General features: G+C 39.5%; 4 protein-coding genes across 4 annotated transcripts; 1 reads left to right on the top strand and 3 right to left on the bottom strand.

Annotated features, from left to right (window-relative positions):
• Positions 1 to 4894: 4894 nt before the first annotated feature.
• Positions 4895 to 30475, bottom strand: LOC148880954 (uncharacterized). The gene is made up of 18 exons (XM_088963089.1): positions 30392 to 30475; positions 29338 to 29407; positions 29059 to 29232; positions 28864 to 28969; positions 28709 to 28791; positions 26025 to 26088; positions 25801 to 25915; positions 22671 to 22825; positions 22438 to 22471; positions 16896 to 16899; positions 11419 to 11436; positions 10080 to 10141; positions 9695 to 9832; positions 7992 to 8029; positions 7830 to 7880; positions 6452 to 6619; positions 6246 to 6358; positions 4895 to 5329 (listed from the first exon to the last, which is right to left on the bottom strand). Exons 3-18 carry the CDS (start codon positions 29181 to 29183, stop codon positions 5206 to 5208), a joined length of 1398 nt encoding a protein of 465 aa, XP_088819215.1. The 5' UTR covers positions 29184 to 29232; positions 29338 to 29407; positions 30392 to 30475; the 3' UTR covers positions 4895 to 5205.
• Positions 30476 to 50568: 20093 nt separating this feature from the next.
• LOC148880953 (histone-lysine N-methyltransferase ATX4-like) lies at positions 50569 to 73874 on the top strand. Its single transcript, XM_088963088.1, has 23 exons — positions 50569 to 52381; positions 52539 to 52594; positions 52677 to 52890; positions 55234 to 55362; positions 55485 to 55553; positions 55644 to 55712; positions 56030 to 56121; positions 56265 to 56357; positions 59641 to 59776; positions 60028 to 60130; positions 60877 to 60976; positions 61073 to 61197; positions 61541 to 61686; positions 66731 to 66835; positions 70015 to 70079; positions 70465 to 70672; positions 71065 to 71151; positions 71248 to 71304; positions 71403 to 71492; positions 71577 to 71663; positions 72792 to 72866; positions 73208 to 73308; positions 73487 to 73874. The coding sequence occupies exons 1-23, from the start codon at positions 51347 to 51349 to the stop codon at positions 73566 to 73568; spliced, it is 3324 nt and encodes a 1107-aa protein (XP_088819214.1). The 5' UTR covers positions 50569 to 51346; the 3' UTR covers positions 73569 to 73874.
• A 7802-nt stretch (positions 73875 to 81676) lies between these two features.
• LOC148880952 (uncharacterized) lies at positions 81677 to 82525 on the bottom strand. The gene has a single exon (XM_088977714.1). The coding sequence runs from the start codon at positions 82523 to 82525 to the stop codon at positions 81677 to 81679; it is 849 nt and encodes a 282-aa protein (XP_088833840.1).
• Positions 82526 to 88710: 6185 nt separating this feature from the next.
• LOC148880951 (cellulose synthase-like protein D3) lies at positions 88711 to 95092 on the bottom strand. The gene is made up of 4 exons (XM_088963087.1): positions 94597 to 95092; positions 93189 to 94109; positions 91075 to 91882; positions 88711 to 90871 (listed from the first exon to the last, which is right to left on the bottom strand). Exons 2-4 carry the CDS (start codon positions 94073 to 94075, stop codon positions 89123 to 89125), a joined length of 3444 nt encoding a protein of 1147 aa, XP_088819213.1. The 5' UTR covers positions 94076 to 94109; positions 94597 to 95092; the 3' UTR covers positions 88711 to 89122.
• Positions 95093 to 111089: the final 15997 nt, after the last annotated feature.

The raw sequence follows: 111089 nt of genomic DNA, 5'->3' as shown, positions 1-111089 counted from the left end.
ACAGCGCTTGGTCCCGAGTCCCGAGTCCGACCACCCAATTTGCATTATGTTTTTAGCTTAAAAAAAGAAAATATATCAAATCATTTCATCTCATCCCAGCCGTCCAATTAATAAATGAAATTTGGCACAACAAATCTTTTTTTTATATAGGTTTTCTGTTTTCATTCCAACAAAATGGGTAGTGTTTTGATTGGTAATATGTACAGAAGAAATTTCCGTCTCATGAGGATTAACTGACGGGAATTGAGAAGCTCAAATTCAACAAAAAATGTTCATGGTTTAATTAATTAATTAAAATTATTCAGAAGTAGTCACTGAAATCTTGAGCAATGCTTATCTACATACATTTTGAAATTTCTTGGAAAAAATATATTTTCTTTTACACGTATTGCCAAAATGTGGAATGTTGCGTCCAAGCATGAAGCAAACGCAACACGTAGTTTTCCACCATGAGAACGATTAGAACGACAAGACATTTTAGGGTTTGTTTGGTTTAGAGTTAGAATTGGAATTAAAATCTTCAAAATTCGAAATTGAAATGACTCATTTTTATGGCTTACTTGGTTCAGGAATGAGAGTGGAAATTAGAATCAGTAGGAGTGGGATTTAATTCTCAAATGGTTATTTCCTTAAATGGGGGGATTTCAATTCCAAGAAAAAGATAAAGAATTGCCATTCCCTCAAATAGGGGATTACCATCCAGCAAGTGAAGTCTCAATTCCATTCGGATTCCAAACTCCTATTCGCGTGAACCAAAAGAAGTCTCAATTTTCATATTAATTGCTAAGGTTTTGTTTGGTTGCAACATGAATTTCATTTGTGCCTAAATGTATGAACGCGTGACAGCATGAAACAAGCGAATATTAGGCTAATCTTGGCTTTGGTTGTGAGGAATACAATTTAGTTTTATGTGAAAGAGAATGGAGAGAATGGGAAGGTCGAATGTTTGGGAAAGGTGAGGCATGAATTACATTGGCGTGATACACACTTTATAGAGATCGTTCAAATTCTACATCCAATTTCCGGGTTGCAAAATTTGCACTCCCAATGAATAAAAATTTGGTAAACTTGTATAGTTTGCTCCTCCATATTCAGTCCCCAGTGCCTCTTAGAATCTAGAATCATTGGCCAGAGAGAGATTCCTAGCTAAGAGTAATAACCTTCAATTTTCAGGCTGTGTTTGGAAATTGATTTTAAATTTTAATTAATTGCTATATTATAAGTGGTCTACTTGTTGAGTCATCACCCATTTGGGGATGCCAAAACAGTTTCCACCTGTCAAAAGTAATAGAATTTAAACCAAATTTCATCTCATTAAAATAATTAAAGACTGGCATCAACATAGGGTTAATACACAAATATATTTTAATTTATATACATATAGGTTGATATAGCATGGATTGATGCCACAATAACTTGCCTTGTGTATCAATATATACACAGTCTAGCTTATTCCTTCAAAAAAAATGAAAGTATAGAACTAAACCCAAGATTTTAGGCTATTTCATAAGAACTAAAGCCAAGATTTTTCACCATTATTAGCAAATTTTAACTCTATATATAATCAAAAAAATCTGTTTAAAACATGAAACATATAGGATACAGCAAATGATACACATAGGCATACATGTATAACTTGGTAAAATAAAAATGTTAAAATTAAAAAAATAATAATAATAATCATGTTTAAGTTGAAATTATACATTTGCAAATAGATAACTTTACTGAAAATAATTAGAACTTATTGTAATCGACTAATTAATCTTATTGAACATAGACCAAAACTTTGGTCCTTGTGCTCAGTTTGGGAAGAGTACAAATACAATTCTCAGAATCTCACCAAAATGGCTAATTATAAAATAAAATAACTCATAAGAAAATAGGCTTAATACAATTGAAAGCCAACATGCATTCGCATGCATGCAACTAAGATCACCACACATGCATGCATGCACCACCCAACACAATATAATAGATCATAGATGCATTGTATTGCGCTCCTTGCGTTAAACATGTGATTTATGCAAACAATGTAGGAGTACAAATACAAATATGTAGGGTGCAAAACTATGTATTTTTACTGTGTATATCTGTATTTGCACTCCTTCCAAACTGAGGCTAAGGCTGTGTTTGGTTGCAGTGTGGATTTATTTGCACTAGTATAAATGTATGGGAGTGCAAAAGAATAAAATGCAAATTCCCGTTTAATTCTGTTTCGGATTTTACTTTAATCTATTTCATGCCTTAATTTACTTAATTTTTACTGCAATCAAACAAAATAAACAAAAATTCTAAACAAAAATAGATCAGAATTTACAAATCAAACCATTTGCACTGTCATAGTTTTGCATCAGTGCAAATTTATTTACATTGCAACCAAACATAGCAAAATGCTCAATTTGGAAGGAGTATAAATACAAATATGTCGAGTGCAAAACCTTGTATTTTATATTATTTTGTATGTATTTGTACTGTACATGTACTTGTATTTGTACTCCTTTCAAACCGAGCCTATGGCTTGCAATGAAAACAATAAAAAGATAATTGTAGGGTCATTTGACTCATTTACTTTCTATGTCTTCTATTACATAAAAGAGAAGTATGAAAAACCAGCTTTCTACTTCGATTCATGGGTGACTACGTGAACATTTCCTTCAAGCTCTGTTTGTTTGCATGTGCAAATAATTGAGTAGGAAATTTTGGTTTACCCTTGGTTCAGGTCTGACTTTGTTTTGTATGCTTGTGAATTGTGAATGGTAAATTGGGAAATGATGTGAGTCTCACTTCATATGAAGTAGAAACAAAGGAAGGAGAACAATTGATTTTATTGTTTAATTTAGTTAACCTATTGCAAGTTGAAAAGGCTAGAAGATCTAAGAACCGACCGAAAAGGACTTGAATGGAAGCAATAAAAATTTATATATTAAAAACACCTATAATTTAACGAAAACACAATTCATGTAGCCGACCTCGTACTTGAGACAAAGCTTAGATGATGATGAAAGACTCAGAGGTTTCATTTTCTTTAATGAGGGAGATTTTTGTGTAGGTATACATCCCCTATGAAAACTCAGAGGTTTCTTTAAAAAGGAATAGCTCGATGTCATCGCCTACATCATCGAATCAAGAGGGTAAATTAAGAGGTAAATCCGTAAATATCATCTTAATTAAATTTTTTTGTCTAATACATTTCACACCGTGGGAGGCCCCTTGTATCGAGCTACCGTTGCCTGAACAAATAATGTTTACAAATACTTGGCTGTTAAAATTCCTTGAGTTTAACAGGTGGGAGCGTTCCCACCCAAACATGCCTCATCTGTAATGATGAGAATATGGTTTAAGCCTGTTATTGGTCATATTAATATATACTGGCGTTAAGTGGAAACAATAATGTGCATAAATAAACACCTCATATTGATAATATGGGATTCCCGTACTGATTAAAAAGCTTAATAACTCTGATAAATAACCAAATCATGAAACGTATAAGGGCTCTTCGTGTGGTGGCCACTAACGAATTTCATGGAGGACCATATCTTAACCACTGAACTTAATGAGTGGGGCGGTATGTTCTGCAAAAAAGTCATAAAGCGACCTTTTTTTAGATTTAATCTTAACCTCACTTTAAGTAGTTCGGTTTTTTAATTAATTCTTTCTAATTCCACGTGCCCATTACTTATTGTTGCAGTTACTGTTCATGGGAATTTGTCAAAACTAGCAAAGCTTTTTCCTTTCCTTTTATTGACGTTGCAAAGAATATTTTGTTCTTCTGTTTTGCTTTTTTTTTTTACTTTTTCCTTTTTCCTACCTCCCGTAAGGCAGCAACTTGGACCGGGCTAGGCTAGTTCAAACCCAAAACAATTCCAGTGTAACGTCAATAAAAGGAAAAGAGCTTATTTGCTAAGAAATTTTATTGAACCAGCCTAGGCCCAGCAAGAATCCCATAAAACACTGTTTCGGTTGGGCCCAGCATGAACAACTCATTCCGGGCCAAGACCAGCTCGAAGCCAAAATGCTATCCTACTTATAAAGAGTGTTGGTAGAACATGAATGATAAATCTGATAGTCCAATTGTTTAGAGAAGATATCTGTGAAACAGGAACCTTCCACGTGGCTTGAATCCCCTACCTAAAAGGCCGACTTCTCTTCATCCACTTCAATTCAATGCATCCAATTCCACTCTAAAACGTCATAGCAACGTGTCAAAACTAGCTACCATTTTTTAGAATTATTTAATTATTTTGTTGCCATTTATTGAAAAGGATATTGTATTCCATAAAAAACTGAAATCCAATTTAAAACTTAAACAATGAAAAATCCTATCGCTTAACTGTTTAAGATTGAGTTGTTCGATGGAACCGAGAGCATATCCCCTTCGTGCCCGCGTTTCATTGGAGCTCAAAAGGGAGCACCGCGTGCTACGATTAGTGGAACTCAATTCGGCATTAGGACGACTGAAAATCATCCGAGAAAGCTATGTGCCTAGTACAAGGAGTAATAATAAGTTGAGAACTGCATCGCACCAGTAGCTTGCACAATTATTTGCGTCATGAAAGGAGCACTGCATCGCAACTTTAACCACGATGCAACTGGAGTGTTCATTTCCAAATTATGAGCACTAGTCGATAAGTCTCTGTCAACTCCTAGGTCTTTTATTTGACGTTAATTACAAAGCAGAACACAACTAAGAACCAATCCAAATCCAAATCCTTGAATATTTCATTGTCTGAATGTTTGATCTCGATTTGAAGTTGCAATTAACGAGGATTTGCAAAACAAAACAGGGGGGCAAAGGAGAACTTACAGCTCGAGATTTTGCCCAAATTTTCTTTTACAAAAGGCGCTGAAAATGCAACTTTGCACTAATCAGACACTCCCACAAAGAATTCATAAATGGCATGAGAATCGAAAATTGATTAAGTTAATATTATTTCACAAAATTCTGTTTTTTCCATTGTTGGCAGTGAGTGAATGAGGAGCCAATCCCCTCGGCGAAATCTGCCTTATTCTTACTTTCTAACGACTATGCCCAGCTGAGGTTAAGCTTATTCTACCCTACTACCTCTCTCGTACCTGAGACTGATAGGCGAAGAAGGAAGCAATTCCAGCTTCCACTAATCAATGAATTCTAAAAAGGGGGGAAAGCAACTTCCACCAACAGAAGATGTAAAGGGAAAGGAAAGGAAAGAGAGGGAAAATTAACGATTAGTTGACACCATAAACCCACTTCTCTGCATTGCTTGTGTAGCTGACCAACTCCTCCGGCCTGAACCAGAGATTGATTTCATCTTTCGCAGTTTCAGGTCCATCACTTCCGTGGATGATGTTTCTGCATAGAAAAACCACAATCAGATTATGTGGATTAAACGTAAAACAGATTAAAAAATTACTAGAAACTTAAAATACTAGTTTTGATAATTATTTATTTATTTTCCTTTTATTTTTAAAATCTCATTGATATTTTAAAAATTACTGATATCAATTATTTTCTTTCTTTTTCAGTTCTTAGTTCATTTACTACCAGTAAGAGAAGTTCATAAAAGGTATTTAAGAAGATACTTACAAGGTAAAAGCAATGTAATTTTAGGATTTTTTATGCATAGTAGTGAAGACTCTTACCCATCACCAGACCCATGTTCGAGTCCATAGTCTATACAACTTTATGTAATTTTTATTCACAAAATGTTTGAGAAATTTAGAGGAAGCTAAGAGTTTATATAGGGCTTTAAATAAAGGATTAAACATAACAGCTGAATTTAAAATTTTAAATAATAGTTAATTGGAATATTATTACTTTTAATAGGAGGTCTAAAATCTAAATAGGAATTAACATTGGGCAGGAAATTTAAAGTTTGAGTTCATTGGATACAGCAACCATGTATTGACTGATCATAGGCCATACAAACGATACAAATGGTCATGGTAGGAATGGCACTACAACCAGGCCACTCCACTGATAATGTGTTCATCAGTTAACAAACCAACATGATGTTTCCTGTATTGCATATACCATATCAACATTTAAAACCTTGTATTACCAACTCCATCATGATGATGATATGGAAGAGGGTAAAAACATCTTAAACCACATAAAGCATTGCCATAATTTGATTATACACATGTTTTGTTTTGCAAATATTCATATATTCGAGCGAGGTATCATGGTCATTTCCAGTTAGAAATCTCTAATATATGAACATCGGATGAACAGGAAATACACAATGCCGGTTCAGAAATCAGAATACCTTCCCACAACAACAGCAAGGTCACCTCTGATAGTTCCTAGCTCAGATTTTTGTGGATCTGTTGCTCCAATGAGTTTCCGACCATATTTTATAACACCTTCACCTTCCCAAACCTAATAAGAATTTAGTCAACTAGAGTTTAGTACTTTAGCCCTATTCAGAAATTGCTTAGCCAAAGAGAGAAGAGTGTCATTTTTTTATCTGACCATGGCAAGGACAGGACCCGAACTGAGGAAATCGCAAAGGCCATTAAAGAAAGGCCGGTCCTTGAGATCATGATAATGCTTCTGGGAAAATTCCTTGGAAGGGGCAATCAACTTTATAGCAACAAGTTTAAAGCCCTTACGCTCAAAGCGTGAAATAATTTCTGCAATCTGAAATAGATAAGAAAATGAAAACTGATCTCAGGCTGGATTCATATGCCTGTCCCATCGCAAAGACAAGCATCCTACAAAAATCTACATGTTGCTACATGGAAGAAAAAACCATCCTTAAAAGCCCACATGTTGATATTTGGAAAAAGCAGAACTTGTGAGTTTCTGACATTTAGCTAACCAACAGAAGCTAGGCAAATATTAAATGCTGGAGAAAAATTCAAGCAGTGTACCCCAAATCCAATTAATTAAACATACTATAAATTGATAAAACATAAAGAGTAAGCAAAATATGTCTGCAAATATATCCTGTACCAACCAACATCAAAAACAAGTTGCCAGTTATATTGCCATTATTAATATATTATAGCAAATAGTTGAGAAATGCATAATCATGTCCAGTAAATTTACCATAACTCTAGCAAGTAAATCAAATACAGATGATGCAAAATCAATGCAAATATCACAACAAGTGAACAATGCATGGTGTATGACTTAGTTCAAATATGAATGATACATCAATCAACAAAGGCTACCTTATTTTTCATCAGTAAACTGTCAATTTGTCAAAATGGAAATGAGCAAATAAAATAAGTGGAATGCTAATGCAGGCCACATAGACTAACCCGTGATCAGTTCAAGTAGCCAATGACATGTAGGGGTGCTCATGGTTCGGTTAGTGGACCTTTTTTGTAACCGAACTGGTACTACCAGTTTTTGCAAAACCAGTAACCGAAACCTAACCGGTCAACCGGTTCGGTTAACCATCAGTTTTTCGGTTTTTTAATTTTTACAATATATATTATAAAAATATATATAATTATAAATATATATAATACTATTTTTAAATAATAAATAATATATCATATATTATAAATATATATATTTATATATGTAATGCATATTTATTAATTTATTATATATAAAAAATATATAAAATATATAAAAAATATATAAAATATATAAAAATATATGTATACCAGTCAGTTTGGTTAACCACCGGTTTGCTATATTGGTTAACTGAAACCAAACCGGTACCTTCAGTTTTTTAAAAACACCGAACCGACCGGTTCAGTTAACCAATTTTTCGGTTTGGATTCAATCGGTTTTTTCGGTCAGTTCGGTTTTTCGGCTTTTTTTTTCTCACCCCTAATGAAATGGTCTACAATTTGGCACAAAGGGGAAGAAACACAAGTGAAGATTATCTTACCAGCCCTCTCTGCACTCCATCAGGCTTAATAGCAATGAAAGTACGTTCCATCTGGATTTAGGAAAAAAAGGTAAGATAACAAACATAAATGATGAAAAAGAAATAACAGAAGAGACATGTAATCAGCGAAGGAAAGGAAGCAAGTAAACACTATTGGAGTACCTCTGCAGCATGTGCCTCCTGCTCCTGGAGCATGTAAACTATGAGGAAAAGGAAAGGCAATAAAATTAGCATCGGAATTTGAAGAACAAAAATAATCTTAATCATAATTCTGTACAAGTAAAAAATCCCAGAGAGACTCGCTAAAAAACTATTCCTTGACACTAATTTTTTTCACTTTGAGAACAACACAAAAACGGATGATTTAATCATCATATTAATAGAATTTTGTATCAGAAACACACCAAAAATTTGTTGTAAAACTGCATACTAGATGTAATGAGAAGTAGCTATTAGATAAGACACCGTAAGAATAGATGGGATAGCAGTGCATGCGGCAACAAACGAAATGGATGGGGTTTGGGTACCATAATTTTTGTTTAATAGATTTGAACTTAGCAATCTCCTATGCTTAATATCAACCTTATCAGATGATCTTTTAGATCAAAAATGGACCACCCACCAGAGCATTTGTGAACATTTCAGTGCCATTACTCAATATTGGTCCCAGCCTTCCAAGGTCTGGGGAGGGGTACGGTGGGTACAGAACTAACCTTTAGCAATTTCTTGCACAAAGGGGTCGAACAACTCAAAGCTACAATCCCACACTTGTTGGCCCAAGATTTTACCATTGCAGCAAGCAATGACCCCTTTCTACACACTCCAATGAATGCAATAAAATTAGATGATTCAATCAAGTAATTCTTTGGCAAAGAATAACCTCCAGCAAGAGACTTTCTCAACAGATATTAGTTCCCAGCCCCCTGCATTTATTTTACTTGCACATTATGCTTTCATTTTACACCTTTCCATCATAGGCATTTACTTATAAGACCTTCCCTATGGTATTTAAGATGCCTGTTGCTCCATATTTCAGAAAAATACATCATAAATAATATCTGCAGATGCTCAAAAATCAAAATAGACTGGTTTTTTATCACACAATTTGACTACTTTAGCATTTTTAAATTTGGAGATCATAGCGTATTTAAGATGGAAATTGTATGCACAATTTTTTAATAACCATAACTGTACAAAGTTAAAACTTTGATAAAAAAATGTTTCTGGAAAATAACAAGAGTAGATTTATGTATATGATAGACAGTGAGATAACCAATGCAGCCGGAGAAAGGATCAGTAAGGAGGTTTGATCAATGCAGCAAGTATGACGGCAGTTGATAGATGTAGGGGACCAAGATATGATGTTGGGAGAAGTCTAGGTCGACATTCAAACCTAGAATGCGACCCACGCCTTTTTTCAACCCGCCACCATGCCTAAGCTGGTAGAATTTGTTGTAGAAGAGGTTGCGAGAACCACAAAGTTATAACTTCAACAAGGGCAAGGGCCCTCTTCTTCTTTTCCCCAAGATGATCTGATCATCGCCATCAATACTATCCTACTCAGACCTTTTACTTTTGATCCATCATATCCTTTCTTTCCGGAAAGGGGTTTATAAAGCACAGACATTGAGATAAAGGGAGAAAAAAACACACAACTTTACATTCATCTTCCAGAAATGCGAAAAAACAACACGGTTTCACTTGAAACCAGATCTAAAAGGTGTATGTATAATAACAAACAAAATGACATTGCAACTTCCAAAACATTTCTTAATTGTTTAGTTGCATGCACATGGATGGAAACCAAAATAATGTAAAGAAAAAAAAAAAGAGAATAAAATAAAGGAGAAATAAAATGCACAAACCTGCAGCTGGAAGTGCAAGTGCTCCTGAAATCCATCCTCCAGAAGAACTCCTAGAACCAGCCCTTCCATAAAATGAAGCCGAAGAAGGCACCTTTCCCCTGAATGAGGTTGCGGTTGCTGCTGCGACAGCTCGCCCTTCTGCGCATGAGAAGAACACGTGAGGTTAAAAATACATATATTAACAATTAACTATGGCAGAATAATCGAGAGAGGCTTAAAACCAGATACGAGGGCGAAATTTTTTCATTCAAGCAATTCACGACCTATACTTTCAACCACGGAAAATAAATCAGAAAAGAACATCTACGAAACATATGCACATTTCTCAGGTTGACGTAAATCACTAGGAGGAAAAGTAGGGGAAGAAAAGAAGATGACGCCTCACCAGCCAAAAGAGGGGAGCTCTTGGAAGCAGAAATTATGGCCCTAACAGTCCTAGAAGCAGATCTGAAGATATGAGAGTTCATCTTCGACTGCCGTAGCAGAGATTAACCGGTAAATCCACTCGAAATGAGAAGAGAAGATGTAGCTTCCTCCCTCTCTGTGGTTGCAATTGAAGCAGATGGTTTCCTCACTCTTCAGGGTTATGTTAGGGTTTCGATGGACCAGCCAAATTATATTGAACTTGCTATTTATTGAATATTTTTTACTATTTATATTTCCCGCAGTTCTCGTTTCCGTTTCATCGCCACACCAGAGTCAGAGTGACAGAGTCGTAGACGGACTCTGCAACTCGTTCGGATTTCGTTAATGTACCCTTTTTTATTCTTTAATCCCGACTATGTCCAAGTGATGATCTCACTCAGAGTTTCTCACCCACTTTTCAGCTTTCGACGACGAAGCAAGATAAGGGAAGTAATCGCAGTAGAATGCCACCAGACATAGACGGAATTAATAGAAAAGCTATAGAATTTTTTCGTCATAATGGGCTTTCTGTGTAACGGCATCGTCAACGAATGAGCTAATTTGGTTTGTTTGACAAAAGGGCCCAGGCCCACCCATCGCCACTTTCGTCGGTGCAGCTTGCGCGTGTTCAGTTTTAGATAGATTGCTTTTGTTTCCCGCCCAAGGTGGGGTTACGTTTTTAGCCACACATGAAACCTGTGAGAAACCTGTGAGATAAACCTCTCGTGTTTTTTGCAATGGTGCCATTATTTTACTTTTAAGGGCACGAGCTAAATTGCCAATTGGAGTTGAGCCATTGGGGACATGCGGGCCGTGTCTGGGACTAGGAGTGCTTTTTTTACGCTCATAAATGGGCTTATGAAAGAATCTACTTTTTGAAATGAGTTTTTTTGTTTTTTTGAAGGAAAGGAAGGGAAATTTTGGAATTTCAAAAGATTCCAAATATTTCCTTGTTTGTTTTGATCATAAATGAAGGAAGGAAAATGGGAGGATTTAAAATCATGAAAATGAGGAAGCGGGATCCTTCCATTTCGGTCGGAAACCACTTCCCTCGAAAATGAAAGTAAATGTGAGGAAAAAAATCAAGAGCCTCTCCTTCCATTGAGATTTTCATGTTCTGAAGAAACAACAGTATAGTAAATCAATTTACCGAATTCCAGCAACTAGAAGTGAAAAGTAGAGATAAATTCGAAACTGAAACTTGCGGTTTCATCTTGTTCGAATAGTAAATCAATTTATCAAATTCCAGCAACTGGAAGTGAAAAGCAGAGATAAATTCGAATCTGAAACTTGCGGTTTCATCTAGTTCAAATCTGAACCTCTCTTCTTCTTCTTCTCTAATGCGTATAGAGAGTTTTGCATATGTTTATCTGGAAGTTCGCATCTGCTTGGTTGTTGATGATGCGCATTTTGGTAGCTCCCAACTGGCTAGTGACTCAGATGCTTGGTTGAATAATCCCTACCTGGAAGGTGGCTTGGACACCTAGCTGAATGGTCCCTAACTGCAAGGTGGCTTGGACGCCTAACTGAATGGTGACGAGCTGGAGAGGTGGCTCTGATGCCAAGCTAAATGGTGACGAGCTGGAAATGTGGCTTTGATGCCTAACTGAGTGGCAACGAGATGGAGAGGTGGCTTTGATGCCCAATTGAGTGGTAACGAGCTGTAAAGGTGGTTTGATGCCTAGCTAAATGGTGACAAACTGGAGAGGTGTCTCTGATGCCTAGCTGAATGGTGACGAGCTGGAGAGGTGGCTCTAATGCCTAACTGAACGGTGACAAGCTGGAGAGGTGGCTCTGATGCCTAGCTGAATGGTGACGAGTTGGAGAGGTGGCTCTGATGCGACCTACAAGGAAACATTGTCAAAGTGCTCGGGTTGCTTTACCCGGGGTGGGCACTCCAATGCTTAAGTTAGCGAATCAGAGATTTTAAGATTGCAAAATGTGAGAGAGCTGGAGAGCTGGGAGAACTAAAAATTGTGCATCTACCTAGGTCTCAGGGGCTGATGCCCTTATATAGTTGGGTTGTCGTGGGTCTCGCAAAACGCTCCCAGAATCCTTGGCCCACGACGTAGAGGTCCATTCCGCTTTGGAAAGATGATAGCATGCCAATTAATAAGGCTTACCATTTCCCTCCGATTCGGGCGGGATGAGGATAAGGCCTACGGTTACACGACGTGATCCTGAAAGGTTCAGAGACAACTGGCAAGCTTCTAGAAAGGTAGGTCACCAGGTTGGTGACAGAAGCAGATTGCCAGGCCACCAGGTTGGCGACAAAAGCAGATTGCTAAGTCACCAGGTCAGCGACAAAGGCAAGTCGCTAGGTCGGTGAAGAGGTAGGTTGCTAGGTCGGCGATAGAAGTAGATCGCCAGGTCAACGATAGAGGCAGGTCTCTAGGTCGGCAGCAGAAGTAGGTCGCCAGGTCGACAATAGAGGCAGGTCACCATGTTGGCAGTAGAAGTAGGTCACCAGGTCGGTGGCAGAGGCAGGTCGCAAGCTAGGACCCCATTTTGACTAAGGCAAGTTGTCACTTAGGTGATGTTGGGATGTACTCCAGTTGTTCTGATATGCCATGCGTCATGATGTCAGTGGAGGGCCAAATCTACCCTCATCAATTGTAATTATAATTAACAATTCCTTCAATTGTGTTATGTTGCTGACATGCTTTTGAGAGTTCATGGGGATATCTAGTTGTTAGCTTGGTGTTTGGTTCCACTGGATCATTTGTGCAAATGACAGCTCAATGTACAGATCTTGTTTATGGTTGCTACCTGTAACTATAAGAATTCTAGGGAATTTAATCCTTTGTTTTATGGCATACAATGACTGAGTCCATGGATGCCCGTTTCTGGTGTCTAGGCCTCCCAGATAATATTTGCAGATGCTGACTCATCACGAACATCATTTATTGTGGTTGATATATGGTATTATTGAGAAGTGAACTTTAGAGAGTTGATAGGATAACAACATTTTATAGGGGAAATCCACATGGATGAATGAACTCCTTAGACTGAGATGCTAAGATGCCAAATACAAACAAAGATGTAGTAAGTTGGGCAAATGATATAGCTTCCTCTTAAATCTCACGTCGTCTTTTTGCCAAGGATATCTCCATTAAAATGTTGATGCCTTGTCCTGTAATTTTGATCTCATTATGTTGTTCTCATTTGATTTGTTAGTATCTTGTTTTAACTTAGCCAATTATTTTTTTCTGTGGCCCACTGGTTACCAAATTGTATTGACCACAAAACCAAGAGAGTAGTTGTTTGGCCACCGTAGATTTCTTATGACCAACTCCATAGGGTTTATTGAATGACCATATATAATTGTACTCCATAGGGTTTATTAAATAATGACCTTATATGATTGTACTTTCTAAATTCCAAATTGTATAAAAATCTATTGAGTTCACAAAATAATAATATGTAGAAGGATACGGTTAATCAATATCCAACAATCGTCTTTTTGTGCACATTTTATCACTAGCATCTTTCATAGTGAATGTTTTGCACTTGATTCTAGTGATATGGCACAAAATGCAGAAGCTTATTTATGTTGAAAGGGTTGTTTCCTCCATATTAAGGTTTGGGATTTTAATTGATTTTGAACACTGGGACAAAATCAGCATTTGTGTATTTTGATTATGATTTTAATCTAAGCATTTGAGATTCTTCTTAGGAATGAACAATAACTTGGTGCTTCAAACTTTGAGAGGAATAAGCAATAGCTTGGTTTTCCAGACCTTTGAACCTTTTAAAGGGATAGGTCAAACCAAGTGTTTTGTCTCCTTGCATTTTCATGTCGATTGTGACTTGGTGTAGAATACCTGGTCTAATTGGTTGATGCATGGTCTGCACATTTTATTATGAGAAAGTTGACTTGCTTATTGTTTTTAGTCCTAGTGCTAGTTTTTGGTTCATTCATTTGTCATATGATTGATGGTTTGCTTTACTTGAGATATCCAGTGTTCAAGGGGCATATGGTGTGACTAGGTTGACAATAAATGTATCTTACAAACTGATAAAAAGCAATGCATGTGTCCTTAATTTGTTGCTAAATTCATCTTCATCTGTAGGAAATCATGCTTTGTAAATATCTATTGTATTTGTGTTGTGTAATATGGAGTGATGCTTGTCTTTCTACCTCTTCTGTCGATGTTATGCCTGAAAGTTGGTAGTTAAGATTTAGTTCCTCAATGTTGTCATGGTATGTGAAAGTGTTCTTATGTTTGGGTTTCTTCTAAGTTGTTCTACAAGGTTATCAGTTTACTGGTTTTGAGGCTTCAGGCCTTTGGTTGTGATGTGAATACTACTTTTTTACCACTTTCACATTATGTCAGTGGTGGCTATAATCCTAGTCTTTTGTGATTTGTGAGATGTCCATTTGTTAACATTGTTACCACTATCTGTTTGTTGTGTTTTTAACCCGTCCTCTATGACGTTTAGGAGGATTTGCTATTTTATCTTTATCTCAACATTAAAAGTAGGGTGGGACTTCTCTCTGAGCAGTTGGCGGATGAGGTGACCCTGTCCATATGGTATGATGGGAAAATATTTGAGCATTAACAGAGGCTACTCTACCAAAAAATTTATTTAATGGTATTGTTTGATACTCATGCAACCATATCATTTATAGGGTTGCCAATGGATTTGGGCAGACCCAAGACCCAACTGGACTGGCCTAAGACCTCATTAAACTCGAGTATGACGATCATCCAACTCCAGATTATAAGGAGTTTTTTGTTTCATCAGTATATCATTGAACTGGGACTCAGTGCTTAATCAAAACCAAACAAGGATTTAACAACCACATCATTGTACTCATGTAGCTATATTATTTACTTCCCACCTTAGATATGGCAAGGACTTTAATAGGTCTTTGCTCAAAGATAGAAGATGGCCTAGCAAGAAGGCGCCATGTTTTCAGTCTAACTTCCAACCTTGAAGTACCTTTATAGTTGTGGTCTTGTGGATACCAAAAGTTTTAGATAAGACATGCATGAAGGTGCCCTATGTTCAGTCCAACTTTCTCTATCTTATTATTGTCCATGGTCAGTATGGCAATCACCTATGAGCCTGAAAAATCAATAAAATAAAAAATAAAATAAAATAAATAAATCATCACTTTTAAGATTTACTATAACATACACCTTGGCCTTCTTTACTACTTGGCAAGCTTTGAATATGCATGCCTCAGACCTTTGGTAGAAGAAATATGTGGGCCTATGTGGTCCATCTATTGAAGCAAATTCTTATAAACCTCTGTTTCATCTTGTAGGAGAACACCGACAGAAGTATCATAAATATTTTGCTATTTTAATCATTATGATGTCCATAATTTCAGGAAAAAAAAAAGAAATATTCTAGACATACACATGCAGAAAAGTTAAATTTTATTATAAGATCCATATTATTAGGTAGATTAATAATGGTGATTAAAAAGAAAAAGATAAAAGCAGTTACTAGATACAAAGAAATGTAATGTAATGCTTTTCTAATTTTTTCTTTTCATGAATTTCTGGTTTAAGTTAAATAACCTATAAAATTCCATTTGCACATTTTCACATTATATTCTTGAACTATGTTAGTCATGGTTCACTTTTCATATTATTGATTTAAGTAGGAAGAGTCTTAACTGTACTTGGAGAGCCAATGTCTCCAGTTTTCGTATGTGTGTATTGACAACAGTGAGTTTCATCTTAAGTGATAGATAATTAGTAGTTTCAATGGAGGCACATGATACAAATCCAATAAGCTAGACAACATACACACACACAAAAAAAAAAAAAACCCCTGATTAGAACTAAGCTCAAGCCACCATTAAGTAGTCTGATGAATGTTGCATGAAATTAATCATCCCTTAATGTTGTTCAGAATCAAGCCACCATTAATGGCATCAAATGTCAACAGAATGGGTTCAACACCTGAACTTTTCCTGAATTACCAATATACCATATATTGGAGTTCAGTTTAATGACATTAAGGGGAAGGAACCAACCAGTTGAGGACAGGTATCTTTCTAGAAGATGATTCCCCCATAAACTACAATTTCTTGAAGATACCATTTACAAATATGAGTGAAAACATGTTTGGTGACTTTATCTAATGGACTTATCTTACCGAAATATTATCACTAATAGCCTCTCATGACTGTCTTTACCACCACCCATTTACACCTCCAATGAATTTTTTTCCTCGCTTATTTGGTAGAGAGAGAGAGGGCCTCCTCTAGACCTTTACAAGAGTTATTTTAGACTGATATACAGGAGTTATTTTGTCTTCTTAAAAGAAAAGATGAAAGGAGGTGACTTCTTTTATTTTTAAATAAAATGAGTGATAGTAACGTAAACACTATTATGGGAAAAAATTTGTCAATCGTGGAAGTGTGACATATCAACATTTCTTAAGGAAACTAATACCCTTGCCAGAGTTTCCCCATTTCAAAAAGAGCAATAGGAGAAGCATTTAGAAACCACATTGGTGACATATAGATGGTATATTCAGGTCCTATTGGGGAGTGATTCTATCAGAACAAAGCTTTGATCTCTTGAAGGCCTCTATTTCTGCTTCCCCTTGAGCAATGACAATGTGGAAGTGGAGGATTCAGAGAACAATGGCAATTTTGATATACTTCTATATAAATAGTGATATGCATTTTCTTGTCATTTTGGAATTGATATTAGTTGAAGAAATGGCTAAGTATGAGCATATCTTTCATGTATAATAGTTGTGGGACCCATGATTATTAATTTTTCATATGTTTTCCTTGCCTCACCAAACAAGGGAAAATTAATTTTACTTACCTTTTCCATTGGTTAACCAAACAATGGATAGGGAATTTTTTTTCTTCCCTTCCCTTCCTTTCCTTCAAACCAAACACAACCTTAGTGTTTGATACTTTTTTGATTGATCACAAACTTTCTTTTTCAAAAACATGAAAGGGTAAGGGGCGCTTGCAAGTGATTCTCTAATAGGCTTGTTGTGTTTCAAAGCTAGAAGCCAATCGAAAAATCGTTTGGCAAAAAAGCTCAAAATTGGGTTTTTTTTCATAAAAAAACATTTGAAAAAGCAAGAAACAAACAATACTCCATTTAGCTTTTTATGTTTACAAAAGAGTGAAAAATTATGTTGAACAAAAAAAAGTTGGTAAGCAACAAAAAACTAAAAAATATGTTTTTTGTTAGAAGAAAAGTGGCTTCTTTTAGAAACCCATTTTGGCAAAAAAAAAAAACATTGGAACTTTTTCATCAAACAATGTTTTGACTGTTTTGGATGAGGTGGGGTTTCTTGAAAAGCAAAAATACAAGAGATTCCTTTATGTGCAGTTGGATGCCATGCCCTTAGGGTGTTTGCACAATTTTTTGCTTTCAGGAGGTCCAAACTTGCTTTTGGCTTCTTCAACATGAAAAAAGCCAGTTAGATAAGCATTTCCAATAACAAGTCTAAGATTTAAGATGGATTCCATTATCATTAATCAAATTACATTTTCTTGCAAATGATAGAATAAAAAGTGAATTTGTTTTTTCATGTATTTGCATCCAAGACGGAAGTGCATTTTTGCACTCAAAGATTATCAATGTAAAAAAAATGTATATTATAGTCTCGAAATTCATATTTGTACCAATTACAACTAAATACAATATAAAAATGATCAATGCAAAACCAAACCAAGTTTACATCTTCATGAATCAAACATATTAGCATTTACACTTTTACCAAATGCAGTCAAGTTATAGGACATTGATAACCCAATAGTTGTGATGGTCACTTTGCACCTTCTTCAATTCCTCCAATTAGGAGGTGCAAGATCAAACCCACAAAGCCACAGCCTGATCCTAATGGGCCTCATGGGCACCTTGGTCTTCCCCACATTTGAATCTGTTTACCACAACACATTGCTGGCCATATTGACCTAGATGCAAATTGTGAACACCTCACCATTCACCAATATTCCCAATATATGGTTGGGTGAACGTGACTAGCAATGTATTGTAGTCAGCAGATCCAAACTATCTAATTCAATAGAGGATCAAGACCTACCATTTATTGGGTCCATATGAAATAGATTATCTAAGTAAAAAATCATTGTTTTAAAAAATGACCTGGAAACGGAACCGTTCTGGCAACCAACTTTTGGGTCGATGGTCCGACCATCCAGTTCGAACGGATGGCCCGTTCTGACAAATAAATTAAAAAATAAAAAAAATGGTTTGATCGACTGGGTCAACAAATTGTTAACTTTTTCAACGGTTTTTACCAAAACTAGGTTTGAAGGAAAACGGAACTGATTGCTTGGACAATTCCCGAGTCGAACGGTCCAACCATTCGGGTCAACGACGGTTAGAAAACCTTGTGAAAATTTCTTAGATCAAAAAATTCCTGTGTCAAAAATAAAAGCCCAGATCTACTACTTGCGCGACTATGTATCACTTGCTACGTAGCCAATCAAAAGTGAACGCACTAATATTGACATGTTCATTGAGGATTATATACATTGCAAGTGATGGTGCCAGGCTGCTAGCAGTAGATCCTAAGTGAGACTTGAAAAATTCATCCAAATGAGAGAGAAGGATTCTTCTATAACACTAAAACTTACCAAAACGACATGTGCTTTAAATTTTAACCCTTTAAGCCATTTTATCAATTTTTTTTCTTACCAGTGGAATGGCCTGTGCGATGCATGGGGTATTTGATATTGATGGTGATGTTTGGCTATGCTTTTACATCTAGAGCATAGATGAAAGTTCACATACTGTTCAAATTCTAAGACAACTATATAATATATAAAAAAAGACTATCATCATAAAATGCCAAGATCTGAATTTTATAATTTATAAAAGGTTGATTGCAAATACATCAAATTGAAACATGAATTTTTAATTTTTATTCTAAATATCAGGGTGAATTTATAGAATAATTGATTGACATATGATTTCAGCAAAAGCATAAATAATGATAACTCCAATCACCATTTAGCAGTCCCTATGTGTCATGTGTTTAATTGATGAAAATTTTTGAACAGTTGCAATGAGTTAAATGAAAATAGTAGGTAGAAACAAAGTCACCACCGGAGAGCGTATGTGGTCATTTATGATAAGACAAAATACTTGAGATCAAAAAAAAAAAAAAGGGAAACAAAAATTGTTAAGGGTAAAGATGTAAAGTAAAATCAAGATACAACCATGTTAACAGTTTGCATTCTCATTTTTTATCGTTGAAAAAAGTTCGATGGACAATGTGTGGCCTCATGAATCATGATAGTTAAATAAATTGTTGAAAAAAGAAAAATCATATTGAGTAAAAAGGGAAAGTAAAATCAGTTTTTTTTACTAAAAATTGTTAACAAAAATCATGAATCATGATAGTTAAATAAACTATTGGAAAAACAAAAATCATAAAGGGTAAAAAGGAAAAGTAAAATCAGGTTTTTTGACTAAAAATTGTTAACATCCTCATTTTTATAAATGGTACAGATTACTATACCAACGAGAAAAAAGAATGAAAAGAAATAAAATAATTAAGTGATTATTTAGAATAAGTAACCTTTATTGATTTCAATCGTCTTTTACTATTCTTTCAATGTTTTTTATAAACATGCCCTAATAATCCACACTTCACAATTTCACATAATCTACTAAAACATTTTTTAGATGTTATACTATGCATGTATATGGGATTTAATTTCATTTATGCATGTATCTTAATTTTCCAGTTTCCACCAATACATGTAGGCCTGATTGGTTAATTCAGTACTTGAACTTTTAAAATGTGATAATTCAATACCTGGAATTTCAAAATGTGACAATCCAATACCTGCCATTAACCAATCCGTTAATCAACCGTTAAGCGACATTTAAAAAGTAAAAAAAACCCTTAGAATGCCATCTAATTCTCTTTATCAACCATCCAAACATTGACAATAAAATGAACAATTCCAAATTCTAGACTCTTCTAAACAGTCACCAATGTTTTTGAATAGAAGAGGATAGGATTTGGGACTGTTCAGTTTTTTGTCAACATTTGTATGGTTGATAAAGAAAATTAGATGGCATTCGAAGGACATTTTTTACTTTTCAAATGTCACTTAACACCTGATTAATGGACTAGTTAACAACAAGTACTGGATTGTCACATTTTAAAAGTCCGGGTATTAAATTGTTACATTTTGAAAGTTCGGATTTTGGATTATCACATTTTAAAGTTCAGGGACCAAATTATCACTTGAGCCAAAGTACATGGTACTGATCAGGAATTTTCCCTTTAAATTAATCAAATTCAAATTCAGAAGGGACTTAACCCAATTTTGGTCAAGGTGGACCGGATACCTCTTTTTTTTACTTCACAAAGTGGCTATTTTGGGAACACACGTGTCAAAATGACCAACCATTCATATTTTTTGCACTCGTCCATTCAAAAGCTAAAATGTGCTCAGAGCACAGTCCAGATCAGATAGGCACAAATGGTAAGCACATTACATGAGTACTTAAAAATTCTTTGACACTTATTTCTTAAGAAAAATTACAGCCTATTAGCCCTACCCTTAAAAAAGATTAAAAACAATATAGTTGTCAGAACTCAGAATATAGTGTTCATTGAACGTGCTCATAATGTTGGGCCTGATCCTTAGAGCAGCTAGCAGCATTCCTCAATATCGAAGATGTTCCCAATGTGCGGATGATATGTGAGTAGGGTTCTTGAGTAGGTACCTAAGTACCAACTTGCCACTTAATAACATGCCTACTTCAATTAAATGTAGCTAAGTTAGTCTCGAGATGGATTTAAATTAGGGAGAATGACGGTTCAGCCCAGGGTCAGAATTTGTAGGCCCAAAGTATTGTTGGGGTAGGTGCCAACTTGGAATTGATGCCAATTCACAGGTTGACGTTGGTGCATAGAGTGTGGGTTGTTGACATTTTAAATCTTTATAGCTCTACAATGGAAATCAGAAATCTGCATTGAGCCTGTCCATACTTTTCCGTTTAAATTATGGAAACCATGGCAATGTTGATGGTCACGTGTGCATGTGCATTGAAGACTTGTGATGGTGGTGAGACCATGTTAAGCACCAGGGAACAACTCAACTTAAGCAAGTAACTGCCCTATATGCCATCCGGAGGTTCACCTAACATCTCGGCCCCGTTTTCTTTTCGGTAAGTTACTTACCCTGGTAAATGCACCTAGGCAAGTTTCTTGGAAATGCTTACCCAGGTAAGTGCATTTACCCATGTTCTTTTATTTCTCATGTAAATAAAGCAATGACCATTTTAACCATAAAAATCCATTATTAAAAAGGGCATTTTTGTCCCATTCAAGTGTTGGCAACTTTCCTCCTAGGTGGGAAAGTTATCTACCCAAGTGATACCCGAGACCGGATCTACTCCTCACCAAGGGCGCCTCACACCAACCTCACATGCACATCCTACCATGCATCGGAAACATCTCTTGTACTTATAAGCTATTATTCACGGGAGATGTTCCCAATACACGGTGGATGTGTCTGTGAGGCGCCCATGTGTCAGGAGCATATCCCATTCCAGTGATACCCAGGGAAATAGAGTTCAGATCTGCGTCCTACATGGAGGCACCCCACAACATCCCACAACACATCCCCACCATATATTGGGAACATCTCCCGATGATGACATCATCGGTTGTGGTACTATCATTGGGAGATGTTCCCAATACACGGCGGGGATGTGCTGTAAGACGTTGTGGGACACAGATGTGAACTTGTGAAATAAACTTTCCCTGGTCCTCGCATAAGTCTGAAAAAAGAACATGGGATTCTTGGTCAATGGGAACCAAAATCCCATTGACCAACTTTCTCCCCCTCTCAAAATCCGAAAAAATAACGCCCCTCTCAATGTACCCAAACCCCCAACTCTATCCCATCTTGAACATAGTAGCCAAACCAAGCATAGATTCCTCATAGGAAATTAGGAATTGTTCTTTCCATACTCTACAAGGTCACTCTAAGTAGAACTGGTTCCAATTTGCAAGTGAAATGTTAAATCCAGGGTTGCAGCATTATATTTGATGATGAACACCTTAACTTCTAAATGATAATCTTCTAAGAATCACAAAGAATATGCTGCCGAGAAATGTACAGGAGCATAAAGAATGACTTGTTTAATCATATTTGAACTCCATGATACAGAACCAAAATAAATAAATAAATAAAAGAAGAAATGAAAGGGCCGGAAGAAATCACATTTTAACTCCATTATTGTAATGACACAAATTCCACTAACAGTCTAATCTATTTACAGCTTAGGAGAATGTCCATACATGCTACAATTAGCTTAAGTCTTTGAGAGCAGTTGTATTAGATTCCAATTTACAGTCAGTTCGCAAAGCTGCCAACCAAGAACCCACCTGAAAAAATAAGCAAAGATGTCAAACATACTTTTTACTTTCCATGCATGTCCGCGAGGGAGAAGATGAAGTTTTAGAACCCAAGCAAGATTAAGCACATTTATCTTATTAATTTAAATTACAGAACTATATCTATCCATCTATCTACTCCACCACCCACTGATAATATTAATCCAAGTTACAGGAGAACTAGATGCACCTGTATTTCAGAAATACTTGAGCACTCATACCGCAGTCCATGACGAGTTAAGATATAAAATGAATATCGTGTATGTTCATCTTCTCGTATAAAGCTTGGAAGTGGACCAACTTCAACAACATCTGATAATAGAGTCGAGTCTTGGGGACTCAGATCTGCATCACACCAAGAAGAGAATCTAATGTACCATCAGATCAACATTCTATAAGATGGATACTAAACTAGAGCATAATTCATATGCTTTTAGCACAAGATGTCATAATTAGGCTGCATTTAAACATTTCTTGCTAGCAAATGCTGATTTCACTGAAGACGACTAAGTAATGGATTCAGGTATATGGAAAATAAATCTTTAGAACGCAAAGTTGAATTTGTGGAAAGCAATGGTAGCAAGAAAATCAACTAGTAATTGAAGTGTGTCAGTGAGAAACTTTCTGTAAGAATTCTAGCAGCCATCAAGATATGACCACAGAATAGGGCTGTTCATTGGGCTGTGGTTTGTGACATTTTCAGAGGTATCTCCCTAAATTATCTGCTAAGGGGGGTGACAGGTTGTTGCTGACTTTCAAACAATAAGACAACAAAGAATAGTTGAGTGCTCCTCTCCTATAAAAGGGATGGTCAAACTAAACTTTGACAGATGATGTCTTGGAAACCTAGGGGTTTTTGGGGTGGATGGAATTGTTAAGGATCATGATGGTAACATAATTCTAAGCTATTCAGGTTCGGATGGTTATGGTAACTCCCTGAGGGCTGAACTTTTGGCCTTGATTCAATATCTGAAATTATTGGTGACACAGGAACGGAGGAATGTGCAAGTCAAAGGTGATTGTCAAATAGTTATAAGCTAGATGAGAACAGACGTTCAGATTCCATGGGAAGTTAGGACATTGGTGAGACAGTTTCACTTGCTAGGTGCCTCCTTGAGTGCCTCGTTCAATTGGGTTCCTAGAAGCTCTATGTTGCTGGCTGACTCTTGGGCAAAAGCAGGGGTTGGGGTTAGTAGGGATTGCCTAGAAGGGGGATGCCCAGGGTCAGGTGGTAATTTGTAAGTTGTAAGTTGTAAAAGGTGGTCTCTCTTTTTCATTTTATGTTTTGGGTGACACCTTGCATGGTGATCTGATTTTGTATTCTGTACATTGTACTAGTTTGGCCTACTGCCTGTTTCCTGAGAAGCATAGTGTTCTTTACTGAAATATTTTTCTGTTATACTTGCAAAAAAAGGCCATAGAATAGAGCTGCATGGACCATTTGACAAATCGTTTTTCCTCTCTCCTTGAAAAGGATGAGATCAATCCTTTCTCCCATGCTCCTGATATGACAAAGATTTACATTTTCAATATTCCCCAATTCCAACTGAAATAAGAAGAAAGCTAGTACCGAACGCCAACAGCATGAAACGATGAACTAGGCCATCCCCATTTGGCTACTAAAAACACCGACCACCTCTTTTTAACAAGAAACTACCACAGTGATTTTAAAACCCTTATTCTCCTAGAACTAAAATCCCCTTCCAATAAAGACAAAATAACTCCCAAATCTCTTAGGCTGCATTTGGAAACGATGAAAATAAGTGTGAATGCAAATATGTAGAGTGTAAAACGGTTCATATAAATTGCAAAATTGGGTTAGTTTTGCACTGACAAATTTACCTTCTTACCAAACAGATTTTTAGCTGTAATGGATGCAAACATGAATTTAAATAAAGCATATGCTTTTTTCTTATCAAAAGTCCACTTGAATGCAAATTTACTTCTTTTTATTGATGTATTTTTACATATTATTATCAATGTAAATATGCATTGGTCTGTCATTTGTCAATGCATAAATGTAATGTTGTCAAACACAAGCAAAAGTGAACTAAAGTGCAAATTTACCCTGAACCGGGATTTACACTTCATTTGCATCATTTCCAAACATGGCCTTAAGGTAGACCCAAAAATACCAGTCCCCTAGTCCTCTAAAAAGCCTCATCAAATTGCAAGCAAGTCTCTTTGATCATGCTACACAATACTAATCATGTCATATTGACTTTTCATCTATATCAATGAACAAACCACTTTAGTGCAGTAACATACCATTCTTCAATCATGACATGAAAAGTGCTACCTATTAAGAACAATTTTTTTATCAGCTATCAAGAACTACATTTCTCTGGGCATTAAACATGGATATATTTGTAGAGTTGAATGAGGGTGGATCATCACATTCATATTTAAGAGCATAACTAACAATCCTAAAGGGCACACAAACCACTGAGAAATATGGGTACAGAAACCTACATTACAGAAGTTTTAAAACAATAATTACAAAATATGTCAAGCTGTTGGTCGCTTTTCTTGCAAAGGCAGCAGTGGCTTCTTCTTTGAGTCAAGTGATATTGGGTAGCATAATAAAAGTCATGGAACTATGATAAATAGAAATAATTTGTCATTACAGAAATGATTTAAGGACTACACAGATGATGATATGATATCTTGAGGGGATAGCAATGTGTGGCTACATCCTCTTCCTCTCACAGCCCCCCTAGTACACTGGTCTCCACCACCAAAAGGCTTTATCAAGCTGAATTTTGTTGGGTGCAGTCTAGGCAACCCAGGCATTTCAGGCATTGGAGAAATATTCAGAAATCATTAAGGTGAGTTGATTGCCTCTATTTTCTGGTCTAATTGGCATCAGGAACACAGATGCTGAATTAATGGCAGTACTTCAGGGGTTGAAACTGTGCCAAAACATTAGGATACAGGAATCTCATTGTTGAAGGTGACTCAAAAAACAGTCATAAATTGGCTGAGGAAAATCTATCAAGCGCCTTGGAAATTGAGACAGTCAAGGAAGCAAGAAACATTGCTATAGAATTAAATACTAGGGTTACATAGATAAGGAGGTCTGCAAATGTAATGGCCGATACCTTATCCAGACATGGAACCATCAGGAATCAATTATCGTGGGGGACTACAGGATATGGATGAGAGGAAATAACAAAGTTCAAAATAGAGGGAGGAAATAGTGTTGGGCTAAATTGTACAGAGTTTTAAGCACGACTTTAAATTACATTGTACATGATTCTGTTCATAATTAATAAAAAGTTAACCAACCAATAAAAAATATCTAATCAATCATAATTTACCTGTTGACATTAAATAGAAGAAGATACATGAACCATGGAGAACAACAAAGCGTGGAAGCCAATCATCAACATCAGCGTCATCTATAGGAGGTTCCCCCGGTAATGCTGTCCATCTCTAATCAACAAAAATATTAAACCAATAAGGAAGTTTGGATTGTTTACAAAATGGTGCCATGTGAAACAAGCTATAAAGTGAATTCCAGAAAATAGTAGGTGGTCATTACTGTTCTAATAAACAAATAGCCAGCCAAGCGAGCAGACCTCAGAAGTTCATCAAGATGCTCCAACCTGAATTGATGGAAGAAATTCAACTGTCACAATTAAGCATACAATATGTAACGATAAATAAATTAACAAACATTGATGCAAATATTTTTTTTTCAGACAAGGAATTCTTTCTCATAAGTCATAACCCCTCGTTTCCTTGTAACTGGTCTCTTGTGCATAGACATACATGTATACATACATATGCACATATCAAGACACACAGACAGATGGACAGACAGAGACCAAGTTAGATGTTCATGTAGACAGAAACATTGATATACTGATATGCATACATAATGAAAATCATTACAAAAGATATGAAACAATTAATTTATATGCTGGTATGACTATATTATGTTACCACACCCATATCATATAAATCAAAATGTTATATATGATCAAGCAGTGTTTTCTGATAAGCTCAACCCTCAACTGTAGCAGAACCACTTTCATAGAACAATTTAGTGCCCATTTGAGAGGGCTTTGCCACACATAAATCCCTCAAGCCATGTTTGGTGAAAAGCCTGGAAAGCCAAAATTACACATTCATGATCCAAGAAATCGATTTTCCAGTGAAGCTATTTCCAGTAGCTTCTCCAAAGCAGCACAGTCAACGCAGCTCCTGAAGCCCTCCCAAATGGGATATTAGTAACACTAGAACAAAGGTCTCTTCTTGTTAATATGACTCAAATATTGCACCAGGGGGGGGGGTCTTTTAGAAGACCTCAAACACCTCTCCAGAAACTTAATGACCAATAAAGTACACATGTTGACCAGAGATCAAGTACCATACACAGTTTTAACAGCTATACTGCAAAAAACCAACTAGGGGTTTTGAGAGAACATTTGTACTGGGCTACCTTGTAATATCTTATCTCTAGTGCTCTATGGTTTTTTACACTTTCAAGGGAGGTCGCACCTCGTGCCTCTGCTTGTAACAGTTCTCTTCTTTTGATAATAAAATTCCTCTTCAATTAAACAACAACAACAACAACAACTAGGCTGCATGGGTTATTCTAGAAGACAAAATATTTATCAAGTTCATACCGGTAATTGCCTGGTGCAATGGTAAAAACTCAGGCTGACAAACATGAGAACACAGGTTCAAGTCTGAGAGCAGCCACTTTGTGAAGAATAAGGAAAAAACAAAGGTTGGGTCTGATCCAACATGACCAACCTTATTTTGCAACATGGAGGATGCATATACTGATTCAAGCCATCCATTAAATAGGGAAGCCTCTAGACCAACCATATGTTCAATACCTATGATCACATCATCATTGTGCCACACATTGTATTCATATTTTACCAGGGACCTAAACTGCCCAAAGTTTTACTTTGGAAACTGCTAAGAAAATGAGCCTGTTTTGAACATTTGGTGAGTGTAAGGCTAGAATTATTCCTGGATAGAATACAGGGAGGCAAACAACTGACAATCTTCTGAGCACCAAACCCTCTTTCCACATGAAAGATTTTGTTAGGCCATTTATGGTTTTTTTTCCTAAAGAACCGAACAAATAAGCATGCCATTTTAGTATCATCATTGAAGTTTTACTGTACCTTGCATAATAAATACATATTAATTTTTTATGTGTATGTGTGTGTGTGTACATATGTACATACAAATGTGTGTATGTATGGATCATAACAGATCAGATTGGATTGGATTCATATTCGTTCGAATTATAAACAGATGAAATTCAGGTTTCCTTAATCAGATTGTATAAGAGTGCAAATTCAAACAATCAGATGCCATTTGCAACCCTACATATTTCATTACTCATACCTTACTTCTAATCATTTAAACATTCAAATATCCTAGTTGTGCCCTGTTTTTCCAATTTATCAGCCAAGGAGCTAGCCGATCTCAGAGCCCATCTACAAATTATATACAGCTCTCTAGCTAGCTCCTTAATCTCCTTCATAATGTATTTTCTTGTGAACTATCTAAACTGTTACATGTAAGTCCCCCTCTACCACCATATTTGTAACTTGTAAGGTGTGAATATCTGGTTAATCCTTGAATCACCATGGAAAACAGGTCCTGAAAATAAAGCAATTATATTCCTCTTCAGAATCTCAGAACACTCCAGTTCTTGACACTCCTAGGTTCCCTAAACTGCATCCATCAAAGTTGAAGAGACCCATTATGCTGTTAAGACATTCCTTGTTAAGGATGAATTCACCACTGCCTGTCAATTACTCATGATATAAATAAATCTTTAAAAAATAATAAGGTCTTCAACCAATGAGCCACCTAGACAGATATGCATTCCAGTTTCTATGATAGAATCTTTGTTGCTTGCTTTCTCCTTGAAGATTCTAGCATTCTTCCCTTCCCAAATAAATAAACCATAAAATTTCCGCCCTAGTGTATCTCGGCATAATTTTTATGACAAGCCCCTAGTTTTTATACCACAAATGAAAGCCCATGCATTGTGCCTCTTAAGTTTGTTTTAAACCTGTTCTTTTTTTTTTTTTTTTTTGTGAAGATGAGATGAAAAATAAAGAGGCATAGCATTGCTTGCTGCATCCAAATTAATAAAGATTTTATGATTTAAAATACAAACATGAGATTATACATGCAAGAAAAGGAGTATTTCATTAATTGATCAAAAACAGTAAACTTAGTCTTCCTTACTGAGCTTTCAGATGGGCTTCTTTCTCCTCTAAATCAGCAATTTCTGATCGAAGAGATTCTAATTCCACAGTAGTTAGTTCAACCTGCAAACTAAAGTCATTATCCAAGTAAGGAGGAATAATAATTACTGAGAAGAACCAACCATTAAAGTTCACCTTATCATCGGTTCCAGATCCCCATGGAAGTCCCGGTCGACTAAACAAGTTCAGCATGGATACAGCGTGGATTAATTTTCTTCGATTCCAGAAATGATGACCCGACCTGTTCTAGAAAAATAAACACTAGACATGGAATGAATTCCCAAGATTACTCAATTTGAATCTGTAACAACCAAGACAAAAATTCACTACCTCAAAGAATTATCAGTCCTTGGTTGTGAAGCAGTTGAACCGTTTTTCTCAAGGGGGTCCTCAGTTGGTGTTGATGCTTTAAAGTGATCTGGAAAAACTTGTATCTTCCCAGGACCATCACCCATGAAGCTAATCTTTACTTTGGGACGAAGGTATGCTGTCTGCCTTTATGGCCTGAGTAAAGCGATGAGTGAGATTGTCGATCTACTTTTATCTAACCAAAAAAAACTTGGATTGACTAAATGAGAAACAAGTTCACTAAAATAAAGCATTACTTGCCTTTTTTCACAAATCATTGAGGAGAAATGCAATAAATAAGCTTGGATCTGGTGAAAACCCCCCTCTACACCTTCAAACAGAATCAATAAGTGTGTCTGTTGTATTAGGCATGCAAGTATGAAAGGGTATATTCAACAAATCTAAAAAATAAATAAATCTATAAATTGCGAGAATAACTAGAACTCTTTTCACACTCTTAAATGAACTATCAAATAATGATTCAATTAACTGGTAGATGTATAGATTACAGAGTGGGTATAGGAATTACAGCCAATTACTTCCACTCGTGCTTTTTAGAAATAACGAATTGGAGCATAAACGTATTTCTCCAAATAAAACTGCTGTTACCACAAGGATGTTGTATAATTTCATAACCTATCATCTGATCAATTATTATAGGATTTTCTGTTGTGCTCTTCGGAATACTAACCAGAGTTTATCTTCTTTTCTTAAATATAATATCAGATGAATGATAATTCACATACAACGCCGATCAACAGCAACTGATGTTGCCTACGTCCTTTAACTAGAGACCACTTACACAATTTATCTTCACAGATTTAAAACAATAAAATACTAATAGCTAATTGCCAATAGTCTTAGAAATAATAATACATGAGTTTAACTAGATATCAAAGATCTACGTCTTCTTAATTGCATAATTTGAAACCACGGAGAATTGCAGTACATCCTAAACCAACGTAAAATCCAGTTCAACCAAAAGAAAACTACCTAATACATTGTCGACTTGCTCACGTCCCACAATAATTTTCAACTAATCGCTCGAATTCAGGGTCCAAACTCATTTACAGTCAATCAAATTCGCATGCAACGCAAATTCAATAAGAAATTTTAATTCATAACATATATTAAATGACGCAATTATGATTCACCAGGGTCAAAAGAAAGGGCGAAACTGAACAAGCCCCCACCCCAAAAGGGAAAGAATTACAGGGGATAAGTGACAGCATAGAAACGTAGCAACGATATCGATACTGAAGATCAGCAAACGAAATCAACAGACAAAAGCAGAGATGGAAAAGGGAGATCATACCTTTGACGACGGCGTGTACAGAAGCTGCTGGAATTCCTTCGCTTCCTGTATAAGTATTTGACCCCGAGGGAGAGAGTTCGCGCGACTGTTTGGTGGCAGCTCAGTTTTACTTTTTTATTTGGATAATTACAAAGATCCCCTTGTACTATGCGGTCTGTGACAAAGACCCCTTGTATTTTTTGCAACAGAGGCCCTCTGAACTTTGGCCGTTAGACAAAACCCCCTCCGTTAATGTTCTGCCAATTAATTTCGAAAAAATATTCTCATTTGAGTGTTTAAAAATTTTTGAATGTCCAAATTACCATTTTATAATTAAATTTACGTTTTTTTTTTTAATTTATGAAATCATCTTCACCACTATTCCTTCCAGTAATATAATATGTTGTCCTCGTTGCCTCCTTGGCATCCCGAAGAAAAGGCAGGTATAGTCTCATGCTCCTGCAGAGCGATGCATGATCGTAAACCATATCTTTTCGTTGCTCAAACGGACAACACTTTCAAATGCGGTGGTGAATTCTGGTGGTGGAAACGAGGGAGACAAGTATTCTGGGTCAAATCTAAAAGCAATCTTGCAAATGTTATCAAGGCAAATCTCAAGAGGATATCTCATAGATTGATCACGGAATTCTCTACAGCGACCATTGAGAGGTTCTGGCTGTATAACTAAAAATGCAGCATTCGAATCCATGGACATAGAAACAGAGAGTAATGATCTGGAAGACATAAGAGAAAGGGACGACGATACCTCCAACAAGAAAGAACGACTTGACCTTCCAATTGAAATCTGACAATCCTACATCCAGAATTGAGTAAGGTTTCATGTAATTGCTCATTTGATGGAACTGGTTCATAACCATAGATAACTACTTGTGTGAACCCGAAAGCTGCGTTTGTTAATTCGGCTACAGTTGGAATTAGGCATGCAGATGACCAATAAATATGAAAATAGACATGGATGCTGAACTGAGAAACGGGGCCATGCTAGTTTAGTTTAGTACGTACTTCAGTTCAAGTGTTCAACAGCTAGGTTGATTTGAGTAAAACCAACGATATATATCAAAATGTCCCAAAGTTTCCAAATCAATCTGGTCAATTCCACTGGTGCTAAATATGAACTTGTGGGCACAACCTGATTGAATTTATTCGATTCAGCTTTACCCTTGCACTTTCATAAAACAGGTTGCAAATTCTTCGGAGACATGTATAAAATATATGTTGCTTTCTTGTAAACGATCTTTTGTGGACAAATACTTAAGTTAGGTGAGATGAATAAGAAATATAAGAGAGATTCAATAATTTGGCATGGACCTGCAACTGAACCAATCAAAGGCTTAAGACGGTACATGATGCTTGCTCTGTTTTGGCATCAACAAATACCAGTTGCAAATAGAAGTGGTTCTTGAATTTTCTTTTCTTGTAATGCAAGAGAAAAGAGCTCCATAAATCTTTGCATATGGTGCAACTTAACCCCTCCACATCTCTCTTAATTTCTTGACGTCAATGCTTAACTATTAGGTCTGCTCTGCAATTTGTTTACCTTCCCTGGATTGATGACTTGTATTAATACCAAGATGTTAATGTCCTTTGCCATTTCTCAAGTGTCCTTGATTATTGGGTCGATCTTCCATGGAATGGTTATACCTTGTCTTGATTCTCTCTGTTGAGAAGCTTCGATTATTAATTAGCCATTCAATTCGTAAATAGTGGAGGGATTCCACGGCATTGCAGATTTTGGACTAGCTCTGTAGATCATAGAGCGAAGTCAATAATTCTCTATAGAATAATGAAAGCTACCTATCGAAGGCACACATTTCGGACACACACACACGCACGTTAGGTACTGTAATCTTTTTCATGTGCTTCGACTATCTATTCTTTGCAACCCATTTGCTACTTTCGTCAGATTGTAATCTTCTAATGTGGTTCAAAAATCTCATTTCATTCAAGGCATGAAACCATCCCTTGCTACTTTAATTCTTTTGGTGAATAGTAACTCCAGAAGATGCATTTTTAAGATGACTAGTTTTTGGTTGATGCATTGGTTTAAGATCAGTTAGGTTTAATAGAGAATGGCAAGAAAAAGAAAATAGAGAATGTTTAGTAGGGCATTTTAGTAATTTAACGGTTTCCGTCATCTGATTTAGCGGTCAAAGGGGTATTTATCGCAATATGAAAGTTTAGGGCTCTTTATTGCAAATTAAAATACAGGGTCTTTGTCACAGACCCATAGTAAAGAGGGTCTTTCTAATTTACCCTTTTTATTTCTACATCATAGTTGTTTTCTTACAAGGACACAAATACCCCTTTGGGCCTTTAGTGATGTGATATCCGAACGTGCCTGTGTTGGCCTTGGGACCCACACTCGGTCGAATTCTGAGTCCTCCGCAATCCGCATCCCAAAGGTCGACCAGATCCGGCCAAAAAAACGGTCGGCCAGATCTCGCGCTTAAGCCTTCAGCAGCAAAGGATGTTGCTGAACATCCTGGTTGATTTGATTATCAGTTATCGCATCAGGGTTCAAAACATCTAGAGTTCTAGCCCGTAATGATGACCAATGGCGGTAGACCACGTCGTACATACACTTACCACTATTAGCTGACATAGCGTATCGACGTATCGTGATTGTTCCACTATTCTCCGATTTCCGTAGAGCATACAAAATAAACGGCCAGGGTCTACTAGAAACAAAGGCGTGTACAACGGGCCACGTAACCATGCCTTTTCTGTTAGATGTCGTGACTCGTGTGTTGTGAACAACTCGATGTTCCAGATCGGTGAAGAACGATGCATCTGTAGGGGATACAAAACAAATTTCCGTATCTTGGAAGTGCTATTCCTATGAACTAGGACAAATGCATGTTTAATTTGTTTTTGGTTTTCGTTTTAAAAGAAATTTTATTAAACTACCCCGAAGATTTAGGAAATTGACTAATTATACCTTTTTGTTTTAATATTATCTTAAAATACCTTTTTATTTCTGGCACTAAGGGTATTTTTGGTTCGCAAGAATAGAGACACGGAATCAGAATGATTGACTGTAATCAGAATCTGATTCCCACTTTGGGCAGAATAGCATTCCCCCATAATGGCCATTCTCGGCCAACCCCCTCGGAATCGGATTCCCATTCCAGCTGATTCCAAGTTTACAATTCTCTTTTTCGTCTCTTGTTTCCCTCCTTCAAATCCTTCAACAATTCGGCGGCTGAATTCCAAATCCAACCTAAACTACTCTAGCCAGGTAAGTGATCATCTCTCTCTCTCTCTCTCTCTCTCTCTCTCTCTCTCTCTCTCTCTCTTATTCTTCTTCTAGGAAATGGAAAAGGTGGGCATTGCTTTTGTTTCTATGTCTCTAAGTTAAAGCTTGGAATTGAGCTTTCATGGCGATGATGGCAGGAGGGTACGAAGGAGGAGCATGTGTAAAATTTTGAAATATGTTGTTTTGGAGAATCAAATCGAACTGGCGAGGTTATTTTTAAAGAAGTCGTTTCGAAAAATTTTGAAAGAGGCTGGCGAGGTTATTCTTTTCAATCCAGCTTTCGAAGAATCACAGCTTCTTGTCGAAGCTTATCGGTCCAGCTTTGAGGTTATTCTTTTCGTCTATGTTCCGCAATGGTCTTCCTGCATTTATTAATGGCGCCTCTTTGGTGAAAGATTTTTGAGACAAGTACTCCTATTATTCGAATAGATAGGACAAGAAGTAACCACATCAAGCCTCATATATATATATATATATATAAGATTTGGCCCTCCAGTGAAATTGTGACACGTGACACCTCATGACAACTAGGTAAGCACCCAGCCAACAAACTTACGAAGTTGGTGACCCACCCGGGCACCAGTTTGGTCGGCCTGGCGCGACCTGTGTGCGGCCTGCGCACGGCCTGGCACGTGGCCTGTGCGATCTGTGCGCGGCCTGGCACGCAGCCTGCGTGACCTAGCCAACCTGGACCAGCCTAGCACATGATCTGGCCAAGCCGCCCATAAGACACCCACCGACAAACCTGGCCTAGACACTGACCCGCCGACTGACAGGCGCCAACCTGACAACCTGGCCTAGACACTGACCCGCCAACTGACACAGGCGCCAACCTGACAACCTGGCCTAGACACTGACCCGCCAACTGACACAGGCGCCAACCTGACGACCTGGCCCAGACACTGACCCGCCAACTGACACAGGAGCCAACCTGATGACCTGGCCCAAACACCGACCCGCCGACTGACGCAGGCGCCCCCTGACAACCCGGCCCAGGCGCCGACCTAGCCGCCTGACACAAGCGCCAGCCTGACGACCTCGAGGAGTTCACCATCGTACCCCGGTTCTGATAGGATGTGACGAGTCTTACCGTTTGGAGGTTTTTCACCCATCTAACCCACGAGGACTCCGGTATATAAAGACCTCACCCTCCAAAGGGGAGGAGGATGAAAAAAAGGGAAGTAACCCCTGCTCTTTATCTCTCTCATATTATCTTCAAAGCTCTCTACAATAAGAGTGCTAACTTAAGCGTCGGAGAGCCCCCACCGGGAAAATACCCCCGGGACCTCTGATTCAGTTCTCGCAGGTCCCTTAGCTCCCGCCGCCTACAAAGAGGAGGAAAAGATGGAGTTCTCGCAGGTCCCTCAGCTCCCGCCACCTACAAAGAGGAGGAAAAGATGGAGTTCTCGCAGGTCCCTCAACTCCCACTGCCTACAAAGGAAAGAAGACCACCTCATGCTGAAGGCAGTCGGATTGCACCGCACCAGGGAGCTCCACCATTCTCTAAGTCACCAGCCGCCTAGTAGGGAGTTCACCACCGGGCAGTTCGCCACCGGGCAGTTCACCACCAGGCAGTTCGCCACTAGACAGTTCGCCACCAGGCAGTTCGCCACCAGGCAGTTCTCCACCAAGCAGTTCGCCAATAGGCAGTTCACCACCAAGTAGGTCATCACTAAGGCACGCCACCACCAGGTCAAATGACGAGGTACTTAGCCAAAAAATTTTACATCACAAAACATTGGTACGTGGCCGAAAACAGCTACATCAATATATATAATAAACCCCTCTTTTCTAATTAGATTAACGTGGGAGATGCTACATCTCAGTTGGGAAGACAACCAGCCAAAACGAGTAAATGAGCAAAGGATTTTATAGATTTTTTCACTGTTTTCAAAACCGGACTGGAATCGGACGATTAGATCGAAAAACCGGCCGTTTCCCCCCAAAACCAGATTTTCTCAAAAAAGCCTTGATTTTAATCAGCAAACCGCTGAACTGGGCAGTTAACCGTTCGAACGATTTTGACCATTATTTTTTTTTTGTTAGAATGGCCGAACAGTCAGACCATTCGACCCAATAATTGGACCCCTGACCGGTTTGGTCTCCGAATCAGTTTTAAAAACCATGGATTTTTTATTTCTTTATATGTTTTTTATTAGGGGCAAAATTGGGAGTCATGGTTGATTCCAATTCCAGCCTCTTCATGAACCAAACAACATCAATTGAATCTGATTCCAATTCCTGTCCGAACCAAATAGGTAGGGGGAATAGACCATTCTGGTTCCGATTTCAAGAGATTCCCATTCTGATTCCAGTCACGAGCCAAACAGATCCTAAATCTTTTACCATAGTGTATGCTAACGAAAAGATTAAAAAGACTATTTTACGACCAAGCAAGTTTAAACATTAAACTTGGCCGACCCAGAACCAACAAATTCGATAAGCTTTATCAATGTTATGTTCTAGATCTTCATCTACAGTATTCTTATTTGAATCATTGAAGTCAATAACCACGTAGCAAAGGTTCAGATCTTTGTCTCCAGAATTTTGGAACCTGATTCCGTTCTTTGTTGGAACAGGGCCTCCTATCTCTGTTATCGTGTCTCAGTTTCATTCTCCATGTCATTCGTAAGAGAGCCTAAACAAAACTCGGGCAAGTGATTTTCACACTTCTTCATAGTAGTCGTCACCAACAACAACACGGGTGAAGACGATCTATAACTCTCAAGAATTTAGTATAAACAGAAACAGATCCTCTGGAACACTAAATGAGTCGTGAGCGCAAACAATGACTAAACCGATCATGAGAGTGAGGCAAAAGCTGAAAAATTGAAAATTTTAATTCAATAAAGATCCATGTTTGATATCCGTTTTAATCCCTTTTCCAAGCCGTAAGAAATAGAAAAATTAGAGTGGATACCCATTTATTCTCTATGGAGTCAACAGTCCAAATAACCAGGTGCGGTGGCCATGCCAAGCTCATAACCCGACATCTAGTAGGCTCAATTGCATGAGGTACCTCCAGAGCTTCATATCTACTACATATTCTAAATTAAAGCGGTTTTCTAGATTATTTCTAGAGATGTAAGGGAGGCAGTGCCGGCCTGATATGGCACGGTCAGCGGGTGGCCTGCACAAAGTGTGGGCCATCACGGGCCGTGCTGCCCTCCCTATGAAAATTTTGGGAGTCGGCCCGGTACAGCCCATAACCCAGGCCCATGTCGTGCAGTGGGCCTGAGCCGGGCAAGGCTGCAGGCTGTGCCATGGGCTTGAGTAGTACTGAGCTGGGCCACAAGGTGGGCCTTGGGCCTGAGCCAAACTGGGCTAGACATATTTTTTCGACCTTTTTTTTTAACTTTTTGATTTCTTTTCTAAGTAAAAGTGTAAAACTAAAATATTTAACTTTCCCTCAAACTTTGGGAACTATTTAAAAAATTAAGAAATGATAAATGATAAATCTAAGTTATCAAACACATAAATGAAAATAAATACTTAACCAAATAAAAATGATGGAATAACAAATTGGAAGAAAAATATGGATTTTATTTCATTTAAATTTGAATGATACAAATTACAAATACAATGATTGGATCATTGGATACTTTGATGAATGAAATATGAAAATGGAATAAATTAATAAAATATAAAAAATGCAATATAGTTATAAATTGAATATACAAAATTACATTGTTAAAAATACAAAAAATAGCAAATAAATTAAAAAATTACAATAATTTGAAAACAAAATAAAAAATTCTAAATAACTAGTCAACTTCATGAATCATGACTTTCATCATCTGCTTCAAGTGAAATATCCGGTGTAGTATCATGCCCTCCTTTGTCTTGTAATCTATCTTCTACATCTAGCCAATCCTGAAAGCAGATGCACATCTCTATACTTTCATTGTTCATTAAGCTTCTCTTATCGTCCAACACCCTGGTACTTAGACCTGTTAATGGGCCGGGTCAGGCCGGGCTTTCACTCTGCATTAACAGATTTTTCTAAGGCCCGAGCCTAGCTCTCATAAAAAACCCAAAGCTCGGGCCTGGGCCCAAGCCCGAAATCTAGCTCATGCCGCTTCTATTGCTGAAGCAGTTGAAGAGAGAGAGAGAGAGAGAGAGAGAGAGAGAGATAAATTATAAAGAAAAAAATAAAAAATGTATATATATTAATAATATTATATATTTTATATTATATAATTTATAAAATATATAATGCTGAGTCGGGTCGGGCCAGCCTTTTTAACAAATCCTGAGACCGGCTCGAAACACAGTCGGGCTTGCAGTTTTGAGCCTGAGGTTAGGTCCGCATGTCTAATTACATGTCCAAGCCCAACCGAGGTGCGGGTCGCGCCGCTGGGCTACCCGGCCCATGAACAGGTCTACTAGTACCTGCACTAAAACAAGACTCCGATGGAACTGTAGACAGTGGAGGTGATGAATCAATTTTTGGTGGAGTGTCAATTTTGTGGCTAAGTACCTTGTCATTTGGTCTGCTTCCAAGTGATCGATGACTTAGGCCAAAGTGGAGCTGCCTGGTGGCGAGTTGCCTAGTGCCGAGCTGCCTAGTGTCGAGCTACCTGGTGGTGAGCTGCCTCGGAGGTGCCAAGCTGACCAAGTGGCGAGATGCCTAGGAGGTGCCAAGTTGCCTGGTGGCGAGCTGGATTGATGAGCTTCGTTGCACTTTAGAGACCTGCAAGGAACCAAATGTCAAAGGACCCGGGGTGGCTAACCCAACGAGGTCGCTCTGATGCTTAAGTCAGTACTCTCATAGTAGACTGTGAGCTAAAAATCACAAAGTATGAGAGCTAGAATTTTCTTACTTGCCTACTTGCCATTGGGGTTGGTGCCTTTATATAGGCATTGTTTGGTGTGGGCTTTACGCACCATATCCGAGATTTCTGTGAGGTCGTCTAAGTGGTTCGAGATTCTTGGAGGTAACTGCCATGCATGTTGACCACCCTCTGGATCGTTCGGCACGTGGGCCAACTTCCAAGGATCGTGGGAGTGTTAGGATATGCATGCCGAATTTGTCAGTGAGCACATCTCGCAAGCCGCCAGGTCAGCGCCTGTGCCAAGTCGCCAGGTCGCACCTGTGCCAAGCTGCCAACTCGCGCCTGTGCCAGGCTGCCAGGTGGGACACCATCAACTTGGCTAAGGCAAGTTGTTGCCAAAGTGGTTTTGGGTGTCACCTAGTTGTTCTTAGGTGCCATGTGTCACAATATCATTGGAGGGCCAAATCTGCCCTCATCATTTGCCCCCCCACTCCCGAGCCGAAAGTAACTCGGCGAAGGGAGTAGATTTCTCCTTTTGTCCCGGAATGAATAATTCAATAAGCTCGTAAGCATCGATTCAATTCCTTGGGCTCTGAGAGCAACTCGCAGTCCGCTCCTTGATTTTGCTCATGCCGAAGAGGCGACTGGGTCTTACGTGGTAAGGAGGTCTTCGCTAGTTCGTTATTTCGACCTTTAGGCTCTGGGAGCGACTCGTAGTCCACTCTCCTCGATCTTTGATTTTGCCCATGCCAAAGAGGCGACTGGGTCTTATATGGTGAGAAAGTCTTTTATCAGTTCGCCAGTTTGCACCTGGGCCAGGCCGCTAGGTCGGTGCCCTTGCCAAGCTGCTAGCTCGCGCCAGGGCCAGGCTGCCAGGTCGGTGCCCGTGCTAGGCCACTGGGTCACCCCTGTGCCAGGCTGCCAGCTCACGCCAGGTCTAGGCCGCCAGCTCGCGTTAGGGCTGGGTCGCGCCAAGGTCAAGCCGCCAAGTCGTGCCAGGGCCAAGCTGCCAGCTCGCGCCTGTGCCAGGTCGCACCAGGCCTCGTCTGGGCCGCCAGGTCGGCGCCTTAGAGCTACGATTACGCTGCTGCATTAGCCTCGTTAGTGACATCGGTTACCCACTCCTACAAGAAGCTACTAGGAGCTCGACTTACGGGGGAAGCACTACTGACTTTAGGTCACCAACTCGCATGGGAGCCTTGGAAAGCTCGACCAGCAAGGGCGTTCATGCAGTCTGTTGGCCGCCTACTCCCGCAGAAGCCACGTAGAGTTCATCTTTGTAGAGGGTACCTCGCGAAGAGGACTGATGAGGTTTTATCTGAGTTGAAATAAAGTTGGTAGAGTTGCTTAGTCCGTTGGCCATCAACTTCCTGCATAGTCGTTGAGTTCATACAAAATGAAAACTATAAAGCGAGAGCTTTAGTTTCTAAAAAGTGAGGACTTAGCCTTTTAGAGAATGAGAACTTAGCTTTTTGTAGCGTTTCCCACTGATGGTGCCAATTGATGAATCAAATTTTGGTGGATTGCCAATTTTGTGGCTAAGTACCTTGTCATTTGGTCAGCTTCCAAGTGGCCGATGACTCAGGCCGAAGTGGAGCTGCCTAGTGGCTAGCTGCCTGGTGGCGAGTTGCCTAATGCTGAGCTGCTTGGTGGTGAGCTGCCTAGGAGTTTCCGAGTTGACCAGGTGGTGAGCTACCTGGGAGGTGCCGAGCTGACCAGGTGCCGAGCTGTTTGTGAGATGTCGAGCTACCTGGTGGCAAGCTAGATTGATGAGCTTCGTTGCTCTTTAGAGACCTGCAAGGAACCAAATGTTAGAGGACCCGGGGTGGCTAACCCGACGAGGTCGCTCCGATGCTTAAGTCAATACTCTCATAGTAGACTGCGAGCTAAAAATTACAAAGTATGAAAGCTAGAATTTGCTTATTTGCTTACTTGTCATTGGGGTTGGTGCCTTTATATAGGCATTGTTTGGCGTGGGCTTCACACACCATATCCGAGATTTTTGTGAGATCGTCTAAGTGGTTCGAGATTCCTGGAGGTAACTGCCATGCATGTTGACCACCCTCCGGATCGTTCGGCACGTTGGCCAACTTCCAAGGATTGTGGGAGTGTTAGGATATGCATGCCGAATTTGTCAGTGAGCACATCTTGCAGGTCGCTAGGTCGGCGCCTGTGCTAGGCCGCCAGGTCGCACCTGTGCTAGGCTAGCAGCTAGCACCAGGGCCAGGCCTCGAGGTCGCGCCTGTGCTAGGCCGCCAAGTGGTTCCGAGGTGCTAGGTCGGGCCTGTGCTAGGCCGCCAAGTGGTTCCGAGGTGCCAGGTCGCGCCTTGGCTAAGGCAAGTTGTTGCCAAAGTGGTTCCGGGTGTCACCTAGTTGTTCTGAGGTGCCATGTGTCACAATATCATTGAAGGGCCAAATCTACCCTCATCAGGAGGGATTAGTAGATCACGTGCCATGGCGGCGAGAACTGGATAATTTTTTGAATGTTTGCTCCAGCAGGCTAAAATATCAAAATTATTTGTTCTCTCACATAAATTAGAAAATTTTGCTTGTAAATAAAAATTAAGTTCAGTAAATGAACTTGTTGTAGAAGTAACAAATTTTTGCTTTCTACTTATTAAATAAAAAAGTTTTTCTCTTCTACTACTGGGTTCAAGATCAGATGTAGAAGATGTTGCACAAGTTGTAGGAATATTTCCTATTGTTTCAAATTCATATAAACTGTACATTTCAAATAACAAATTATTAATTTCTTCTTTTTATTTCTAATTTCAATATTCACATTTTCACAATATGTTTCAAGTAAAATATCTAAACCATCTTTCCTAATCCTAGGGTCTAATATTGTTGCTAAACAATAAAGGGGAGAAATGTTTTCCCAATATTTTTTAAATTTATTTTCCTTTATCTCAACAATACATTTAAATTGTGGATTATTTTTATATTTTGCAAAACAATCACTAATTACCATTAATTGATAAGGTAAATTACAACTAGTCAGATAATAAATACCTGATAATTCATTAGTTGCATCATAAAAATGTTTTAGAAAATCTCTTATACAAACTGCCATTTCCCAGTATTCCTTAAATATAATATCATTAGGCATTTTTGCATTATAAAATTTCAATAAGAATTTGTTTATGAGAAATGCAACTTTCTAACATAGAATAGGTAGAATTCCAACTATGTTTTACATCTAATATAAAATGTTTATATTTTAAACCATAATTTTGACATAAATATTTAAATTCTTGTTTTCTTGCCCCTGAACTTTTAATATGTATAATACAATTTCTCATTTTAGAAATGCTATTCAAGGAATCTTTAATACATAAATTTAAGATGCGACATGCACATCTAATATGAAATACTTTACCATTTAAACGTGGTTTTAATTGAGATTTTAAAATATCTATTATAGAATTGTTATTGCTGATATTATCAAAACCATAAGCATGTAAAGTATTTAAAATACTTGCAGCAATAGTTAGGCCAGTATGTAGCCACTCAAGCCTAGTAAAACTTAAAATTATTTTATTTAAAAGCCAATTTTCATCAATAAAATGGCTGGTAACACAAATATAACTTATGTTAAATTTAGATGTCCAAACATCAAAAGTAATTGCAACTTTAGAATTAAGATTTGATAACAAATAAATTAATTTTTTTATATAAATAAACATTTTTTAAACCATCCGATCTAATAGTATTCCTAGAAACTTTTTTATAATGTGGATTTACAGAATTATGCAACCATTTTTCAAGCTTAGTATCTTCAGCTAATATAAATGGTTGTTCTTCATGTACAATATATTTTGTTAATTCTTGTCTCATGTTTTCTTGTGAATATTTAAATGTACCAAAACTCCCCATCCCAATTTGTATTTGTGTTGTTTCTTTTCGTTCTTCTTCTTCTTCTTCTTCTTCATTCTCATGTGTGAGCAAATGTCTGCTTAAATGACCCGTACCACCCTTGCTACAATAGCTAATGTATTTTCTACATTTTTGGAAAGTTGCTCTTTTTCCGTTCCCTCAATATCCTCTACTTTAAAAACTTTCCAAACCAGACTATTCAACTTAGATGCCCTCTTTTTCTTTCCCCTAGTATCAATACCAGGGATGAAAGTTCCACTTCCATCAATATCAATAGCATCAGTGCTAATACTATCATGATGCGATTGAACATTGTCAACAGTGAATATGTTGGGGAATCAGTTTTGGGAAGAGCCGACCATTTTTTTTAATTCTAAAAATATAAAAATTAATTTAATTGGACTTACCCGAATTATCGGTTCATAATCCTAACTTAATTTCAATGGTTAAAGCCTAACGTCCAAGCCTCCCAAATTGAGATACTTGAGCTGGTTGAGCAAGCTTTCTTCTTGTTGAAACTTCAATAAAGTTGAGACTTGAGAATTGGAGAATCAGACAATCAACCAATCAAATTTACTCAGATTGCAAAGAATTGAGAACGTATGAGTATAAGAGAGAGATAAGAGATTAAGACAATTGTTGAATTTGTGTGATGAGATTAGTGGAGGATAAGGCTATTTATAGGAATTGAACATAATTCAATAGCCCAAAATACCCTAAAAACTATATGTTTTTTAGTTGTTGGGAGGGTATTTTGGTCATTGTAAAGTTATTTATAACTTTACCCAAAAGCCCCCTAAACTAGTTGTTATATAACTATTAGGGGGCATTTATGTCATTTTTCTCCCCTCCATAAGCAAAATACATGAATACCCCCTATATAGTTGTTTATAGATATGTTAGGGGTATTTATGTAAAAAAACCCCAAAAAACTAAAACTAGCCATTAGGTTGGGGAGGGCAATGGCTAGTTTTCGAACGGGCCAAGCATGGCCCGCTATGGACCTTGCAGGCTGTGCCGACCTGCGGGCTGCGGACGGTACCAAGGTTCAAAGTATCGATACATATCTGCCCATATCAGTTGATACGTATCATTTCGAGACCCCTCGATATGCCCCTACAATGGGTGTATCAGAGGTTTGACCGGTCTAGGGGTAGAGGAGACCTAAATCGGTCCCCCTGAACTGGTTGCAAAAAAAAATAAAAAAAGGGACCAAAATGCATATTGATTCGCCCTATACGCCTGTATCGGTATTTTGAACCTTGGGCGACACAACACGAATAGTCGTGCCGTGTAGTGCTGGCCCGTAGACGTCTGGCATAGCCCCCGGGCTGTCGTGCCATGTCAGGCCAAGTTGGCCCGATTTACACCTCTAGTTATTCCCTTATGGGTTCTCTGAATCTTCGTGCACGAGATTTCATGATAAACGAGATAGTTGAAAATTTATTTGATACTATTGCTCGTGCAATTGACAAACAAAGAAACTAGCCTGTGCAGAAATTGATCCATTTAACAAAAGATTCAGAGAAATAGCTTAAGTCATCTATAATAAATTTGAGGGCATCTGAAGAAAAAAATGCAATCCAGAGGGATCGACTGTTAATGCAAAAGGACTTTGCTCTTTGGGATCAAGCTCATTTCCACCAATTTAATAAGTGAAACCCTCACACTGGGAAAGAAATCAATGCTTGAAAACCCTAGGCGTCCATCTCAGGAACAAATTTGAAACTCATCATCTTAAAATTTTAAGGGTTTGAGAACAAGACAAAAAATCCTTTGGAGAAACCTCCCAACTTTTCCACTGACCCTTCTAAACATAGAATCACTCTTCTTGTGAAAGGGGACACCCTCATCTTCCTTGCTTTCTTCTTTGGTGAGACCCCAAACAGGCTTCAACACCTCTATTATTAGCTTCCAACTCAATAGTGACGAATGTTTTTTGAGAAAAGTAAGGTAAATTTTATTCAAGAAACACTAGAAAAAGACAAATTACAACCAAGGCCCCTAATGTCAAGAGCCAAACACACAAAACCACCTACAATACATCACAACTCAAGGAAGTCCTTGGATCTCAACTGAGAACAAAGAACAGAAGCTTGGAGGCCCTTGGTCGTAGCCACCCAAGAGATGAGCTTGTCAAAAGCAAAGAGAATCAAGCAATCTATATTAAAAACCTTGTTTTGAAAGATTCTTCTATTTCTTTCAGTCCAAATTGTGCATTAAATGGCTGCAAGTAGGACACTCCAACACCTTGCCAACTTGGAACAACCTATAAGCTCCTAACCCCATAACATATCCTCAATAGAGCATGGCATACACCATTGGAGTCCCAAGCCCAACAAAAAAATTATTCCATATTGCAACTATAACAAAACAATGAATGAACACAGATGCTTGTCATCTTCAGCCATTTGGCCACATAGAACACAACAGGTCTTGAATTTGCACACCCCTTCTAACTAGGGAATCTTTCATAAGACATCTATTTAGAACCGCTACCTAAACCAAAGCATTCACTTTAAAGGGAACGAAAGGATTCCAAATTTTCTCAACTGGAACTTTTGGATGAATTACTCCATTTAAAACCCCAACAAAAGAACTAACAGAGAAAATACCATCCGTACTAAACTTCCAACTCCAAGAGTCATCAAACGACAAGTTTATGGGTTGTCTATACAACAACCCCAAGAGATTTACAACCTTCTCAACTTCCCAGTCCTGAAATGACCTTCTAATTGAAGGGTTCCAAGAAATAATACCCCACTCACTTCAAACTGACTAGCCACTGAGCCATTCTGATTTTCTGCTATCTGAAAGAGTTGAGGGAAAACTTCAGCAAGAAATCAATTTTCACACCAAGTATCTTTCCAAAACTGTAGCCTATTCCCATTCCCCACCTTTGGAGTTAAATCAATTCTCAACCAAGGGAGAATTTCCATGACTTTCTTCCATAGGAAGTAACCTAATGAGTTCATCTAATTAGTGGTTAACTAGTCCCCCCTGTCAGTGTCATATTTTTCCGCAATTAATTTCCTCCACCATCTGTCTTTTTCTTTCTCAAATCTCCAAATCCATTTTCCCAAAAGAGTTTTATTTAACAACTTTAGCTTCTTGATCCCCAAACCCCCTTTCTCCTTAGGACCACATACTTGATCCCAGTTAACCAGATGTAATTTCTTTTCCTCCTCTCAACCCCTCCAAAGAAAGTCTCTCTAGATTCTTTTCAATTCTTTGGGCAACTTTGACTGGAATTGGAAACAAATATACAAAATAGGCAGGGAGATTAGAGAGAGAGCTTTTTAATAATGTGATTCTACCCCCCCCCCCCCCAAAGACAAATATTTGGACTTCCAAGAAGTAAGATTCCTATCCACTCTCTCTACCATCGTATCCCACACAACTGTAGAGATACATTTAGCTCCAAGAGGAAGGCCAAGATAGGAAGTAGGCAAATATCCAATCTGACCAGGTAAGACTTCCGTGAGCTCTTCAAGATTCACTGCTTTTCCCACAGGAATTAGTCTGCTCCTAGTCCAATTGACTCTCAACCCTGAGACTACTTTAAACCAACTGAGCACCCCTAAGAGAATCTCTAGTTGATCAACCTCCACATCAATAAAGTAAATAGCATCATCAGCAAACTAAAGAAGCTGAACTTTTTCCCCACTTGGAGAAACCTCAAAACACTTCCATAGATCCTCATCCCCCACTTTTTGCACAAATAGAGTTAGAATCTCCATTACACAAATAAATAGAAGTGGGGAGAGAGGATCCCCTTGTCTTAAACCTCTAGAACTTTTGAAGAAACCTGTAGATTGGCCATTAAGCAAAACTGAGAACTTTGGAGAGGAAATACATACATTAATCCAATTCCTCCATTTCTGCCCAAAGTCCAAACACTTCTAGTTTACATGATCATACGCCTTTTCCAAATCCAACTTACATTGCAAGTCAATCAGCTCATTTTCCACCAATACACTATCCAACATTTGCCTACCTGGCACAAAGGCAAACTGTTTCTTCTCAATTATCACATTGAGGACCTTCTTCGTTCTTTCTACTAGAACTCTGGATAGAATTTTGTAGAAACTATTCAACAAGCTAATTGGTTTGAAATCTTTGATGTTGGTTGCACCTTCCACCTTAGGTATAAGTGATATGAAGGTGTTGTTCAAACTTCTAACCAAGGAGCCATTTTGGTGAAAGTCATGGAACACCTTCAACAAGTCCCTTTTCACCCCCTCCTAGCACCGTTTATAAAATATGTTAGTTAATCCATATGGCCTTGGAGACTTCTTAGTTCCCAAGTTTTTAATTACATGCCATATTTCATCTTCTGTGAAGGGAGCTTCCAACTCCCTTTGCTGATCCATAGAAAGACTTTTGAAAGTAAGGGCTTCTGGAAAAGGCCTCCTTACCTAGTTTTCTTTGAACAACTCCAAGAAAAAAATAGTGGCAGTGTGTTTCATTTCTTGGTTGCTGCAACGGGTTTAGTAGTTGTTGTCTTGCCTTTGGTGATAACTATTGCATGCAATGGTGCTCCTCTCTTCGAGCAAAGATGCTTTATATGTGTTAAATGGAAGGTTAAAATGTAATTTTAAATCAAAGGGTATTTTGGTATAATTTAAAATTAAATCAAGCACATGAAGTGACATATGAACGGCCTGTGATGAAAACTTAATGGGAAGGGAGTTGTGCGACAATTGTCAGAAACAATATGGGTACTTTAAGACAATACTGGAACAATAGGGGTATAGATAGTCAATTTCCTAAACCTTAGGGGTAGTTTAAGAAATTCTCCCTTATTTTAATATGCTTCATGTCTTAATTTACTTTATTTGTACTACAATAAAACAAAATAAGCTAAAATTTAAAACAGAGGTAGGTCAGAATTTACATTCAAATCATTTCACTACCATGGTTTTGCATCGATACAAATTTATTTGCATTACAACTAAACATGACAGGCTTAACTTAGAAGGAGTACAAGTACAAATATGTAGGCTTTACACTCTACATATTTGTATTTGTACTCCTTTCGAAATGAGCCCCATAGAACGACGGTCCTCGCAACATGTTGCAGCCATGCACTTGGAACATCTCCCCATAAATTGCAAGTGGTATACCTTTTTTTTTGTATTTAATTGTAAGTAATGCACCCGGATAAATTATAAAGACCCCTATACCAGCATTTTTCTGGGTAAATTATAAAGACCCTATAATATGGGATAGTGGAAAATACCCCTTATACTTTGATTTGCGAGAGTGACCCCCTTTATTAGTGTTTGATAAATTAATTTCATCAAAGGCTTTCATTTGAAAGTTTCTCAAAATTGTTAGACCCTTTTACTTATATTTTAATAATCTAACAATTCCTAAAAATACTATACCTGACAGTTTACATAAATTTGTGGATTATGTCAAAACATGTGAAACCTAATGTTAGGATTCAAATTATGAAGATGTTGGAATTCAAACTATGATAGGGTTTATGTTTGTTATGGATTGTATTTATTTACTTTATTTTATCTATTTTAAGTTTATGCGTTTATATGCTAACTTGTTGTTCATCATTGGATGTTTATTATGCAAGTTATCCATGCATAAATGACTGATGAGATGTTTTTACCAAACTACTCTTGTGGTGAAGGGGAGATGACACTACATATGGTAATGACATAAATTAATTACGGGCAATGGTTTTTACGTTGCCCAGTTAGGAGTAACCATAGGGATTCATTTGCCTAGGTAGATGAATATGGTGGAATCTGCCATAGAGCACATAGGGCTGAAGTTACCCAACAAAGTTCATGTACCATACAACCACAATAAAACAATAGATATTTTGCATTCATTGCTTATTGTGGCTGTAACATTATTTGTCTTTTGATTTGGGTTTGGTTAATAATTGTCCTAAATATATTATTAACAAATTTGATGGAGAATTTGAGCCACTATTAGACATTGTTAACATTTACTTATTGGATTATATATATTTTTCTTTCTAAAGAAATTAACTTCTATTATTTTCTTAAAATTCATCAACAATTCAAGAACAACCCATTTTGGAACTTCTTTAAATCCAGTTAAATTAGTGCTCATACAGCTTTAATCTTGTTCTTTTATTTCTTCATGTATTGACATGAATTTTATTTCGTTTTTTTTTTTGCTTGACCATTGTAAAAAGGAAAGGAAAGTACTTTCTCAATATTGAAGTTGAATCCATATTTGATCTTTCTTTGCCCGTATTAATTAAATACATGGTAGAGGTGTCATCTATAAAAGAGTTGCCAAGCGAGTGTTGTAATGATTAGTTATCTTGTCAAGGTACACACATGTCTCTCAAGTTATACCCAGAAACCGTTATTGTTCCTAAACCAAAATCAATTGAATTAAATCATTTCTTATAACAGCTTTTAGATTGAACCAAAGTAGGTAAAGTAGAAAAAAGAGAGGATTGATCGTTTGGTGTCTCCTGAACCAGAAATGGTAGAGCCTTCTCTCTTCATTGGTCAACCAGAGAATTTACTTTAAGGCTTAAGCTTAATTAAAACAGTTGTTTGTAATCTAATCTAATGGTGAAATGTCCCATCAATGAAATGATCCGATTAATCAACTCCCTTAGTCCCTTTTGTTTTGGGTCCAATGGAATGATGGGATGAGAGGGGTTAAAAGCACTTAAATTAGTGTCTTTTTTCAACCATCCCAATCACTATGTGATCTTCACTCTCTAAGAGTGCCTTTGGTTAAGGTAATTCGAAGTTAGAATTCTGAGTTCCACCCTAAGATTGGGCCTAGATTTTGAGTTGTGAGTTCCACACCAAGATTTCACCTTATAATGAAAATTCACTAAAATTTATAAAATGCCAAGGATGTGTTTTAGTCAAAAGGTATTGTCCAAATGAAACGATAAAGCCAAAAAATTAACTTACAAACTATTAAGCCCAGTTCCACCCACAGGAATTGTGGTATTAAGTGACTATTTGAAAATTAAATATAGTTTTATTACGTGCAAACTTTTTTTTGATTGGATCACTCACAGCCGTTGGATATGATTAGGGATGTAAATGGGTCGAATTCAAATTGGTTCAAACAATATCCGAATTCAAATCTGGTTTAAAAATTCGATTTGATATCTGACGGATATTGAAAATTAATATTCGAATATTTAATTTGATTTGAATTTGACTAATTAATTCTTTTAGGTAATTAATAAATATATAAAATAAATATTTTATTTATATAAAGTATATAAAAATATAAATTATATAAAACATTTAAACATTTTATATATTATATATAAGAATTAAATAATCGGTCGAATTTGGATATTTATCGAATCGAATCAGGTCATATCCGAATTCGAATCCTATTAGATAGTTGGTATTAATAGAATATCCGAATTCGACCGATTAGATATTCGAATTGTCTGAATTTGTTTCAATTATGTCAAATTTTGAATTCAATATTGGATTTTCAAATACCTTGACACCCCTAGATATGATGCCATGTTTCATGTTGATGTTGTGGATCTAATCTAACAAAAATTTCAGCCGTTAGATTTAATATTTTAGGTCAGTTATTATAAATCAATTGTCCAACTAATCTGGACCATTTGATAAGCATCATTATATAATATGATATAATATTAGCATGCACCACCATACTGGAGTAATGTGTGCACATAAACAAAAAATGGTGATGAAAATTGTCTTGATGGTGTTTATTTGTAAAAAACGAGTTAGGAGGGATGGGTATTTTTTTTTGTTAGAAAATCGGTCTCAAAAAATGCCTAAGCTACCAAATATCATCTGAATTTTCAAGCCCAGGCCCACAAAACAAATATAAGCCCATCCAGTGCAAAAGATACTCATCGAAAATCACATTCTACGTCCTTGACACGTATGACTCTCTTTTTTTGTTTTTAAAATAAACCCCTTCACAGGATGAAAATTTCCCCCAGCACCCGCTGTCCCACCCCCTCGCAGAAGCACCACGTCACGGTCGTCGAATAAACGCATACACGCATACATGACATGTCACTCTAGAAGAGTCAACAAAATAGCAATAATAATTACATATTTTATTATTTATTTCCTAGTTTTACAATGAGACAGTCTCTGAGTCTCCAATTCACTTGGCCTTACCATTTCTTTGGAACTCTCTGCTTCTCTATCCATCTCCCACCTTTATCCAAATTCCAGGGTCCAGACTACGAGAACCGCGCCTCATTCTGTACACGTGGCTACAGGTCGCAGAAGTTTAGATTAAATATAAAATCGGCAGATTAGCGGTGTCATTCCAACATAACGGCAACGTTTCTCCCAGTTATTCTGTATTTTTTCCACGCAGGCACGAACCCCTCCCGTTCCTCGTCTCCCTCCATAAATTTTGTTCTCTTTCTTTCGATTTAGATTTGGAGTAGAAGTTTAAAAAAACGAACGAAAACTTATCAGATGTTAATTAAATGTATAAATATTTTGATTTTTCACATATTTTCTTAGGTTTTAATAGTATATGGTATCATATGAAATAAAAAATATATATCGACCTATCTTTCCCTCGACCCCAACCCAAGAGGCAGTTGGAGCTCGTCGAACAGATCCCCTATTTTCCTTTACCGCTAGAATTTCGCCTACGCAAACTTGTTTCTTCGCTCAACAGTTGCAGAGTTTCCTGCGGAATTCGTCGATTTTTCTCCTCCTCTATCAGTTGTCCAAACAATTGGTGTTTTCCGTCATTGGTCTTCGTGCATTGGCCGGGGAACGATATCGCGTTACCACTGTTGAAAGTGGCTGGCCTTCAATTCGATATCTGAATTTAGAGTCTCGCTGCAAAATTAGGGGTTTTCGGAGGTTTATGTTCGGATCCGGAAGAGAGAATCTGTCTTTCTTGTGACAGAGGGCGGTTTTCGAGGGGTAAACGAGGTAGAAAATGCCCAATTTCGTTGTGTTGAATCGATCGCTGAATTCGAGGAGTTGGCGTTGAAATTAGGGTTTTCTATCGGACTAAGGAGAGGAGTTTGTTTTGATATTCTAGGTAGGAAGGATGATCATCAAACGGAGCTTGAAATCGAGAATGCCTTATCTCAAGCGGTGCAAAGCTGAACAGCCTGGGTGCGAAGACGACGAGAGTTCCGGGAATAAGAAAAAACGGAAGACCAACGGGTATTATCCTCTCGATATTCTTGGCGAGGTAGCCGCCGGTAGAATTCCGTTAACTGGTTTTGGATTCCGAAGGAGGTCAGGCAATGATGGCGAGGAGTTCAGCAGTGTCGCGGCTTCCTGGTGCACCGAAGTATCTTATTGCCCCGGAGAGTTGGATTCGGAATCGAAGAGGCAGGATGCTCTGAAGGTGAAGAATCACATTGCAGATGTTTTTCGACCACCGCTTGTGAAAACTTCACGAGGACGCGTTCAGGTACTCCCTTCGCGTTTCAATGATTCGGTTCTTGATCCCTGGAAGAAAGAAAAGGCCAAACCAAATGTCCGAGAATCCGGTTTCCACACTGAAATTGGAACCTCCAAGAAGGAAAAATTCAGCTGTAAAACAACAAAGTTTAGTAGTAGGCTTACCAAAAAACTATGCAAGGACGACAAGTTCAGCTATGATAGTCCTAAATGTTTTCCACTTCTCAAGGAGGAATGCGAAGAAGAAGAAGAAGAAGAAGAAGAAGAAGAAGAAGAAGAAGAAGAAGAAGAAGGGGGTAATTTGCTTTTCAAGAACCTTGACATTAGAAAGTATTCTAGTTCTCGCAGTTCTCTTACATCTCTTCACGAGCCCATAATTGAAGTTGAGAAATCTGGACCCCTGGTAGAATTTCAGAAGTCCCCTAGGAACTTTGAACTGACAGGCATACCTAAATCGTCCAAGGAGAATACTGAAAAACGAAAGGGTTTCTACAGGCCCGAAGACTTTGTATTGGGTGATATTGTTTGGGCAAAATCAGGGAAGAGGTATCCAGCATGGCCGGCCATCGTCATTGATCCGATGTTGCAAGCTCCTGATACAGTTCTCAATTCCTGTGTTGCTGGAGCTATTTGTGTAATGTTTTTTGGATACTCCAGAAATGGGAAAGAAAGGGTAAACTCTCTCTCTCTCTCTCTCTCACACACACACACACGCTCTACCATGGTAAATTATTATTACTATTTTTTTTTTTGGTTTCAAAATGGACGTATTTTTAATACCCCAAGGTATGCTCATTTAATTATGATTGTAATTATCCCGTCACGAGCAGGACTATGCATGGGTGAAGCATGGGATGATTTTTCCATTTATAGACTATTTGGACAGGTTTGTAGCTACGTATTTTATCTTATCTGGAACTTAAATTGCAAGTAAGGAAGTTTTAGAGGCCAAAATTTCGTTCCTTCAGATTTCAGGGACAGACGCAGTTGCACAAAAGCAAGCCTAGTGATTTTCGGATGGCTATAGAGGAGGCGTTTTTAGCAGAGCATGGTTTTATGGAACTGCCAGCAGAGGAGATGAATGCGGTGGTTGGGCAGCCAGCTTATAATCACTCTATTCCAAGAGGAGTCCAAGAGGCTACTGATTCAAACCAGGATCAGGAATGCTATTCTCAGAACCAGGCAACTTTTCTTACTGTCTAGTTTTTTCTATCCCTACATTATTTGAGTTTCCACAGGAATATCAAACCAGGTAGACAATTAATAGAATGTTAGGGTTTTTAATAAGTATTTTGTGTTGTCCTTTTTTGCATAATTCTATGTTTCTTCTTATTTTAATTCACTTTTTTCCTTGAAATAATGAGATCCACTGAGGCTTCAAGATTCGTGCCTCATGCATCAGAAGACCCTAGCACCTTCCCTCATACCACTGTGTTTTAAGACAATGTAAACCTTTTTTTTTACTGCCTGGCTATAGCTGATGTAACATGAAAAAGTTGAACCCGTGGCCTGCACTTCCTGAAAGCAAGAAGAAATAATATCAAATGGAGAAACGACTATATTGGACTTTAATCTACTTAATCTCCCATTTTTGTGATCTTTCTAGTGCATCGTTCAAGTATCAAATAGCATTTAGGATTTAAATGGGTTGGTCCACATGTGGTATACTATATGCATGCCAACTATTAACTGTGATATGTTGCAGCATCAATCACAATAATCCTGAGAAACCTAAATGGAATCATAATCACCAAATTGATCAAAAGAAAGTTACAAATCACCAAAATACAAACCCAGAAGGTAAATTTATCAAGTTAATAATTAATGACACCTCATAGCAATCATTTTTGAGCTTGTTTCATTGAATAAGTTACAATGGTTAAAGGGTTATATCTATTTCCTGGGACATGGTTGAAAGTTGAAACACTGAATGAGAATAATTAGCAGGATATGAAGGAAATTTTAAAGTGGCTGCCAGCCTGATGCAACTGTTTTCCAGAAAAATCTATGAAAAGATTCTTTTAATTTTTTTTTGGGGTCCCCCCCTCCCCAACAACAACTAAGAGGAAATTAAGAACATAATTGGCTTGTGAATGCTTCATCCATATATTTCTTTTAGAGTTTGAGGTACAGGTACTGGAGCACTTGGTGTTCTTCTGCCTTGTTCACGGTTACATTTTTCAGGAGTAGCTAACCTTTCCAGTACTAGGTATCAATATTGCAGAAAAATACTGGAGGAATGTGTGAGTTAATTCTTCTGTCACTGCTATGGCAGTAATCTGAGCACTATGATGCGGGCCAGGTGAATGTTTTAAAAGGCGTGGGAGGCGTATACCTGGAGGCGCAGGCGAGGCACCCCCAAACGCCCTGAGGCGTATGCCAGAGGCGCTGACACCTCTGAGGTGTACGCCTCATGCACACCTCATGTAAAAAGTCAGAAAAAGAAAAAAGAAAAAAAAAGAAAGGAAATGAAAGGAAAAGAAGGGAAGGGGAAGAAAAAGAAAGAAAGAGAAGAAAAAAAGAGAAAAAGAAAGAAAAGAAAAGGGAAGGGAAGATAAGGGAAAAGAAAGTGGGCCGGGGGCTAAGCCCCCGGACTCCTTGGCTCGCCTCTGCTTTGACAAGAACCCCCCCCCCCAGCTAGTGCTAAAGATTTTTATTAAAAGTAAAGAAAATGAGAATTTTCTTCCTCTTCTTCCTCCTCATCCCCCTCCCCTTGAGGAGGCTTACGCCTCTTACAGTCTTACGTTCTGAACTACGCGGCTACACCTCACGCCTCTAGGTAGTGGAACGTCTCGCGTCATGCCTCCACGTTTTAAAACATTAACATGTATGTAGCAACTAGCTGGAAAACAAATTTAAAAATTTTGAGCTTTTATATCTAGAATAAAGGTAAGGGAACAGAACTCCATGTTGAACCTTGTGCTCATTATTGTATCTGGAAAGCTTTTCGATGTCCTTAACTTTTTTCTTTATTAACTTGAGTTCTTGGAATGATGTTAGTTGCAAGAGGCTTTATAGGCTATTTTCTGCAAATTGAGATGTAGGGCTAGGCCTATTCTTCTTCGAATCAGTCTTCTGGTCCTTGTTATGTTTTTTTGATAATTTTCTGGTCCTTGTTATGTTTCCACTATGGCTCTCCTGCTTCCCTGATACCATGAGAACTATTGGTTAATTATTCTAGCATCCCCTTTCACCTACTTCCAACCTTTATCTCTGAATTCTAGGTCTGCATAAATTTGGAAAGCTGCTTCTATGGAAGCTTACAAGTCCCAATAAGATGCATACATAAAATGGGGAACCTAGAAATTGCATATTCTTTAACTGTTTGCCTTGCAGCTCTCTCACTGGATCTATTTTGTAATTCATGTACCATCCAATTATCATTGTACTTGCAAATCATGTAGAAATTTGTAGCATGGTTTACTAAAATTCTTTATTATTCCTGTAACCTGGTATTCCTTCAATTTGTTCATGAAATTTTTGTTGTTTGATTGTGTATGCTTATCCATTTGACTCTCTGTGCAGGATGCATTTGAGAAGAAGAAAGGCACACAGCCTTGTGATGGCTGTGGATTGAGCCTGACATTTAAAACTACAAAGAAAGTGAAGGGTTCAACTCCTAAAGGCCAATTTCTATGTAAACATTGTACTAAGGTCTGTATTTTTCGTCCCTTATTATTGGGGTCTTGTGATTGAATTTTGCATCGCAACATTGATTTGCACATAAACTACAGTTTACCTAACTTTTCATGGTTGGCCTTCACTGTTTTTTGCAGTTATTGAAATCAAAACAATATTGTGGCATATGCAAGAAGATCTGGCATCATTCTGATGGTGGAAGTTGGGTAAGGCAATCTAATATCTAAATGGAGTTTTTTTTTTTTTTTTCTATATAATGTCAAGTTGTTGATAAATGTTGTTGTTTACTGTAACAGGTTCGTTGTGATGGATGTAAAGTCTGGGTTCATGCAGAATGTGACAAAATTTCGAGCAATCTTTTCAAGGTTTGGACATAACTGATTATGAAATGACCAAAATCTCTAATGTTTATGGGAGTGATTAGGGTATATCCCATTTTTGATAAAATGGCTGCATCCCTAATTAAAAGACAAAGAAGCCACACTATAGGTTGCCACAGAACTCAAAACATGAGGATGCTTTTGTCTTTTAATGCACATACTCTTTAAGTAATGATAGGGGTTTGCTCCCTTTACAAAAATGGCATGTGCCCTTATCTCTCACCATGTTCACTATTGTGCTTTATTCTACTTGTCTTTCTATGCTGAAAGGTTGAGTCTTTGACTTAGTTATTGAATGCCAGGATCTGGAAGACACTGATTATTACTGCCCTGAGTGCAAAGCAAAGTTTAACTTTGAACTATCGGATTCAGAAAAATCTCAGCAAAGAAATAGGTAGAACTATGTAATCCTTTTCTTTAAATCTTCCCAACAACTTATTTGTCAGAAAGGGCTATGCGGCATTTACACTGCTAGTTGGAGCTTTCCTTCTATTTTTCTGTAGCTAAAAACAAAAAGCCATCCACTTCTTGAAACAGATCTGACAAGATTACTGGGCAATTTGTGCTGCCGGACAAGATAACTGTTGTGTGCACTGGCATGGAAGGGATATATTTTCCAAGTCTTCATTTGTAAGTATCAATCCCCTTGCTAAGAATATCTGTTGTTATTTTGGTAGGAAATGAATTGATGAGAACTTTTATATTTTTTTCTTCCCATTGGGCAGTATTGTGAGTCTATTTAGAACTTTGTTTAGATAAAAATTGGCAACTTTATTAGCAGGATAAGAATTGTATAAGCAACAAGCCTTCTTAGTAGACAAATAAGAAGAGGAACAAACCTGAAACTGGCCATACTACAAAAAATACAGAAAATCAGAACTGTAGTAAGTGAGATGGCTACCCACTTATGATCCCCAGCTTATTATCCATCATGCCCAACTTGTCACATCATTCATTGTGCCACAAACTTGGAAAACCTTTTTTCAAGAAGTTGCTTCGAACTGACATATGGAGCACAAATTTCACTCTTCTCAACCATAGTTGTCAAGGCGATGCCTAGGCGACAAGGTGCACTTGGAGGCTTGCCTCGCCTAATCGCCAAGCAGTTTTCTATAGTGTGTTAGACAAAACTTTTATATTCTTAATTTTTTGAGGTCGTAATTTTAAAATAGACATTTTTAAACTAAAATATTCATTTTGTGTGTTTATGTACTAATTTCTTTTTATTATTTTCTTATTTGTTAGGGTTTAATCAACATAAACATTGCTAAATGCTATATTGAACCCTGAAAGACTTCAAAACCTGAACCAATAAGTAAGGAAGAACTTAAAATGTTGTCTAATAAACAAATTTACTTCTTTTTCCTTACTAATTTTGTGTGTCTATACTATATTACCAATTTTCTTCTTCCACCTTTTCTTTTCTTTTGTTTCTTCTTTTTTCTTCTCATGAATATGTTGGAATATGTTGATTTTCTATACTTTAACATGATGTTTATACTTTTCTCATGAAAATTATGGATAATTATTAAGGAAATATGATTATGGAACCTAGGGAACTATCCTAGGATACACATTTTTACTTGAAAAAATCCATCACCTAGGCCACTAGGCGACAAGGCACCCCCCTGTCACCTAGCCTCACCTTGGCGCCTATGTTTTCAACCTTTTCCCTTATAAAATGCTTGTCAATTTCAATATGTTTTGCTCTATCATAGTGGATAGGGTTGGTAGCAATACTTATGGCTGCCTTGTTGTCACGATATAGGGACATGGGGTTCACAACATTAAGCCCAAGTTCTCCTTGCAAGTTCTTTATCCAAAGTACTTTGACAACACCATGGGCCATGGCCCTAGACAGCCTTAGCACTTGATCTTGCCACAACACTTTGCTTCTTACTCCTTCATGTCACCAGGTTTCCCCGCAAATGTAAAATGTCCACTAGTGGATTTTCTATCATCCACAGTCCCTGCCTAGCCAGCATCTATATAAACCTCTATTTTCTGATGATTATGCTTCCTAAACAACCCAACTTGGATACTGTTACAAGTACTCAAGAACCCTTTCTACAACCTCTAGGTGAGGAACCTTAGACTGGCCAAGAACTCCCCCATTGCATAAGCAATGTTAGGCCATGTCATAGAAAGATAGTAGCCTTTCTACTAACCTCTATAACTACTTCACATCCTTCAATGGTTCTCCATCACAATCTCCCAACTTATGATTAACATCAATGTGGGTATTAGCCAACTTTGCCCCTAGGAAATACTGAAGGGGTCCTAGATCTTTAACTTCAAATTGAGAGACCAAAAATCCTTTAACTTCTATACTGTATCTTTGCACTCCGATTACCTATGATAATAATGCAATCTACATATTGCAACCTTTTCCTGACTCTTCTTAACAAAGATAGCCTTTCTAAGTAAAGGGATACCCAAGGGAAATACATGGAATGTACTAGGGGTCCAACTTACCGTAGGTGGGGGACAAGTCATGAACAAAGCACTGACAACTGAAAACTCAAAGGAATGGAAAACAGAGACGACTGGGGAAACAAGAGATGATGAGGGGCCATAAGTCAAGCATCTTGGATGGCATACTGTTAATTACATAAGCAGGAGTAAGTACAACATCCATCCAAAACCTCTTAGGAACATTCATATGCAATATTATCCCACTGGCAACTTCAACAAGATATTTATTTTTTTGTTCAGCAACACCGTTTTGTTGGGGTACGAACTTTGGTGGAGAGAGCCATGGGAAGTACTCATTGAATCATATTATCCAGTAGAAACCAACAGAAGAGGAGTTTTCGGAGTAAAAAATATGGGCTGGTGGCACCTTCTTGGCTATTTATACTTAAGTGATAATTAAAAGGTGAGAAAATACAAAATAGCCCTCGTGGTGCAAGCTATTATAAAAAACATAGAAAATCTAACAGGAACAATTAAGCTTTTGTGGTAGTAGAGACATTTTTTTTGTAGTAATTGAGTCATTCAATATGGATATTTGATATCTTTCTTGGGTACAGAAAATGAGTCATTTTCATCAAAATTTAGGAAATCATGTCAAACCAGTATCATTCCAATGCACCATGCAGTTTTGGCTTGCTTTTATTCTGACCTCTTTTACTTAATCTTCATTTATACTAGAGAATGACTCCCGTACTAAGTACAAGGCAACTACACATATATTATTTTGTTTGAGATTTCACCATTTATGTGCTATATCTAATTGGAGATCCTTGTTTAATTTAAAAAATTAAATTGGGTTTGTAATTAATAACCCATTTTATTAAAAAGAATGGGACTCACACCATTGAAAATCTTTATAATGAGTTTTTTATTTGAATTAAGAATTTAAATTAGAAAGATTAATATGGGTCTCACATCTTTTGAAATGGGTACTTTTTTTACATAAATAACTACATGTTAGTAGTTACTATCTTTGTTTTAAGAGTGGGGTTAAGTACTCTCACTTTTCCTAAGACTGCTTAGACACATTAGGAAGAAAGCTTCTATTTGAGAATGGAAGCATCCACTACGTGTCTGAAATTGCTACTGTTGTTTCTTCAATTTTACTGGTGAAATTGCCATGCCTATAGTTGTCCTAGTTGTGCCCATGTAAACTTCAACTTTTGAAGCAGTCAACAAATTGTGTTCATAATTTCCTTTTTTTTTTTATTTATAACTTTGACACTTTGTTAAAGCCAAGAAAAGGCCTTCTTTGCCCACAAGGCTTGGCTGGTCAACTTGACCTGTTGGGTTGGAAATTCCAGCCTGAGTAGTCTGAGTTGATTCCTGAACTTTGGAGCATCACTTTTTTTTGGACTATATGCATAATACAGTGCTCATCTCTGTATTTTGATTTTAATGAATTTCACATACTATGTTTGTTTACTTTATTTTCCAGAGTTGTATGCAATTGTGGTTCATGTGGAAAAGAGAAGCGATCGCTTAGTGAATGGGAACGACATACAGGTTCAAAAAAGAAAAATTGGAAGACAAGTGTTAAAGTGAAAGGTTCAATGCTACCTCTGGAGCAATGGGTTTGTACTTGTGGATCTTGTTAATTTTCAGTATCTTACTTGCTTCTCTCTTACTTCTGTGTTTCTATCTGATTAAATGAACAATTGGAAGTCTGATGTCAAATTGAATGGTTTGGTGCTACCACTGGGGGCTTGGCCTGTGCTTGTATGCATTTTGCCATATTCAGCATCTTACAATATTAGGCCATATATTCATTTCAATATCTATGTACATGTATATGAAATCTTAATGCAATTATGCATTATTGCAGATGCTGCAAATGGCAGAGTATCATGAACGGGGACTTGTTTCTGCAAACCCTCTTAAGCGACCTCCAAAGCTACGGAAGCAGAAACTGCTTGATTTCTTGCAAGGTAAATCCTCTGTTCCTAATTTTCTATTTCATCAAATATTTTTCTTGGATACACTTACTGCAAAGATCCTTCACATGGTGTAAATCTTGCCACTGAGTAAACTGGTTATTATTATTATTTTGATAAGTAAAGATAAAAATTTTATTAGGAAACTTAATCCACAAATATTGCAAAAGGCCCAAGGAGCAATCACAAGCAGCAAAATCAAATTACAACCGAGCCCAGAACAATTGATCCCTAGTAAGTGGTAACCCCTTGTTTAGTTAGAGTATTTGCTATTCCATTAGCCAATCTTCTTTTCCATTGAATTCTTAATGTGATATTACTATTTAGCCCTCCAAACTTCTTTATTTTCCTCCCTACTTCTTCACTTCTCAAATGGTCCAAATCAGGGCTGCCCTTGTACATTTCTAGAGAACTCTCTGTCTGTACCCTTCTCTTAAGCCATTTAAATGTAGAGGGGTCAAATAGCAGCAATAGCAAATGGGCAGGAGATTATTAGGTGGTAATAACTCTACCCATTAGTTTGCAGAGAAAAACATCAGTTTGGAGACCAGCAAAGAAGAGAGTAATCTTCCCATAGAATACTTCCCTAGAAAATTATTGCTGAATTAAACCAGTTTTCTAATAATGATATATTCTCTATTTGATCCTAGTTTTTTTTTTTTTACCTCCACTGTACTGGCACAGAAATGCCTTTATGTAATGTAACTTCTGCAACTGAATAGACTGTTTCACTGTGACAGAGAAGTATGAACCTGTTTATGCTAAGTGGACGACAGAACGGTGTGCTATTTGTAGATGGGTTGAAGATTGGGATTACAATAAAATTATTATCTGCAATAGGTAGCTTCTTTATTTGTTTTTAGGAAATTATTCCACATAATGAGTTTTTCCACGTAGTACATGAAATTAATTCATTTAATACATGATTTGTTCCAGATGTCAAATTGCAGTCCATCAAGAATGTTATGGAGCAAGAAATGTTCGTGACTTCACTTCGTGGGTCTGCAGAGCATGTGAAACACCTGATGTCAAACGGGAATGTTGCCTTTGTCCTGTAAAAGGTATGTTTTCTAACTTTATGGAAGCCTTTTGGCTTGATTACCAAGTCACTTGGTGTTTCTAGGTTTAAGGAGATCTTTACGGTTTAATGTGCAACTAACTAGCCTGGTATGCTTTGAAATTCTTCAGTATTGAGGTTATTGATAAGTTTGATGGTTTTCCTACCATGAAGTCCTGTGTTAAACAACTTTCATTACAATGTTTGTATCACCTAAGTTGAATAAATAAGAACTTTAGCAAGCTAAGAAAATGCCAGTGCGTTTATCTGCTGTCAACTTGTCTTTTTTTTTTTTTGTATATTGATTTTGATCTACTCTGATTATATTTAAACTGTTTTTTCTTTAGGGGGTGCTCTAAAGCCATCTGATGTGGATACATTGTGGGTTCATGTTACATGTGCTTGGTTTCAGCCTGAAGTTTCTTTTTCAAGTGATGAAACAATGGAGCCTGCTGTTGGAATTTTAAGAATTCCATCTAATTCTTTTGTGAAGGTAAAACTGTTTTTATTTTGTCCATTTTTTTTATCAGTACAGCATAAATTCATTCATTAATGAGATTTAAAGTAGTGTACAGCATAAGAGATACAGAAGTATAATTCAGTCAATGAGAGATATTATCTCTCCCCCAACTATTCCCCTCACTTACAAAGGTGCCCAGAATATAGTTCCTCTCCCTACCCCTTGTTTGGCTAGTTTTATCCAAAAAATGTCATGAACATTTTATGGCAAATATATCTGAATAGCAGAGTTTATTAATAAATGAACACGCTTTTTTTGACAAGCATCAAAAGGTATTCATGAATATGTATAATTAGAACGGAGTACAAAGGGGGCAGCAGATCCCCAATACTGCACTGTATACCACAATCTACACCCAAAATCAGTGTTTTAAAAGCGCAAGGTGGAAGGCGAGGCACGCGCCTTTTTAAGAAAGGCGCAAAATTACAAAAAAAAGCTAACAAATAAAAAAGTCGGAAAATTCAAAAAAATACCAAAGAATTAAAAAAAATGCAAAATATTCAAAAAATATTAAACATAATGTTAATAAAATAGATAAACTTGAGTTTTAAAATAAATGATTTAAAAAACCTATTATCTAAAATTAAAATACATAAACATAACATGTAAAGTGTATTCAAATGAGAATTTAAAAATAAAAGCAAACATATAAAGCATTTTCAAGCATGTAAAACCCACAATCTCTTTTTTCCTTAATTGCATTGCTTCAAGTAGTTAATGTGATGTAAAACATATTGCATTCTTGATTCTATGAGTCACCTTTGTACCACGTCCCTTGAGGCAAGCCCGAACAGGTCTATGTTAGGGTTTGAAATTCTTATTTCTCACATAAAAAATAATGATTTTATGACCTTTATTGCCTTTAAAGAAGATATTTTATTGCAAATGAATGAACAACATTAGAAAATAGGGGGTTCTCCTCGAGGGGCGTGGTCGGGGGCTCTACCCCCGTCCCAGCCGTTAGACTCAAAAAAAGCAAAAAGCGCAAAATTTAAAAAAGGTGCACACCTGGGCTGAGGCGCAAGGCGCATCAGGTGCACGCCTAGGTGCACTAGGCGTGTGCCTTTTGAAAGGGGTGTGCCTAGGACCTGGGCGAGGCGCATACCCCAAAATGCACCTTGCCTGTGCGCCCCCTTTTAAATCACTGCCCAAAATATCTTGCCAATGTCATACAAAGTCCCTCTCTCTGATCAGCAACAGTAATTAGAATTTTATTGATATAGTTTTGGAAAAAGGACTCCAAAACTCCAAATTGTTTGGAATGGAGGGAACCAATAAAAACACCCAATGGTTGACATACAAAAGATGGTTGCCAAGAATTTACATCTTAACATATTAGAACCTGGGCATGGTGCCCCTCTTATCTGCCCTGTTGACTCCATTCCCATTCCTAGCTTTAGAGTCTGCCGTCCCACTTGTCAGATCATGAGACCCATCTGAATAAGCAGTTTAAATTTGATTTAAATGCCTAGTCCATAAGAAAAATTCTAGTATCCACATGAGACATACATGGATAGACCTTTTTTCATGTTCTCCAAAAAATTCTGCAGTTTCCTTCCTTAGAAATACTCCAAGATACTACATAAGGAATTATACTATATTCCAAAATGGAGCTGTTACAATCTGTTGAAAGTGTCAGTCAAGATTTGCTGCCTCATCCCCAGCAAACTCCCTTGAGGCATCCCGTTTCCATCAGTGATGGTGTGATAACCCTTAATTTTGACGGTTGTGCCTTAGGCAATCCGGGCTTTGCAGGTATTGGTGGTACAGTAAGGGACGAAAGGGGCAATATCTGCTGGACTTTTAGTGGTCCACTCGGTTGGGCCGACTCCACAAAGGCTGAAGTGATGGCTGCTCTCACTGGAATCAGGATAATAAAGAATCTGGGAATTCAGAATTTGATCATTGCTGGTGATTCAGCAATAAAATGGTTAAGAGACAAAAAAGGGGGCCCTTGGAGACTGCATCACTGACTGAAGCTTGGGATTCTTTGGATGGTTTGAATGTTAACATAGTTTGGATTCCTAGGGAACACAATCATACTGCAGATGGCCTAGCTAAATTCGGTGTGTAGTTGGAGCATCTGTATAGGACAAGCTTCCTCCTTTGTAACTTGTAGGGGTTCCCCCCTGCTTTGTATATCTCTTGTTCCCCCCTTTTTTTCTTAATAAATTCTGGTTAAATTTTCTCAAAAAAAAAAAAAAAAGATTTGCCTAGATCAGTCAGTAAGTGCTAGAAAGAGGGAAGAAGAAGAATTACAAAAGTAGGAGAACCCCAGGCAAAAGAGAATCTGATATTGAGTTGTTTTGCACAGATGATGCTTCTATTTATAATCTAAATACCTTTATGGTTCAGGGGATTGACTGTATAATGCTGGCATGGAAGCAAGGAAAGAATCCATGGGGAAAGAAATCATGTCTCCCAATTCCTCATCCAATGACAATTTCACATTTTGCGTGTTTTGAGTCTTTTCAATTTTTTTTTTCTAGTTTGTTGGTGTCTTGGGAATACGGTTTCAAAGTCTTTAGAAACCTACTTTTAGAAAAAACCGAAATGACTATTATGATCACTTTTTTATGTACTATGTACATAACTCCCACAATTACTATATACAGTAAAATTGTGATATCCTATTTATAGTAATTTCTGGAGAGGAGTAAAATTATGATTTCCTTTTTCCACCATGTTTACCCTTGGTAGGACTTTCTCCTTCTTGTCATACATCGATTTGGTATCATAGCAAAGTTTGGAGAGGTTCGGAAGATATTCAACGCTCATTGGAAGAATTTCAAACTCAAATTAACAAGATTATCTCTAAAGCACGGACCTAGCACTAAAACCAAATTGATGTAGGATGGAGTCCTACTGGGGTGACCATGATTGGAAGAAGAGGGAGAATCAAGGATCTGAAATATAAAAGAAACAATCTATAGGGAAACCCAAACAAGGACTCTTACTCTTAAACAACTCTAATAACACCGCCGTACTAATCCCTTATTAAAATTACCTTATAATATAGACAGCCGGAAATCACTAAAAATAACAAACCATGACTTTACTGTAAATATAATTATGAGAATTGCTATCAAATAGTAAATTCAAATGCTACCATAAATGAAATGAAATGAATCTGTTATTGATAGAAAAGTGTTACCATAAAAAATAATTTTGATTTTTACTAAGGAAAATTTCTATAAGACTTTAAAACCCTATTCCTAAGACAACAACAAACTAGAAAATCAATTTGAAAAGACTTGAAACTACTAAATTAAAATACCCAAAAAATGTGAAATTGCCATTGGATGAGGAATTGGGAGATTTCTGATTTCTTTCTCCATGGATTCTTTCCTTGTTTCCATTCTTGCATCACTGTAAGAAACCTTTCAAGGAAGCCATGCCACATGAAGTAAGATGTTCTGCAGAAATGCATTTAATAGAAACAACTCTTGAAGTAAAAAGTAGAAAGACTCAATTGAAAACTTTTATTTGGGATTTTGTAAATAAGGGCTAGACACTTGCTAATCTTCCTGTTTAATTAAGGCCCATGGAGAACTGGTCTTCAGATCAGTGAGCTTTCTTGAGAAGAGAACTCTTTGGTAGTTCTTCTCAGTTGAGTTGAAACTCTGTAAAGCCTTGGGAAAATAGCACTAGATCTTGCTTAATTTCTTTGAATGGTCCTTCTGAAAGTGTATCCTCAATCTGTTCCGAACTTTGAAGTCTGTCAATGGTGCATTACTCCTAATTGCCTTACATAAGGTTTTGACTACTTTGGAAGTGTGTCCATGACTCCATGAGAAACCTCTGTGTAGTTCATGGTCACAACCCCTTCCAAGTCATCATGTCCTCACAAGGGAAACCTCCTAAATCACTTCCTAAGGAGAGCTTTGTTCAAGAAGCCCCCTGGACCTCTTAGAGATGTGTATATACCACCCTTTTCCACTTGACAAAATGAAACCTCTTTTTTTACCTGCTCCTACTCCAAAAGAAGTCCCTTTGATTGTTTCAAGGCTCTTAGCAACTGGGGTGGCATCTTTGGAGAAAGGAAAAAGCAAACATGAAGGTTGGCAAGGGAACTCTGATGGGTGTGCTCTTCCTGCCAGAAGAAGAAAATTGCCTCTTCCATCTTTTTAATAAATGGATGAGAAATATGAAAGTGTCATAAGCATAATGGAGGTGGGATATGGCAGCTACCTCCTCCACCTTAAAACCTGAAATTGGACCTATTTCCTCAGCCTTACATATAATTTGGTTCAAGGATTTATTCATCATAATGAAGGAAAATGGAAAAGAGGCCTTTGGCCTCTTCACTTGGGACCTCCTACAATATGGAAGAGGTCCAATAAAATTCATTGATAAGCACAGTAAAGGATAGCCGGAGACAATCAAGATACATGCCCAGTGCAGTTTTTCTATGCAGCACTAAAGCCCTTCCACTCCATGACAAACATGAGATAACCACAGTCCATGTGATCGTAGGTCTTTTCAGGGTGCTATTTATACATAAGACCTATTTCCCCATGTGGCCGTGCTGGATGCGAGAATTCAAACACCACTCAACAATTAATATACATAAATTTGCAATCCCTTGTGGGGTTATCTTAGCTATGCTAGGTTAGTCCCCCCTCCCCAATACCCTCTCTAACAATAAATTCTTGTTGATCTGTTATTAATAAGAAGAATGTCTCTCCTTCACAATAGCAACTTGATCAACCAGACAACTGCCACATTAGCCACAATCTTATAAAGACTGCTAATTAAACTAATGGGTGTGGAGTAAGTTTTTTGTCAAGCCAAAGAGAACTCTATAGTTTAATTGTCTTTAAAATAGGGCAACGACAAACTGCAGCTCACCAATCTCAGTTATGCACTTTTTTTGTCATTTCCTAGTCTCTTTTATTGGTTCAGTTGATAATGTTTGGTTTTGTTTGTTAATATTTATAAAGTATAGACATATTTTAATATTTTTTGAATTTGATATAAGTGGTGTTTTTTTTTGTAACTTTGGTAATGGATGTAGGTTTGTGTGATCTGTAAGCAAATGCATGGTTCTTGCACACAGTGTTGCAAGTGCTCCACTTATTATCACGCAATGTGTGCATCAAGGGCAGGTTACCGCATGGAGGTAAGTTGCATTGAGATTTATGGATTAGCTAAGGACATTTTGTGATCTGATTCATTTTTTTCCTCTATATTTTCTGAAGTCTTTAAGTTGAAAGTGATTGAAACCTATAAAAAAAAGTTAAAAAGTAACTGAACATGAAAAGCTTGAAATTTAGAAGCTCTGATTTTAATGAGGTGAAGAAAAACAAATTGGTGCAGTTTTCTTCCATTTGGCTTCTGATGCTTCTATTTTAATTTATGATTTTCTCATACTCAAATTATTGATTGATTGGGGACTATTTTTTTTCTGCCACCATGTCTTCTTGGGTTAGAAATGATCTTTTTTTTTTCTTTACTGGTATTTGTATGCGAAGTATATCTCACCTACATTTCTGATGTTGATTATTTTGCATTTACATAACAGTTAGCTGCCTGTTTTCCATATCATGTCAATGGTTGAGGGAGTATGCAATTTGACAAATAATATAAACAATGCAACAATTTCCAGGGATGCTGTTTATTATTACCCTTGCTTGCATAATGGAAGTGCTAGGTGCTGGATCTGCATCTTGTAAAAGCAGAAGAATAATGTGGTGCCTGTTTGCATGGCCAACCTTCCTTGGGAGTTGGGATTGGGGATTTTGTTAATAGTTATTAGGTCTTATGAGAAAGCCACGATTTATCAGTAGGTAAGTATATGGTAAAAATCCTTTTAAGAAAAACAAGAGATGGGGAATAAAAAAGAAATAGGGAAAAATGATTATACTGGTGGCCTCATGTTGCTATGCAAGATTTTCTCTTCCAGTGAAGAATTGGCCAAGGCATACAGGCTTGGGCTGTATTTCATCTCTGCTAGCCATCCTTGAAAATGTTTTCTTGGACCCTAGTAAGGAAGACACCAGATTTTGGACCCCTTCCTCCTCTGGCTCCTTTTCTTGTGCTTCGTTTTTTGAGACTTTAATTCAGCCTCATGTTCTTCTTGGGTTGTTCTTACCTGTTAAAGGGATTTGGAGCAAACCCATTCCTCCTTGGGTTGGTAGTTTTTGTTGGGAAACTTTCCTGGAAAGAATTAACACAAATGACTTCAGAGAAAAAGACCCAATATCTGTTTACTTCCCAATAGGTGTAATCTTTGCAAAGCTGATGGGGAAACGGGTTACCACCTTATGGTTACTTGTCTGGTTACTAAAATGTTTGGGAGTGGGCTTTCTCCTTTTTTGGATGTACTTGGAATCTTCCCGTGAGTGTGCAAAGCTTGTTCTCTCCTTTGTTCTTTAGATGGCCTAAGAAAAGAGGGAAGGTTATGTGGAGAAGCATTAGGGTGGCAGTGTGCTGGTCCGTATGGGAAGAGAGAAACTCACGAATCTTTTTAGACAAGGAAAGAACCACGGAAAACTTACTAGAACTGATATAAGGGTAGCTCACCGGCTGAAATCTATGGAGCTATTCTCAGAATTTTCCATGCCCGACTTATTGAGAGAGTGGAAAGAAATAGCTATCTCTGCCCAATGTAAGAGGACTTCTAGGCCCTCTTGGTCCCCCCTTTCCTCTGGATTCATAAAACTGAATTTTGATGGTAGTAGCTTAAGGAATCTAGGGCCTTCTGGGATTGGGGGTGTATTCAAGAATGAGGTTGGGATTATTACTGCTATATTCTCAGGCCCAATTGGAGAGGGTGACTCTCTTAGGGTTGAGATTCTAGCAGTTCTGGAAGGAATCCAAAGAGCAAGAGAATTAAACATTAGATGCTTGGTCCTTGAAGGGGACTCGGAGGTGGTGATTAGGTGGCTGAAGGGAGACAGCAGTGGTTTGTGGAGCTACAACAATGAAAAGAAAAAATTTAAATGGCTGAGTAGGGATATTGAGGTGAAGTACAGCTGGGTGAAGAGAAGTGCTAACTCAATGGCTGATGGGGTAGCTAAGCAAGGGGCACTTAAGGAATCTCTGTTTTGGGCTAATTTTTAGCTTCTTTCTTTGTTCTTTTGTTGTTGGGGGAGTTAAGATAGTTTATCTCCCCCTTTTTGTAATTAAAATTTCACAAATCTTATTCATAATAAAGTTTATTGTTATTGATTAAAAAAAAAAAAAAGAATTGGCCAAGGCATGTTGTTTATCCATTTTCATTCTTTGAACAGGAGAGAAACATTAGCTTTGGGTATTGTTTATATTTCTCACAAGACCTTTTTATCTTGATAGCCCAACTAGTAACACTATGCCACCCTAAAATATGCAAATTAAAGTGCTAAAAATTCTGTGTCTTGAAGGTGGACAAACTCACCCTTGAAAGGTGGACATTTTTTAAATTAAAATCTTTAGCAGATTTTTTGGATGCTTCAATGGCATCTGCATCCAGGCCCTTGTGCTGGATTCCAGGTTTCTGGCATGTTCTGTACTAAATCATGCTATGGTCTGCTGTTGGAAACTGGAGATCCACCTATAGGCTGGTGGTGGGTTGGAAAGTAGCAGTCCTACCCAAAATCAAGTTCTTTATTTGGTCTACAACCTTAAGTAGAACCCTCACCAGAGTTCCTGCACGGAGGATTGACATTGGACAATATTTGCTGGTTTTCTGGGGTGCCGGGGGAATTCATCAACTACATATCTATCTATTGTGGTTCTGCATCACAGGCATGGGGCCACTTCTCTTTCAAAGACAACATATAATGATGGGACACCTGAGTTTGCTTACTTTTGCCTTGGAGGGTTGAGGGTGCCAAATGTAACGTCCTTTGGAATTTAATGCCATTTGCTCTCTGCTGGGCCATCTGGAAAGAGAGCATAGTCGGTTCCTTGAATCAAAATCTTCCCTAATTGGGGCCATTATCAACAGAAGTGGTACACGGTCAGTTGGGTGAGACCGTGAGAGTGGCTCAACAGTTTCAGGAGGTTATAATTGAGCAATTCCACTCCAACTAGGAATCCATTTTTGATGTTCAGCTGTTTTGTTTTTGTTTTTTCGTAGTTTTGTTTTTTTTGCCTTTGCTGACCTGAGTATTTATTTCAATATTTCTCTGGAAATGATCCAGGTGGCGTTTTATTTTTCATGATTTTTTTAAAGAATGGCTTATCATATTTGTGGACTTTTATCAGATGGTTTCCTGGGTCACAATGATACTGAATCAATTGAAAATATGCTTGTCTTACTCTGTGTGTACATTTTGGATTATTCTGTGATATCTGCTAACATAATTTCATTTACAGTTGCATTGTTTGGAGAAAAATGGGAGACAGATTACGAAAATGGTCTCTTATTGTGCTTTCCACAGGTAAGACAAATATGCTTTTTAATGGCTTCTGCCTGGCTTCCTTGTTTGTCTTGATGAAACTTTCATCACCTCTAAGCTTGACATGATTTGATTCATCGATACTTCTTCCCTTTTTTTATTTTTAGGATGGTAGATGGTTCATTTATTAGCTGGTTAATTAGTAATCTTTCATTTTGATAGACATTAGTGTGCCATGATCCTAGCAATATTGCTCTGTTTTTTCTGTATTAGCCAGAGTCATTTTAATATGCACTGCAACACCTCTAATGGAATGCTAATTGCTGAGGTTTATGTGTTTCATAAACCTTGTTTTGCCTTCTAAGAAGCCTAAGATGTCCATTACATGTTGATTCAGGTTTGATGCCTTAATGACTTTATGTGGCAGGGCTCCAAACCCAGATACTGTTTTAGTTATACAGACACCTATAGGGGTTTTCTCTGCCAAAAGCTTGCTTAGAAATAAGAAGCAGACTGGTTCAAGGCTAATTTCGTCTAAAAGATCAGATCTTCAGGAAGATTCAACCTCAGAAGCTGATCAGTTTGAGCCATCTTCTGCTGCAAGGTGCCGGATATATAAAAGATCAAAAAATAAGGTAAACTGCATATGGAGTATCTTTTACATGTTTAAGGATGACTTTTATTTGTCTGAAAGTTACTTATTTAGCTCATTAGCTTACTGCTTAGAAAGGATATTTAAAGGACCTGCATGGTGGGCTGTGTGGTCTACCTATGTGTAGTGGTTCGTATGGCCTCAATGCAAAGGGGGTGGATGAAATCCTTGCTAGACCAATGGTCAATCTATCTATTGATTCTAATATGCATCCTTTGGGATGTCCAGAAAAGAATGAAAAGTCCAGATTGGACAGTTTGCTTATTGAATATGCTGATTTTTGGCTAAGATATCTCTCAAGAACCAGCATTTTCGATATTGTGGTAAATTTGGCCCTATTTTCACTTTTATTTTCATTTTTTTTATGTTTACTAGAGGACAGGAGAAGAAGCAATAGCCCACCGAGTAATGGGGCCCTGCCATCATCCTTTAGATGCAATTGAGTGCTTGAACACATTTAAGGTAATTTTATATCTTATCATGCTATGTGGACTTATTTTCCTTTTCCTCTCTTGAACTGGACACAATTCAAATGCTCATTTTTTTTTCTTTAAACAGGAAGACAAGAATGTTAAATCTTTTTCTTCATTCAGGGAACGCCTTTACCACTTACAGGTAAACTAAGATTCCTCTACCTTCAGTCCAAATTGTTGTTTGTTTACCTAATTAACATTTTCTGTACTCATGTTGGTGTTGTTTGTTCATTTCTGCAGAGAACTGAAAATGAGAGGGTTTGCTTTGGTAGATCTGGCATACATGGATGGGGCCTCTTTGCACGTCGAAACATTCAAGAAGGAGAAATGGTATCCCTTTGAAGTTTTAGCTATATTGTGGTCTCTGAAATTCCTATGTCTTGTTTTTCATTTTATTTGATAAACTGTTTCCAGGTTCTTGAGTATCGTGGTGAGCAGGTAAGACGCAGTGTTGCAGATTTGAGGGAAGCACGCTATCGACTGGAGGGAAAGGATTGCTATGTAAGTCACTTCTCATTATTATTTTCTCTTGATTAGTGTTGATTGTTCAAATGTTGGCTGTTGACATTGTCTGAGAGAGCAAAACTGCCACAACATACATTAAAAGCCTTGGCTTATATTTTTTCAAAATTCAAGATTGGATTAGGTTGCTCAGCCAATTTTGATTTGGCTGTCCTTTGCAGTAAGGCTTGTGATGACTTAGAATACGCTGGGGAATTTAAAGTGGTTTACTTCAGAAATAACAAAGAAAACTCTTCCTAGAGCAGACTGTATTTTTGCAGTATACTTTTAGAAATATGGAGAATAAGATCATTTAAAGTAAAAGCTGTTAACATGTGATTTAGCCCTGCTTTTATTTTTCATCCTTTCCTCCTCTGGAAGAAAAAGGAATGACAAAAGTAATTAAATAATTTAAAGGTAAAGCAGAATGTAGTATTAGACTTGCATTTCCGGTCACAGTTGCTGAATTTGTCTATAATAGAGAGGATTCTAGCTCATGGCATTTTTTCATATTGTTTTATCGTCAAGCGCCAAGGTTCCTAGATCTTGGCAGCATTTTGGAAAACAGACCATCTATTGGTTCATTTGACATGTGTACAACACTGATCTTCAGCATATATTTTTTAGAGAGAGAGAGAGAGAGAGCTGATATCATGAATGCATAAACCTCTAATATATTTTCCACTGATCATGTTCATCTATTATTATTTCATTCTCTTAGAAAACCAGAAATGTCCATGTTACCCAGACACAGTGAGGACATGCCTGGACATGGTGTATGTTTTGCCATAGATGTTTTAGGTGGGGTTGTGGAACCATAAATTAGTGTCACATTGTGTGTTCCTATCCTTCTTATGTGTTCCAATTCCATTTGTATGAACATGCTAGAGGTATATCATGATTACCATTTCTTGCATTGGTTTCTTTTCCCTTCACTTTTACTATAATATCAGCCACTTCTGTATTAAAGATTATTCCCCCCCATTTTTATTTTTGGTAATTAATTTCATAGAGATCTTGGTAGCCAACCCCATATAGTTGGGGTAAGGCATGGATGTTAAGGATAATGTTTCATAGAGATCTTGGATCTTGCTTTTATCCTGACATCACAAACTGTTCTTCCTCCAGCTATTTAAGATCAGCGAAGAAGTGGTGGTTGATGCAACTGATAAGGGGAATATAGCACGCTTGATTAACCACTCTGTAAGTTATTCTTGTTAAGGTAGAAATTCAGAGTCAAAGGATAATGCATTTTCGCCCTATATAATGTGTATTACTTCTTTTTCCATGTTTTATACTTTTATTTCACTATTAAGAATGTGCTTTCTTGATGTTTTACACATTTGATAGTTTATGCTGCAAAAACCTGTACATGTCCAAACAGCTGACAGGTCATTTCTATAATCACATATTGTGTCGAATAAACCTATTTGAGGTTTACTGAAGGCAGTGTTTATGAGTGTTCATTGCATGTTTGCAGAACTTTGTAATTGAGTTTGCTGTTGATACATCATCATATGGCTAACTACTTTCTGTCATTGCAGTGTATGCCCAACTGCTATGCAAGAATCATGAGTGTAGGTGATGATGAGAGCCGGATTGTACTTATTGCGAAGACCAACGTTTCCGCTGGAGATGAGCTAACGTATTACCTCTTTCCACAGCCTTTTTCATATGTGTGTGTGTGTGGGTGGCGGGGTGCATGTATGTGTCAATGAGCTTTTCTTCAATCATCTGGTTAGGAACTTAATCATCAACATACGTTTCACTGTATCTTCAAAATTTGCCAAATCACCCCATTTTACATTTTTATGCATTGGCAGGTATGATTATTTGTTTGATCCTGATGAATGTAAGGTCCCATGCCTCTGCAAAGCACCAAACTGCAGGAAGTTCATGAACTAGGCTACACATGATTGCCATTTTTTCTCCACTCGGAGCACCGACTGGTCTCTCCTTGTGTGATCTCACAGTTTTATACGCTGAGTTTGTATCTTATCCGATTATTTGATGATTTTTCAAGCTTAATAAAAGCTCAATATTCCTTGTTAGTTTCGGGGCTCCCATTTATGTAAATTGTCTCAACATCTTTATCCTCTAATTTTATTTTATCTTTCTCATCACAAGTCAGATATCCTAAAGAGGAAAGTCTGCGGATACATTTACATGTACATGTGTTTCAAAGAAATATAGTGCCATTCTTGTAATTCATATTTTGGAGTAATCTGTGTCGCAATTTCCTGTTCCACAAAAATGCTTTAGTATTACTATTACGGTATTACCCCCCTCCAAAAGAAAAATAAATAACAAAAGGTGGTGTTGCTATGTATTTATTTTGCAGGAGAATAAGAAGTGAAATGGCTTATAGATATTTGGTGATGCACTTGCAGTTGCAGGGCTCGGTAGTCTGGAACTGCCATTTGATTTGCATTTAAAGTCTAAACCCTCCATAATGTGGGGTTTTCTCAGGAGTCTTTCACATAATCCTTTTCATAGCTACTGTAGTGACAAATTGACAATCCCTACCCCGTTTTAGGCTGCATTTGCCATTTGGCATTCCTTATTTTAAAGATTTACCTCTTTTTGCAGTTAAAATTCAATGTTCATAGAGGCAGTGATTGGTACTGTTGGTGAAACTGTGGACGATTTGTGTATGTCCATGCCACGTCTTCATCGATATTCGTTTGATACGATAGTGTGTAGATCAAAGCACACTTTTTTGTAATTTCTCATCCATAGTTAAATTTTGTAGGTTAGTTCACGTTACAGTGTGAATTAATGTTTTTGAACCGTTGTTGATCCAGACCGTCAGGCTGTTCGGCCCAAGAGCAGTCCAGGCAACCAGTTCTGTTTTATCCTAAATTCGGTCCTTGAGCAAAAATTATTGAATTGGTCAATAATTTATTATTTCAGATGGTTGAATCATTTGACCCATTCTATGGTTTTGACCGTTTTGGTTCTGGGTAGGGGTGTCAATTGGAATGGATTTGTCCAATCCGATTCAGTCCAATGTGAGTCTATTATAAATGGATCAGGTCTAACCCAATCCAATGAATGTTTTGGACCAATTTGGATCGATCAATTCAATGTCTGGACTATCTGTTCAAATTTATTTTGATTTAGATTGGTTTCAACCCAAACCCGGTCCATTGACACATTCTTATCTTATATCAATGGACCAGATATTGGCTTGATCCAACTCAATCCAATATAAATTTGTCATGGACGGACCAGATCCAATCCAGTCTAATAAATATTTTGGACTGGATTGGTTCAATCTAATGTCTTGTTGGTCCGTCCAATCTGTTCAAATTGATTTTGGACTGGATGGGGTCCAATCCAAAACCGGTCCATTGACACTCTTAGTTCCGGGTAACATTGGTGTGAATCACACTATATTTTTACAATGACACCGTGGTTTGGATGGATAAGAATACATTATCAACAAAATTTCCAGAAGCCCAAGCCCACAAATTGGTCTTTTTCAAGCAATTAGGCTTGGAAGCCTGACTGAGAATTTGTACTTGGACAATAAATGGTGAACTGGATTCTGGAATGTTTAAGGTTGTGCTTGACAAAGCACACCAACCGAGGGCTGGCTTGTTGGTGTTTGCTGGTTTGTTCAAGTGTTGATGTGGTATAAATCTCGCAATCAGCACTTAAGGGAAAAAGGGGTAGAAGGGAAGCATGGAAAGGGTGAAAAACTTAAAGTGGACTAAGATCCCCCCTGTCAAAATTACATCCGATTGAATCATTAAAAAGTCTCTTTTATCCTTGATAAAATTTTAAATTTTCAAAACGGTGGAATCATTTCAAAACAGAAATAGGAAGTGCCTCTTCTGATTGAAAATTCCCTTCTATTTCAAGCAACAACAACCCAAACTCAGTAAGTCCACCCACTTGCTCATATTAGTTGTTGGTGCTCGGAATGGTCGAGGACAACAAAGTAATTTCACTCCTAGGCTTCGAAGGGTGGCCGAAGGCTTTGAGAATTCAGAGAGGTCGCTGCTGAGGCCGAGGCGGGGTGGACTCCGAGTATGGTAGAAGTTGAGGGTAGATGGCCGAAGTACTGCAAGGCAAAAACTTGTCAGAGGCCCCGGGTGAGAACCCGGGGTAGTATCCGACGGTCAAGTTAGTACAGGGTACGAAGGGAGACTACCAGGATGGGATCCTGGTAGGCAGTTCCAAAATAAAGTCACAATAACTGTTATTGCAATAACCCTTACGACAATAGTTGTTGGTCTTGAGTTTTTTGTAACCCCTTTACCTGGAGGGGGGTACCCCTATTTATACTTGAGCTACTTGGAGGTAGGTGGAGATGAACACCTGAGACGGGAGTCGTACGAGGGCCTGCAACGGGTTTGGTAGGGTCATGTGAGTGCATCACGGTTGGCTTCGTACGATGGGGGCAGGGCAACCCCTGCTGTAGCGGATCTCGTTCCCTGATCTAGTGCTCGTGGGCTGGGCCTCCCAACTTCAAATGGGATGGCTTGGGTCACCCCACATCATTTGCCCCCCACTCCCGAGGCCGAAGAGGAAAATTCGGCTTTGGTTGATGGGAGTAATAATGGTGAGTGCCAGTGGGCCCGGTAGCCAAGGTGTACCCTGTGGTGGCGTCCTCTTTTGTGCCTCTACCTGGTTTGTCCTTATGAGTTGGGCCGAGGCTGCGAGTGGTTTACAACACTACTGCTTTGGACAAGCGATTCGGGAGGTGCGCTCAATGCGGATGTTCTGGTGCCATCATTTGGGCCGAGAACATGGGGGGCCGAAGGCTGTTTAGGCCGAGGACCTGTGGAGCCAAAGACCTGTGAAGCCCAAGGACCCGTGTATGGGATGGCTTTCCGGTCTGACCGGTGCACGCCTTCGTGCGGCCGGGTCGTGTAGGTTGGTGGTCCACAGTGGGCGGACATGTCAGTTCACCCGGAGTGTCGTTTTACCTTCCGAGGGTGAGCATCATTTCGCCTTCCGAGGGTGAGCGTTTTTAGGGATGCGGCGCAGTTGGATCTTAGGTGGGAAGGTGTTTCGTGTCCGTTGGATCAGGGACGATCCGAGCCATCGCTAGTGCGTCGTTTCGCCTTCCAAGGTTGAATGTCACGTGGTGCACCATGATTGGGTAGTGGAGGCGGTAGCTTCTTAGCCGTTGAATCTTGAGAAATTTGGGCCATTCGTTCCTCTTTAAATAGGGCCCTTAGCGGCAGCATTCTCGTCGTTTGCCTCTAAGCCTTTGCATTCGAGTGAACTCAGCTTCCAGACTCTCCAACCTTCAACACTCTACTCTCACTCTTTCTTCCTCCACATTTCTTAGGTAACTTTAAACAATGTCTTTCTTAGATTCCAGACTTGAGTGCTATGAACTTCTGCATGAGTCGAAAGGGAGCTCTTCCCGTACCCCTTCTCCCCTTTCCCCCTTATGTCCTACTCTTGCCCCCCTTTGGAAGGAGGTCATGGTGCTCTGGGGAAGGGTAGCCTCTAAGGGTGCCAAAGGCAGCCGTCGAGGTGAGGACCCTCCTTGGAAGAGTGCTGCTTCTATGACACCAAAGGAGGCCAAAGGGGCCTACCTAGTCAAGTGGAAGGGAACCATAGACCATGTTCCTGGGATGAGGGTTGCCCAGGTAGTAGCTGAGACTGATGTCCTTCGCTTGGTTTCAAGAACTCTTTGGATGGGGATCAGGTCAAAGCTCTGGCAAGGCAGTACTTCATTCTCTCATCCTATGGTTTGAGGGTGCTCAAAGTAGGTGAACGGCCGTGGACTCCTAAGGAGGGGGAGATCTGCGTCTACCAACATTTCCTTTAGTTCAGTCTCTGGTTTCCCCTTCATCCGATGATTTTGAAATTGCTGAGGGCGTATGGGATTATTCTCAGCCAGCTGGTGCCCAACGCCATTAGGACCATAGTGGCCATGCTGGTGGTGGCTCGGTTCCAGGGGGTGGAGCTGACACTAAGGATGTTTCAAGTGTTGTTTGTGCCAAGGAGGCATTTCTTTGAGAACGACATGTACTACCTCCAACCTCGTAAGACCAAGCCGATAGACAACCCTTCTTCCATGCATAACTGGAAGGAAAAATTCTTCTTTTTGTCATTGCCCTGAGGGTTGGTCCTTCAAGTCGGGGTGGGGAGAAGTTAACCAGTCTGCGGAGAAGAGTGTCCCCATTCTCATGAGTGAGGAGAATGATGATCTCGTATAATTGCTTGACCTAGGGGATAATCCGAGTCCAGCCCTTGGTGGAGGAGGAGGTCCCACTAGTTTTTGTGGGGCTTTCCCTTGCTCCCCTTACTAATGGCTTTACTTTGTTTGCAGAGGTGCCTATGGATGCCCACAAGGCTGTTATGGAACGTGTTCACGCCATGTAGAAGAAACAGGCCAAGATGCCTCAGTGGCCTTCTAATGGGTAGAAGGAGAAGGCCGAGAAGTTCTCTACCCCTACAAAGGGGGGGGGGTCTTCCCGCTAGGTCCTTGCCAAGGGGACGAAGGCATAGGTCCCTGCCAAAGGGACCTCTTCAACAACTCCCTTGAAGGGAGCCACTTTGCCGGTCCCCACGAAGGGGAAGGGGCCCATCGAGGAGGGCTAGCCGGGGCGCGGGAGCAAGCATCGCAACAACCGGCCGAGGTACCGAGAAGACTTGCTGACGAGGTCGAGGCAGTAGAAGGTGGCCCGCACCAGTGAGCTGACCAAATCTTCTACCCCCCAATGGAGCGGATGGGGCCGTTCTCTGCTTCCACACTGTTGGAGGAGCTCACCCAGTGGTCTAACCAAATCTTCTACCCCCCAACGGGAGGTCCATGAGGGGGACTCAATTTGCAACGTGGGAGTTGGTCCAGTGCTGGTAAGTGGGTCCCTGCTGTCTCTAGACCGCTTCCAGATGTTGGGGATGGCCCCTGACAAGCTATACGACCAAGGGTTGTAGAGCCTATCCGAGGAAATAGTCTGTTCCTCTTTTAGTTTCTTTTTCTTTCATTCTTTTTGATGGGTACTGATTGTTTTCTTATTGCAAGTCTGCCTTCATTTTGTTGGTCTAGGGGACCGGCTGAAGCTGACCCTAGTCAATATGGATAAGCTAGAGGCTGAGAAAGACAAGCTTCAATAGACTACCACCAATGCTATGGAGAAGTGCCGCAAGATGCAGCGCTTCTTTTCTGACAAACAAAAGTTCTACAAGGAGGCCGAGGAGAACTTGAAGAAGATGCAAGATTTTCTTGCCGAGGAGTAGATTGAGAGGACTCGGGTTGAGAGCCTCGTCTTAGAGGCCGAGCGGCCTCTTCGTCAAGCCGAGGAGGGCATCTCTAAGGCGAACAAGTAGGCAGCCGATGCAGAGAGGAGGGCCGAGGAGGCAGCTAAGAAGGCTGGCGAGGCCGAGCAAAAGATGACTAGTGCTGAGAAGAGGGCACAAGAAGCAGAGAAGCGAGCTAGCGAGCTGGCTGATGTCACTTATGGGGCTTATTTGGATGGGATCAAGGACACCAAGAAGGCACTCCTGGCGGTGCTTCCGGACTTCGATGTTGAATCTCTGAAGGTGATTCCTGATACTTCCAAAGAGACTTCTAACTCTGTACTTCCTCCTCTAGCTGGTGGCGAGGATTAAGCCAAGCTTCTCTCTCTCTCTCTCTTTTTTATGTATTTGGCCTGAAGGGCCATGAAACAAATTTGTAAAGTCAAAGGAATTTTTTGTGCATAATGTAAATCAGAGGAATTTTTTGATATTTCGCTTCGATTGTGGCACTTGTGTTTTGTTGTGTTATCTTTCCTTGTATGCTTTGACACCATTTTTTGCACTTACGCTTTTGTTGCCGAAGGGTCCTTGCCCCTCCAAAGGAAAAAACACAGTGTGGGATGAGCATAATTCTCTTAAGTTTACTTTGTTCTACTTTTGCACGTCAGGATCATGACAAAGGGGTGGTCAAGGCGAAGCCTCCAATGCTGAGCCGGGGCTTGCCTGGCCTAACAACCTTTTAACCGTTCACTTAGGCGAGGCCGAAAAGGCCTATGATGGGGAGAGGCCGAAGCAGGGCGCCAAGCTCGCTTGGCTCTCTTCCCTTTACTTAAATAGATAGCAAGATGACCTGTCGATGTAGAGTGGGGCCGAGGTTGAGTTGGGGCTCGCCTGTCTCCCAATCTTCTAAGTGTTGGGTTCGGTGGGGCTGAAGTGGCCTACCGTATTAAGGGGTGGCCGAGATGGAGCTGGGGCTTGCCTGGCTCCATGGGGCCTAGTTTGAGCAGGGGATCGCCTGGCTCCTATATCCCAATCGTGTTAACTTTGACGAGGCCGAGGTGGCCTGCCATATTGAGGGGTGGCTGAGACAAAGCTAAGTCTCGTCTAGCTCCATGGGGCCTAGGCAAACCCGAGGCTTGCTTAGCTTCCATGCCCCCGCACACTTGTTTCGACGAGGTCGAGTGCAACTCTTCGAGTAGGCTGGTTTCCTTTGTTGGTAGTACTAAGTGTGAAAGTTTAGGAGGCTAGTCACTACCGAGGCGGGGCGTTGAGGCACATAGGGCCCTCGACCGTCCTGGCTTATTCTGATGCACTAAGTCATAGCCAAGGTGTCTGCTACTTATTTGTTAAGTCTTGGCGTCGGTCTAGAGAGGGGGTATAGCCTCAGAGGAGGCCGTGCGCCCCTGCTAGTCGCGAGGCCGAAGAGTTCTAAGGACTTAGTAGGTACACGCGCTGAGCATTGAGCCGAAGAGGAACTCTGCTTCGTTCATTCTATAGTTAAAAAAAAAAAGATATTACAATCATTTATAGTACATTCAGAGGTTTTTCGAATTCCATGTCCGAGGTACAACTCCACCATCTAGGTGTTCGAGGTGGAAGGTGCTGGGGCCGACGACTCGCTTGATTCTGTAGGGGCCTTCCTAGTTGGGGCCCAGCTTTCCTACTTCGGGTTCAGGGACCATGACTTTTCTGAGGACAAGATCTCCCTCTTGATAGTGTCTTTCTTTTACTCTGGAGTTGTAGTAGCGGGCCATTCGCTGTTGGTAAGCGGCTACCCTTATCTGTGCTTGCTCTCGGGCTTCTTCCAGTAGGTCTAAGTTTGCCTTGAGGCATTCATCGTTCTCGGCTTCAGTGTATGCTTCAAATCGGAGTGTCGACTGGCCGATCTCTACTGGGATTACTGCTTCTATGCCATAGGTTAAGCCGAATGAGATTTCTCCCATGGCTGTCCGAGACGTAGTTCGGTAAGCCTAGAGTACACTATTCAGTTCTTCAGCCCATAGGCCTTTAGCTCAGTCCAATATGGTCTTTAGTCCATTCAGTATTGTCCTATTGGTGACCTCGGTTAGGCCATTGGTTTGGGGATAGCCTACTGAGGTGTACTGCTGCCGGATGCCGAGGGAGGCACACCATCCCGGAACTTGGCATTATCAAATTGCTTCCCGTTGTCGGTGACCAGCATATAAGGTAGGCCAAAGCGGCAGATGATGTTTTTTCCAAAAGAAGCTTTGGATGGCTCACGCCGTGATGGCGGCCAAAGGCTCGATTTCTACCCACTTGGTGAAGTAGTCTACTGCGACAACGAGGTACTTTCTACCCCCCATGGCCGGAGGAAAGGGGTCGAGGAGGTCCATGCCCCATTTGGCAAAGGGCTATGGGCTGTTGATGGCCGAGAGGGTGGTCGCTGTCCTGTGGCATAAGTTGGCGTGCCTCTGGCATCGGTCACATCTTTGCACCAATCTAGCTGCGCCCTTGTGGAGGGTAGGCCAGAAGTAGCCCTGCCTTAGAGCTTTTTGGGCTAGGGCTCTCTTGCTGAGGTGGTTACCGTAGATGCCTTCGTGAATTTCTTGTAACACATAATTGCCCTTGTTTGGATGGAGGCATTGGAGCTAAGGCAAGGTGAAGGATCTTCGGTACAGCTTTCCCTCCAGCAGGGTATAGTGGGCTGCCTGTCGTCTGAGTCGCTTTGCCTCATTTCTGTCTTCGGGCAACCGTCCTATTGATAGGAAGTTAACGATGGGATCCATCTATGAAGGTTCGACCTCTATGGGGAGCACCTTGGACTTCTTCGATGGAGGGCCAAACTAGTTTCTCGATGTGCATGGTCTGGCCGAGGTACTTGCCAACTTGGAGAGAGCGTCAGCTCGTGCGTTCTCTGATCGTGGGACCCGTTGCAGGGAGAAGCATTGAAAATGGTGGGCTAGATCTTGGACTTTGGCGAGGTACTTGGACATTCTTTGTTCCTTGGCCTCGTACTCGCCGTTCACCTGATTCACCACCAGTTGAGAGTCGTTGAAGACTTCGACATGTGAGGAGCCAAGGTCCCTAGCAAACTGGAAACCAGCGATGAGGGCCTCATACTCGGATTCGTTGTTCGATGCTTGAAAGTCAAACCTTAAGACATACTCCAGGACAAAATCATCTGATGTGAGGAGGATGAGGCCTGCTCTTCTTCCTTTAAAATTGGAGGAACCATCGATAAAGAGCTCCCATCGAGGTTGAACCTCATCGTCCACATGATCCCTCTCAACATTTTCTAGGGGCCGGCAAAGGACTTGGTTGAAGGTGCACTCCACAATAAAATCTGCCAGGGCTTGTGCTTTGATCGCGGGCCTCAGTTGGTACTGGATGTCAAACTCTGATAGCTCGATGGCCCACTTTGTTAGGCATCCCGAGGTCTTAGGTTTGCCAAGGACGGCCTTGAGGGGTTGGTTCGTTAGGACCACTACAGTGTGGGCCCGAAAATATAGCCGGAGTTTCCTTGCCGAAATCATGATGGCGAAAGCCAACTTTTCTATCTTAGGGTACCTAGTCTCGACGTCGCAGAGGACCTTGTTGGTATAGTACATCGGCTTCTGCACGCCATCTTCCTTAATGAGGACTGAATTGACTGCCTTTGAACATTGGCTTTTGGCGCTGGTAGGTGGCCCCATCATTCTTGAGGCCGAAGGGCATCACACGATAGCTGTATGTGCCATGCTCGGTGATGAATGAGGTTTTCTCCTCATTATCTGGGTGCATTTTTATCTGATTGTATTCGGAGAAGGCATCCATGAAGCTAAGCAGCTCGTACCCTATAGTGGCGTCAACGAGGTGGTCTATCCTCGGAAAAGGAAAACTATTCTTGGGGTAGGCTTGGTTAAGGTCTCCCAGATGAAGCCGATGTCAAGTATCTTTTCAACTTCCTCCTCTATGGCCTTCCAACATTCTGGTGCAAAGTTCCTCTTCTTTTGCCGAACTGGCCTAGAGATCAGGTCCACGTTCAACTAGTTCGGATAGGCTCTCAGGGGGAAGGTTGGACCCGATGCAGATTGTTTTACCGGGTTCATCCTCGTCTAGGGGGATCGAGACAAGGTCCTCGGCCGGATGGCCTCGGCTTGCTGGCTCCTCCCTGAGGTCGAGACCCTCTAGTGGCAGAGCTCCTTTATTCTTTCCCTTCAGTGTTGCCACATAGCATTGACAGGCGGCATGCTGGTCCCCATGAACGACCTCAATGCCACACTCGGTGGGGAACTTTAAGGCGAGGTGGTAGGAAGAAATGGCTGCCGGGAGTGCATGAAAGGTTGGCCTCCCCATGATGGCGTTATAGGGTGAGTCAATCTTCACGACTAGGAACTCTATCATCCTTGTCACCTGCTAAGGATCCGTCCCTACTGTGATTGGTAGGAAAATCTTGCCCTCTAGTTTGACGATGCTGGTGGGGCATCTACTGGTTGGAGGCGCTCCGGAGCTATCTTCATCTTTTCTAAAGCTTCATAGAAAAGGATGTCGGTTGAGGAGCCACCGTCTACAAGGATCCTTTTGACTACGAAGTTCGCAATGACGACCGAAGCCACCAATGCATCATCATGGGGGACTGCTACCCCTTTAGGAGGGGTTCTTGCTTCTGCTTCTTGGGGGCTGGTCCCTAGATGTTTAATTGCCTGGCATAGGCTTTGCGAGCCAAAGTCGAGGCTCCACCCGAGGCCGTGCCTCTCACTATGACACCGGTGACACATGTTGCTTGCTGGTGGTGCTGCTGCTATTGTTGAGAGAACGAAGCGCCAGCCTCGCCTCCGACGTACTATTTGAGGTGGCCCCGATGAATGAAGGACTCTATCTCATTTTTGAGATCGTAGTAGTCCTCAGTGTTGTGGCTTGTACCTTAGTGAAACTTGTAATACTTTTTAGGATTCCCCCGAAGGGGGTTCTTCTTCAACTTTTCAGGCCACTTCATAAATTTCTCCTACCCAATCTGCATCATGATTTGTGTGTGGGTGGAGTTGAGTGGTGTATATTGATTATAAGCCAAGGTTAGGGCCGAAGGCTTTCTGTTGTTGTTGTTGTTGTGGCTTTGGTCCCCATTTTTTCTCTTCTTCTCAGGGGCTTTGTCTCGGTGCTTCGCACCCCTCTCATGGGCATCCGTGGCCGAGGCCTCCTCAACCGCAATATACTTCTAGGCCCTTTATAGGAACTCCAGCTTCGTCTTCGGTTGGCTTTTGGCTACAGAGCATTTGAGGGTAGAAAAGGGGAGGAGCCCACTGATAGCGGCATGCATGGAGATCAGGGGGTCGATGTCACGGACCTCAAGTTCTTCTTTCTTGAAGCGGTCAATGTATGCTCGCAAGCTTTTCTCTCGCTTCTTCTTGACAGTCATCAGCGGGACAACTATCTTCTGGGGGTGCTGGCTGCTGACGAAGTACGCGAGGAACATGCTGGAGAATTGCTCACACGAGTTGATGGACCGAGGTGGGAGGCTTGAGAACCTCCGTTGAGCTGCCCTTGAAGGTTGCCTAGAAAGTTCGGCACGTGAAAGCGTCGGAGTACCCATATAGGATCATGAGTGCCCTGAAGCTTTCTAGGTGGTTGTCTGGGTCAGAATTTCCGTTGTATATCTCCAAGGCGGGAGCCTTGAAGTTTGGGGTAGAGGCTCGGTGATGATATTAGGAGAGAAGGCATCCATTCTCCCTTGGCAGGAGCTTTGTCCGATCGAGGTGTCGGTTCAGCCCTCTTTCACATATTTAAGCTTGGCTTTGATAGCTCTGAGCTCGGCTCGAAGTTTGGCGAACATGGGATCGGGCATGGCCTGCGTGCGATCCCGGTCTTTACGAACATGGTGGTGCTTGGCACGGACTCCGGAGTGATCGGAGTTGAGACCGCGTGCTTCGCATTTGGCGCGACGGTCATTAAGGATGTTCCAAAGGTCCAAAACGTGAGGGGAAGAGGCTCGACGCTGGCCCTCAGCCTTGGAATGGGCACTGGGGCGATCACGGTGCCCGCCTTCGTCCCTTGGATTGGCCCTTCGGTGTCAGTGATGCTACTCGGAGGGCTGATGACTATCCTCCGATCTCTCCGGATCCTCCTCCATTCGGCTGGAAGGTCTAAAGGTGCTGGAGTGTGGGTCGGCTGGGTGATTGCTGCCAGACTTTGAGGGCTTGGCCCGCTCCGCGTGGCTGAGGCTGGGGGCTGACTGCTGCCAAACTCTAAGGGCTCAGCCCGCTCCACGTGGCCAAGGCTGGGGGATGACTGGGTGGTGGACCCACGCCAACCTGGCTATGTTGACTCTCCGGTGGGGCGGTCACCTTGGGGATGATCTCCTGTTTGGGGGAAGTTCTGCTTGACTCGCTATGTCAAATATTCCAAGCGGTCGAGCAGGACCTAGAACTGTTCACTGGTGACAAGGTTTTGCGTATTCCTCATTCTTCGTACCGTGTTGATTGGTTGAAGCTTGGGGACTTGCTAACTTGCTATAGTTCTTTCGGGGAATGTATCAGTGTCGTTCCCACAGACAACGCCAATTGTTGGTGCTCGGAATAGCTGAGAACGACAAAGTAATTTTGCCCCTGGGCTCCGAAGGGTGGCCGAAGGCTTTGAGGATTAGGAGAGGTTGCTGCTGAGGTCGAGGTGTGTAGACCGAGGCAGGGTGGACTCCGAGTACACTAGAAGCCAAGGGTAGATGGCCGAAATGCTGCAAGGCAGAAACTCATCAGAGGTCTTGGGTGAGAACTCGAGGCAGAGTCTCCGACGGTCAAGTTAGTACAGAGTACGAAGGGAGAGTACCAGGATAGGATACTGGTAGGCAGTTCTAGAATAAAGTCACAACAACAGTTATTGCAATAGCCCTTACGACAATAGCTGTTGGCTTTGAGTTTTTTGTAACCCCTTTACCTGGAGGGGGGAGGGGTACCCCTATTTATACTTGAACTGCCTGGAGGTAGGTGGAGATGAACGCCTGAGATGGGAACCGTACGAGGGCCTGCAACGGGTGTGGCAGGGTCATATAAGCGCATCGCGATTGGCTCCATACAATGGGGGCAGGGCGATCCCTGCTATAGCGGATCTCGTTCTCCAATCTCACGCTCGTGGGCTGGGCCTCCCAGCCTCAAATGGGCTGGGTTGGGTCACCCCACATCACTAGTGTTTCAGGTATATATCATATTACGTTGCACATTTTTGCACCTCCGAGATGAGAGTTTATCTTGGCTCCTCTTGTCTCTGTTTATTTGTTTTTCATATTTCAAATCTAGCAAATGCAAGGAAAATTTTACTCAGACATTTCCTTAAGAAGATAAAAGATATGTAATTAATAATCGCGTAAATTCATCTGAGTACAACTCAACTGCGCTTAAAATCATGCATTGAGTCCTATGTCAATTGTGCTATTTTAATTGATTTTGGCGATCTGTTGACTGATCACGATGGGTTTGGCATTAGCAATCTGAAATTTGTTTTCTTATATTCTTCTGAAATATAATTCCAATTTTGCAAAGTTATTTACAGACTTGTTTGTCAGAAAAATTCAAATGTACCATAATTCCAATTTTGCAAAGTTATTTACAGACTTGTTTGCATCATCAAATTTAGGAGTGGTTTCAACATTTGTCAGAAAAATTAGAAAATAAAGATACAAGCATTTTTTTGAATATTTTTTCTTGCTTGACCATAAAAGGGGCAAAAATGGGTTTTTCTTTCCTAAAAAAACAAAAGAATCACATGCAATCAGATTTGCCGATTACCAATGAAGGGGGAAGTCTTTGTACGATAGCATTTACTAAAGAGTGGTGTGAAAAATCAAGGGAGGTTTAAGTCTTTTACAAAAAAAAAAAAAAAAAGAAAAAGCATAAGCCGAAATAAAAGCTATTCCATGCCCTACTTGAATCTTGACCATAAGCTTGGGGGAATGGAAAATGAAGCAGTTCATCCTTATTAATTCCACTAAGACAAATAAATTAAATGTAAACCTGAAGAGACTATAAGGTGCTCAGACTAAATGTAAACCTGAGGAGAGTATAAGGTGCATTGGACGGGTTCTAGTCAATAAGGGGTGTCAATGAACCGGTTTTGGGATTAGACGAAACGGATTGGATGGTCCAATAAGACATTGAAATATTGGATTGAATTGGATTAAATCTAATCCATTTATAATTTATAATGGATTTATATTAGACTTTGTCGGATTAAACCCATCTCTGATCCATGTGTAATGAATTTATATTGTAGTGGGTGGAGTTGGACCAATATCTGATCTATGACAGAAATCTACTAGCCAAGAGTGTCATACGCCCAGACCGAGATTAAAGGGTGTTTGGTTCCGTGGACATTCAATAAATTCTGCCACACAGATGAAACTTCAATAGTTTCTCTCTCTTACTCTTCTGTTGCTAAACTGTTGTGCACGCCAACAGTTTGTAGAAGTTATTTTTTAAGTGTATGTTTGACATCGATGCTACAGTTGCAACACCGTTTTTGTGTGGCTTAGAGCACAATTTTCTCAGAAAACGGAATCATTACTGTCAGGTAGGACATTTCTTAGAAAAACAATAACTTTTTCTATTTGGTACCATTGCTCCAGGAAATGATTTTAGCAATGATACCCATTATCCAGTGTCACATCACTACCTTATTGGCAGCAACAAGTTGAAGCTCCAGGGGACGCCAAATTTGACGTTGCTCCAAGCCATAGCTTCCCGATTTCCGAAGCATGGCTTGAAACATCATTTTTTATGGAAAAACAATTCCAAACAAATGTTCATTTACTGAAGCACCATTTTTTCCGATGTGACGCTGTTGCTCAAGGAAACGGCAACGATGCCAAACAACCCCTAAAGCTTTCACAAATAGACATTTTTCACTTTTATGTTGATGTGGAGCCTAATGGCACTTAGTTGTCATAAATGGTTGTACTTATTACATTTCTCGGTTTTACCAACAAATTAAGTACAAACATTTATTCAATAAACATAAACAGAACCAACCACATACTATTGGCCTGTTCGTTTCCTTTTTAACTCTTATCTCTTAAGAGGAATCTTTTAACTTATAGAGAAAAATGATTGTTCATTTCCTTTTATCTCTTAAGGTTCAATCATACAATTTTTTTTGTTTTTCAATGATAACCCCAAAAAAGGCAAACAAAAACTCTCATATATAGGGTCAAAATGGATATTTGTTCATTTTCAGAATTCAGAACAATATTCTCTGCATTAGAAAAAAAAGTTCACCAATACCAATATAATTCTTAATGTAATTATTGCACTTTCAAATATCAAATTTCAAAGCAAATAAACATGGACAGTCTCAAGCCCTGGGCTGAGCTTGAACTTCAACGGCACAGTGTGAAAGACCTCGCTACAGCCATGGCCGTAGCTGAGCAACTTGTCGATCTAAAGACACCTGATGAAGAAGGCCTAAAGCCATTCAACCCACGTACTATGAGTTTGAGTGGAAGAGATCAATAATCAGCCTCGACACAGGAAAGACCAATGCACGGTGACAAACCAAACAATTATCATGGGAAGAAGCCACAAAGAGCACAAAGCTATCAAGGCCACCGGTACACTGGGAGACTATGAATCCATCATAGCCAAATTTTCGTTTATCCCAATGAATCTTCAAGAGCCCATTGAATGGTGGGTAATGATATCCTATCATAGGATAGATGACATGTTATAGGGCCTAATTATATCTATGAATTCATCTCAATTTTTCATACGTTACGAAGGTTGTTTGATCTCTGTACCCATGAAAAACAAATAGTGCAAACCTAGCTGTACCACTGTTATTAGTTTTCTCAATGATCCATGGTTAATTTTACACCTATCTTGAAAATAAGAGCTCAAAAGTCAAACTAAAAGAGGGATTGAAAACTAATACAAGAGTATACCAATTTAAAGGAAGGATGAGGGAGAAGCTAGAAAATAACAGGAACAGTGAAGTAATACTCCATAAGCTAGTTTATGATGAATTTGATGGAGTAATCAGTCTAGTTTAACTTTAGATTCTATAGAATTACAAACGAATGAAAATAGACACATGTAACCCCTCCCTCTATCAACGGTAAGAATTTGGATACATATGAGAGAAATAAAGCGGAAAAAAAATCTGCATTCTCTCAAAAGCCACAGCCACCCCGGTCACCCCTAAAAATTGAAACTGGAGATCACTTGTGAAGATACAAGGACCCCTAGTACAGTCACCATGATTTACATCCGGGGAAAAGAATTCGATAAAAAAAGATTGAAGCTGGATTTACCTTAAAAATGAATGATCCGTTATGGGAATTGGAATGAACCTCCGATCTCAGTACTATTAGACGGGGGATTAATTGCCACCCAGAGGAGGGAGATGGTGATGGCAATCAGGCCTGACCAGACAAACACAATGGTGGGTGTCCTTCCCCTTCTTCCCATCAACCCTTTGGCAAAGGGGTAGAGATGTACCAGGACCCAGAAGCTGAAGAATACTCCACCTAGAAGACGGCTCCACTGCGGTAAAGTACTGTATATGGTCCGGCTTACCCCAACTGCAATTGCAATCAAGTTGGTCATCATTATAGTGATCGGTGGAATCATCAAGGATGTCCACTTAACAATGTATAAGTCAGCAAACTCATCATCCTCATCCTCCCCGGCTGACTTGGATGTTAGAGTGAAGGAGATCTCTATCCCTGCAATGACTTTCAATAACCCTTGAAGCACAGCAGCAAGATGAGCACTTGTGCCTCCTATCAACCAAAACTGTTCATTCCGCCACCACTCTTCTAGCTCAATACCTGACCACCGGATTTCAAGGATGGCCAGCATACAGAGGGTCAAAGTGATGAGGAGGAGATAGACAAGGAAGGTAACATTAAGGCTCTGGACAATGAACTGGCCAGAGAAGAGAGAGAGTGCTGGGAGGAAGCAGTACACAATGAGGAAGATGGAGGTAAATGGATAAATTCCGACATTAAGGTATGCAATCCGCTGCAAGAACTTCATCTTTGAGCTGGCAAAGATGGCATTGTTGCGAGAGAAGAAGATCTCAACAGAGCCAGTAGCCCAACGAAGCACCTGGTGTAGTCTATCAGTAAGATTAATAGGAGCAGTCCCACGGAAGGCATCACGCTTGGTGACACAATAAACAGATTTCCATCCTCTATTGTGCATCCTATACCCTGTGACCACATCTTCTGTCACAGATCCATAAATCCATCCAACACGCTGGCCCCACTCAGTCTTATCCTCATACCAACAGGAGATTACACTAATGGCCTCTGCAACTGTTGATGCATCAAGAAGTTCACGGGGAATGGTGAGAGCACCTGGTTTGCGTCCATACTTAACTGCTGGATGATCAGCAAGGGGACGGCCCTGGTACTCTGCAACAGGGATTGAATCAATAAGGAAATTTGAATTGCCAAACTTCTTAGGGAAGAAAGACATGTTCATGTCATCATCATCGTCTCCCATTCTAAGGGCCTGGTGTTCTTCAGGGATAGAGGAAACCACTCGCTTGCGACGAGCAAAACAACAACTGCAGCAACCAGGGTGTTCTTTTGATCGGGGAGGGTCAAAACCGTAGAGGGCTATCCTGCGAAAGAGGCATCCAGTTCCAACATACACAGGACCCTGAAGACCATCAAGTGCTCGCATGTTGACATCAAAAAAGACAGTGTTGTTGTTGGCATAACGATCTGAGGGGTCAATACCCTCGAATCTCTGGGGGAACTGGACATAACAAATTCGGTCACCACCACGGTCCATCATGAAGCACATACCTTCCCTCATTGCCTGGGAATTGTAGATGTAATGGTCACAGTCAAGATTGAGAATGAAGGGGCCATTGGACATTATGGCAGAGGCTCGAACAAGGGCATTCATGGCCCCAGCCTTCTTGTTGTGATCATAGCCAGGACGTTTCTCACGGGAAACATAGACAAATAAGGGGAGACGGATGTCAACATCAGTGAAGTCAAGGAGCTTAGTATCATCAGCAGTAGTGCCCTTTAATGGTTCATCACTGGGTGGTTTCAACATTACCTGCAGTTGATAAAATCATGTTTAGTTCCATTTTAACTTGTTCTCCTGTTTCAAAAAAAAAAAACAAAAAAATAAAGAAAAAGGAAAACAATAAGAATAAGAAGGTAAATTCCAAAAATCATTACATTCAACCAATCTTAACTATGTGCTTGATCTCATCTCTAAGCAAAAAAGGTAAAAGGTTGATTTAAGAATATAGTTACCTGTATGATTCCAGCGTGATCACCCTTGGAGTGCTCAGATGCTGGAACCAACCAAGTGCCAGGCCAGTGAGTTCCATCGGCCATCCAAGTAGCTTTTGGAATCTTCACACTTTCTACAGGTTCATCACCTGCATTCTGTCTCTGGAGCTTCATGGCTTTAATCTCCTCTCTAGCATGATAGGCATCAGAACGGCGTCTGATAGCATCTGGCAAGCCATTGATCCGGACTTTGAACTCATCATACTCACGCTTTACCCGTCTACGGTCCTTGACAAAATCTGAGCGTACCTTGTTTTTGTAAGGATCTCTTTTCTGATTGAAATAAGACTCTGGGTTTCTAGGTTCAATATTATGCTTCCGGCAGAATGGGACCCACAAGTTGGCAAAACTTGCAGCTTCAGCCATGGCCTCAAAGGTCAGAAGGGCACCACCATCATCAGAAACATAGCAAGCTAGCTTTTCAACAGGGTAATCAGCAGCAAGAATAGAAAGAATAGTGTTTGCAGTGACAAGAGGTGGTTCTTTCTCTGGATCAGCAGTAGAAACAAAGACATCTGTACCTGGGAGATCAGATTTTCCAGTGGGGTTGTTAGGGCTTGGTGTTTCAAACTTATCTTTGAGTATAGCAAGGTCAGTAGATCGGTTAACAGGGAAGAACTTGGGTAGCTGATCAAGCAGCCAGGAAAAGGCAAACCAAATCTCACAGACAACAGACATCCCCCATAGCCAGATTGCTTCACTGTTTGGATGCCTAATCCTCCATGCAAGAAACAGGCCAAGGGCAGCCATCCGAACAAAAATTAGGAGCCTGTGACCAAAGAAACAATGTATGATGCATCAGCATGATTAACATAGGACAGGAAAAAAATGGCCATACTGCCATACTGCATAATTGTGCTGGGTCTGGGTGGCATGAAGCCATGAATAAGAAATTTATTAAGCTAAATTATTCTGTATAGATTAGTTCATTCAATTCTACCTGAAGGTGCAGGGCCATATTAGCATAAAAAATTATATCAATAGAATGCAAAACCAAATGGTCCTTGTGCAACTATTCAACCACAGAAACCCACTTCAAATCTTCTAGTTTTTTTTAATGGTTAATTTTTAAATTTTATTAATATGTGAAAAAAAGAAAAATCTCCTTTCTAACAATGTGAAGTATATTGGGTGGAAAAAGTTCAAGGTGTGCAATGACCTCCAAAGATATGCTGTACCACATTTTATCCTTTTCAACCAATCATTAATACACTTTGTCCTACTTTACCTAATATGGGTTATAAAGCCGTAAAATACAAGTAGGACTCATTGACATGGCAACATGAAATAGTAAATATGCAATTGATATTTAGTAGAACCAAAAGGATTTTTTGAGAGAAAAAAATGCCATTGAAGTTTCCTCAACACAGATTACACCCTGTTCTCCTCAGATGATAATCAAGACAGTATCTCAAGATTTTTTCATTGAACCTGCACATGGAAGAAGTAGAGAGAACACCGAGATTTTGGAAATACAGTCTTGCAATCATAACAAATGGAGCCAATTGTCCTATATGGGTAAGGTACTCATCAAGGTGATGAGCAACTTTTCTTATACAGCAAATTTGAGAGAAAATTGGCAACTGGTTAATTTGAACCACCAATTTATTTATAGAACAGTGGAGATGCAATGATGTCCAGCCTGCGAATGCAACCAGATTCTCCATTTCTACTTCTTTTTCACCAAGAACTACCAGCCAATCACGTAAACAATAGGATAGAAAGAAACAGTGGAGACTCCCAAACTTGAAGGTATTAGCAATTGTCCAATGTTGGTTCCAGCAATCTGGGGTCTTGAGAGAGGTAGAACCGTATATGGTCCTGACCTTTGGCATTTGTTTTCCACAAAGTGGCTGCACTCTGACTCAAACCCACGCTCTCACACTTGCCACCCAGGATTTTACGAAAATATTATTTGATTCAGGTACTATGCAATGATGCAAGTCTTTATTGTATATCGTCATTCAAAAAAAAAAAAAACAGAAAGAAAAAAAAAGAAAACATATAAAGAAACAATAATAGAAAAGAACTTGTCCTAGTGCAGTAACAGGAAAGGATCTGGAAAGAGTAACTACCTATAGGGACTGAGAATGGCAGCAGGAATTTTCAATTTGCGAGTAAGAGGCCTCCATGGTTTGTTCATCAGCTCAGAAGGCTGAGCAACCTCATCATCTTTCTCATTCCCAAAAGCTCCATCCTGCGGCCATATGGCATTTCCATATCCATAGGTTCCCTTAGTTTCAAACAGCCACCTGTTGTGATCGAAGTCTGTTGTCTGGCTTCTCATCAACACTGACTTAGTTGATTTCATCAAAGACAACCTCCTCTCCATCTTTGACATCCCAGGTGGTGGCGGCAGCTGTGGAATTGAACCTCCGTTATCCATGGCTATCTCATCCAAGTTGGTTTCCTTGTAGGGATCCTTACAGCCAGGGCATATTCCACCACCCATCTTAACAGCATCAATATAGCAATCTCTACAGATCTTGAAATCACATTCGCAGGGAAGGATATCCACTCCACGCTCATCACTCATTGCCTTTCCATCACAACCTGGTATAGTGCAGGAAGAACCCTTGGCACCAGCCATCTGAGGATGACTTGCTTCAGAATCAATCACTTTGTCCATAAGATGAGCTCGAGTAACAGTGTTGAAACCACCGGTAAAAATAGAATTTGACACATATTGCTCTTCAACCTTTTGTGAGATAGATGGATCCATGGAGATCTCCATGGGCTGGTTATCGGGAGTTGGTGGTATGTGCACCGTATAGTTCGTGTATTCACCACTGCCAAGTTTACTATCAAGATCCTCCCTAGAGTAGCTCACATACCGACCGGAAGAAGTTCTCCTGCCAAAGGTCACAGTCGGAGTAAATGGACGCCTACCTTGCCGTGCATCAAAATCGTCAGACGATTGCGATAAGTTTGATCGGCTTGCTTTGAATGATTTTGACGCCATATCGACACACTACTAGATACTTGTCCACCAAATCCTGAAATTTCACCAACGAAAATAGGAAACAACAGTAAACGGCCCTTTCGTTGCAGAAACCAGATAAAAAGCTCAAAGCAGTTCAAAACTTGTGTATCCTCAAAACACCTGTTTCAAATCGTTCAGATGAATACTTTAAAGGAAAACTACAAATCTTCAAATATTTCTTTAGTGCAAAAAAAAAAAAAAGAGAGAGAGAGAGAGAAAGCAAACTCTGCAGAAAGCAGTTCATACGACTCAAATTAAAACTCACAGGAAGCCAAAAGAATAAAAAATCCAACAAAACTACATAGCTTTAACGTTCAAATCTTATAAGAATTCAAAACTATCGATTTGGACTTATTGAATGCTTCAAACAAAAAGGTAGACAATTCAGCTGAAATGTTAAATCTTTTCAGATAGCCGATTTACCTGAAATCTCTACCCGATAAGCCAGTAGAGATTATATCCAACCCAACACAATAAGAATTAGGGTTCTAAAGCATTACCTCTTATGATAATGAGATGCCGCCCGATCCTTCAAAGCTTTGGAGGGTAGGTCTGACACCTTCAAAATGGATTAAACGATGTACCCCATCCGTCTGAAGAATTAATGGCGACAAAAAAACTACGGAGAGACCAAGTCCTTCACAAAGGTCCAACTTCAAATACTTAAACACGCCATTCCGAAAGCTTCTTTTCTAATCCTCTTTATTATTAATTGAAAACAGACATTTAGTATTTAGAACTCGTCTAAGCTAAACTAAAACCATCAACAAAACAATTAAACAACCAGACAAAATCTTCCTCGAAGATCGTCAACTACCCCACCCAACAAAACCCTAACACAACACAGGGAAAAATCTCAGATCTTGGAAGCTGTTTGTAGAGTTCTTGCCTTCGACATCGAGTAGCAGAGACCTTTCGGACAAGAAGGAAATTTTCTAAAATATTTCCTCCTTTTATTAGCGGTCTCTTTACATTACATTCGCTGGATCGAAGGGGAGTAGGAAAAGCCGGGATTTCGGCTTTAAATAGGGGGTAGGATAATCGAGTGGAGGGCCATGACGCGTGGCGACTTGCGATAATGAATTTTGCTGATGTGGCTTTGCTAATTGTGTGCTGTCGTCTTGCTGTACGAACCACACTTGGTTCGTTGAAAGTTCAATTTTAGTTCCCCAGGATGCCCCTGGTTTTTCTGAAAATTATTCAAAATAAACGCTTGGGGTTTATCGGAAATTCCGGATGCCGGAATGACCCTTTTCCGGAAGGGTTGTGACTTTGCTTCCTTTGTCTTTTGGTTTTTGTTTTGCGGCTCTTCAGCTGTTGCCTGTTTTTTATAGCCGGAATGCCCAGGCCAGGCCCCAGCCAGCCCCATGGGCCATGCATTCACGTTTTTTTCTCAAAGCCCACAACCCAGTTGGGCCCACATTAATTATCTCTCAATATCAAATTGCTTTTAATCTCGATTATCTCTCAATCTCTCGTAGCGACGGGAGACGCCCTCCAGTTTTACGCGAATTCGAGCCTCCTTTCACATAACAACCCGATTTGTTCAAGTCAAAACCTCTCCTCCTCCCCTAACCAAAGAAAGCGACCCCTGATTTATGATAGACAGTCGAACTTATGTGAACCTAAGCCAGCTTTTGAACGAGGACATTTAGGACATTTCAGTGGTAACTGATAAGTACTTGATATCGGGGTTCTTGGTAGCTACTAGCTAGGATAGCAATTTTGCATGAATTTTCGGATATTCGATTTGTTCCGATTTTAATAGGATCCGTTTATTAAAATTTTATAGGGTTTGGGATTTTAGATTAAAATCTTATTGGGACGGGTTTGGGTTTGAAATTTAGGGTATCTGATACCTGAGATGTATAAATATGAACTTATTATATTTATTAGGATGCATAAATATCAAACAATATATTAATTAAGAGTCCAAGACATATGCATGAAGCTATTATATTTGTCCTAATTATTATATCAATTATTTTATATTTTATTATTTTTACTTTTTAACATTAACAAAAAGGCTAACCAAGTATTAAATTATCAAATATAAATTAAAACATCATATATATAATTTTTACTCAAAATATATCAAATCTGTTTAAATTTTCTAAGATATATATCATATGAAAATTCATAATTTTTAATTACTAAAATAACTATTTCATTATTAAAATTTGAATTTCTATAAATTTTTTGAAACTAAAAATGTAAATGTAAATTAGTGGATTTGATAGATTTAATTTAATATTATATTCTTGAATATTTTGTAAACATTTTTTTTTATTTTTTTGTAAATGCAAAATATAATGTTATTTAATATAGATTAAAATATTAACTAATGACATAAAAATTATAAGATATATATCATGCACAAATTTATAAATTTTAAGTATTAAGATAATTATTCTATTATTAATATTTTATTTGTATAAATTTCTTGGAATTAAAATCATCATTTAATGTAAATTAGAAATTGCTAGATTATTTATTTCATTTAGTTATAAAATACTAATTTTTAATTTCTAGTTATAATTGTTAATATATGCAATAATTGTTTGGATGAACATAAAAATTAATAGAACTTATTTTATTTCAATAAATAATATAAAAGATAAAATAACTTATTGATTTAAAATAAGAATAATAAGAGATTTTGTGCTATCATTAACAAATTTGCACAGCTACCCTACCCATTGCTAGGGGTGTCAATGAAAAACCAAACAACTGAACTGAATCGAGAAACCGAACTGCAAAATGCAGCTAACCAAACCGATTGGTTCGGTTTTGATTCAGAATTTTTGAAAAACCAAAAGACCGTTTGGTTTTCAGTTAACTTACAAAAAAACCGACAGTTAACCGAACCGACCGATATATATATATTTATTTCTATATATTGTATATATTTTTAATATATGTCACATATTTTCTATGTATTATATATAAATATATATTCATTATATATAAATATATACTTATATTATATTTATAATGATCTATTTATAAATATATTATATATTATATATTTTTAAAATATTTATAATATTATACATATATTTATATAATATATATTATACATATAAAAAACTGAAAAATCGAGAAATCAAACTGCTCAAAAACCGAAACGAGCCGACTAATTACCCGGTGGTATCCATTCAGTTTCAGTTTGATGAAATGAAAAAACCGGTACCACGTCGACACACCTAGCGCCGCGTTTGCAGTAAATAGGAAGTGTATTAACCAGTTTATTGTCGAAAGTATTCATGACCTTTCGATAAAATGACTCAAATATCCAAACCCAACGTAGCAAGTGGGTAAAGTAGCAAGTAGCAACGGCTGACGGCACGATGTTATTGACGTCTGGGAAAAAAGGACAGAATGAAGAATGAGTTGTTTTTGAAAATTTCGTTGCCTTTTTTGTAGGACTTGACGCGGTCTATGGAGGACTACGGCTTAAAGTTGGACTTAGCGGCCCGGAGAGCTATTCTGTAATTTAATGCAAATACAGGGGGGGAAGTTTAAGGAGGTATATCCGGCGAGTAGTCTTCGGACCCTTGCCACGTGGCATAGGGATGAGGTTTCGTGCTGGCATGTGTATAAACGACTTTTTGTTTGGTGAATCCTTCCTCCAGGATTCCGGACCGCGTGAACCCCACACGGATCCACTGAAACTCTGTAGAATAATGCAGCACGTGCGGCGCACTGCCTTCACATGCCTTGGCATCGTTCTTCGTAGCACACGGCGTGAATGCAGGAAAATTGCAAAACTTGTTTCTCCCAAATCCAAGCATGTTCTTAATTATTACTTTAAAACCAATAAGAAAATGGAATTTATATTTAACCAACCAAAATATCCAGCCTATGTTTGATTTGGGCAAACTTTAGAACAAATTTTAATGGATATTTTTTTATAATATCTCAAAATAACTGGAATTTTGGGTTTTAACAGTTATAATATTTTTAATAGTATATATTTTAGCAATTGAAATATTTTATCTTTGTTGGAGAAATAACAAAAAATTGATTTTTTGTTTTTTTATTAATTTTTTCTCGTAATTGGGGGGGGGGGGTTCTACAAGATGAATGGTTTTGTTTTCATTTATTTTAAAATTTTCACATCATAAAATACTTGATAAGTGTTCTTATATTATGTTCTTATTATGAGAAGGAAAAACAAGTTGATTTTGTTATAAAAAATCCATATTTTAGAACCATAAAAATAATGGTTTCTAAAACAAAAATAATGATCTCTCAAACACGATGTTTGGCACAAAAAAGTTTTTTTTTTTTTTTTGTTTTAGTTTATAAACAAAAAACAGATGTACAACCAAGAACACATTTTCTATATTTTTATTTAGGGATCAATTTGGTTTCATTTTAATTACTTTAATTCACAACAAGAAAAACCATTCACATTGAAGAACTCCCTGTAACTTCACACTTCTGTTTTTTTTTTTTTTTTTTTTTTTTTTTTCTCCTTTTCATTCACGAGATAAAGCAGAGTGTTCAGGGTAGGGTTCTACTAACTGGCTGCTACTAGTTTTATGTTTCTTTAGTGCATGGATGAAAAATTACCCACCATTTCCTCTAGGTAGATATGGTAGATTAGTCACATAATGGAATAATCTCTTAACCATTTTAAACAAGTTAAGAAAGGACGAGAAGTCTAAATCTAGTGAGAAAGTGGTTGTTCAGCCTTGTCATTGTAGTTTATTAAGGGAAAGGCACTAAGACATGTTTTTTTGACAAAAAAGAAGAGAGAAACATTAATAAGTTGAGTGAAAGTTCTTCAACAAATTTTGTAAAAAATTCATTGAAAAACTCTCCTTCAATTTTTTGTATCAAACCAAACAACACCTATGGCTCCGTTTATATTTGTATTTACATTCTTCCCCAATGAAGCCTAATGGTTGAAAGGTTAACCTTTTTTTTTTTTATTTTCTTATTTTCAATTCCATTCAAAGTTGGTTGCTTTATATTTTTCACATAAATTTCCCTGAGATCGTACTCTAAGATTCAATAAATTCTCGATGTAGGTATGGGGTAGTGGTGTTCGACTTGCACTTTATTTTATTTATTTATTTTTGTGACTTTATTCATGTCGGTGAATACTTTTTTAATTTTTAAATTTTTATTGAGTAATTTTATTAATTAACATATGATGTATAGAATTGGACAAATAACTCAATATTATTTACACGCTTATCTTTTACCAATACCCTATTGGTTGAATGGTTCTAGGATTCTCTTAAAACCATTTGGGTCCCACATTGAATGATGGACGGGGATTCACCTAAATTGATACAATACTCTAGATGTGTGATGCTTGATGCACTTGTAAATTTGTAATTAAAACGGTAAACAAAAATTAAAATAAAGGAAGGAAGAACACAAGACAGGATAAGGATGAATTGCATTCCCTCTCGGGGTTGGTGAGAAAGAAAAATCGAAAATTCGATTGAAACCGAATAAAAAATTCGGTTAATTGAATCGGTTGGTTCGGTTGATGAAACATATAATGGTATTTTTTTCAATAAACACCCATGAAATCGAGTATAAGCAAAATTATGCACAACAAGATAAAAGGGTCCAAAATCCAAATGGGGTTTATAGTGAAATGTGCATAATTTTATTTCAGGTTCATCTAATAATTGATACTTATTTGTGAATTACGTGGATTGAATGTCAAAATCATGGCACCTCCAAATTCCGGTAAAATGTTGTTTCTACTTTCTATGGGTGGGCCTGGAATCCTTGTTTCCAAATCTATTGACATGGCAACTTGGTGAAAAAAAAAAAAAAGCTAAGGGTGAGCTATGTCAGATTAAGGCAACTTAAAGTAAAAGGTGAATAAGAAATTTAGAATTGGACTCCCGACTTCGACAGGGCTTCATTTCTTGTTCAAATTTCTTTTTCAGTTGTTACAAGAAAATAACAACCTTTTGCCATAACGATATTCATGCAAAGGACGCATTAGGGTCTGCCGGTTATCCATTACCTGGATCCATTGCTGAATCTAGGGGAGCAACTTGAGTCGAGTTAGTCTGAACCTAATCAGATCAATTTTTTTTTTCATATTTTTATGTATAAATATTATATAAATATATTTTTTAGGGAATTATATAAATTTGTTTGTGTATAAATTTAGGCTAGAGTCGAGTCCAAAAGTTCATGTCTTTTAATTTACTTTTGGACTGCAATCCATCCTTGAACCCTCTATAAAAGTATGAAGATATTTTTAACATCTATTAGTATTATTAAAATAAAAATAGCCATGCCAGATGGCCTATCCTTTCTCCCTTACCCCCAAATCATTGCAATTTTTGATGTATCCATTATTTCCTTACTAAAGTCCTTGGAGTTGCCACATCAACTCTAAGATTTTGCCCTCTATATATTTTTGCATTTATACTTCTTCCAAACTGAATCTTAATTTCAATTCTAAAGTAGCAAACCATATGCAGTTTGTATTTACACGTTTATTCCTACCAATGATCCAGCAATAGGTCCTATCAATAGGTACCGGCACATCCAATGAAGTGAGGACACTGAATAATAATCTCTCTCACGCGGGCTACTTTGCGTTAAAAATTGGTTTCAACCATTTTCGGTTGGTTTTGAATGGTGAAAGCCTTCTTCAGTATCATGTATTTTTGTTGTCATATATTTTTTTCTGACTACGCAACACCAAATTATCGAAATTGTTTTTTTTTTCAGATTATCGAAATTGTTAAAGCTTGCTCTTGCCTTTTGGAACGGTTCCTTCTAAAGATATGTTTGGGAAATAAATGATTTGTCGAATAAGTATTTATTTGAGTGGGGTCTTTTTTTAAATCATTTATAGTACTTATTTGTATTGCATTGTGATGATGCTCAATTCGAGATGGTGTACGAAATAAGGAGAGCAATTAGATAGTTTTTGCTAACAGGGTGATGCCAAGCTATATGGATGAGGCTGCGCTTCAAGACCTGTGATCAAGAAAGAAGTCAGAGGCCCGAGGAATTATTTCTGGGTAGGTACTCCGACACTCAAGTCAATAGGAGGTGATGGATGGTCGGGCTGAACTATAAGGATTCTGGTCTGAGCAAAATAGTAGTATGGGTGTCAGAAGTTGGAATCCCTTACCTTGAGCATGGAATACCTTCTTATAGTTGTAGACCCGTGTCCTAGTCAGATTGGGCTCCCGGGGTTATCGGGACGAGTTAAGCTGCCGAAGTATTCAGGATGGAGTCCTAATCCCCGGTGGAGTTGTCTTCTTTACTCCTCTTTATTCGTAGCTACGCTTATCTGCGCCACGAGTAGTTGACGTGGATGAGGGGCCACAGTAATAGTGTAGCCCGACCTAGGCCACAGAATGAGTGTGTGCTGCGGAGCTGGCCGGGCTATGCCAATGTAGCTGGGCTGACTGGCCGATGATTGGGCGGCCACGTGTCTCTCTAGACCAGTTCGACCATGACTAAAAACCACTCCTCCAGTTCTGAAGTAGAGGCATAAGGTGTTCGGCCGAGGTATAGTGCGACAGGATGCCTTGTTCCTCGACTGAAGAACTCCAAGTCGAAGTCTAGTTGAGCATCCGGTCCACTTGATGTTCCTTGGTGTTTGTTAGAATGTGAGGCCCGTGCAATGTGGGTTGTGGCTGGGAAGTCCTTCAATCGTCGGTGACGCGGCGTGGAAGCAATGGAAACCAGAACTGACTATGCAAGCACCGGGCGTTCGCTAGCACCTAACGAATAACACCGATTTCTCTAGGAGAGAGAAAAGGTGGCGAAAGCTAAAAGAAGAGAACTCAAGAAAATCTGAAAGATATGAAGTATGAATTGATGAATAATTTTGGGAAAATAGCAGTATTTATAATACATTTGGAAATTGTAAAAGAACTAGGAAATAATAACTAGGATAGATCCAAATATCTAATCTGATAGGATCAAATTCTTCTTGGTTTGATCTCCACCGTCCGATCTCCCTAGATGCATGAATCTTGGATTATCTTGCTAATCTTGATGCTTCTTGGAGTCTTTCTTGATAATCTTGGAAGAGTCTTGGAAGAGTCTTGCTTTATCTTGCTAATCTTGGATCAGTTCTTGCTTGTCTTGAATTCTTGGACTTAACCTTATCTTGAATTGACCTTATCCTAGGAGCTGTCGCCCTAGGGTGAGATGGGCCTTGTGATGGGCCTCCATCATTCTCCCCCACTTGGAGAGAACTCGACTCCGAGTCGTGACTAGGATAGGCAAGTGTTATTTCTGGCAGGTACCGATGAAGGTCAGCAACGTTGAAGGTCTTGGATATACCCATATGATCTGGTAAATCCACTACATAGGCATTGTCATGAATCTTTTTCATGATCTTGTATGGACCATACTTCCGAGGCTTCAACTTGTTGTAAGTACCTACGGGAATCCTTTCCTTTCTTAAGAAGACCATAACCTCATCACCTACATCAAACACTTGAGGTCGGCGGTGCTTGTCTACGGCCATCTTGTACTTGGCGTTGGATTGCTCTAGCTTATGCTTCACGGCCTCTTGGACGGACTAGATTTGTTCTGCCATCTGCTCTACTGAGATACTGGCGCTAGGTACTTTAGGTAGCTTCACTAAATCCAGTGCATGGTTAGGGACCTTTATGTATACGATGGAGAATGGGGATATGCCTGTAGAACTGTGCACTACATTGTTATAGGCGAACTCAGCTTGGGCAATGGTGAAGTCCCACTGTTTTGGCCTCTCCCGGCATATGTTGCGAATTAAATTCCCTAAGGTCCGGTTTACCACTTCTGTTTGTCCATCTGTCTGCGAATGGGTTGTACTATCAAAATTAAGTGATGAATCAAACAACCTCCACAGGGTCATCCAAAAGTGACTGAGGAACCGTGTGTCACAATCTGATGTGATGGTCTTGGATACCCCATGAAAGCTGACAATCTCCCTGAAAAATAGTTTGGCTGTAGCGGATGCATCTGCTGTTTTCTTGCATGGGAGGAAGTGAGCCATTTTTTAGAATCTATCAACCACTATGAAGATGGAGTCCATGTTCCTCTAGGTCTTTGGCAAGCCTAGCACAAAGTCCATGAATATAGCAGTAGGAACGGGTAGGGGCATGTAGAGACCTGTGTTTTGGGTTTGTCCCTTAGCTGTCTGACAAACATAGCACCTGCTTACAATGGTAGACACGTCCCTTCTTAATTTCGGCCAGTAATATCGCCCCTTAACTGTTTCTACTATTTTGTCCCTTCCCAAGTGTCCTGCTAATCCACCCCCATGCAAATCTCTGATGATCTTTTCATAGAGGGAAGTGCAAGGGATACACAGTTGTTCCCCTTTCATAAGGAACCCATCATAAATAAAGAAGTCTTCTGTTCGCTGCTTGTTCACACATTTCTCCCATACCTGTTGGAAGTCCTCATCTTGGGCATATAAGTCTTTTAGGCACTCAAAACCCACGATCTCAACATTGAGGGTCTTGATGAGAGCTACACGCCTACTAAGTGCATCAGCCACTTTATTTTGCTGTCCTGTCTTATACACAATTTTATATGGGAACTTGCGTAGGAAAGCAAACCATCTGGCATGTAAATCACTTCTTAATTGCTTTTGCCCACTAACATATTTTAGGGCCTGGTGGTCAGTATAGAGAACACATTCTTTTGCAATTAAATAGTGTTCCCATGTCTTCAAGGCTTTAATCACAGCATAGAACTCCTTGTCATAAGTAGACCACTTTCTCCTAGCTTCACATAGTTTTTCACTAAAGAAAGCGATGGGTCTTTTCTCTTAGGACAATACAGCCCCTATGCCAACTCCACTGGCATTACATTCAACTTCAAATAATTTATTAAAGTCTGGCAAGGCAAGAACATGAGCAGTACATAATTTTTCTTTTATGAGAGCAAAACTTTGCTCTTGTTCTTCTCCCCATTGAAATTTATCCTTTTTCAAGCATTCAGTAATGGGAGCCATGATACTACTAAAATTCTTAATAAAACGCCTATAGAAGGTTGGCAATCCATGAAATCGCCTGACATTTGTGACAGTGGATGGGGTTGGCCACTCCCTAATGGCTTTCACTTTTTTCTCATCTACTTTCACTCCATCCTTGCTTATAATAAATCTCAGGAATAATAAATTATCATTCATGAGGATGCATTTCTTCAAATTAGCATATAATTTATTTTCCCTCAATGTTTGTAGGACCTCCCTAATATGTCCCACATGCTCAGTGATAGATTTGCTGTATATCAAAATATCGTCAAAATAGACTACCACAAATTTACCAATGAAGGGGCGCAATACTTGGTTCATCAGCCTCATGAAAGTGCTAGGTGCATTGGTTAGTCCAAAGGGCATGACTAACCACTCGAACAGGCCATCTCTAGTCTTGAAGGCTGTCTTCCATTCATCTCCGGGATTGATCCTGATTTGATGATATCTACTCCTGAGATCTATTTTTGAAAAAACTACAGCTTCGCTTAGTTGGTCTAGCATGTCGTCTAGCCTAGGAATGGGAAATTTGTATCCAATAGTAATCTTGTTAATGGCCATGCTGTCGACACACATTCTCCAACTGCCATCCTTAAGTGTAAGTAAGGCAGGTACTATACAAGGACTCATGCTGATTTGAATGTGTCAATTTTTCAATAATTCTTCTACCTTTTCCCGTAAGATTTCATTCTCCTTAGGACTCATCTTGTAATGTGGGAGGTTAGGGAGACTAGCACTTGGAACAAAATCAATATGGTGCTGTATATCTCTAATGGGAGGGAGTTCATTTGGTAACTCCTCTGGAACTACATCATTAAATTCATCCAACAGTCCCTGTATTTCAGATGGAATTTTATTTTCATCATTAACATCTTCTCCTTTTACTACTAATAAATGTATTTCATGAGTATCCTTACATTCTTTAACAAATTCAGCATGATGATGGGTGATGGTAAGGAAATTCTTCTCACGTGCCTTTGGAGTATTTGTAATATTTTTTTTCTGCTATGGGTAACAAAGTATAACGTGTACCCTCTTTTTCAAGTTGGTAGGTATTCTTCCTACCCATGTGCCTTGCATCTGTATCAAACTGCCAAGGCCTTCCTAACAAAATATAGCAAGCATCCATATCTACAATATCACAATATACTTCATCATGGTACTTACCAATTGAAAAAGGTACCTTGTAGCGTTCTTCCACTCGTACGCCGCCTCCTTCCTTGATCCACCCAATTGTGTATGGGTTGGGATGTTTTTCAAGAATCAGCTATAATTGTTGGATGACATCCCTGTAAATAATATTTTCTTGACTGCCACTATCAATAATTAAATTAAATAATTTCCCTTGACAGTACATCTGGTACGAAATAATCTGTGCCTTTGAGAAGTATCCTTATTTTTCTGGGACAACATTAATTTTCTTACCACACAAGTATACTCCTCATGTTCATATGGACCCTCTTCATCCTCCCCATTAGGTCCACAATATACTTCCTCCTCCCTTTCTACCATATTAACTGCCTTCCTCCTAGGACAGTCACTGGATCTATGTCCCACCTCATTACATTTAAAACATTTAATAGGAGCAGGTCTTGCATAAGGGTTACTGGGTTTAGGAGGGTTGGAAGGATTATGTCGAGTATGTCCTCCTGTAGTAGCCTTACCGGCATTACTTGTGCTTGCCAGGTGAGAAGGTTGTACTGTCGGGACTGATTTGTTCCTGTCGACAGTTGCCGGTCTATTGTCGCTTCTGCTGTACCGGCGGTAATTATCACCGTGTGCCTTGTCTTGGAATACTAATTCTGCTTTCAAGGCTAGGTTCCTTGCTTCCTGCACACTGAGAACCATCTGTACACCAATTTTATCTCTGATGGACGGTCTCAAACCGCTTAGATAATGGGCTGCCTGCTGGTTATTACTTTCAGATAATTGATTTCTCTCAGCTAACCTCAAAAATTCAGATGTACATTCATTAACACTATAAGAACCCTGCGCACACCTCTGATAAGATTCAAACATATATTGTTCATAGTCAGGAGGTAAAAATCTACCTTTGATTAATTGTTTCTTGCGCCTCCAGGTTCGAACAGGACCCCTTCCTTCTCTCATCCGGGTCTCTCTCATCCGTTCCCACCAAACAGATGCGCCTCCCTTTAATCGGAAAGCTACTAGTTTTACCCTTTGTTCCTCTGGTATCTCCATGTAATCAAAGAACCTATCGACTTCTGTGATCCAATCCAGAAGTCCCTCTATACCAAGATCTCCACTAAAAGTAGGAATATCTACCTTGAGTTTAAATTCATCATTATTCCTATGGGGAATGAAATTACCTTGATTATGCCAATTTCTACCATTTCTGTCATTGTCGGGAAGAACTGGAGCACCACCAAATTCGAAATCATCCTCACTGTCATCGTCAAGAATTGGGCGTCAGGATGCAATAACGACGGGTGGTCTGTCATGGTTGTCTCCTTCGATTTGCTGTGGATTTTCCCGATTCCGTGGGACAACCTCCCGTAACAAGGTTTGCAGTTGCTCAGTCACCTCTGCCAACTGTCATTAGATGTTATGTGTGGTTGTGCGCTATTCTTCAATCGTTCCAAACAATTGGGAACCCCTGATCTCCGTCACGGGGTGGGTTGCGACTACTTCCGTCTTAGTTGGCCATCTGACTGGGCGAACTCCCTACTCTGATACCACCTGACGCAGCGTGGAAGCAATGGAAATCAGAGCTGACTATGCAAGCACTGGGCGTTCGCTAGCACCTAGCGAATAACACCAATTTCTCTAGGAGAGAGAAAAGGTGGCGAAAGCTAAAAGAAGAGAACTCAAGAAAATCTGAAAAATATGAAGTATGAATTGATGAATAATTCTAGGAAAATAGCAGTATTTATAATACATTTGGAAATTGTAAAAGAACTAGGAAATAATAACTAGGATAGATCCAAATATCTAATCTGATAGGATCAAATTCTTCTTGGTTTGATCTCCACCGTTTGATCTCCCTAGATGCATGAATCTTGGATTATCTTGCTAATCTTGATGCTTCTTGGAGTCTTTCTTGATAATCTTGGAAGAGTCTTGCTTTATCTTGCTAATCTTTGGCAGAGTCTTGCTTTATCTTGGATCAGTTCTTGCTTATCTTGAATTCTTGGACTTAACCTTATCTTGAATTGACCTTATCCTAGGAGCTGCCGCCCCTAGGGTGAGATGGGCCTTGTGATGGGCCTCCATCAGTCGGTTGTAGAACTCCAAGAATTCAAACTTTGGAATCCGAACACCTCTCCCCTAGTTCTGGAGCCGAGGAGGGGGAGTGCTCGGCCAAAGTGTTGCGCATTCGTGTATTTCGGTAGGGCACCGAGGTGTCGAGATGAGCTTCGTGGTCCGTCTTCCTAGTGGAGCCGAGGAAGGGCTCTTCGTGCTTTCTGATTCCTAGTGGAGGCTGAGCTTTGGTGTTGAGGCCACTGTGATGCTCGGCCGGGTGTCGATGAAGGGCTTTCTGATTCCTGGTGGAGGTCGAGCTTTGGTGTTGAGGCCATTGTGATGCTCGGCCATGGTGTGCCAAGCTCCGAACTCTGGAGCTTATCTCGGCCGGGTGCCGAGGAAGGACTCCGCTACATTGAGGAAAGTATCGAGTTCTCTGATGCTCAGTAGAGTTGTGTCGAGGAAGGTTGTCGAGCTCTCTGATGCTTGGCAACATTATGTCGAGCTTTTCGTGCCAAGGAAGGTGTCGAGGCATCGAGTTGGGCTTCGAAGCCTGGGCCTCTATGATGCTCGACAACATTATAACGAGGAAGGTATCGAGGCATCGAGTTGGGCTTTGAAGCCTAGGCCTCTCTAGTGCTCGGGGTGTTGCGTCGAGGAAGGGGGTCGAGATCTCCGATGCTCGACAACACTGTGTTAAAGAGTGGAGTGCTCGGTTGAGGTATAGCATGGCCTCCCTTGGTCTATGTCCTGAGGTGACCCAGGCAGTTGACTAGACCGGTGGTTCTGGGTGAACCCTTGTACTTATTGCATTGATTCCGTGTTGCAGGTGTTGAGATGGAAACCAAGGAAGAGATTATTCGTCGCATGAGGGAGAACCAACAAAGGTAGAGCCAAGCTAGTGCACTTCCGCAGGTTCCCCCTGAGATGGCTCCTTCATTGAGGTCTTCTAAGAGGGCGTCTCGTCGCCAAAAGAGAGATCAACGGTGAGGAAATGATGATGAGGCATAGTCGTAGATCCCGCGGAGGTCCGTCTGGCTGCCGCTCCTTCGCAGATTGAGGTTGGGGGTAGCAGCTCTGATATTCACATTTCACATTGGTCGGTCTATACCAGGGATGAGCTAGAAACCCCAGGGGTTCCTGAGAAACTACTCCGAGGTATAATGATGGCTTACATATCTGAGGAGGTTGTGACCACTAGGAGCGGCGCCCTGGAGTGCTTGCTCATTTGGGTTGCGGTAAGCTTGTAACTACTTTCGTTGCTTTGAGTAGGTTTCTATATGCTGAAAGTGTTTGTTGTGTTTACAAAATGCGCGCTTGGCTATTGCTTTGGTCGACCGCCTTCGGCATCTACGAGTAGTGTATGAGACGGAGCATTCCGAGTACCTGCGACAGAAGGCTCAATTGGCCAAGCTTCAGGTAACGGGAGAACGGTCGACCTTGCTAGAGAAGGAGGTAGCTGAGTTGAAGGCTCAGCTGGCTAAGTAGGTGAACATGGTTCGTAGCCTGAAGCAGGAGATCGCCGAGCTGATGGCGGAGAGGAAGTGAGTGAAGCGAGAGGCCGACGAGGTGGTGGTGGCAAAGTATAAGGCCTCAGAGGAGCTCAAGCGAAAGATGGATCAGTATGCCATGGCTTCCTACGAGATTGGGTTCAACGTATTCTGTAGGAGGGCACTGTGCCACTGTCCGGAGCTGGTCGAGGTTGCACAGTCTTGGGAAGTGTATGACTTGGAGACTCCCCCCTGCTTCGGACAATCTTGAAGAGGAGGCTGACGAGGATGAGAATGGAGAGGATGGTGAAGATGGCGAGGAAGACGAGGTTGCTGATCCCCCCGCTGAGGATTGAATAGCTGCGGGGCTCTTTATTTTCCTTGCTTTTGTAATGGCTCAGTATGCCGAGCTTGATCTGTTGTATTGGTTATTTTAACTTAATGAAAACTTTTTGTTCTAAACTTGTGTGAGTAAATATTTTCTCCTTTTTACTTTCTCTCTTGTTGGGTTCCTTGGCCTTATCTTGGTCGAGGTCTAGGATTGACCGAGATCTTCAGTCTCTGGCCAGTCGGTGATCGAGTGGAGTTCAATGACTGCCCTCAGGCCTTGATGGGTGGGGGCGTTCTTCTCCACCTTAGGCTCGGCTGTCGACATCCGAGTCGAATTACTTGGTCGGCGATGCACTGCCGAGCTACGCATCATGGGCCCAAGCCGTTCAAAGATCATCTAAGTCGGTGAGGTGTGCCAAGCTATGGGTACATTATGCGACATGTGTAGCAAGGTGTTTGTGCAATCTGGTGCAGTGCGTGTGTGTGCGACGTGTCAGGCAATCAGACGTGTGGCTCGGATAAAACATTCTACATTAATAATCAAATTATTGGTAATACATTTGTAGATTCCTTGTGTTCCAATTCCTCAATATTTGTCAGTTATCGAGGTCTTCAAGTCTATAGGTGCCTGGTCCAAGCACCCTAGTGACTCTGTATGGTCCTTCCCAGTTTGGCTCGAACTTGCCTTCCCCAGGTGCGGGTATGATGACTTTGCAGAGGATGAAGTCGCTTGTCTTTCGTGTCTTCTGACTTTGGAATCGTAGTACTTCGTCATCCTTTGTTGTTGTGCCACCATTTTGACATGTGCTCGGTTCTAGGCTTCTTCCACTATGTCCAACTCCACGCAAAGGTCCTCGTCATTCTGATCTTATCAAAAAGCTCGGTCCAGAGACTTGGAGAGCCTATTTCCACGGGCACCATGGCCTTGGCCCCGTAGGTTAGGCTGAAGGGTGTCTCTCCGGTAACCGTCTGTGGAGTAGTCCTGTATACCTAGGGTATGCTCGGTAGTTCCTCGACCCACCTTCCCTTGGCCTGATCCAACCGAGTTTTCAGGCTGTGTAACAAGGTTCGGTTGGTTACCTTGGTCTGCCCATTGCTCTGGGGTCGATGTATGGACGTCGTTCAATGATCAATCCTTAGGTCGACACAGAGAGCTTCAAACTTTCGGTCGGTGAACTACATCCTATTGTCTATAATGAGGATGCACGGAATACTGAATCGGCAGACAATAACTTTCCAGAAAATGTTTTGGGCATTTTGTGCAGTAATACATGGCAGAGCTTCAGCGTCCACCCATTTGGTGAAGTAATCCACTACTACCAGGAAGAACTTCTTCTGTGCAACCATAGTGGGGTCGAATGGCCACGGGCTTGTGATCGGCTTCAAGGGGACTGCAGGTTGATGATGAAGATTGGAATGTCGTTAGCACTTGTCGCATTTCCAAACTAGCTTGGCTGCGTCTTGCTTCATCGTCGGTTAGAAATAACCTTGCCAGAGTGCCTTGTGTGCTAGGGTGCGCACATCGGGGTGGTCTCCGCAAATACCTTCGTGGATCTCCCTGAGGATGTAATCTGCTTTAGATGGGGAGAGGCACTTCAGGTATGGGAGAGTATGCAAGTAGCGATAAAGCTGACCTTGGATAAGGCAGTACCGAGCTGCTCTATGATGTAACCTCTTTGCTTTTGTCCCATCAAGGATGGATTGTGCTGTATCGAGAGGATGACGAGGGCCATCGATGCGATGCTCGGCTGGGCCAGTATGTCCAACCATACTGTCATGTCGGGGTCAGTTTTTGGAGAGCTAGCTAGCTTGGACAGTGTGTCGGCTCGTACATTTTCTGCTCAAGAGATCTGTTGGATGTTGAAATGCTCAAGCCGGTGGACGAGCTCTTGCATCTTTTGTAGATAGTTGGCCATGGTGGGTGTTCGTATCTCAAACTAGTTGTGGATCTGGTTGACTACTAGCTGAGAATCGCTGAATGATTATA

Source organism: Nelumbo lutea, chromosome 1, assembly GCF_056320005.1.
Source record: "Nelumbo lutea isolate HS-2025 chromosome 1, American lotus-T2T, whole genome shotgun sequence".
Classification (NCBI taxonomy): Eukaryota; Viridiplantae; Streptophyta; class Magnoliopsida; order Proteales; family Nelumbonaceae; genus Nelumbo; species Nelumbo lutea.
The sequence above is the reverse complement of the archived record's forward strand: the minus strand, read 5'-3'. Positions and strand labels throughout refer to the sequence as shown.

Bases quoted from the DNA above. Each gene is read 5' to 3' on its own strand.
- LOC148880954 (XM_088963089.1), bottom strand. From the start codon at position 29,183: ATGGGTGATGGTCCTGGGAAGATACAAGTTTTTCCAGATCACTTTAAA. The intron at 9,833-10,079 runs GTGAGGCGTCAT...TCTCATGCGCAG, and splicing joins GAGCTCCCCTCTTTTGGCTG to AAGGGCGAGCTGTCGCAGCA. The intron at 6,620-7,829 runs GTAAGATAATCT...TATCTATTTCAG, and splicing joins ATGGAGTGCAGAGAGGGCTG to ATTGCAGAAATTATTTCACG.
- LOC148880953 (XM_088963088.1), top strand. From the start codon at position 51,347: ATGATCATCAAACGGAGCTTGAAATCGAGAATGCCTTATCTCAAGCGG. The intron at 56,122-56,264 runs GTAGAACTATGT...TTCTTGAAACAG, and splicing joins AAATCTCAGCAAAGAAATAG to ATCTGACAAGATTACTGGGC. The intron at 73,309-73,486 runs GTATTACCTCTT...ATGCATTGGCAG, and splicing joins TCCGCTGGAGATGAGCTAAC to GTATGATTATTTGTTTGATC.
- LOC148880952 (XM_088977714.1), bottom strand. From the start codon at position 82,525: ATGGGGCCACCTACCAGCGCCAAAAGCCAATGTTCAAAGGCAGTCAAT.
- LOC148880951 (XM_088963087.1), bottom strand. From the start codon at position 94,075: ATGGCGTCAAAATCATTCAAAGCAAGCCGATCAAACTTATCGCAATCG. The intron at 91,883-93,188 runs GTAGTTACTCTT...CTTTGGTCACAG, and splicing joins GCCATTCTCAGTCCCTATAG to GCTCCTAATTTTTGTTCGGA. The intron at 90,872-91,074 runs GTAACTATATTC...TATCAACTGCAG, and splicing joins ATCACGCTGGAATCATACAG to GTAATGTTGAAACCACCCAG.